Source organism: Oncorhynchus masou, chromosome 22, assembly GCF_036934945.1.
Source record: "Oncorhynchus masou masou isolate Uvic2021 chromosome 22, UVic_Omas_1.1, whole genome shotgun sequence".
In the NCBI taxonomy this organism is placed as follows: domain Eukaryota; kingdom Metazoa; phylum Chordata; class Actinopteri; order Salmoniformes; family Salmonidae; genus Oncorhynchus; species Oncorhynchus masou.
Window position 1 is genome coordinate 40,334,463 of NC_088233.1, and position 111,417 is coordinate 40,445,879.

General features: G+C 45.6%; 2 protein-coding genes across 9 annotated transcripts; one reads left to right on the plus strand and one right to left on the minus strand.

Annotated features, from left to right (window-relative positions):
* Positions 1-1,380: 1,380 nt before the first annotated feature.
* LOC135509495 (A-kinase anchor protein 13-like) lies at positions 1,381-107,384 on the minus strand. 8 transcript variants are annotated; one of them, XM_064930212.1, is made up of 39 exons: positions 107,102-107,384; positions 82,069-82,112; positions 70,580-70,733; positions 63,839-64,162; positions 59,910-60,096; positions 56,739-56,934; positions 54,111-56,421; positions 51,369-51,448; positions 35,739-35,826; positions 31,582-31,709; positions 28,428-28,804; positions 27,658-27,714; positions 26,826-26,885; positions 25,611-25,779; positions 25,319-25,418; positions 24,293-24,403; positions 22,328-22,370; positions 22,091-22,205; positions 14,821-14,977; positions 12,825-12,892; positions 12,478-12,532; positions 11,950-12,103; positions 11,593-11,705; positions 10,748-10,894; positions 10,290-10,543; positions 10,031-10,156; positions 9,704-9,821; positions 9,276-9,527; positions 8,987-9,063; positions 8,270-8,451; positions 7,764-7,846; positions 7,452-7,652; positions 6,490-6,654; positions 6,312-6,382; positions 5,734-5,778; positions 5,462-5,512; positions 4,868-5,332; positions 4,261-4,597; positions 1,381-4,126 (listed from the first exon to the last, which is right to left on the minus strand). In XM_064930212.1, exons 2-39 carry the CDS (start codon positions 82,099-82,101, stop codon positions 4,068-4,070), a joined length of 7,713 nt encoding a protein of 2,570 aa, XP_064786284.1. In that variant the 5' UTR covers positions 82,102-82,112; positions 107,102-107,384; the 3' UTR covers positions 1,381-4,067. The 8 variants fall into 8 exon arrangements, with proteins under 8 accessions (XP_064786284.1, XP_064786281.1, XP_064786283.1 ...); XM_064930209.1 differs by having other exon boundaries at positions 12,472-12,532; XM_064930211.1 differs by having other exon boundaries at positions 12,478-12,535.
* On the plus strand, positions 89,616-90,833 carry LOC135508832 (putative proline-rich protein 21). Its single transcript, XM_064929041.1, has one exon. It carries the CDS (start codon positions 89,616-89,618, stop codon positions 90,831-90,833), a length of 1,218 nt encoding a protein of 405 aa, XP_064785113.1.
* Positions 107,385-111,417: the final 4,033 nt, after the last annotated feature.

A 111,417-nucleotide genomic window follows, 5' to 3' on the forward strand; every position in this document is an offset into this window, starting at 1 on the left:
ATTAGAATACTACTATATTTCCCTTGACGGAGTGATGCTGAATGCAAAAAAAATAACTCCAGCTCCCCACTATGTTTACTATCACACAGAGCAGCTCATTTAGGTGTGTCCTATAATACTGTATGTAAAAGGAGAATAATGACTCATGTCACCAGGCTGCCACTATTGTTCTAGCGAACATACGGACGATATTTATATGCCCATCGTCACGCAACACAACAAAGGCTCAGGTTTCTTTTGATTGTTTGTCCCTTTCCTTTCTTCCCCCAGATGGAGCAGAATCTGCACCAGGAGCTGGAGAAAGGTCACTACTGTCTGTGAGCAATGCATGATAATATCATCCTTCACAAGCCAAATCTTTGCTGATCTGCTCTGCTCACATTCTAATGGTGTGACAGGTTGCCCAGTCATTCTTCCACTGCAGTGGAGGGAGAGAGGGAGGGAGGTAGGGCCAGGGGATTTGGAAACACTTTGAAAAGGTCATACTAGCAAAGATTAATATGTGGTTTGGTGAAGTTATAATGGCAGACATCTTGTAGGCTGGAGCTCAGGGGCCTTTCGGAATGTATATAGATCTGGACCCGAGTGTGTGACATTTCAGAGAATCTGCTCATTACAGCCAAAGACAACGGTCTGTAATCCTTATCCAAATACCATTATCAATCTGACTTTAAATGTCAAATATGCATACTAATTTGGACAACATAAAATTCAGTAACACAGAAACTAAGGGTGGTTAATGTGGTTATGACAAACTTGAGAAAAATGAGTGCACATTCTTCTGTCAACACTTGGGATAAGATGAAGATTGGATCTGATTACAAACCATTTTCTTATCTTCTTCCCCTCCTCTTACCTTAAAGTCCTGCGTTCCTCCTATGCGCAGTGCGGTATGGTGCAGGCCAGCTGGGCAGGGTCACTTGTCACGGACAAAGGCAGAGCTAGTCACATCCAGAAGTGGGCTCCGCCACATCCTCTCCCACAGAATCCCTGCTGAAGCCACTCTCAGCCCAAAGAGCTAGCAGTGAGCTGAATGAAGAAGCAAGCTTTAGTGAGAAAAAACAGCATATTTCTATCATGTCAATGGAATTGAACCCACCAGCTCAAAGACAGACAACGTCCCCTGCAAAGAAGAACGGCAGAGAGAGAGAGAGAGAAGAGAGAGAGTAACAACAGGTGGCTAAATCAAACATACCCTCCATGCAGTTGGCATCAGGCAAGTCAATTAAGGCATACATTCACCCAATAACTGTGAAACACGATCCTGTCCTGACTGACTGGCCATTATGTGTGGTCCAGAGGTACACCAAAGCCATTCTATTCTAGTACAAGCTATTAACACACGAAAACAAGGGGAGAAAATAGACACAGACACACATCTCAGTTGACAAACAATAATAGTTATTTATTAAGGGGAAAATGAATGTACATTTTATGCCTCCAAAACAGGGAGGACACTGATAAATAAAGCCTCATTATAAAAAGCTTAAATTGATCCAAAAATCCACAATCAATACTTTAAAAGTTGAATTTGTACATGACACATATTTACATAATTGTTGCTTTGCCCTTTTTTTATTTTATTTTTTTACATGGAATTCAGCAAGAAAATAGAAATTGTACCTTTTTAGTACAAACAACAGTTTACCTTAAAAGCACGGGTTTACAGTATCACTGTCAAACACACTCCAACCCCTCACAGATGCTGGTTAATAGTGCATTTCAATTTGAGCATAATATCTTTGCATTTGCCACAATGCGTCATGTACAACATTTCAGAGCTACTGTAGCACTGCTCAACTTCCACACCATAGACGGCCATGACAGTTCATGTTGACGGGATAATTAGCATATATTCCTGGAGGAATATAAAGTGGTAGGGTAGGACTGTACTGTAGGTGCGTTCACACCTGTCAAAAGTGGAATCTGTCTATTAATGCAAGCCAGTGTGTGAATGACCCATTCAATCAAAATGCCAAATGATCCCTTCCTATGCTTTCACTTTTCTAAAATCACTAAGCAAGGCCATAATACACCATGTTAACGTGGTGATTCACGTTTTATATACATGACCAGGGGGAATTGTTGTGGGATATCAAGATGACAAATGCCACAGAGTGAATAGTGGTGGGAGAAATTGACAAAGCTCTGTCTGATGGTCAAAAAAAAGGCAAGATTAGCCAAGGCAGAAAAAAATAAGCAGAACAGTTCTGAGTTAGTGATTAGCACCATATTTCAGTTTTACAGACAGTCAGGAGAGGGGATGGCCTTGCTGTGCTTTCGCTTTCAATTCTGCTCATCGGCAGAAAAGAGAAAGAACATACCTCTGCTGAAATATTAGGCTTTATGCAGCTCTATACGAATCAAAACCCGAAACTGGAGCGTGGATGGGGGGGAAAAAATCAATGAATAAAATCCAGGGACATTAATTATTCTGGACCATTTGAGAGGCACAAGAGAGTTTATGGCACCACAGTCCATCAATACAAGAGCAGACTGCAGGGAAAATAGGGAAATATGGGATTGTCCAGAGTAAAGGTTCGGTTTGGTTTTAATAAAAGAACAGCCTGTCCCGCAGGCTGATTTATCAGTGTAATTCCAATGGGATTAACAAAGGGAATGGTTGGTCAGGTCTAGATTAATATATTCCAATATCAGCATTCAAATATTACTAGGGGAAGATAATCCGAATTTCGGTCCATTCTTGTAAAATAGCTATTCCTTAGTTTCGACTCAGTCTGGGTCATTTGAATGATTGTCACTCAAAGTCAAGGAGAAAGTCTCTTCTCTTGTAACAGAGTGAATATAATCTAAAGTGCTCATCACCTTCAAACCGTGTGTGCCAGTATTGCATTGCAGTGATTGACAAATAAAATGGTTCACAAATTCAAGTGTGCAGTGGAGGAATACAACAAGTACCGCAAATGTTTCTTCTACCCATTCAGTCTGCTGGAACCGTAACAAACAGTTTTCATCATTACATTCAATTGCAAAGTGGACAATTATCTCCCTTACAGACTCTCTTTCTTCCTCATTTGTCTCTCTCGCTCTCGCTGAGACATCATCTTTCTCTCCTCTGCTATAAGCTATTCTTTCTCTTTGCTTGTCTTCCATTTCTCCCAGACTCATTCATCCTCCTCTCATAACTCTTGAGTCAGTCATGTTTCCTCTGCCCGGACCTTGAGTTGCTTTTCTTTAGAACTTTTAAAATGTTACTTTTCAGTCATTTAGCAGACACTCTTATCCAGAGCAACTTACAGGAGCAATTAGGGTTAAGTGCCTTGCTCAAGGGCAAAACAACAGATTTCTCACCTAAGCAGCTCAGGGATTCAAACCAGCAACCTTTCGATTACTGGCCCAATGCTCTTAACCACTAGGCTACCTGCCACCCATTTGAGTGATTACATTGCATAACTTTTGATGTAGAGTTGATGGGAGAAATTAGCCTCTAGTTCCTTACTGGCGGGAGTGAAGCATTATGGGGCCCAGTGTTAAGCAATACCTTAACAAGTATGACAAGAAACACCATTGTATAAACTCACTGAACTGTAGTTGTTAAATAGTGTGTATGCTCTCTTTTGTCATTTTGGCTATTAGGGTATACTTGAATTTGCAAAATGCAGAACATTCTATAACAGGTCCCACGGCACCCGCAGATCCTCCCTTCGGATAGAAAATGAATGTTAGCTACTGTATACTTCATGAATGATAAAACTTCCTCTAGCCATGGTATAACTCCTGAAACTGTCCAAATCATATCTGAACACTATCAAAGCCAAGGCAACCAGCCCATGCAAGCCAGTCCAATCCATGCCACATCAGGCTTGCAGAATCCTAATTCTGTTCATCCAAAAGTCACAACTCGACACTTCAGAATTGCTGGGAAGCGTCTGCATGTTTCCCTATAAAGGTCACAGGAAATGCTCTTATTGTACTTCCTGCCCATGGCCATCCCCTTCAGGTCAATGGGGTCCATATCTATCTTCCCACGCTAGTACAGAGTCTGGGCAGTCAGCTGATGCAGTCACTGAGTGTGGGGCATTGTGGGATAGTGGAGGACCAAGGAATCAGCAGAAGAAGATCTCACCATCGGCTTGAAGCTCTGTGACCCCAGTGTTCTGGGGATCTGTGGAGAAGAAAGATGGAGGTATAATTGAATTAAGACTACACTGTAACAACATCCCTCAGTGTCTAGCACAGGTAAGTAGACTTTTACCAGGGCTCTATTTTCCTTACAAAGACGTGTGCTGCTTGTTGTACCTGGCTGTGATTGCTGTCCCTTCCCCTTCTTCTTCTTCTTCTCCTTCTTGTCCTTGGTCATGGCCAGCTGCATCAGGCGGTTGGGGATTTGGTTCTGGCCCTCTGTGCTGCTCTGGGCCTTAGAGCTGGCGTTGGAGGAAGAGGACGAGAAGGGGTTCAGGTTCTTCCCTTTCCTCTTGGAGCCCATCCTGAGAAAGGGTTCTTTGGTGGCGGGGGAGGAGGACAGCTCTGCCTCCCTTCCACCAGGCTCTTTATCCAGAGAGGTGGAACTCTGGAACTTCATGGACTCCTCTGAGGTGGTGGAGGGCGTCCGCTGGGTCCTGTGTGCCTGCTCTGCCTACCGATCAAATCAAACACCACGCAACGAGAAAAAATAGTTAGCTTTAGGATTAGATGCTCAGGCTTGAGCCCAGGTGGAGGTTAGGGTAAGCAGTAAGTAAAGGGTTATTCTAAGGGCATCACTAAATAATGTATGTGTAGTCATTTGTGGTAAAAACGCTGTCACATAATAGCAGTTACGTCCTTTCTGGAGCGCAGTAGTATGAAGTGGCAGACGGAGAGCAATGAGCAGCACGGTGGGATTGCAGAACCAACTGTTCTAGCTCACCTCAGCCTTTTTCATCTGCTCCACCATCTCAGCCTCCCGCCGCAGAGTCTCCCTGTCTCTGTCCAGCTTCCTCTGGGCATCCCTCAGCCTCTCCAGATCCTTCTGATACTCCTCCTTCCTCTTCTGCAGCTCCTGCCTCTCCTCCTCCAGCTGCCCGCGCCTCCTCAACGTCTCCTCGTCCTGCTCTTTCACCTGCGCCTCCCTGTCGCTCAGCCCCGACTCCCTCACCTCCCACTCCCTCTCCCTCCTCCTCCTCTCGTCGGCGTGGGCCGCCTGCTGGCGCTGCAGGTTGGCCACCTCCTGCCTCTGCTTCTCCAGGCTGCGCTGCTTCTCCTGCTCGATCAGGGAGTTGGGCCGCGAGGAGGAGGAGGACAGGGAGGAGGTGGAGGAGTGGCGGGAGGCTGGTCGCTCAGCCAGTGCATGACGCTGGTCCTCGATGAAGGTGTCCTGCTGAACCACCACTGCCTGCAGAGCACACACGGATGTAAACAGTTTTATCCCCTATACTAATGGATCGCGTGTGTGTCTTGTGTGCCTGGTTAGCAGCTCTTTGTGGTCTAACCAGAGAGGAGATGTGAGGAAGAGTGTCCGTACCTGCAGCGTGTTGAGGAGATCATGGAGATATGTGACACTGTGGAGGACCTGCTATTAGTCAGGAAGAGAGATGATAAAACACTTCACTTCTGCATATGGTTACACAGTAGGTACACATACAATAAAATACTTCCTATGAAATAACCTACTGCATAGCGCTGTCCAGCAGAGACTAGAGAGGCGTGGGAGCAAGTAGTAATGCCTCTCTCACACAGCCAGTCAGGGATGTACAGTATGCTGGTAGTGTAACATAGCGTGGGAGTCAGACCTACCTCACTGTTCCTCTTGAGCAGCAGCAATAGGTTGTTATTGCCCCCCTGTGGATGAAGACAAGCACAGCTGCAGTTAGTTACTGAGATATTAAGGAGCTACTGAGGCGAGGGGCCATGTTAATCACCCCCTCAGAGGAAGAGCTTGATCCCACCTGCCTGCCGGAGAGGCCTGGGCCTGAGCAAAGGAGATTACAGGCGTTCAAAGCACAGGACTGCTCCCACACAGCCCGGCCCAGGGGCATCACCTAGCCTAATGGAGCCTTAACGATATGGACTTCCTCAGCTTAGCTCAGACCTCAGTCCAGGGCCCAGGGCCGGGCTAATGTCTGTCTGTTAATGTCAGTGGTGGTGATGGGCAGAAGCAGGCCTATTGAGACACAGCTCAGTTTAAATCCCTCCTGATGGCATGGGTTAGGAGAGTTCAAAAGAATGTAAAGTTCATGCACAAAGTGCACTGTGTGTGCGTGGTGTGTGTGTGTGGTGCTTGTGCATTGTGGTGGGTGTGTGTTGTGCGTGCATCCTTTACTGTGGCTCACTCACACACACACACACACATGTCTGAGCTTAGTTGTAATTACCTTCTTCAACACACTGTCTGACTCAGTCCTCCGAAGGTCTAATGAGTCCTCCCCCTCTTCTTTCTCTCCGTCTGGAATGAAAAAGAGGACACCTTTAGCCCACAGCTACTGTTAACCACAGTCAGCTGCAGTACGACAGCCAGTCAGGGTACATCGGAAGAGAGGGAGGTGTTCTTACTCTTAGAGATGTTCATCTGGTGGCTGTCGAAGCCTCCGAAGGTCTCAGCGCGACGAGGCAGACAAACCGGCCCCACACTACCCCCCGATGCATCCTGGGTACTGGACACCTGCTGCCCCACGGCCCCGCCCAGACTGCCATTCACCAGCACATGGAGAGTCTCCACTGAAACGAAACAAACACACCACACCCGTGAAGATAGGTCCTGCGCTCTGGTGTAGAGGGCTACAGAGATCATTGAGGCGTGGTTTGCATTTTTCATGCTGAGGGCGGGAGAGGGCAGGGGTCAGACAACTGCAGGATTAATCCCGCGCAGACCTCTACTCTGGTGCTGTATTCTTGCAGTGCCATGACATAAAATCATTCACAGTTGTGTGCTGTTTATCATTGCTATTTGCCTGGTTACATGTACGCACACGCACACACATCGTACTGTACGATTTCAGTAAAGACTACTACACACACTACTCTATCAGCTGAAGCAACCCGGTCAGACCTACATAAACTGGCTTACTTAGGGAGGAGAAAAGGAGGAAAATATCAATATCTGGCCCATTACTCAACCTGCAGCATTAAAGCAATCCATTTGTTTTCTTTCTACACAGCTGAATCAGATTACACTTATGCATTGATTCCATCCCTGTCTGCAGAGGAAAAACAAGGATATAAATAACTATGACAAGTAACCATATATCACTCTGACTGAGGTCAAAAACGTGTTTTCAGCAGTATTCTGTAACCTCTCTGCCCTGGTCTTTCAGCTGCTACTGGTATTATATTATATAAAGGGGATTTTCAGGTAATTCCCTGATTACTTCTGATTGGTTCTGTGTGTCTTCAGGGGAAAATCACTGGTTGGGCCATGTGACCAAGTAATTCAATAGGTCACCAGTGATTGGATAAAGGGTCACCTGTGTTGTGTGTGTGGTCTCTGGGCAGCCGACCGTCCACTCTTGACTCACCTTCCCTCAGGGCATCCTTCATGATGGGCTCTCCCTTGGTGACGTAGTCTGGGGTGGCTCTGAACAGCATCTTGGTCCTGATGGACTGGGCTGGGCTGGTCTCCTCCGCCGGGCTGCTGCCTCCCTCACACATGTCCCTGAACACCTTAACCTTCTCCTCCAACAGACACACGATCTGCTCGTCCTTCTTCCTCAGCAGCTCTGAGAGGAACAGACAGAGAGAGACCCACTGTGGTTATTACCCGTCTATCACGCCACTGACCACCGCTTTGGGACAAATGGTTAGCAGAACAAAAGAGAACAGGTTTTTACCTCTCATCTCCCGCGCTTTGGTCTCCAGCAGTCTCTTGTCTTCCTCCGTCTCACTGGGGATTCCCTCATCGTCATCCTTCTCTCTGTTCACATACACAACCAGTTATCAATCAAACCATTTACACTGCATGGGAAGAAAACTATGTAAAAAAACAATTTGTTTGTAAACTAACACTCAGATCTTTACTTCTTTCCCTACTGGCACTGACTTTGCTTATAGCTTCTTTATTGAGGAGAAATGTACTTACAATGACTGTGATGTGTGGTTGTCCCACCTCGCTATCGTAAGATGAATGCACTAACTGTAATTCACTCTGGATAAGAGCATCTGCTAAATGACTAAAATGTCAACGTAAATGTAGTGTCAAGCTAATATGCTCTATACTGTATCTGTGGATATACATTGTGTGTGACATATTCAAGAATAATAGAATTGCTGTGGTCTGAGGGGCTTCTCCCATTCAAGTATTTCTATATCCATGTGTGTTCCTGTCTAACTGACTCACATGGAGTGCATGGCGTCCTGTATGAGCTGCATCCAGGTGTTGCGTTCCTCCTTGGTGCTGGCCAGCACCTCCACCATCTCTGGCTTCTCTATGCCTGCCGTGATGAGGAACAGACCCCTCTCCTCGTTAGCCACCTCCCGCACAATCAGCTTCTGCAGGGAGATCACCGTCGACCGCTGGTCCTGAGGGATGGGTGGAGGGGAAAGACAGAGGGAGGAATGGAGGGAGAGGCGGGAAGAGAGAGAGGGAAGGAGAGGGAGGAAGGAGAGGGAGGAAGGAGGTGAAAGGATGTTTAGACCAGAGTTCTATTGAAGGATGTATAGACCAGTGGGAGGTTTCTATGGAAGCTACTTTGGTGAAATGCAATGTTTAGCCCAAGGAAAAGGGAACTGAATGAAAACTCCAATCTCCACTGAACAATTTAAAAAACTGCAGGATAGCAAAATTCTGCCAAGAGTGTAACCATGCCAATGTCATTAAAATGTGCATCTACCATACAATAGCCTCGTGTGCCAGTCTTACACAATATAGCTGGAAAAACATAGATACACCTGTATTGTAACAGCAGAGCAAGCTAATCTTGCAGTAAACTACTACTTGTATTGTAAAAAAAAATGTGTTTTTTTTAAATGAACTCTTAGAGGTAGGAATACTACAGCGTGTGGCACCATAGGGAACAATGTGCATAACACATAATGAATAACAAACGTAACATACCAGTGAGGCAAAGACATATTTCTGGTCTTTCTCCTGGAGGAACACAAACACGTCAGACAGCAGCATGGCCTGGACATCTGTGGAAAATAACAGAGTCGGGATCAGTGGAGGAGAGAAGGGGGGGGGGGGGTAGAGCGATAAAAGAGAGGGAGAGAAGGGCAAGAAAAATACAGAAAGAGAGGAGAGGATGAGAAAGGGAAGAGATGGAGAAAGAGAAACAGATTGAGAGGATAGACAGGAGAGAGCAAGAAAGAGAGGGAGACCGTGATAAATGAGGCTGGTGCCGTACCCTTTAGCCTGCCTGCAGAGTTCTTGAGCTGCAGTGGTCCGTCATGCAGCAGCCGCCTGCCTCGCACCAGGTCCTCCCGTGCAAACATCTGGCCGCTCTTCATCCTCTGAATGGACTTGCTGTCCGTACGACTGTACACCTCTTTTAACCGTTTCTTCTTGTCGTGTTCGTTCACCTTGCTGTCCACCGCATTCAGAATCTCCTTCACCAGCCTCAGAGCCTGGGTTATATCGTCATGGTCCTCCTCGTTCTCTGCACATGTCAAAGATCAGCATCTCACTTCAATACATATTGTACAGAGGTCAAGACTTCCCAACAATCTCGCGGTTCTTTCTGCTACCAAGTGGCATTCAAAGCATAAAGAATAACACTATATAACAATACTCAGTAGAGGTGCAATTATAAGTCTCACAGGAGGTGTCTCTCACCTTTTGTGTGCTGCAGTATCCTCTGTAGTAACACAGGGTACTTGGTTATTCGCTGTGTCACTAATAAGATGCACTCTGGGATGCCTAGTCTTCGGACGATTGTGCTGCTCATCTTTTTCTGATAAACAAATAAAATAGAGATACTCATATAGTGCTTCATACAATGTCTTAATGATGACTTTAGCAGATGTCAATGTGTGTTTAAATGCAAAAAAAATAAAAAATCACAACAGAGTGTTGGCACCCCCTGGTGGAGAAAATGATTATTTACCATACATTATAATGGTGAGACTAGGATGGATAACAAACATCATGCTGACACCATACCTTGATAAAGGCTTGGAAGCGTTTGTCTTTGGTGTGAAGCTCCTTATAGAAGTTGACCGCCTCGTTGTGGCGGCTGCAGAATTTCCCATAGACTTTCTTCATGCGGTCGGCATTGGGACCCGAGAACTGAACACCACACAAGAAAATCCCGTGAGATTAATATCAACAAACCGATTAGCCTAATAATCAACATTTCCACAACATTTCCACAACGTCATCTAAACTCCCGAGTCCCCCCCACCCCACCCCCCATGCTGACCTGTGAGACGAGCACGTCTCCTATCTTGCGGATGAGGAAGCTACCGTCGTCCCGGCCCTCGATGGACGATTTCCGCTTGAGTTCCAGGAGGTGTGCGAAGAAGTGTGTGTGTAGTTCCAGGAGCTCGTCCAGCATGGGGAACACTCGCTCCACCACCTGGGTATCCAGTTGCACCTCCTTCTGCAGGCCCTTACTGTACACCTCAGACATGATCCTCAGCGTCCGCACGTGGTGCATCTCTGTCTGGACCAGCTCTGGAGGGGATATATGGTTGGATATGAGGGGTTATAGAGTGAATTCCCAATGAACAGCACCCTACAATTTCGTTTGTACTGAGTAACCGATATCCTAACCCGCCACGCTGATGATATGATAACATCTCAAATAAATTGCGTGAACGAAAGCAAAGTGTATCCCGGTGAGATGGCATGAGTGGCAGCGCGACAGTGTCCTCCTACCGTAGATGACGTCCTGTCTCTTGACCACCTCCTTCTTGAGCCCCTTCACATACTTCTTGTCCACAGTGAAGGTCCAGGAGTCCGCCTCCAGATCCTTGGACTCCGCCTCAAACTCCCCCATCAGCTGGCTGTCCATCATTTCAGTCCCTACGGCAACAGACAGGAGCACATGAGGGCTTGCTGTACGGTGTTCACCGTGAGCAGACGAGCATGCTCCTACACATACACGGTTCATTATTGAGCGAGGATCAATACAATGCATTAAAACATTGAAATAAAACAGCTGAAAACATCGGAGGCAATCTGAACATGTTGAATGTGTTTCACATTTGCTCACTCATTTGAAGCGAGCCCTTCAATGATGGGGGAACATGATTAGACAATACAGGCAATGATGGGGGAACATGATTAGACAATACAGGCAATGGTGGGGGAACATGATTAGACAATACAGGCAATGATGGGGGAACATGATTAAACAATACAGGCTCTGTGACTTGGGGAACATGATTAAACAATACAGGCTCTGTGACTTGGGGAACATGATTAAACAATACAGGCTCTGTGACTTGGGGAACATGATTAGACAATACAGGCTCTGTGACTTGGGGAACATGATTAAACAATACAGGCTCTGTGACTTGGGGAACATGATTAGACAATACAGGCTCTGTGACTTGGGGAACATGATTAGACAATACAGGCTCTGTGACTTGGGGAACATGATTAGACAATACAGGCTCTGTGACTTGGGGAACATGATTAGACAATACAGGCTCTGTGACTTGGGGAACATGATTAGACAATACAGGCTCTGTGACATGGGGTCTCTCAGGGTAACTGACCTTCATCGGTGAGAGACTCAGTGGACTCGTTGACCTTGGAGATCTTGTGTAGTGAGTCTGTGGACTGGGACAGGTACTTCAGGCCCTTCAGAGGCATCTCGTCCATCAATGGCCTGCACAGACAGACAGACGGGGTGAGAGAGAAACAGAGTTAGTGAAGGAGGGGCTATGAGAGTGAAAACACAAGTCCCTTACACACTTCGGCTGCACAATTGCGGTACAATGCATTAGACACAACACTTGTGATAGAACAGGTCCGGTAGTGTTAATGAGCGCGTCGGCATCAGAATGTACAAGCCGAGTATGTGAAGGGGGCGATGGTGGGCTGGTTGCTGGTTGAGTGGTGTTGTGTCTCACCCTGCGATGTTGCTGATGGAGATGCTCTTGGACAGGTTGCTGGAGAGGATGCTGGTATTCCTGCGAGGCACCACCGGCGCCATCATGACCATGGCCTGGTCGTCAGGGGGCAAGATGGCAGACCACGGACGCTCCCGAGACGCCGCCGACGTGGCTGAACACAAACACAGAAATTAGTATATAGTATATTTCGTAGAGGTGTGGGTGCACATAAATGCACAGGCAGCCTACTGGCACAAGGACACAAACGTACTGTACTTACAAATATACATGCAGTAGTTGAGAATACATACATGCAGTACTTGAGAATCAGTGGAGGCTGCTGAAGGGAGGACGGCTCGTAATGGACTGAATGGAATGGTATCAAACACATGAAAACCACACGTTTGATACCGTTCCATTAACCGCATTCCAGCCATTATGTGAGCCGTCCTCCCTCAGCAGTCAGATCACAGACATAGACGACACAGGTTTGATCAGAAAGACAGACATGGAATTAGTGGACAGAGAAGTATGTATTACATTTACTTCTCAACATGACTCCGGACACGGACGCAGAATCTACCACGGTCTGTTGCTTCTGCTGCTGAAAAACACAACGGAAATGCAGTATCACGTATTACGCTAAATCAGTGCCAATAACAAGCCTGTTACCCATTCATTCACACGTTAGACAGAGACTGATCAAATCAAATCGTATTGGTCACATGCGCATGTTTAGCAGATGTTATTGGGGGTGTGGCGAAATGCTTGTGTTTCTAGCTCCAACAGGGCAGGCACATTCTGTTCCTGTGTGTGTGTGTGTGTGTGTGAGTGAAGACGCATTGTAGATGTGAGTTGACATGCATTACAGACAGAGCAGAGCCAAACGTTACCTTCATTTTGACCTGGACACACACAGGAAGACTGTCTCTGCAGCTCTTATGGACCTGTGCATTGCAGTCTGGAACGATCAGAAGAAAAACAACATTAGGACATAGAGTTGGTCAAACAATCGGTCAAACACTGCAGAAAAAGCCTCCACTCATCTCACGGGACAGAATACTGTGATTCTAATGTAAGTAGAAGAAAATACAACCTTATACCTGCATCGCGTGACTCATACCAAGTCAACACAGCTTCGTTTCACCTGCATCGCGTGACTCATACCGAGTTAACACAGCTTCGTTCACCTGCATCACGTGTCTCATACCAAATCAACACTGCTTCTTTGAACCAGCCTAAACTATAGAAACAGGAAACTCTAATCTGAAAACGCTGAGAAAATGCAGGCGCCATCAAAAAAACAGCTCATCTAACCACATAAAAGCAACACAATGACTAACAGAAGAATCCGGGATTAATGTGGAGTATGAAAAGGCCATTGAGTTCAAAGAGTTCCTCTGCACCTCCAGCCCATCCAACAAACACAACAACAACACTTCAGGGAGGGAACAGAAGGGAAGGAAGACAACAATGAACAGGCTGTTGTGCTCTCCCAGATGGACGTACTAAACAGTGAGAGGGGATTGTGTTGTGCAACAGGGTGTGTGCCCTTCAATTTTTCCGTGGCTAGCTTGTGGGAGTTGTTTTGATTGTGTGTCAAACACAGATCCTGACAGACTGAATCTCTCAAAGTTAAGCTGAGAGAACAGAGAGAGGAGGCAGGTGTCCATTAGAATAAACTCTATTTGTTTACATTTCAGACGAAACTCTCCACAAAGCCCTTTTTGACTTTCTAGCTAGGAGATATAGAGGAGAGGATCTGTCACTGACCAAGGTACCTCTGAATAACTAGGTCAATTGTCAAAACTAAGGGCTTGTTTCAAATCTAGGTCCGTGCTCGTCAAACCCTATGTGGGCCGCAATGCTGTGAAACACTGCATGTCTAAACTAAATCACTTCTGAGAAATGGGCCACGAAAACCTAACTTAGGGTTTACAGTACAGGATCCTCCGCTAGTGTGTGTGAGACAGACAGACAGACAGACAGACAGACAGACAGACAGACAGACAGACAGACAGACAGACAGGATGTTCGTCACCACACAGCAAAGTGCAGAGAGACAGAACCGAGCTGTAAGAGCAGAGCTGACTTCTCCCAGCTGTGTCAGGGTGATCTTCACAGGGTGATGCAACCCAGTGAAAGACTGAGGGGACTAGCTGGGCCGGGGGCCACATCCGTCCCCTGTCCCTGGTTCCATCTAACCACCCACCCCCTCTTCACTGGGACAGACCCACCCAGTCCATCACACTTCAGACAGACTGACAACAAACAAAAGAGTTTGAGAACTAGGCTTGGGAACTAGGCTCTGCTGTTCTAATGCAAGCTGCTGTCCATACAAAGATGGTGGGAGGAATGTACATACTGCCATGACAGAGAGGTTCTATACGTCCACTTCTATTGGCCCCAAAATAAACAACATCCTCTTAAGTTCTCCTCAGACAGACCCTCGGAATGTAGGATTTCCTGTGTTTTGCTTAGTATGGACTTTCTCAACTAGACAAGCTGACTCGGCCGTTTCAGGGAACTGAATATAGTAAGCAGTCCCCATTTTATCACATGGCTTGGAGCCAAAGTAGGACGTTCCATCACCAGACATTACACAATGACTGCAAACACAGCTTGGGCCCCTGAAAACCTACAGGTAGAAAACCAAGGTAATTGTCCAGAGCAGCACCAATCATAGGCCTATATAACCACCATGTAAAGAAATAGGGGTTTTGAAGGGTTAATAGAACTAGAGCAGTGTCTCCGGAACAAAATGAATACGTTGTGTACTGTGGAGTCTGGTCTCTCACAACACCTGACGTGGGCTGGTTGAGGAGGAGGAGGAAGAAGAAGAGGAGGAGGAGGAGGAAGTGGTTGACAGAAGAGGAGGGGGTGTCTTACTGGTACAGAGGAAGGCTTCTTTTGTGTTGATGGGTTTGTTGCACTGGTGGCAGGTTGTGGAGGGGGCTGGGTTCACAGAGCTGAAGAGATGGCCGTTCAGGGTCTTCTTCTCCTTGCAGTCTTTCTCCTTACCCTGACTCTTATCTTTGTCCTTCTCCTGTAAGAGATACAAAGACAAAACGCCATCAATTATCTGAGTCAAAGCACAGTGATGCTTTCAGTAGTTAAGCAATCAAGGTCTTACAAATAGATCTCACGCTTGGATAATAGTTAGCCAAAGACGTGATGCATGAGTCACTTGCACAAAGATTTACTGAGGAAATATGCTGACATCATTGACCACTAGTCAAAACGGCATGTGTTTTGGCAGTCTCAAAAACCCATTCCTAATATTTCCGTATTTTCTATCTAGAAGTCTCATTCACAAACAGAAACTTAATTCCGACAAACGGTTACAGTATATCAGCGTAACCACATACAATACACCGGGCTGACAGAAAACACACTATCGGGTGTATTGTACTGATAGACACTAATTCATGACGGGTACAGGTAACGACCAATGTCCTATGATTCTGACTCAACCTAAATAAGATTCTAAAATCAATTCTCCTGAAAGAGGGAAGAATGTGAGAAGAGAGTGTATCATGATGTGTTCCTGTCTGAGCCGTGAGCCAGGCACTAGTCAACTCTCAACAACGAGGCTGGAGACACGTCTTCCCCTTCTCATCAAGACACAAGTCACAGGCTGCCAACGAAAACCCTACACCGTTCGACGTCATAGAAATAAACTAGTAGATATGATAAACAAATACAGTAAAAATAGACATTGGGAAAGTGCGAGGCACACCTTCGACATGCAGTAGTTAGTGACTAAGTACATTATGGTGACTAACAACTCCCGGTTTCTTCCCAGAAGTCCCAAATGACCAATATCCCCTACCTCATCCTGTCCTGCCTCAGCCCTCAGCTTTAGGGAGCGACCGTGTGCCAGGAGACGTCTACACAACATTACAGTAACAGTCTGTCTGTTCGCTGGTCTGGAACAAAAGGCGCTACAGCCTCTACAGACAGAACACTGGCGTTCCCATGACGCCAGCCATCAGCCCACCAGGAGGAAGTGAGATACCATGTGTAGGATGAGGGGGGTGGTGGAGGGAGGATCTGTGCTGGGCCTCTGCCGTCTCTGTTACACAGCAGCCCCACTGCAGCTTCCGGCCTCTGGCTCACAATCTCAGCAAATATTTCTACAGTATGTACAATGTACATACTTTCAAGTATGAACAAGTCTTAATGGAAATAAAATGTATTTTTGGGGATACAATCACGTGGAAATAAAATCACATGAGAACTGTGTTGATGCATGGTCTGGGCGTTTTATTACTGTAATGTTATCAGGAAACATGGTAGAATTAAGTCTAAGAGAGTGGTTTGTTTTCGCAGAAGCAGTGATGCCATACAGACGGCTTTTTGAGAAAGACCACAGCATGCCTCTGTTTCCTGTTTGACTTCCCTACTGCTTGCAGAACATGCGCCTCGCTCTGCTACTCACACCTCACAGACGGATACACTAACCTAACAGAAAGATACTGTAAATCCCTTCTGAATACATGTATAAATGTATCCATAGAACTGTATGTATTGAGAAGCCTTTGAACACCTAATAATCCATTTGATTTAACGTCAGAAAGACCAAGAGGGAACAATAGCGCTAGGGTCAGAGTGAAAATGTACTACTGGGGCTTCTTCAATTCAATTAACCGATACAACTTGATTTATCCTCTCACATACCATTCTGAGCCAGGCTCTGTGCTCTGCTAGTGCAGGAAGTGGAGGAGAGGAGGAAATGGAGGAGGAGGAGGAAAGGAAGAGAAGCAGGAGGAGGAGGAGAGGAGGAAATAGAGGAGGAAAGGAAGAGAAGCAGGAGGAGGAAGAGAGGAGGAAAGGAAGAGAAGCAGGAGGAGGAGAGGAGGTGTCATGTCTTGTTATGTCTGTTCCTGTCCTTTCTCTTCACTCTGTCTCTCTCTGCTGGTCTTTTTAGGTTACCTTCTCTGTCTCTCATTCTTCAGCTGTTCTACATCTTCCCTAACTAGCTCTTTCACTCTTTCCCACCTGTTCTCTCTTCCCCCTCTGATTAGGTCTCTATTTCTCTCTCTGTTCCTGCTACTTTCAGTGTCTGATTCTTGTTTGTGTTTTCGATGCCAGAAGCAAGCTGTCGTCCCGTTTGCTTCCACCTTGTCCTATCCTGTCGGAGTCTGCCTGGCAGGTGCATCCTGCATTATACTAACGTTCTTTTTGTTCCATTGACTACGTTGGAAGAGGATTTATGCCATTCCTGTTTTTCATTAAAGAACTCTGTTTTCTGTTAAAACCGCTTTTGGGTCTTCACTCAAGTACATAACAGAAGAATCAGACCAAGAATGGACCCAGCGGCTCCGGACCCTTTTCACTCCGCCGTCGAGATCCAGGGAGCGATGCTAGGCAGACACGAGGAGGAATTGTCTGCTGCTCGACATGCCGTTGAGACCCTGGCCGTCCAAGTCTCCGACCTCACAAGACAGGTTCACCAACTCCACCTCGATTCACCGCCCACTTCCAGGGTTTCCGAGTCTCCGGAGCCCAGGATCAACAACCCGCCGTGTTACTCTGGGGAGCCCACTGAGTGCCGCTCATTCCTCACTCAGTGTGATGTGGTGTTCTCTCTCCAGCCCAACACTTACTCCAGGAGCGCAGCCCGCATCGCCTACGTCATTTCTCTCCTTACCGGACGGGCGCGTGAGTGGGGCACGGCAATCTGGGAGGCGAGGGCTGAGTGTATTAACCAGTATCAGGACTTTAAGGAGGAGATGATACGGGTTTTTGACCGTTCTGTTTTTGGCGAGGAGGCTTCCAGGGCCCTGTCTTCCCTATGTCAGGGGAATCGATCCATAACGGATTATTCTATTGAGTTTCGCACTCTCGCTGCCTCTAGTGACTGGAACGAGCCGGCTTTGCTCGCTCGTTTCCTGGAGGGTCTCCTCGTCGAGGTTAAGGATGAGATCCTCTCCCGGGAGGTTCCTTCCAGTCTGGACTCCTTAATAGCTCTCGCTATTCGCATAGAGCGACGGTTTGATCTTCGTCGCCGAGCTCGTGGAAAGGAGCTCGCGTTCTCCGTTGCTCCCCTCTCCACATCACTGCCACCTGCCGCATCACTGCCACCCTCCTCCGCCGGCTCGGATGTTGAGCCTATGCAGCTGGGGGGTATCCGCATATCGGCCAAGGAGAAGGAACGGAGAATCACCAATCGCCTCTGTCTCTACTGCGGCTCCGCTGGTCATTTTGTCACCTCATGTCCAGTAAAAACCAGAGCTCATCAGTAAGAGGAGGGCTACTGGTGAGCGCAACTACTCAGGCCTCTCCTTCTGGATCACGCATTACCTTTCCGGTCCATCTCCGCTGGCCCGGTTCATCTGCTTCCTGCAGTGCCTTGATAGACTCTGGGGCGGAGGGCTGTTTTATGGACGAGACCTGGGCTCGGGAACATGACATTCCTCTCAGACAGTTAGGGGAGCCCACGGCCTTGTTCGCTTTAGATGGTAGTTCTCTCCCCAAGATTCAGCGTGAGACGCTGCCTTTAACCCTCACTGTCTCTGGTAATCATAGCGAAACCATTTATTTTTTAATTTTTCGTTCACCTTTTACACCTGTTGTTTTGGGTCATCCCTGGTTAGTGCGCCATAACCCTTCTATTAATTGGTCTAGTAATACTATCCTATCCTGGAATGTTTCTTGTCATGTGACCTGTTTAATGTCTGCTATCCCTCCTGTTTCCTCTGTCTCTTCTTCACAGGAGGAGCCTGGCGATTTGACAGGGGTGCCGGAGGAGTATCACGATCTGCGCACGGTGTTCAGTCGTTCCAAGGCCACTTCTCTCCCTCCACACCGGTCGTATGACTGTAGTATTGATCTCCTTCCGGGAACTACTCCCCCGGGGTAGATTATACTCTCTGTCGGCTCCCGAACGTAAGGCTCTCGAGGATTATTTGTCGGTTTCGCTCGACGCCGGTACCATAGTCTCCTCCTCCTCTCCCGCCGGAGCGGGGTTTTTTTTGTTCAGAAGAAGGACGGGTCCCTGCGCCCATGCGTGGATTATCGAGGGCTGAATGACATAACAGTTAAGAATCGTTATCCGCTTCCTCTTATGTCTTCAGCCTTCGAGATCCTGCAGGGAGCCAGGTTTTTCACCAAATTGGACCTTCGTAACGCCTACCATCTCGTGCGCATCAGGGAGGGGGACGAGTGGAAGACGGCGTTTAACACTCCGTTAGGGCACTTTGAATACCGGGTTCTTCCTTTCGGCCTCGTTAACGCTCCAGCTGTCTTTCAGGCACTAGTTAACGACGTCCTGAGAGACATGCTGAACATTTTTGTTTTCGTTTACATGGACGATATCCTGATTTTTTCACCGTCTCTCTCGATTCATGTTCAGCACGTGCGGCAACGTCCTCCAGCGCCTTTTGGAGAACTGTCTTTATGTGAAGGCTGAGAAGTGCATTTTTCATGCCGCCTCTGTTCCTTTTCTCGGTTCCGTTATTTCCGCTGAGGGCATTAAGATGGATCCCGCTAAGGTCCAGGCTGTCATTGATTGGCCCGTTCCTAAGTCACGCGTCGAGCTGCAGCGCTTTCTGGGCTTCGCTAATTTCTATCGTCGTTTCATCCGTAATTTCGGTCAGGTGGCAGCTCCCCTCACAGCCCTTACTTCTGTTAAGACGTGCTTTAAGTGGTCCGTTTCCGCCCAGGGAGCTTTTGATCTTCTTAAGAATCGTTTTACATCCGCTCCTATTCTTGTTACACCTGACATCTCTAGACAGTTTGTTGTTGAGGTTGACGCGTCAGAGGTGGGCGTGGGAGCCATTCTTTCTCAGCGCTCTCTCTCTGACGGCAAGGTCCATCCTTGCGCGTTTTTCTCTCATCGCTTATCGCCGTCAGAACGTAACTATGATGTTGGTAATCGCGAACTGCTCGCCATCCGCTTAGCCCTAGGCGAATGGCGACAGTGGTTGGAGGGGGCGACCGTTCCTTTCGTCGTTTGGACTGACCATAGGAACCTTGAGTACATCCGTTCAGCCAAACGACTTAATGCGCGTCAGGCTCGTTGGGCTCTGTTTTTCGCTCGTTTCGAGTTTGTTATTTCTTATCGTCCGGGCTCAAAAAACACCAAGCCTGATGCTTTATCTCGTCTCTTCAGTTCTTCTGAGGTCTCCTCCGACCCCGAGGGATTCTCCCTGAGGGGCGTGTTGTCGGGTTGACTGTCTGGGGAATTGAGAGGCAGGTAAAGCAAGCACTCGCTCACACTCCGTCGCCGCGAGCTTGTCCTAGGAACCTTCTGTTCGTTCCCGTTCCTACTCGTCCGGCCGTTCTTCAGTGGGCCCACTCTGCCAAGTTAGCCGGCCACCCCGGCGTTCGGGGTACGCTCGCTTCCATTCGCCAGCGTTTCTGGTGGCCCACTCGGGAACGTGACGCGCGTCGATTTGTCGCCGCTTGTTCGGTCTGCGCGCAGACTAAATCTGGGAACTCTCCTCCTGCCGGCCGTCTCAGACCGCTTCCCATTCCCTCTCGACCGTGGTCTCACATCGCTTTAGATTTTATCACCGGACTGCCTTCATCAGCGGGAAGACAGTTATTTTTACGGTTGTCGATAGATTCTCTAAGGCGGCTCATTTCATTCCTCTCGCTAAGCTCCCTTCTGCTAAGGAGACGGCTCAGATCATTATCGAGAATGTTTTTCGAATTCATGGCCTTCCGTCTGACGTCGTTTCCGACAGAGGCCCGCAGTTCACGTCTCAATTTTGGAGGGAGTTTTGCCGTTTGATTGGGGCTTCCGTCAGTCTCTCGTCCGGCTTTCATCCCCAGTCTAACGGTCAAGCCGAACGGGCCAATCAGACTGTTGGTCGCATTTTACGCAGTCTTTCTTTTCGTAACCCTGCGTCTTGGTCAGAACAGCTCCCCTGGGCAGAGTACGCCCACAACTCGCTTCCCTCGTCTGCTACCGGTCTATCTCCTTTTCAGAGTAGCCTCGGGTACCAGCCTCCGCTGTTCTCATCTCAGCTCGCCGAGTCCTGCGTCCCCTCCGCTCAGGCTTTTGTCCAGCGTTGCGAGCGCACCTGGAAGGGGGTCAGGTCGGCACTTTGCCGTAATAGGGCGCAGACTGTGAGGGCCGCTAATAGCGTAGGACCAAGAGTCCTAGATATTGTTGCGGTCAGAGAGTATGGCTCTCCACTCAGAACCTTCCCCTTAAGACAGCTTCTCGCAAGTTGGCCCCGCGGTTCATTGGTCCGTTCCGTATTTCTCAGGTCATTAATCCTGTCGCAGTGCGACTTCTTCTCCCGCGCTATCTTCGTCGCGTTCACCCGGTCTTCCATGTCTCCTGTGTTAAGCCCGTTCTTCGCGCCCCGCTCGTCCCTCCCCCCCCATCCTTGTCGAGGCGCACCCATCTACAGGGTTCGTAAGATTTTGGACATGCGCCCTCGGGGCCGTGGTCATCAGTACCTAGTGGATTGGGAGGGGTACGGTCCTGAGGAGAGGAGTTGGGTTCCCTCTCGGGACGTGCTGGACCGTTCGCTGATCGATGATTTCCTCCGTTGCCGCCAGGTTTCCTCCTCGAGTGCGCCAGGAGGCGCTCGGTGAGTGGGGGGTACTGTCATGTCTTGTTATGTCTGTTCCTGTCCTTTCTCTTCACTCTGTCTCTCTCTGCTGGTCTTTTTAGGTTACCTTCTCTGTCTCTCATTCTTCAGCTGTTCTACATTTCCCCTAACTAGCTCTTTCACTCTTTCCCACCTGTTCTCTCTTCCCCCTCTGATTAGGTCTCTATTTCTCTCTCTGTTCCTGCTACTTTCAGTGTCTGATTCTTGTTTGTGTTTTCGATGCCAGAAGCAAGCTGTCGTCCCGTTTGCTTCCACCTTGTCCTATCCTGTCGGAGTCTGCCTGGCAGGTGCATCCTGCATTATACTAACGTTCTTTTTGTTCCATTGACTACGTTGGAAGAGGATTTATGCCATTCCTGTTTTTCATTAAAGAACTCTGTTTTCTGTTAAAACCGCTTTTGGGTCTTCACTCAAGTACATAACAGGAGGAAATGGAGGAGGAAAGGAAGAGAAGCAGGAGGAGGAGGAGAGGAGGAAATGGAGGAGGAAAGGAAGAGAAGGAGGAGGAGGAGAGGAGGAAATAGAGGAGGAAAGGAAGAGAAGCAGGAGGAGGAGGAGAGGAGGAAATGCTGAATGGACAGACTCACCTTGTTCTTCTTAGTACTCATTTTGCTCTTGAGGTAACTGAAAGTGCGGCTGACCTTGGTCCCTTGTCTCCCCTCAGTGTAACTCCGCAGGGGACCCGGGTCCTCCTCAGAGATGCTGAACCAGACAAGGAAAAATGCACTGAACATACGGCCATTTACACTTGGTCTGCTGGAAAAATAGCAATCAGAGTATACATTGTAAGAAAGGCCCCATTGAAAAGAAAGCCTCTGTCGTACCTGTACTCTAGTGATCCAGAGGTGCTGGAGTAGGATCCCATTCCTACGGTAGAAATAGAGAGAGGGGGTGATGAGCTGGACCAATGGAAGCATGTTGAAATAACATGTTGAAATTACAGACTGTAATTCCTCTGTATAAAATCATAGACTTACAGTATATAACCATGAAACAGGTTTGTCATATTTTTTTATCAGAATTGTGGTTCAGTACATGTATAAATGACATATTACATAATCATTACAAGACATTTCCAAGCAGAGGTGATATCACATAACACGTTTGTACAAACATCCAACTGAACCAGTGGGTACTTGGTAGGACGGATTACATGTGGAATTGCACACTGGGTAATATGGTTAAGGACATAGCCAATTAACATCAAGCCCCCCCAAAAAATACATACACTACCGAATGTGAACAATAGACAGCATATATTTACAGTAGTTGTCATGGGCGGGCCAGTAATAAAGAAAGTTACTAGCGGCCAATCACAGTCCTCCGGCAAAGCTCAATAAGGCACACATCACGTGACAAACACAGTCCTCCAGCAAAGCTCAATAAGGCACACATCACGTGACAAACACGGAGACATTTTCAAAAACTGCCATGCAACATCTCTTACAGCTCTTAAGCTGCAGCTCTGAAACGCTTGAGCCGCGAAAGCCCTCTGAAACGTCATCCCCCAAGTAACGGCCCGGCCAGGGATTTTCTTCCTATCGTTCGCCCCCCAAAATAATATACAAGCCGTTCTTACGAGGCTCAAAGGAGTGTGAAAGCAGCAGTGAAATTTCCTAAAGGAAACTCAATCCTTTTTTGCAGCTGTGAAGCCCAAAAGGAACACTTTGAAATGTGTTTATGTGGATTTCAAAGAATGGAGGCTAGAGGGAATAAATGGAAGTGATGGAAAGAAAAAGGGGAAGAAATATGTGGAAAACTCACAGGAGGGACATAATATGCAGCCATGTCAAATACAATAGGACAAGGGCTACTTGGGGACCTGGGGGAATCTGTGCTAGGAGAACGCAGATTCTTTAGCCTCCGTTCGATACCAATAGTGGGAAATAGTGGGAAATAGATTCTGGGGTCATGGGCGTCTCCTGCAGATATTCATTAAGGGCTGAATGATGAATGATGAATGATGATGATGATTCCAGATGGCTGACTGGACTGCAGAGGGCTTTTTACTCTGAAGCTGCAGTATTTATTCGTATAAAAGACCTCATTGAGTCTGCTGCTGTTGCTAGGTTTTCAGCCGTGTACAAATCGTTCATAAATACAACGCTCTTAAAAGGACAAAAGAGTCCATCTTGTCCTTGACTGTTTCATGAACATTTAATAAATATGTGAACATCTTGGCGGATTTTTTTTTCTTTCTTTTGAATAAGACTAAAATGAAAAACATGGACATAGTTTGGCATAATCCTTTCATTCTTCTTCAGTCCTGGTCTTGGTAACCAACATTTTCAGAACTAAGCTGTAGGCATTGCTTTCATAAAATAGATGAAGCCATAGTCAGAAAATAACATAGAGCACAGTAACTTAACAGACACAATTAGTGCACTGGTCAGACTCGCCCAATTTACAAGACCTAATAGTCTATGTGGAAGCAATTGTCTTATTCTATTCATAAACACTTTGCTTGAATTTTCACTAAATCGACTTTCATTACCAGTGCATATCTGATCACCTGTTCAGTTTTGGGGACTGCAGATGAAAACCTACTTCTTTGAAAACAAAGCTATGTACATGTTGAATTTCTCTCAAACCAAATGACTTGTCGACAACTTCAGAGACATTGACCCTGTTAAGGGGAGGGGACCAAACAGAGATTAGGGTTGGGTTTAGAGTTTAGCGGGATGTGACGTCCATTTAGTGACACGGGCAGAAGAAGAGGCACACTACACAGGAAGCAGCCAGGGGCTAGGTGGGCACTCAGGGCATTCTGGGAGCTGTACAGTACTTACTCACAACCTCCTCCTCATCACTGGAGGAAGAGCCAATAGAAAAGAATGTTCTAGATTTGGGGATGCTGAAGGAGAAGGAGATGCGTCTCTTTGGTCGAGTCCGCCCGCTCGCTATCCAGTTCAAGGGTACAAAAGACATCAAATCACGCGTTAAATGAGCACAAGAACCTGGGCCGAACCTCAATGCCTTCCAAGTGATCAAATGAGCCCTACACAGACTTGACCTCATTCCCTACCAAGTGATTGAATGAGTGACACCCCACACAAAGGGACAGGGAAACCAGAGAGAAAGGGAGAAATCCCTGCCCCCAGTGATAGTGAGGAGAAGCTGTAACAGTAGCCTCTGTTAGCCCCAGAGGAGATTGGGATTGAGAGAGTGAACTAACCACCTGATTGGATGCTGTCCCGGTCAACTGTCTGGAAAATGAACAGCAGAGGTACAGAGGGAAAATGGACCTGAAGGATGAGGTTGGAAACAGCAGGTGACAGGAGACTTGATTGTTGGATAGATAGAGGCCTGGCCTTTTGTGCCACCATGCCACCACAGACAGAGAGAAGGCTGTAGTGCAGGGGGGTCAAACTCATTCCACGGAGGGCAGGGTCTGCAGGTTTAAAAATCTTTCCCTTTCCTGCAGTCACATGACCAACGCGCCCTCTAGTGGCCTCATGGGTGGAACGTTATAAATATTTTCCATAATTGTATCATTAATAAACTTAAAAAAATAAAAAAAAATCATATTTCAGTCTTCTGCGATGTATATAAAGTGTAATATTGGGATTCAAACTAAAATTGAATCCATTTCAACATCTTTTTTTAAGCCCATAACAATGTGTGTGAGGTGTATACTTTTGTTTCTAAGTAGATTTCTGTAAGACCAAGAAACACTGTGACACTAATCAGTGACCTTAAGTACAAGGGTGGAGCGAAACACTCGCATACACCAAGGCCCTCCGTGTAATGAGTTTGACATGTGTGCTGTAGAGGGGAACCCAGAGAAAGTGTTAACGTGTTAGAGTGAGCCTCACCGTCCAGGTCTCTGTGACTGATGGCCAGCATGGACACCGACTTGGTGAGCGCTTGGTGAGGTATGAGGGGACGTCTCACAGGCAGAACTCTCCCTGAAAGCTGAAATAGAGGAGAGAGAGAGAGTGATCAGTGAGCTGTCTGCAATCAAATAAAACATAATTTCACTCAACTACTGTGCATACATACAGAGAGCCACTCTACACGGGAAGTTGCAAAGATTCGGCGATTGCGCAAGTCTTTGCGCAAGCGAGACACAGGACCCCTATGGTAAAGATAAGCCTGGACACATACCTGGCTGTCGAGGCTGCTGCAGTCGCCAAGGTCTGACTCCTGCTCCTCTGTTAGGGACAGAAGCGAGCCTCTCTCCTCACTGTCCAGGCGGGTCACACGTCCAGCGCTCGCCACGTCGGCGGAAGCCTTCCCAGCATCCTCCTCTCCAGCCAGGCCCTCCAAACTGTAACTGCAGCCACAACACAACAAAACTGTGTGAGTTACTGAAAGCATTTTGCGTCGGGACAATAGAAACGAACGCCCCGAGAGATGTTTAAACCACAGGCGGGCAGTGAATTCACACCCAGCAGATCCTCGTGCTCCAGGCAGATGATCAATCAGCTGGTTCAAAACTGAAACCAGACAAGTGTAGCGCACAAGTACATGCACATGTAGACACTGAACTAGATCCCTGCAGGAAGGCAGTGAGGAGGTGATGGGAGGAAGGAAGGGAAGCATGTATAGCCAAAGAGGAATAAATAAACACCAGCACAAACAGGAAGGAACACATACATGCAAACCTAAACATAATATAAAGGGCAAATAACTGAAGTATAATAAATCCCCCCCCCCCCCCCCAAAAGCTTCAATTTCAGGTTGACAGCCTTTAGTTTAGTTGATTAAAATGTGTAGAACATTTAAGACAACAGAACAATTCATGTTAAATAACAGCTATCAAATAACACACTTGAGATCATGAATGTATGAGAAATCAGCATTCAGTATTGGTGTACAAAAAAACTAGCACCTCGTTCCCGACTGTGTGATGATTGGTCCTCTCACTGAAGCGGCCAAGCGAGGTAACTGAACTAAAACCATAACTCACATGTACGGCTCACTGATGACGATTCTTATACTGGTTGTTTTAAGCTTTGCCATAGTTAACCAGCAGTGTAGCAGTAAAATACGATTGTTCTAAAGATGCTTGATGCTTCCTCTCTAAATTCTAGCTTCCTTGTCTCTGAGAGTGCGCCAGAGCGAGAGAAGCAGAAGAGAAGTGACTGCATCCCTGAGGTCGACCACGACCAACCAACAAAGTGACAAAGACAAAGAGACCACAGTGAAAGCAGCAGTGACACACAGCAAGCCAGATACAGTACATCCCGCACAGAGCACAGAACATGCAGGGGCTCCCGTCTCTTTTGCATCTCTCATCTTGTTAATCCTCCTATACTGTCAGTCTTTCCATCTTTATTTCTCTCCCAGTTAGTTGACACACAGTGATACCCAGCATACCTTCTGCTATCAATCTGTTCCGGGTGAGGAGGGGGGATGTTGGAGGGACACCAGCTCATACTGACAGGGAGATGCCAGGGAGAGGGATGGAGAGGGACATGAGAGATGGGTGGACAAAGGGAGAAACAGGGTGACGTTATTACAGGGTGAAGGGGGGGGGGGGTCAAAGGTGAAAGTGGTGGGTTAATGATTAATCCTGCAGTTGGATGTTATTAATATTGTTCATTATTTCATCATTAATAAACATTATTTTCTTTCTTTTTTTACACAAGAAATCTGATGTTTCTTCAATGGCAAATGGTTTTGTTATATTTCAGTCTTCTGTGATGTATATAAAGTATAGTATTGGGATGCAAACTCAACATGTTATACATTTAAACTCTGTATCTGACATGGTACAGGTGTCTTCCCTTTAAGCCCACAACCATGTATGTAAGGTGTATACTTTTGTTTCAAAGTAGATTTGTTCAAGACTACCAAGAAAAACTCTGTGACCCTGACTAATTATTTATTTTATTTATTTAACTAGGCAAGTCAGTTAAGAACAAATTCTGATTTACAACGACAATGATTTAGCCCACTGCAGTAAAAGGTAGGCCCCCCCCCCATTGGGAGTGGTTTGATAAAGTATTTTATTGTGGGGGAAAAACTTTTTTGCTTGGTTTCCACTCTCTCCAGACATAATCTGACAGTACTCTCATACTGTTTTAGACATGACTTTTCCATAGCATATGTGTAATAGAGGTAAAAGTAGGTTTAGCATTTTCTTCCCATAATTGCAACACATCAGGGAGAGTCAGAATGGAAACATTGAGAAATAACAGTGTGGTACCTTCTCCTATGAAACGTTGGCTTTCGAGGCTTCCCCTCCCCTTGACTTCGCAACGAACTGAGAAGATGAATGGAGAGATGATCAGAAGACAGGAGAGGTGGGATGGACAGAGAGAGATGGGAGCACTGACAGTACAATACATGACCAAATGGGTGAAAATGAGCGAGAAGGAATTGGTAGCAATAAAAACAAAGGCTATTCGAGTCAAGCCTCTGGATAGTGTCTCAGTGTCGCAGACTGAAACATTGAGCAGAATGAGTGATGTCAGAGGAGTGATGGTACAGTGATGGTACAGCAAACAGCTCGCGCAGCTGTTGAAGGAGGTCAGAGGTCAGTGTTTAACCTTTGACCGGGACCAGGCCTTTCCCACAAAGTCCACTTACACAGAGGAGCCTCCAGGCTGACTATACTGTACACAGGCCCTCTGAGGGACAAGCACAGAACACAACACACACACACACACACACACACACACACACACACACACACACACGAGGCCGTATGAGGACCACTCCTCTGGGAGCCAGTCTCTGTCCCAGTCTCATCTCTGTACACTGTACTTCCCAGGCTACCAGAGTCTCAAGTGGCTCCACAGTAGATATAATCATACTGAGGACAAGTCAGAGTACTGTAGGAGTTGGCGGTGTATGGTTCACACAGACGATGACGTTTTACCACTATAGCTATCCTTCCTGGGGAGTACTGTATGTTTATGTGAGTGTGTGTGGGGTGCATGTAAGAGGTCAGTGTCTGGGTCTAAGAGGACTCACCTGCGTTGGTTCACGTCTGTTTCTCCTTCGGGATTCTTCCCCGGGCCCCAGCTGTGCCGGCGGAACGGAGAGAGCGAACGGATACACGGGCGCATGACGGCAGAGCATACAGGCACCTCTGTCAGCTTGTCTTTCCTCTCCTCCTCCTCTCCTCCCTTCCCTGTTGTCTGCCAGGTGTCTCCAGAGCTCCAGCTGGTCCGAGTTCCCACCGCCCCCGCCCCGGCCCAAGGAGGGCCCACGCTGCCCAGGGAGGAGACACTTAGGGGACCTACACTGCCCTGAGAGCTGGCGCTGAGGGGACCCACACTGGCCACGTCGTCTACGGAGGAGAAGGACACTGACACCCCGCTGGTGCTATCCCTTGGCCCATCCACAGCCTGGGGACAGAGAGGACCCAGAGAGACCCTGTTAACCACTGGAGTCAAAGTCAACACAACTCAAAGGCATTATATTTGGGTGCAAAAAAGAGGGAGCGCTTCTTTTGCATCAAGTATGAAGACAAAGAGAGGTGGTCATGGGAGAACGGGGTATGAATTAGTGATCAAATTAAGTTGCAGCTGTGTAAAAACACCATACTTCGAAACCATCCAAGGTAACTTTATTTTAGGGGATATTGCAATTCAAAAATAAAACGGACCAACATGTCGGGACTCACAGATCATCTTCAGTGTGTGTGTATATTATATATTAGGGTTTGGAAAGTCTGTAGGGGACTTTTTTTGCTGGAACAGACTTATTTTAGCTAGAATTGCACATTATAACCTAATCTAACATGTCTGGTAAGCATGATGCCAAATGTGTCCCTAAATGTCAAAACAAAAATGTCCTGTCTCATTGTCTCTCAGGTTGATTCTCACACATGCCAGGCCTGGGAGGTTAGGCCTGATGATGACTGGCCAGAGCTGCCATTAGTCTGAGCTTACTGCAGGCTTCAGACTGGCGAGAGGAAAGGGCAAGGCAGGGAGAGACACATACTGATGGGAGAGAGAGTTTTTTCCAGCCCTATAAAGGTTACATAACAACTGAAACACACACCCTTTAGGGAGGCAGGCTGCAGATAATCTTCATTGGGAGTGTATCATTAGTTTTCACATTCTCCAGCAGTGCCAGCACTGGGCGGGTGTTAAGCTGACGGTCGGCCGCTCGGAGCATAATAACCATACAGGCCTCTTTATGAGGAGAAGGCTATGGAAAATCAACTTCCAGAACAAATGACTCAGCCTGCCTGAGATCACGCAGCAGGGAAGCAGTCAGCCAGCTAACACTCTCTACACAAACACACACCTACACTAATCACACGCAGTAACGCACACACACACAAACGCACATTTCGAAAATATGCTCTAGAGAAAATTGGACTTGGAATAGGATCGTTTTAAAAGAGCCTTCGAGGAATGAAAAGACTAGTAGAATCGAGTCATGTTACTCAGGTCCTTTTTTGGTCACTGCCTGCCTGTCTCTGTCCAAAATGCTGAGGTCACCCGATGTTTCAAAACCTGTTGCGTAATGACAAACCTCAAGACGGGAGGCGGAGGGGCAGAGACTGGTCTGGGAGCAGTTAGAGGGGACTTGTGTAGCTTCTCAGGAAGAAAACATTTGTTAACGTTTCTGACATTTGACTCATTAACTTACTCTTTATTTCCCCCTTTTTTTTTTTACATACCAACATGAAAACCTAATGAAATAAAACATGTAGCCTACAGACTGAGTTGAAGTTACAGTGTGCATGTGTGGTTGAGTGCTAAGTAGATGCCCGGAGAGGAAATGACCTCATGAGTGCAGAGAAACCAAAGCCTGTTGAAACCAAAGAAATGAGGACCAAGGCTGTAGTGGAAAAACAGCTTTGGAGTGTCGTTATACCTCAACCGCCCTCCACTGAGTGTACACTATGAAAGAAGGGTGGAGGAGGAAGGGTGGTAAAGGAGAGGGGGATGACGAGGGGGATGAGGTCATAATGGGGTTTGCTGGCCCAGGAAGGAGGGCTCATGGGAGCCTGCTGATGTCACATGGTAGAGGAAGCTAACCAGTCTGCTGTGGTCTGAAGGTGCATTAACCTCTTACACTTATGGTGGCGCTATTTCATTTTTGGAAGAAAAACGGTTCCCGTTTTAAACAAGATATTTTGTCACAAAAAGATGCTCGACTATGCATATAATTGCTACTGTTCGAAAGAAAACACTCTGACGTGTCCAGAAATACAAATATCTTCTCTGTGCGTGCCCTTTAACGTGAGCTTCAGGCAAAACCAAGATGACTTGGCATCCAGGAAATGACAAGGATTTTTGAGGCTCTGTCTTTCATGATCTCCTTATATGGCTGTGAACGCAAGAGGAATGAGTCTGCCCTTTCTGTCGTTTCCCCAAGGTGTCTGCAGCATTGTGACGTATTTGTAGGCAGATCGTTGGAAGATTGACCATAAGAGACCACATTTACAACGTTTGCCATGTTTCGGTCGATATTATGTAGTTAATCCGGAAAAGGTTTCACGTTGTAGGTGACTGCATTTTCGGTTCGTTTCGGTAGCCAGGCGCAATGTAGAAAACGGAACGATTTCTCCTACACACAGACGCTTTCAGGAAACACTGCGCATTTGGTATGTGGCTGGGAGTCTCCTCATTGAAAACATCAGAAGCTCTTCAAAGGTAAATGATTTTATTTATTTGGTTATCTGGCTTTTGTGAAAATGTTGCGTGCTACATGCTACACAAAATGCTATGCTAGCTTTGCATACTCTTACACAAATTAGTCAATTTCTATGGTTCAAAAGCATATTTTGAAAATCTGAGATGACAGTGTTGTTAAGAAAAGGCTAAGCTTGAGAGCAAACGCATTATTTTAATTTTATTTGCGATTTTCAGAAATCGTTAACGTTGCGTTATGCTAATGAGCCTGAGGCTTAGTCACAATCCCGGATCCGGGATGGGGAGTTTCAAGAGGTTACAAACAGACTAGCTGGGAAATCAATGGAACTACATCACCAAAAACATACAATAGGGAAGACATAGACCGTGTTGCTTGTTTTCTAGAACTGACTCATACGGACTCATAATGTACTCATATGCTATCATGTCACAGCCGATGAAGACTCCTACTCCTCTCCTTACATTGTATTGTGACTGAAAGCGAGTGTCTGGGTCCAGTCCAGTGTGCTCACCTTTCTGAAGACACTGTCCTCTCCCAGACTTTCCACATCACTGATTGAGTCTCTCAGGGCACCAGTGGTGGACAAGGAGCCTCCAACACTCTCAGAGCTTTCAGAGCTTTCAGGGGACACAGGGAATTCTGTGAGAGAGAAAAGGGGTATCAAGATGAGTGTCCGATACTCACCATTGCCTTGCCTTGTTTGTGTGTGTGTTGGAGTGTCAGTGTGTGTGTGTGTGTGTGTTGGAGTGTCAGTGTGTGTGTGTGTGTGTGTTGGAGTGTCAGTGTGTGTGTGTGTGTGTTGGAGTGTGTGTGTGTGTGTGTGTGTGTGTGTGTGTGTGTGTGTGTGTGTGTGTGTGTGTGTGTGTGTGTGTGTGTGTGTGTGTGTGTGTGTGTGTGTTGGAGTGTCAGTGTGTGTGTGTGTGTTGGAGTGTCAGTGTGTGTGTGTGTGTGTGTGTGTGGAGTGTCAGTGTGTGTGTGTGTGTTGGAGTGTCAGTGTGTGTGTGTACTATTGTAAGTGGCTGTTCCACTGGATGTCAGAAGGTGAATTCACCAATTTGTAAGTCGCTCTGGATAAGAGCGTCTGCTAAATGACTTAAATGTAATGTAAATATGTGTGTGTGTGTGTGTGTGTGTGTGTGTGTGTGTGTGTGTGTGTGTGTGTTGGAGTGTCAGTGTGTGTGTGTGTGTGTGTGTGTTGGAGTGTCAGTGTGTGTGTGTGTGTGTGTTGGAGTGTCAGTGTGTGTGTGTGTTGGAGTGTCAGTGTGAGTGTGTGTGTTGGAGTGTCAGTGTGTGTGTGTGTGTGTGTGTGTGTGCAGGGCTGTGGTGGTCACTAACATTTCATCAGCTGGTGATTGTCAAGCAAATAACTGCTGGTCTCATGGGAATTGACTGTTAATTAACATAAACACATTTAGCATCTCCTGGCCTCCACACATAGCCTTACAAGCCACTGATGCAGTCCTTTGGAACATCTACATTTTAAAAAGTCGAATAAAATCCATGTAATATAGCCTACACCATCACAATGAATCCATGATTTATTTTAGACAGGTCTAAAGAAACATGATATGAAGAAAAGGAACAAAGAAACAGAAAAGCATGCTCTGCGTTGTCCTTATGTTAGGTCCTGATCTGGCTATGCCATATGGCTGTGGGCTACACTAGCTCATTAAGCAGACAAGATTTGCTTAGAATTCCATAGCATTATTTTATAGTATGAAGAATACAATTAAAACATAGCTGAATAAAACAGAAAGGATATTTTCTCCAAATGATTTGAGGGAATGTGGCTATTCTATGTTGAGCGGTTAATAAAAAATAGGTACTCCTATATGCTGAATTTAGAGTTATTAATGTAACTTTAGTTGTTCTACAAACGGTGGGCTATATGTTTTGATTTTTAATACATTATAAGGCTGCATGATGAGGCTCCAATGATGATTTGAAAAATGTTGCTTGAAAGGCATGAGCTCTGCTTTGTTCTTTCACAGGCTGTACACACTACATCAGTCACTCATTAACAATTTGACAAGCACTTGATAATGCCTACAATTTCATGCCGGCATCCCCTGTGTGTGGCCATAATGCACCCTAAAAAAACTCAATGCATTTTGCGCTCGTTGTGCCCTCCGAATCACCTCTGTCACATGGCTCTCCGTCACGAGATCATGTCTTTCTCACAGGCTACAAGTGAAGACAGACACATCGGTTACGCAACTGAGCGCATCCTAATCTAATTCCGAGGTGCATATTGAAGATATTGGAAGAACTGTCCACATTTACTTTTCATCAGCCAACAAGATGTGTAGGCCTAACAAACAGCAAAAGCACTAGCCTATGTCAATCTACTATCCCCCATAGCACAAGAATCAACCTATTCTGTTCTCTGAGAGAAATAAATATTAAAAACATAGTCTGGGACAGTTATGGGATGCGATAGATCCCAAATTAATACAACCACGAGCATCCCAAACATGTTTTACACAATGTAGCTGACGCAACAGATCAGAACGTTAAGCTTAAAATGTTGATAAACTATATAAACTATATAAACTATTTCTTCACATTATAAGTGCAGCAATGTGCACATGGCAGTAGGCTGTAAGCACAAATGTTCCATTAGTGGGAAAACACCATTATCAAAAGTGACCGCAAATGTGATTATTCATGTAATGCTTTTATTATAAAGGTGCATTTTAATGGTGAAAATGATTGTCCCCAAACTTAACTCACGTGCTGCTTATACATGCCAGTTAGGCTCTACAACCCTTGTAAAGTGGATTAATGTGCTTCATTTTAAGAAGTTATTTGGCCACTTTAGTTACATTAGATACAAACCGTATCAAAACGTATAGGCCTATGGGCCAGGCTACATGAGGTGTGTGGCTATGATTAGAAAAAGTCGCAAAAAAAGGCAATGTTTCTTATGCTGGGCATCATTCATACGTGATAATATACAATTCACAATTGATAGGCTAATATTGTCACCCATCAGACTATTCTTGATTCAACCTTGTTTTACATATACTAAATAATATATGTGTGACATTTTGTTATGATTTAGAATGGACCATTATCATTCACCTGTATCGAAACCGGGGCAGCGGAAACATAAATGTAATCTATGCACTTAAATAGCAAATGGAGGACTCTTTTCCTGTGGTTAATTTTCATGCCAGCCAGGTAGGCTATACTCCTGTTGTAAAGAGAAGCAATGTGCTTAATATTAGGAAAGTTGAGAAATAAAGGTAGTAAGCCTAGCCTATAGAAAGCTGATCCTCTTTTTAGTAGAGGCCATCACTGTTTTCTCACGCAATTGCACAGCCTACAGAAACATTGTGCAACATGAGCTCTAGGGCTCTCATTAAGTGTTTGATTAGATTTTTGATTACATTTGCATTAATGTCAGAGTGATTAGAAGAACAATAGAGTGCTGAGTACCAGGAAGTTAGCACGTTTGATAGGCTACTAATGACCCTCAGCAGCATCAGAGCTTGGAGAAGCCTAATTACCGGGACTAAACGGTCACATGGAGTTTGACTGCATAAAGACAGTGAAAAATAGGGCCAACTCAGATTGTCCATGTAGCCATTTTGTTAGCTATTAAGTTAGGGATAGAAGCTGTTCGGGGGCCTGTTGGTGTCAGACTTGATGCACCAGTACTGCTTGCTGTGCGGCAGCAGAGAGAACAGTCTATGGCTTGGGTGGCTGGAGTCTTTAAACATTTTTCCTGTGTCTTCCTTTCACATGATCAGGAAGAAAAACGAGCTGCGTTGCATTGATAGTTGCGATCCTCTTGGGTATGATGTTGATGACGTCAGATGCCGAAAAAATGATTAGTTCTTTTTTTATTTTAACAAGAAGAATTTTATTGTTTGAGTGGGTTGCTGTTTTGTCATTGTTTGGCCTAGCAACCAGAACGATGGGACTGGAAGCATCTCAAAGGGAGGGGACAAAGATACAGAGATGCTAAGGACAATGCAGTGGTATGGATACCTTTTAGAGCTATGATGGCAACTGATCTCTGCACAGATGTGAACGCTAGTCTAATTCCTATGACATAAGGTATTTCCTTTCAACTGATCTCTGCACAGATGTGAACACTATCTTCTTCAGACATCAAAGGTGGTAGGGTTGCACAACATGCTAACCTAGTCTACAGGTACGAGATGCATTGACTGATGCTATGGGGACACATGGTACCATAGGGATAGAAGTCCAGATGAAAGCAGATCCATGCCATGCCATCCCTATCTTATCTGAATCAATGACCTTGCCATTTTAAGCCTTTCACTACTCTTACAGAGAGCTGCTCTCTTCTCTACAGTACATCTCAATCCTCTGAAATTAAGTTACAACCTGGTCTTTCCAACTGAGATCTTCCAGACATCAAATTATATTCTGACATGTGCTCTTCCATGATCCAAGCAAGGACCTCCATACCCCTGACAACCCTCCCAATCTTCATTTCTGCTCTTCTCTATCTCATATAACCTGTATGATAACTGACTGCCTGGCAGAAATAAACTGACTGGGATTGGTCAAGACAAACTATTCTGAAGAGTTATTTTACTCTGCTGTCCCCATAGGAGAACCCTGTTTGGTTCTGCCAAAGAACCCTTTTAGGTTCTAGATAGCACATTTTTTCATCATCATATTTTGACTTACCTGTGGATTCTGTTATGGTAGTCTTCACCTGTAATGTAGGATCAGTGCAGGGCTGGGCAGGGTAGAATGTCTCCTTCTCTCTGTGGATCTAGAAACAAAAATGGGATCAACAAGACCGAACCTATACAACAGATGTCTTTAGTAAAGTAGCGGTAAGCATATTTTTTGGGTGAAGAAACAAAATGACTACTGAATATACACCAACCGCAAGTTTTCTAAGTACTTTCTATTTTCAAAAACCTAAGAATCTGGGAAGAATTCCTAGTATTCTCAACCATGCTGTCTTGGCAGGTTGGTGTTATAGAACAGTCAGACAGATATACAATAGTATCAGTCTCAGGACATTAATATTGATGGCCTCTACTTTGGAAGACCCAAACCTACCACAGAACACAGAAGACCTACCACAGAACACAGAAGACCTACCACAGAAAACCTACCACAGAACACAGCAGACCTACCACAGAACACAGAAGACCTACCACAGAACACAGAAGACCTACCACAGAACACAGAAGACCTACCACAGAAGACCTACCACAGAACACAGCAGACCTACCACAGAACATAGAAGACCTACCACAGAACATAGAAGACCTACCACAGAACACAGAAGACCTACCACAAAGCACAGCTTTGCATAGAAGAAGAAGAAAATGCATGTTTGCAGGTAGAGAGAATCTAATCACGTGAATGAAAGACCATAAACAGTGTGACTGTGTGCCTCGATCTGACTCACCAGGCCCACATCTGGCCTATTCCCTGGGCCCAGGTCTGCTACAGTCAGTAGGCTCTCTCTCTCTGTGTCTGGAACTGGCTGTGTTGAGCTCTAACTGCTGCTCACCATACGTGCTGCTGCTGGGATTTTGGACCGGGAGTCGGAGAGGAATTCTGCCCACATGTAAACATCAGGCCTGATTGACATTCAGCTGACAGCTGCTAGCAGTCTGAGGCTCTAGGCCACACTGGGCACCCAGGGAGCTGTTGTTGTGAGGGCTTAAGTGCCTTGCTCAAGGGCACAACAGCAGGCAATGGCATCTAGGCGGACCCAGGATTCAAACTGGCAACTCTCAGGTTGCTGGCTCGCCTCTCTGACCTCTGGGCTACCTGCCGCCTCATGATCAGTGTTCACTGTTCAGATGGCAGTAAGAACAGAATGGAGGAGGAAGAACACCACCCAACCCTCAGATAAAAACAAAGAGACTGAAAAGAGAAGAACTATTACTTTTTCTAGTAGATGCCCTTATTAAAACCCAAATACATTAGTTGAATATTTCAAGAGTTACAATACGGTAAATACAACAACCACACCTCTCTAACTCCAACACCTCTCGAACTACAACAACTACACCTCTCGAACTACAACAACTACACCTCTCGAACTACAACAACTACACCTCTCCAACTACAACAACTACACCTCTCCAACTACAACAACTACACCTCTCCAACTACAACAACTACACCTCTCCAACTACAACAACTACACCTCTCCAACTACAACAACTACACCTCTCCAACTACAACAACTACACCTCTCCAACTACAACAACTACACCTCTCCAACCACAACAACTACACCTCTCCAAAAACAACAACTACACCTCTCCAACTACAACATCTCTCTAACTACAACAACAACATCTCTCTAACTACAACCACACTTCTCTAACTACAACAACCACACTTCTCCAACTACAAAAACTACACATATCCAAAGACAACAAATACACCTATCCAACTACAACAACTACACCTTTCCAACTACAACAACTACACCTCTCCAACTACAACAACTACACCTCTCCAACTACAACAACTGCACCTCTTCAACTACAACAACCACACCTCTCTAACTACAACTACACTTATCTAACTACAACAACCACACTTCTCTAACTACAACAACTACACCTATACAACTACAACAACTACACCTATACAACAACTACACCTATCTAACTACAACTACACCAACTACACCTCTCTAACTACAACAACCACACCTCTCTAACTACAACAACTAAACCTCTAACTACAACAACCACACTTCTCCAACTACAACAGCTACACTTCTCTAACAACAACAACTACACTTCTCTAACTACAACAGCTACACTTCTCCAACAACAACTTCACTTCTCTAACTACAACAACGACACTTCTCTAACAACAACAATTACACTTCTCCAGGGAGGGGTTTATTGAGAATGAGGACAGAGAGTAGATTCCATGAGGACAGAGATTAGATTCATACAGCTCACCGTCTGTTCCTCATCATCCATCATCAGCCCCAGACATCACACCCATTGGCAGACCACTCATCACGTGATCAGGTCGCCAACTACAGAGCCAATCTTCCCACGCCTTGTACATGTGTTCATGTACGTGTGTTTGTAATAAGTGTGTGTGTGTGTGCCTGCTTGCGTGTGTGTGTGCGAGTGTGTTTACATGAGTGCATATGTGAATGTACTCGTGCATGCAAGTGTGACTGCACGTTTGTGTGTGTATGTTGAGGTGTCTGTGTGTGTATCCAGGAAATTCTCCCCTCACACACACGGCTGCTGATACAGGGCCTTATTGTTCCGCCCCTGCTCAGAGGGACAGGGTCTCAGTGTCGTGACACAGGGGGGGTGTGGGCGTCGCCCCTCTCTGTGTCCGTCCAATCACACACAGCTGCTGCTGCTCAGAACCAGACCAGGGTGACAATACGGACAAGTGAACTTGAGATATTGTCCTCTCAGACCACACAATGGCTTTATCACAATTCACAACCCATGGTCAGATAGACAGACATTTACATTTACATTTAAGTCATTTAGCAGACGCTCTTATCCAGAGCGACAGACGACCCACAATCACTTACAGATTACCCACGTCAGAACATAAGCATGGTTTATCACAAAACAGAGGATACTTTAAGGCCTTTCCCTTTCCTTTATCGCCTATAGATGGCCTTAGTGTTGACTAGGCTTGGGGAGGTATACTGTATATACCGTATACAGGGGTATTTGGAAAAATGTAAATTACCGTCAAAAGTATTTATTTTTAAGTTTAAATACATTTGAATATTTGTAGCTACTTTTTAAGTTATTACCTGCAGTCAACTTGTGCAATTTCTTAGGATATAAAGCAGATTTCGTTCTTCATTTCACCTGTCACAAATATTATGAAGCTTACTGTAGTTCCCCAGTTGAGCCAGTCACGGGTTTGTTTGGAAATAGCACAACAGGAGAACGCGTTAGCACAACAGGAGAACGCGTTAGCACAACAGGAGAACATGTAAGCGCAACAGGAGAACGCGCTAGCGCAACAGGAGAACGCGCTAGCGCAACAGGAGAACGCGCTAGCGCAACAGGAGAACGCGCTAGCGCAACAGGAGAACGCGCTAGCGCAACAGGAGAACGCGCTAGCGCAACAGGAGAACGCACTAGCGCAACAGGAGAACGCGCTAGCGCAACAGGAGAACGCGCTAGCGCAACAGGAGAACGCGTTAGCGCAACAGGAGAACGCGTTAGCGCAACAGGAGAACGCGTTAGCGCAACAGGAGAACGCGTTAGCGCAACAGGAGAACGCGCTAGCGCAACAGGAGAACGCGTTAGCGCAACAGGAGAACGTGTTAGCGCAACAGGAGAGCGCGCTAGCGCAACAGGAGAACGAGTTAGCGCAACAGGAGAACGCGTTAGCGCAACAGGAGAACGCGTTAGCGCAACAGGAGAACGCGCTAGCGCAACAGGAGAACGCGTTAGCGCAACAGGAGAACGCGTTAGCGCAACAGGAGAGCGCGCTAGCGCAACAGGAGAACGAGTTAGCATAACAGGAGAACGCGTTAGCGCAACAGGAGAACGCGCTAGCGCAACTGGAGAACGCGCTAGCGCAACTGGAGAATGCGTTAGCGCAACAGGAGAACGCATTAGCACAACTGAAGAACATGTAAGCGCAACGGGAGAAAGCGTTAGCGCAACGGGAGAACGCGTTAGCGCAACAGGAGAACGCGTTAGCGCAACTGGAAAATGCGTTAGCGCAACAGGAGAACGCGTTAGCACAACTGAAGAACATGTAAGCGCAACAGGAGAACGAGTTAGCGCAACAGGAGAACGCGTTAGCGCAACAGGAGAACGCGCTAGCGCAACTGGAGAATGCGTTAGCGCAACAGGAGAACGCATTAGCACAACTGAAGAACATGTAAGCGCAACGGGAGAAAGCGTTAGCGCAACGGGAGAACGCGCTAGCGCAACAGGAGAACGCGTTAGAGCAACAGGAGAACGCGCTAGCGCAAATGGAGAATGCGTTAGCGCAACAGGAGAACGCGTTAGCGCAACAGGAGAACGCGTTAGCGCAACTGGAGAATGCGTTAGCGCAACAGGAGAACGCATTAGCACAACTGAAGAACATGTAAGCGCAACGGGAGAAAGCGTTAGCGCGCGGGAGAACGCGCTAGCGCAACAGGAGAACGCGTTAGAGCAACAGGAGAACGCGCTAGCGCAAATGGAGAATGCGTTAGCGCAACAGGAGAACGCGTTAGCGCAACAGGAGAACGCGTTAGCGCAACAGGAGAACGCGTTAGCGCAACTGGAGAATGCGTTAGCGCAACAGGAGAACGCGTTAGCACAACTGAAGAACATGTAAGCGCAACGGGAGAAAGCGTTAGCGCAACAGGAGAACGCGCTAGCGCAACAGGAGAACGCGTTAGCGCAACAGGAGAACGCGTTAGCGCAACAGGAGAACGCGTTAGCGCAACTGGAAAATGCGTTATCGCAACAGGAGAACGCGTTAGCACAACTGAAGAACATGTAAGCGCAACGGGAGAAAGCGTTAGCGCCTCAGGAGAACGCCCTAGCGCAACAGGAGAACGCATTAGCGCAACAGGAGAACGCGTTAGCGCAACAGGAGAACGCGTTAGCGCAACAGGAGAATGCGTTAGCGCAACAGGAGAACATGTAAGCGCAACGGGAGAAAGCGTTAGCGCAACAGGAGAACGCGTTAGCGCAACAGGAGAACGCGCTAGCGCAACAGGAGAACGCGTTAGCGCAACAGGAGAACGCGTTAGCGCAACAGGAGAACGCGCTAGCGCAACAGGAGAACGTTTTAGCACAACTGGAGAACGCTTTAGCACAACGAGCACGACTTCAGCCAGAAGTCAAAGACCTCTGGATTAGTTCTCTCTACAGTTGCCATTTTTCCCTGTGCTTTCTTCTAGTGTTTTTTTCCTTCAGAAAAGCATACATCAACAACTTTGTTAATTTGCACAATTTCACTTTCGCTTGTAAATGTCCCCACTCACCGAAAATTACATTCGGTAGCTACAAGCTACGCTTATATATATATATATATATATATATATATATATATATATATATATATATATATATATATATATATATATAACTTTATGAGTTGGATTTGCCTGTCTTTGCAATTAGGTCATGTTCGTTTTTAATCTCGTTAGCATTTAGCTAACAGCGTATGCGTGATTTTGCAATTAGTTTGTGCTAATTTTCAGAGCGACGGTAATCAAGAGATATGGAATACAGAACAGAACACATAAACCTCAGAGGTAGCTCAGTATATATTCGCTCCGAAGACTCAAACAGACACTATACAGTACATTCTCAAAAAGGGCAGACCTGTAGGTTACGGGGTCAAAAATGATGAAGTATAAAATCCTAGTTCACTGTCTATTTGGTTTCCACCAGCAAGAAAAGAAAGCTCAAGAAGGTTGGGATATTTTTGTTATAGTGGAAATATATCAGTCAGTCAGTTATCTGTCTGGACTAAACGGTTTAGCAGCCAGAGTGGCCGGAGAATGAAACAGACAGTACAATGGAACTATTAAGAAACCCTGAACAAAGGATCCATTGGCTACTATGATTTATGACCTGACGATTAAGTTATGGAGTAATTCCACTGCTTTCTTGAGCAATAAAGACAAGTGCACTGACGTTCATTATTAGTGACAACTGACCTGATGGCAGAACTGATTGAGTCTTGTAAAAGTTCATTATATTTAAAAGCATTAAACTCATTAAAGACCATACGCATTTTTGTTATGCGTGCGTAAGAGAGAGAGAGAAAGAGAGAGAGAGAGGAGTGGGAAAGAGAAGGAGTGGGAGAGAGAACAAAGTCTATGTGTACATGTATCTCCTCTGTAGGGAATGTGAAAACATGTGGATTTCCCCAGGCTTGTGGTTAATTGTCTTTCCCCCACTAGTAGAATGTGGGGGCAGGGGGCTTCTTTACCAGGGTTCTGTACAGTCTTAAAGTGGCTAGTGGACAATGCACAAGGCCTCATTGATGGGCCTGCCTACAGCCCAGTGCAGCACTGAGCAGCCTCTGTGTGCCCTGCAGCGCTGGGCGGAGGGAGAACACTACACTCTTATCCTACAGAAGCAGACACACACACCAGACAAACACATGTAACGTACAATATAGAACACGTGTACATACCGTACACAACATGTTCAGGTACGGACACATTTCCCTTCTAATCCAACAATGGATAATAGTTTGTTTTTGTTCAAATCTATTTTATTCTATTCTACAATTGTCACTGGTACAAACATAGATGAGCACATGCATTTAGATCAGTCTCCAGTCTCCTGTGCTGCCTAGTAGATCAGTCTCCAGTCTCATGCACTGCCTAGTAGATCAGTCTCCTGTGCTGTCTAGTAGATCCGTCTCCTGCGCTGCCTAGTAGATCAGTCTCCTGCGTTGCCTAGTAGATCAGTCTCCTGCGCTGCCTAGTAGATCAGTCTCCTGTGCTGTCTAGTAGATCAGTCTCCAGTCTCCTGCGCTGTCTAGTAGATCAGTCTCCAGTCTCATGCACTGCCTAGTAGATCAGTCTCCTGTGCTGTCTAGTAGATCCGTCTCCTGCGCTGCCAAGTAGATCAGTCTCCAGTCTCCTGCACTGCCTAGTAGATCAGTCTCCTGTCTCATGCACTGCCTAGTAGATCAGTCTCCTGCGCTGCCTAGTAGATCAGTCTCCTGTGCTGTCTAGTAGATCAGTCTCCAGTCTCCTGCGCTGTCTAGTAGATCAGTCTCCAGTCTCCTGCGCTGCCTAGTAGATCAGTCTCCTGTGCTGTCTGGTAGATCCATCTCCTGCGCTGCCTAGTAGATCAGTCTCCTGCGCTGCCTAGTAGATCAGTCTCCTGCGCTGCCAAGTAGATCCATCTCCTGCGCTGTCTAGTAGATCAGTCTCCAGTCTCCTGCGCTGCCTAGTAGATCAGTCTCCTGCGCTGCCTAGTAGATCAGTCTCCTGCGTTGCCTAGTAGATCAGTCTCCTGCGTTGCCTAGTAGATCAGTCTCCTGCGTTGCCTAGTAGATCAGTCTCCTGCGCTGCCTAGTAGATCAGTCTCCTGCGTTGCCTAGTAGATCAGTCTCCTGCGTTGCCTAGTAAATCAGTCTCCTGCGCTGCCTAGTAGATCAGTCTCCTGCGTTCCCTAGTAGATCAGTCTCCTGCGCTGCCTAGTAGATCAGTCTCCAGTCTCCTGCGCTGCCTAGTAGATCAGTCTCCTGCGTTGCCTAGTAGATCAGTCTCCAGTCTCCTGCGCTGCCTAGTAGATCAGTCTCCTGCGCTGCCTAGTAGATCAGTCTCCTGCGCTGCCTAGTAGATCAGTCTCCTGCGCTGCCTAGTAGATCAGTCTCCTGCGCTGCCTAGTAGATCAGTCTCCTGCGCTGCCTAGTAGATCAGTCTCCTGCGCTGCCTAGTAGATCAGTCTCCTGCGCTGCCTAGTAGATCAGTCTCCTGCGCTGCCTGGGAAAAGGAGATGATCAGCTATAAATGGATACATGTGGGTAGAGAAGGAAGCCCCTGGTGAAAAGAAACCCAATATAACGAATGGCAGACTTCAGACTTGCACTTTCCACAGTGACAGCCAATGTCTGGCATGACTCAGAGGCACAGCAAGGGAGAGGAATGTCCTTGGAGAGAGCTACATTTAAGTGCTTTGCTACAGTACTTACAGTGCAGACAGAAACAACAACACTCCCAAGCTTAATTTAGGCCCAAACAATCAATACACGCCCTTGGAATAGGTGGAGTTGTTCTGAAGCAGAGACAAGAGCTGGAGAAAAACATTTCAGACATGTTTTCTCCCAGGAGTTGGACTCGAGAGACGCTCTACCCTCGTCTATCTGTCACCAAGTTCACTCTGCCCTCCTCGCCCTTCAGGGAACACAACACACAGCCTGAGAGGGAGGACCAAGGCTAAGGAAGGGGAGATTTGATCTGACCACAATTCTTCTTCATTTTTGGGGTGGAATTGCAATAGGGCCATCTAATATGGACCATCTTGTCTATTCGCTTTGAAATCTAACAAACCTGTGCATAATGACATCCTTTAGGAAGAAGTCCTCTTACGCAGATCTCTTCCCCTCTGTATTGAAGCCATCCAAATCTAGTCCAGCCTCATGCCTGTCCAAAACAAGTCTGGCCTGGATTCTGACACCCAGAGATGATGGAGAGCAGAGGGGAGAATTCCCAGGTCCCATGCCCAAAGATAGAGCCTGACGCCTGGCCCCAGAGATGCAGCCTGGCCTCTTATCGCAAACCTCACATCCACAGGCCACTCTACTCTGTCCAAGCGCTCCAACATGCTCTGCTGTTCTGCTTTGGTCTGGGCTCTCTCAGATACAGATACAGTGCCCTTCCTTACCAGTACATATACACACATATATATATATATATTCACCAACCCAGAGCCCACATCCCACATTCCACTGGAATTCCAGTGCTGTTCCCAGTCCCACCCAGCTAAAGTACAGAGAGATGCTCAAAGCGGTGGTGAAGACATGCTGAAAATATGACTTAAACCTGAGCGGTTTGGTGGAGCACTTGAGGCAAAACCGATCAAAATCAGATATGGTGCCACTAGTAATAGACAACATTTGGAGACAGAAAACAGACAGGAATTTACACAAAGTTTACATAAATGATATACAATCCTGACACGCAGACAGCAGAATATACATCACATTCAGAATCCTAGCATTGTATTCCGTGACTCACACTTTGCACACAGACGAAGTGTCATCCAAAGTAAACAGAGGGAGAAAGAGGAGAGGAGGAGGGAGCGAGAGGAGACAGAGAAAGAAAGAGAGAGGGAGAAAGAGGGAGAGAGAGGAAATGAGAGAGAGAAAGAGAGAGAGAGAGAGAGAGAGAGAGGGAGAGAGAAAGAAGAGAGAGAGAAAGAAAGAAAGAGAGAGGGAGAGGAAATGAGAGAGAGAAAGAGAGAGAGAGAGGAAGAAAGAAAGAGAGAGAGAGAAGAGTATGGACCACTTCCTGAGATTTGGCCAGCAGGCCTTCATTCTCCATCCAAAGACAAAGTCCACCCTGAGAGCACACTGCTCAGGGCTACTAACGGCTCACAAACACTCCACACCTCCTGAGCACACACTGAAGAACGGCTAAAAATGAGACACATCCGGACAAATACTAACACACACAAAGAGAGTAAATGACTCTTCCGTGACACGAAAGGTGACAGTCATCTTCCCAGTGTAGATGTGGAATCTCAGTTGTTACCACGAGGATACAGCGGAGACGAAAGGCTCGATGAAAACACGTCATGAAATTTGCTAAGATAACCTACAGCCTGTTTTTTTTTGTTGGTCTCTTCCACGACCACATCCACAGGCATAGAGCGCTCTCTCACACATGTGGCAAGTAAAAAGATTCTCTGTCCATTCGTACCTTTATCAAAACGACATCCACTGTTCTCTCCCCCTTTCCACGCAGACTATACCTCCGCTTGTGTCGCTCGTACATCTTTCCAGGCAGTGAAAAGTAGTGGTTATTAACAGAAAGGAGCTAGATTCCAACATGAAGCTCAGGCTTGTGGAGTCCTTTGTGAAGTTTAGGGGAAATGAGCAACTCTTCCCACATCTGCTCGCAGAACCAGCCCCTCAGTCTGACCCTCCCTTCTTTTCCTTCTCTCTCTCTCACACACACACTCCTCCCTCCTCTCCTCTCTTTCACTGACATTTTTTTCTCTCTCTCCTCTCCCCTATTCATCTCTTTCCATTTTCTGTTCAATTTCAACTCCTCTTATCCTCTCGTCAATCTGCATCTATTTCCTCCCCCCCCCGTTCCTCCCGTGTGGCGACGAGTTGAACAGCTGTACCCAGTGGGTGCTGTGATGCTGAGCGGCAGGGAGAGAGTGTCTATGGAAACAGGCTGATAAGGCAGACAGCCACGAGAGAAGCCACTGTGATGCATGACCTGCATGCAGGCTGGCTCCAGAAGAGGGAAGCTCTCCTACACACAGTGAGGAGCAACAGATCAGATAAACTATGACTAGAGACATAGTCAACTGCTGTTGCTTGTCCCATAGGTTTGATGAAATAACACTGCTAATAAGGACAATACCTTTAGGAATTAATATCATACGTCTTCTATTGAGTACAAACATAGGTCCTCGTGATGAAAAACACCCCAAGCGTATCACTTAGAATTGGAATCTCAATGCGTGTAACATGTTCTCAAACAGTGGGTGTCCCAAAGCAGAGGAGAAAGCAGAAGTGTCCTCTGTGTGAAACACTTGAGCAGGGGAAAAAAACTCCACATCTGCAGACAGTCATCAATGGAACGGACAAACAGTTGGAACCATGGCAACCATTACAAACTGTCCACATGACGCACAGAGAGAGATAGAGATAGAGAGAGCGGGGGGGGGGGGGTGAGAGGGGGAGAGAGAGGGGTAGAGAGAGAGAGCGAGAGAGAGAGAGGGTTGGGGCTCAGTCGGTCCTAACACGTCTGGGCAGCTTAGTGGAACTAAAGACAACCCCTGGAAACAAGAGCAACTTGCCCCAATTCCTACTATTCCCCAGGGCACACGGCTTGTAACATTATGAGAGGAAAACAACAGACCCAGATACATGGCATGCTAATCATGTTTAGGGGACTTTTCTAAAATGGCAATTGTCATTGGATAAAACCACTACGGAGGAGGAGGGGGGGGGGTTAATCAACACTTCCTGATATCTTCCAGCCTCTCTTTGTGCTAACCAAGGACTGGCTTCTATTCTCATACTGTACAACCACTGTGCCACAACCACAACAAACCCTCAACCCACGTCTACCGTAAATAACAACCTATTCCAAATAGCGAAGAATGCAGAATTCTCTGAAAGCAACCTAAGAGTCTCTGAAAGCAACCTAAAACAAGGTTGTATGACAAAATGTCAATAAGTGTACCATGTTACGTGCTGCCTACTCAGTAAACATAGTGGTGTGGGTGAAGCATGTGAGATCCTCCACTGAGAGAAGGATCAATCGACATAAAAGGCTGTGGGTCAGGGTGAGTTCAGAGAGGTGGTTGAAGGGAGGGGGGCGCTCCGTGAAGGGCCCTTTGTAAGGCCCTGATGCATACAAACAGAGGGTCTGAGCCTGAGCACCTATGGAGTTCTGGGCTGGTATCGGACCTGTAGTCAACAGGACCTAGGTAGGTAGGTAGGGGGGTAGAGAGGGAGGAGAGAGAGAGAGAGAGAGAGAGAGAGAGAGAGAGAGAGAGAGAGAGAGAGAGAGAGAGAGAAACTGCACGGTTGCGTGTGTCCTCATATCCTGCTGTACAACTACAGAGGGAGGGGAAGTGAAACCAGAGAGGAGGATGAATGGGAAAGAAGAGGGACGTGGGTAAAGAGACACACAGACAGCCAGACCCACCCTTGTCAGGTTCAGTGAGCGATGAACAGACTCACTGAAGAATTCACCGCAACTAGCTACCCCCTGCTTCCCCCCAAACCAAAACAATATGGAGGAAAATATCCTTCCTTTTATGCACTGAGCAGCCTCAGGACCTACAGTGCCCAGGCAGCCCATTCCACTGCAGTAGGGAAGCACATTTATAATCATGCTTGGTTTGGTAACCTGTGAAAACTCGAAAATCATAAACCATCACAATTCCTGACTAGAATGCAGGCTTGTCAAGCACGCCTCTGCAAGATTAAGACAGGCAATATATTACTGAACCAAACTTTCTGGCAAAAATATGTTTTTTTATGTAATCTGTATTTTTCTTGTTAACCGTTTGAAATGTTGTACACATCGGGAGGTAGTTATACCAGAACACAACACTAGGGGGTGCCTGAGGACACACAGAGCTGGCAGGAACATTCATTATGGTTTTGGCAGGCAGCAGCATCACAGTCTGTCCTTATTACAGGACTTCCTCCTTTCCTGGCTGCTCTCTGCAGTTCTGTTTTACGAAGATTACTCAACTGTACCTCACACAAACTCATTGACACTGAAAGCTGTGTTGCATCATACAATTCAATTAACCAAACATTCTGCATCACACTTTACAGCAATGTAAATGTCGATGCTAATTCTGAACTGTAGTGCTCTACGTTGTTTTGTATACATTCTCCACTTATCTTTGAAAACTTTGGCCGTCAAACACGTTCAAACAGACCTCTGGTGCAGAGTCTGTGGACCAAAATGCGGCTCCAGTTGATGTTAGACTGCCCTCTACTGGCGACTAAGGCTAGCACCAAATTAGTATTCCATGCAGCTCCTCCCACTCTGTAACAGCTCACAGGTTGTCTCTCTGACAGGTTGTCATAATCAGCGAGGCGGACACCAATGACGTGATTCCATCAACAGAACAACGAGGAACACTGCTGGAGCAAACTGAATTAGACGGAAAGGATCTGAGAAATGGCATCTGCTTTCACTCTCACTGGCAGATATTTGTTTCAGGTGGAAGAGCACTGAGGCCCCGGCATGGACCTTCAACAGCTGCTAATAGGAAGACATGAATGAGTCCTGCACTGCACCCAATCTTCAGCTGTCTCATAGTCAATCAATCGCATTTATTTATGAAGCCCTTTTTTTTACATCAGCCGATGTCACAAAGTGCTGTACAGAAACCCAGCCTAAAACCCCAAACAGCCAGCAATACAGGTGTAGAATCACGGTGGCTAGGAAAAACCCTAGAAAGGACAGAACATAGGAAGAAACCTAGAGAGGAACCAGGCTCTGAGGGGTGGCCAGTCCTCTTCTGGTTGTGCAGGGTGGAGATTATAACAGAACATGGCCAAGATGTTCAAACGTTCATAGATGACCAGCAGGGTCATATAATAAATAATCACAGTGGTTGTAGAGGGTGCAACAGGTCAGCACCTCAGGAGTAAATGTCAGATGGCTTTTCATAGCCAAACAGTCAGTTACGGTATACATCATGTCAACAAACTCTGTTTCTATTTTCTAACTGACATTAAAAATCAGATGTACCCTGATCCTCGTACGAAGCACTGTGGTACCCACAGCCTTGGTTCCATCCAGTGTCTGACTCTGATAGACATTCAGAGAGTACACTACATTGCTTCTAACTGAAACTAGACTCAGTACGTTGAAAAAGATCTTCATAAAAGAGTTTTGAAATATTCTTCTCCTCTGAGACTGTGTGGTTTACGTGCCACAGACTTCTGGCTGTCTGGCTGGCAGGCTGTCTGGCTGGCTGTTGTGTTTGACCTGGTGAGCTTCTTATAAAAGACAGTCCTCCAGAGTTACAGTGTAATTCCTCTCAAAGGCTAATAATGAAGTACAGAGGGAGTCTGGCCAAGAGAGAGCTGTGACAGTGGCCCTGTCTACATGCCACTCTCCAGATAAGCAGCACAGCTTAGCCACATTCACAAGAGGGGGGTGAATTGCAGAACTAAATCACCACTGAACAATACACCTAATCCTTCATGCATGAAGACAATTATCATACCAGAAGAAAGTTGCCTGCAGATTGCGGCGTGATCACAACAGAGATATGACATGGCCAAAGCATTTCAGTATGACATCATCTCAGTCACATAGGCCCTGTGGACTATGCTGACAATTACGCACCACACAAAACAACCCAGGAAAATTGTAGAGAATCACAAAAGAAAATCACAGAGGATGCCTGCCCACAACTGCACGGTCAGTCCCTCACCATAACACAAGACCTACTATACAATAGGTCACTTTTCAGAACCAGGTAGTCAGAAACAGAGAATGACCACGGTAGGAAACAATATGGCTTCCCATAGGAAAAGGTGTGCTTCTAGAGCTGCGTGGGAGGGCAGTGCCCTGACCTGCTGGTGTGGATGTCTCCTACTGCTAATCAGACACTTCCTTCCTTCCTCTCTGTCTTCACACTGCTGCTGCAGCTACCGTCAGTGGGACTGTGTTATCTCTGCCTCCCTCTCTACGGCTTGTTTCTCACCCATCATATCACTCCTCTCAGGGGAGAGAAGAGACGGTGAGGTCATCTTTTATTTCTCTCTCCTCCTGGTTAAACAGGGTAGGGCACACACACACAAACACACACGCACGCACACACACGGTGAACCACGTGGCCACAGCTTTCCCATATCTGCCCACCTGACCTTTAGAAACAAGAGTTCAGCTTGTCAGGCCGAGAAGTGCGTCATGTTTGTACGGACTTTCCCAAAAGTGAAGGCAAACAACATGGGAAAAAAGGGTTCATTTAGTGAGGTCAGGTGGGATTGGCATGAAACAGCGATAAGATAATCGCTCCCCAAAAACAAATGATCTCCCAGTCATGAAAAATTTTACATCAATCAGACTATATGTGACTTCAACTGATTTGTGGGGACAGGAGTCAGAGTTTTACTCATGTTCCAAATCATTAGAGTACCAAGAGTTTTTCGATCTGTAAATTGATAAAAACATGAACGTGATATAATGATAATAATTATTATTGACTAGATGTATTACTACCATTACGCTGCTGTTCATTGATTATGGATTGCTTTTACATTTAGTATCTATTTATTCTGCTACTGGTCACTATTACTCCTGTTTACATCTACACTACCGTTCAAAAGTTTGGGGTCACTTAGAAATGTCCTTGTTTTTGAAAGAAAAGCACATTTTTTCTCCATTAAAATAACATCAAATTGATCAGAAATACATTGTTTATGTTGTAAATGACTATTGTAGCTGGAAACGGCTGATTTTGAATGGAGGCCCATTATCAGCAATTATCAGCAACCATCACTCCCATGTTCCAATGACACGTTGTGTTAGCTAATAGCTAAGTTTGTCATTTTAAAAGGCTAACTGATCATTAGAAAACCATTTTGCAATTATGTTAGCATAGCTGAAAACTGTAATGCTGATTATAGAAGCAATAAAACTGGCCTTCTTGAGACTAGTTGAGTATCTGGAGCATCAGCATTTGTGGGTTTGATTACAGGCTCAAAATGGCTAGAAACAAAGAACTTTCTCTGAAACTCGTCAGTCTGCACCCGCCACAAGGGTCGCTAGTGCGAGACGAGATAATGATATCCCCACCGGCCAAACCCTCCCTAACCCGGACAATGCTAGGCACGCTAGACTGCGACAGAGCCTGGGCTCGAACCCAGAGTCTCTGGTGGCACAGCTAGCACTGCGATGCAGTGCCACCCGGGAGGCCTTGGGGGTACTATTTAATGAAGCTGCCAGTTGAGGACTTGTAAGGTGTCTGTTTATATATATATATATATTTTATGTTTTCTATATTTTCTATAATTGTCCATACTATTACTACTATCACTGCATTCTTGGCAATGAGCTCTCAAAGTATCAACTTCACTGTACTGTTTTCCACATGTGCATGTGGCGAATAAACTTTGAAATATGAAACGTTAACTCACCAGTGTAGAGTCTTCCGTGTACGCGAGAGATTCCTTCTTTCCCTTCCCTTCTCCCTGGGCTGGACACATCGTGTCTTTGTCTGGGGAGTGATACAGTATGACACAGGTATGACACAGACATATACGCAACCTGACCGTTTGACCCTATGAACAAACTAACACAGAATCCTCTCCATGAATGAAAACTTCATTTCAACTCAAGTTCAAAATATGAACTCAAAAGAATGAATCATACCAGTCGTATCTAATGTATAAACAGCATAGGCCTTGACGACCGTTAGAAAAGCGACAATAAACAAGCTGCCATGCCATGAAGAGAGGACAATGATCTCTATTTATACTACATCAGTGTAGAATCAGAGGATCTATTCTGCTCCATATTCCCATCCAGACAGGAAAAGGCCTGGGTGTAGCCATGTGCTCACGGACTGCCAAGACGGGGAAGGCTCTGAGTGGAAGGATACCTTTATTTTCAGAGCCTGCTGTAAGGTCTAGAGAGATCATTGTACTGCTGCTTGGATACGTAAATACACACACACACACACACAGCCCCATTCACAATCACACAGCTCTCTAGATGACTGACATGGAGCCTTTGACCTTTTCAGACTGACTCAGGGACGAGAGGCCAGAGATAGGCTTGGGTGGTGTACCATATATATCTTATACCGGGGTATTTGGAAATAGCGTTTAAACAATTTCTCAGAAGTTTCTGGATAAATTCTCATATTTAAAGCTACTGAAATTGAAGTAAATCCCTGCAGTCAACTTGTTCTATAGGTTAGGAGATAAAGAAGATCAGAATCTTAAATTTACATCTGCCACATAATCTTTCATTATGAAGTTTACTGGTAATCCCCAGTCATGTGGTGTTTCTTTATAAGCACGCAACGATGAGAGACCAGAGCTCAGTCGCTCACTGTTGTGCAGCACACGTCAGGTGAACTACTTACAGTATGGAATTCACAACTAAATGTTTGCCAGCTAGACATCTTATAACTATTAAGTTAACGGGTTAAAATGTGCTACATTTTCTGCAGTTGTGCATTTTGTTTGCTTATTTAGTATCTAGTTAGCTATCTTGCTAAGTGGTTGGTTAGCTTCTTCCAAAATCCTAACAGCAGAAAAGCCCCTCCTGGATCAAGAGCCTTGTTGTCTAATATTTGTCTTGTGCTTGGAGTAAACTGCGAGTAGCATTTCTGTGCTCATTGTAAAACTTTATGAGTTGGGAAGTCTGTCCTGCAAATAGTTTAGGTCAGAGACTGTATAAAATGTTCACATTGCGCCCGTTAGCATTTAGTTAGCATCCTCTATGTAATTTCATATGTACTTATTAGCATTGCTAACCTTCGGATTACAGATGCTAACTGTTGTTTGAAAATAGCACCCCTGGTGTTCACTGCTGGTATTACAGAATATCCCGGTATGGCACAAGGTCTGTATGAAGGTATGACAATCTGGATACTGCCCAAGCCTAGCCAGAGTCTCATAAAATGTTTCTCCTGAAAATCAAGCATTCTACAATTTACATGGTGTAGCTGATAAAATGCGTTAAAAGTTAAATTTTAATATAATCTACTTCCTGTTCTGAGGTAAATATTCTGTGGTTCAACCTCCACAGAATGCCATGACAAATGACAGCCTATCCCCTTTTAGCAACGGTAAAAGCTCAGGCATAGCTGAACTAAATGGTCACATGCTCAGAGTCATAAGACAGTGTACTCACACAGAAAGGACGGTGCAGTTAAGAAAGATGTCAAAAATGCACACCAGGCCTGAATTTAGCAGCTGGGATATAAAGTAGGGGATATATAGTAAAGGGTTTATGTACATGAAAAGTGAGCTTCAGATTTTCCTCATGACCCAAATTTACTTGAATTTGAGCTTGTACTAACTACTGCAGCTGGACAATATGAACAAAAAAATTGATAAATTGACAATTCTTTGGCGATAATGATAAATCAACAACAGTAAACCTGTCATCCCCACGAATAATGCAGTGCCCCCCTTGGGCCAAGCAGTATGGTTTTGTAAATGCCGGCTCTCTATGGCACGACGCGTCATTCATCTAAATTTGAACAAAATCGGCCCTGTGTTCTTTGAGATGTTGTCTGTGGCTAACGTACAAACATGCTAAAGTACTAACGGACGGAGACAGATCCACAATCCCCTAACCAATTTCATTGTGGGGGGAAAAAACTAGAACAGTAGCTGCTTTTGAAAACGGTATTTTTCCCGCAATTGCATTTTAAGTAACGGTCATATGCTTGGAGCTTCTCCCCTCCTCTGAGCGCTGAGGGTGGCTCACTCACACAGCAGCCGGCAGCAGAACTGGGGCAGATACTTTGAATGCATGAGTCGACATAATGCATAGCTATTACCGTTGACCAAATAATGGTTGTAGAACAATCCACAGGAGCCCTGCGTAGCGAAAACCCTTGACATAAGCAAAATGCTTCGGTAGGAAGAAGGCAGTGTCCATGTCTGTCATTTTCATCTTCTCGTCCCAGCTCTACTAACTCATCAACTCAAATTGTATTTGTCACTTACGCCAAATACAACAGGTCTATAGACCTTACTGTGAAATGCTTACTTATGAATCCTTGATTGAAATGTTTCAAATAAATGGTTTATTCTTATTCATCTGCATTAATGAATCTATAGGTGAGCAAAGCAAAAGCATAGCAACATCAAGCCATGAAAAGGGACAGTTATCATTGTTTTCTCATTGTGTGGCCTTACCTTTCACAGACTTGTCAAGTGGTCTCAAAGCTTCAGAACACTCCACTTTAGTATCCAGCATTCTCTCACTCACTCCATCCAGGCTGGCCAGTGTGTCTGGGGACTGCAGGCCCAAGGACAATCCACCGTCTACTTCCACTGAGAAGCTGTGCTTCTCCTCACCCGGGCCTGTTTCACTGTCTAGCTCCGAGAGGGAAGTCAGCTCTGGACTCTGGGCCGTACCACTGTCAGAGTCACTGGCTGTATGTAAATCTGCAGGTGTGGCCGGTCTCTCTGGAATAGCCTCCTGATGTGTCAGCTCTGAGGATCTCTCTGGGGAGATAGTGGAGGAGGATGTGATGACCTCATCGCTCTGTCTGTCCACAGCCCTTTCATCATGTAACAACATGTCTGTCTGAGGGTAGGAGTCTCCACACTCTCTGCTGGCTTCTACACTCTCTCCCTGGGTCAGACTCAGGCCTGCTAGTCTGGCCTCCACCTCATTCTCATTCCCAGGTCTGGCTTCAGATAGGTCACTGCTCTCCTCTCCTTGTAGAAGATGAGGCTCATCCTCTCCCTTTGAGGGGTTCTTGTCCATCACATCCCCCTGTAACTCCCCAGGTGAGACAATAGGACCCCCATCCAAGGTAAGGGTCTCAGTGGGCTCAGAAACAGTGACCCCTGATCTTGGTGCAGTGTCTTTGGGTCCAGTCTGATGCTCACTATGGTTGTCAACAGCCTCCGGTACACGGCTTGCCTCCAGCATTGAATTGGAGTGGCATTGTTCTATGTTTGCTACAGCAGCTGCTACTGCTATGGTCACCACTGCTACAGCTGTGGCTGCTATCTCCTCCCTGCAAGGCAGAGAGTCTGCCTCTTCTAACGATGCCCACTGTATAGACACCTTCTTCTTTGCAGGGGTCTCCTCTCCTGTGACTGTCCCCTCTTCAGACAGTTTGTCCGCGGAGCAACTATCCGACTGGACGAGTTCCTCCTCCTCACGAGAGGGTTTGAGGTCTGTGACATCATCAGAGTGCTGTGGCCCCATGGTCCACTTCTCTACGCTCGATCTCTCTCCATCCTCAGTTGTCCTTCTGGCTGAGTCAGTGGACGCCTGTTCCTCCCATTCCTGCCCAGCCTCGTGGCCCTGGCTGTGGGCACCGTCCTGGTTATGCTGTGGTGGTGGTACCACTACCTCCACTGTGCCCTCCGCCGTCTGATCCAGGACCTGCTCACTGGGCTCTGGTGCTGTAACGCTACTGGGTCCGTGTGAACGGCTGCTCTCGCTTTCTCCCTCTGTCATACTGGGGCTCTGCTTCATGCTGTTTGTGTCAGTCTCTCCACTTCGGCTGCTGGCTGACTCAGTGCTACCGTTAGTCTGTTGGCCGGGGTTTCCTGCCTCTCTCTTTCTCTCGTGTGTACCGCCACAATCACCAACTCTTTCAGTCTCAGACCCCCGGCTGCTGTTATTGGCCAAATCCTGCTCCTCAGAATAACTCGTCAGCGCTGTGGTGATTTCCTGTCTTTGTTCGGGGTCTTGTGACTGTGCAGCCTGTGCCTGATGGCGGCTCACAGCTCCTGTCATTGTCTGCAGAGTACATTCAGAGGCGGCTTCCGCGTACTCCACCTCCACCTCGCCGCCATGTCCGTCATGCTGCCCGTTCTCCACGGGAACCCCAGCCTCTATCTGAGCCCAGGGTGCTCTACAATCGATCTCCTCGATGTTGTCAGGCTCCCCCTGCCTTTCCATAGTCTTTTGAGCCATCGTGTCCCCACAGCTGCTACTGCTGTTGACTGTACTCCTCTCCCCAGTCTCCAGGGGCCAATGCTTGTCTTCCGGGTATTCCGGGTGTTCCAGGGACTGTGCGTGGCCCATGGCTGGCGTAACCGTCGTCGGAAAAGCAGCAGCCTTCTTGCCCGTCTCAGTCTCTGCTCGCCTCTTCTCTCTCTCTTCCTTGTTCCTTTTACGACGCCCTGCCTTGCTGCTCTGCCTGGCAGTGATTACGCCTGTCCTCTCCCTATCAGCTTCCTCCTGCTGGTTTCCACAGGACGGTGTGCTGACAGCTGGAGTCTCACCCTCCCTCTTCCGCCGCTGTGCTGCAGCTTCACTTCTTTTATCTAACGCCTTCACAGAGTCCTTTACTGCTGCCTGAGCGGGGCCCGCCTCCCCTTCCTCTGGCTGGCCGTTCGGACAAGGCCACGCCCCTCCCGCGAGGTGGGCATGGCTCTGTTGGGGGTGTAAAGCTGTGTGCACTGACGTGTTGCTGATGCCGCCGGTTCCTGCTGTACTGTTTAGCTCGTCTGGTGACTGCTGCTGGAACACATGATCTTCCTACAGTACAAACAGAAACGCAGGGTGAATAATTGTCTCATTAATTAAACGTCAATTACACACATTATACATCACACATTACACACAGGGATCTTCACTTCGAGTCAAGATAAGACATGCACAAAATGTTCAGAGCAAACAAAAACCCACAGGTAACTTACAATAGGCTGGCTAGCTAGCCAGAAGATTTGATTCTGGGTTCTGAGATGACTTAGTGTATGAGAACACGGCAAGTAAGTCATAGTTCAAAGCAACAAAATGAGACAGCAGACAGAGTTGAACGCAGACGGAGTTAAATGCAGAGTTCTATAGCTCACCTTGTTGTCTCTGTGTGAGCGGATGAGTTTCTGTAGCTCCTCCACCTCTCCCTGCAGGCTGGGCGGAGTTTTCCCTGGCACCGTGTCCACCGTCAGGGTGTAGGTGTTCAGTCTAGGGTGGTGCTGCAGCGCTCGGCCTCCTGGGTAACACTGCCTCTCCTCTGCCTTTATCCGGGTGTCCGGCGAGGTCTCAACCCTGCTCAACACAAACAGAACACACCTGGTCAGAGCGGAGGTAGCCAAGGCACTCAGCACTGACTCAGCATTCAGCAGCACTACCTACGCCCATATTATAACAGCTATTGTGACCCACAGGTTCATTCCCAGGGAGATAAACCTTTCACCATTCCACCGCCGACCTCACCACCAAAACTGGTCAGCTTCATTGCTACTTCTATCTCAATCACAGAACTGGTATTTAATTAATTGTTCTATGATATCGGTGGAATTGAAAAAGTAAACGCCACTTCTCCCTTTCTAATCTCCTCCACCAGTGAAACCAGTTCTACTGAGTTACAAAGAGGAACAAAAAACAAAGAAAAGAGATCAAACATAGCTGTGCTAAAATGACGTTTTCTGCATGGACCTATTCTAAACGCCTCTTGTAATGGCTAAATCCTGGGAGGGGCTTTAGTAGTGTATTGTCCTGCGGACTCTGGGTGCAAGTCTCTCTCTGCCTGGGTTGAGTCATCTGTTCTACTCTCTCACAATGAGTGGAACTGACTCTAATCGACTCAGGAGTGATGATGTCACCACTGGTAAGCTCCGGTGAGAAGGACACAAAACCAAAACAATCTGATGGAAACAAAGGGCATGAGGGAGTCATTCAGTAAATGGATTGGATTAGTAAGATTCCAGCCCCTGGTGTCAGGAGTGCAGACCTGGGTTCAAATACTATTTGAAATCATTTCCAATACTTTATTCCATGCTTGATTGAGCTTGCCCGGCTTAACGGACCAATAGAATAGTTCCAAAACCCTGCTCCATATCCCACTCCAAGCAGGCTACAGCAAAAACTCAATGGTTGGAAATAGTATTTGAGCCTTGGTCTGCAGGAGCGATGAGATCAGAGGCTGTTCTCACCTGCCTCTTGGCGCTTGGTGCCAGCACAGGGCTGAATGGGTCTCCATGGCAACCCCCTAACATCATTCACCGGGGAATGAAAGGCAGGACACGGCACGGGGGAAGAACACAACAGAGCCACGTTGTGGGACCTGAGTAGGGAACCCGAATGCAGCCAGGACTAGGGTGAGAGAGCTTTTAACAACACACAGTTGCCATGAAGACGACTGTACTGTAAACGTTGGCTTTTTTATTCCTTTGTTAATGGTATATGACCTAACCAGCTTATTCCTACAGCCAGCGGGTGGAATGTACACAACTATGCTGTTGGGATTCAGCCATGACACCTAACTGTTCTCCTGTGCCAAATAAACAGCCGGATGTCCCTGACCTGAACTAATCCTGTCTCAGAGCATTTAACGTCAGAAGCCAGGTGACTCAATCTCTCCACTCCCAGCTTAACTCATTTCAGGAATCTTTCCACAACTCTCCCGAAAACAACACCGAACAACAGCCTCCCCAACGACACCAAGCAACACCAGAGAGATGAACATGGGTTGGTGTCTATGTGACTGGTGTAACTGTTACATGCAGACGAGGAAGCGCAGGAAGAGTGGGTACGGAGAAATCCCTGGTCTAGTCTAGTGAAAACAGTTGCTTTGTTCTCCTCTGTAACACACACAGTGCCTCTGAGGAGCTCCCGCTAGTGCTGCTCTCTCTCGCTCTCCTATGGTGATTGGGTTTCACAGCCTCCACCAAACCAGGTCGAAAGAGATCCGACAGAGACCGTTGACCCAGGGGACAGCAAAGCAGTCTGTGTGCCGCAGATAGAGAGACACCATGCGGTGTTGGGGTCTGAGAGTGTCCCTATGACCCAGTCTCTACTGGTCCACGCAGGTCCAGCATGTCCCTGTCTGGGACTAGGTGACATCTGAACCTCAATGTCATAGAGAGAGATAAGTGACCTCTGGTGAACTCTGTAATGAGGTCAACCATATGTGCTCAGCTGGAGAACAGATCAGCACTGTGTCACGGACGACACTGATGGTAAAAGCAGGTAATCAAACTGGTTTGGTGAGGTGCTCGTTGAGGCTGTGGCTGGGAGCAAATTATCTCTATCAGATAAACTGGAAATGCAGTTTCTATAGTAGTTCCATGAAACTACTGTTTCCCACCATCTTCACTACAATTTTTTCAGTGGTAAATCTGTCATCTGTGTTTGGGGGATGTAACCTACTGGGGCTGCCGAGTTAACATTGGTCTAGTTTTGAAACCAAAATGTTGGCTAGGCGATTTTTTTTCTTGTGTTATTTTATAGCTCAGATGTGTGAGCACATGTAACCAATCCCATACAGCTGGTACAGCCTGTGAGAACACAGAGTAGCGTACGAGCTGTCGTCCAACACGTTAACATCCCCTCCTGATTCTAAAACAGTACAAATTAAAAAGACGGACCTCAAATGTATGCCATCATGAGGCGCCAGCTAGGTACATTTTGTGATTTTTGTCCCACAAAGACGACCAAATACTGGTCTGGCTTGACGTACTTAAAGTGCAAATAGCGTTGGACTCTGTGCTGACAGCAGCAGTTCGGAGCGAAGCTGCAGAGTTCATCCTTGGTCTGTCTGCTTGTCTCTGTGTTCCCCAAACACTCCAAACACATTTCAACATCCCCAGCTCCTAACTAACCAGAGCTGTTCCCATTCCCACGGTTACATAAAGACACCTCTCCCTCGTGTGGATCCTAATGAGCTCGCTTGAAATTCTTGCCTATTCATCTGTAGGAATGCAAAAGTATGTGTTAACGAACAGGGCGACGAAGAGCTACCTAACGACTTGAGAGCAACTAAATGCTGTGGAGAGGGTTGTGCATTTCATTCACAGACAACATTCTGAAAACAGCAGAATATATTATGAAGACACGGTTTCTTTAACAGGTTCTGCTTTTCTTTCACACGTACCTGAGGTAGTAGAAATGACTGGCTGGCTGGCTTACTCCTATAGAAGCATAGCAATCGTGTATCTGAAGGTTATCACTACTGTAGTAAAGGTTGTTCATATTTAGGCCCTGTGTGAAGTATATAGGATGGGACACAGGTGAGTACTTACCCAGTGAAGAGCTGCTGTAGCTGGTCGTGGCCCCTCTTCTCTGCCACGCTGACTGGTGTGGAGCCCTGCTTGTTGGGCAGTCTGAGAGCCTCTCTGCCTCCCGGCTGCTGGAGCAGAAACAAGGCCACCTTCCGCAGACCGCGCCGAGCCGCAAAGTGTAGGAGGGTCTCGTGTGGCCCGGGCTCAGCTGAACGGGACACACAGGGAGGGAGAGTTACACTGGGCTCAGCGACGGTCAACAGTTCCAGTCCTCTCTCTAGAACACGACACACATGCAACGATGTGCTGCCAGCAGGCATCCAACAACTCCAGCTTCTGCTTAATAGCCAACGTGTTTACTCTGCCACTGTGTGATCAGTAACCTGTTTGGCAGTGCAGTATGTTCACGTGTAAATCCCTAAGTGCATTTTCAGACATGCACGGGCCGAGCGCCTCCCTCTCTCCCCTCTCCCTAACTCCTCCCACCTTTGCTATAAGCCTGAAGTGATAGCCCTGTCAGAGTCCCGCCCTCCTAACCTGTGTGACCCACCGTCCTGTCTGAGTCATGTGTCTAATAACCCCGCCCCTTTTCCCCTCTCACTGGTCAGACTGTTGAGCCTCTGCTTCAATACACACTGAACCAGCCGGAAGGCCTGACACGGAGGTGTGTCTTTTACTACAAACCATACAGCTACAGTCACATTTCAGGGTAATTATGTCATATGGAGACTTTCTCCCAACGCAAGACTACTCACAATGGTGTATTAGGATGGTACAGGTGGCTCTATTCTGAGAGCACAGAGCCTCGTCGACCGGGCGGTCGCCATTACTATCCCAGCAGTACGAGGACACACAGTGGGAGGATTGTTCTACTTTGGTTAATGAGAGTCTGGGAAAGAGACTGCCCTGGTTTCAACGGCCCACTGGGAATTCAACAAACCAATTTGGAGCCCCCATAAAAAGAGGTGTTGCACAAAAAGGAGTCCTACTAGAAACGTAATCCGGTGCTGAGGAGTTGGGGATTAGGTCGTAGCGGAGCTGAGGGTACTAATTTAACACCGTTTGCACCAGGTCTGATACCAGGAGTCTACGTTTGAAGTAGATCATTTGAATTACTCTTGCACATCAGAGCAGACCAGAGTAGAAGGTTTTCTTGTCTCATTTTCCTGTGAAATGCTGTGAAACACGTACTCTATTGCATCACACGGACAGACATACTCAATACAATACAAAACAAATGGCAGGTTAGCTGGTTTGTAACATTGATGGGAAACTATCCAATGTGAAAAGGAAAATCAACCCTTGTCCTGACCTCTACTAGACTCAGTTCAGTCACTGATTTGCAGAAACACGGAGACAATATGAGCATGGGCCGCCATTTCCTCTCCGTCAGCCACATTCTATGGTAGGACTCAGCGTATTCACTCCAGCCACTTACAGGAGGAGGGAGAGACCCTAACAAATCAGATTTTCCACCAGCGCTGGATTCTCATGGCTGCTTCTCTCCCACAAACCCTCAGTATAACTGCTACGCGAAGCTCTGGAATGCTAGCAGATCCTCTGTTGGCATTTAGAGTGTTGGCAGTCGATGTGGCAAGGGATAAAATATGCCTTTAGGAGTTTTACTGCATTTTTTCATGATAATAATGGCCCTCTGTGCTTTATTTCAACCAGAATGAGTTGTTGGCTGGGGCTGGGCACTGGGGCTGGGCACTGGGGCCGGGCAGTGCCAGTAGAGAGAGAGAGCCTCTGGACCTAAGGCCCGCTAGTTCCAGGGCTCACCGCCTGTCGTCCAGGTACCCGGGACCAGCTTCAGGAAATGCCAGAGCTGGAGAAGGCATTACACAGCTGGCCCACTCAACCGTTGGGGAGAGGAATTTAACCTGGCTGCAGGATCATCTATTCTAACAGACCCCCCCCCCTTTTTTTTTTTTCAAACATCAGAGAGTTTTGGAATCAAATATTATCAGGGGCCTCAGGTCACAGTGGAACTCCGGCAAAGCACAGAGGAAATAGGCAGAGTCACATGTCCCACCTCATAAAGGACTGCAGTGCTTTTGTCTGAGTGCACGTCAGGCCCAGAACCACCTGAAACATATAAGCCAGTCAATCTGACAGGTGTTTCTAGGTCACCATACATTGTTGGCTAGTTCTGTACATTGTTGGCTAGTTCTGTACATTGTTGGCTAGTTCTGTACATTGTTGCTGGGCAGATATCTCTGCCAAATCACTGAGCTCTTACAAGCTCAATCCCTGAGCAAAAAGGGACAGACGTCATTCAGATACTACAGATCCCAAAAGGTTTAATAGGATATATCTTTCACTGAGAGGCCAAGATCAAGTAGTCCTTTAAAGAGGCTGATGGGATAAAAAAAAAAATGAAAGCCTGGAGGAGGGGCACTCTCAGTCTTTAAGCTCTCAGCATTTTTTGTGTTCCTCTTATCTATGCCTGACAGAGGCACATGGTAACATCACAACAGGACATCTGCTAGCCATAACAGCCGTCCGTGGCTCAGCATGGCCTCCATCCTCCACATTCTGACAGCATGCACGATGTGTAACTAACATTAAAGCTTTAAACACATTCTGTTAGTATGACAATCTGTCATCAGTCAAAGCAAAATACAAAGACAGTAGACGCCTCGACGCAGACATGCATAAAAAGCATGTGGGCTCTAGATTTCAATGAGTTGGAATGAGACCGTATGTTTCAACAACACTCAATTTGGTGTTCCAAATGACCTGCAGGAGCCTATAGTTTTCATGTTGGGTCCTGTACTATTAAATGGCTCTATAGGGCCATACATTCCAACCGATCTTTCAAGTGACTGTATGGAACTTAATTCATACAGTCTTTAATTCCCGGTGCAGAGAGAGAGCGAGAGAGCGAGAGAGAGGGGTAGAGAGAGAGGTAGAGAGAGAGGGAGAAAGTGAGAGAGAAAGTGAGAGAGAGGGAGTGAGAGAGAGAGAAAGTGTGAGAGGGAGAGTGAGAGAAAGTGTGAGAGCGAGAGAGAGAGAGGTAGAGCGAGAGAGGGGGGGGAGAAAAAGAGGAGAAAGCACACTAACACTCTACTGACAAGAACAGGCGTACAGGCTCCAAATGTAACAAGCATCAGTCAGCTGTGACCAGAGCCCCCGACATGTATCCCAACAATCCCCTTTGAGCTCCAGAACAAGTCCCAGGCTCTGGTTAATAGACCAAATAAACACTGTTGGTTACTGCCCACTTCTTCATTGGGTGGGAATGTTTGTTTTTAGCATATCTGACATTGCTTTCCTGACTTATGACGACCCAATAGGAGCAGAAAACAGAAACATGGAGGAGGAAATAAAGTGGATCTAAACTCAGCCGGAGAGCCCAGCCAAGAACATCAGGAGGGAGGACTGGAGCTATCCCAGGGGACACTGGGGCATGATGGCAACCTCCCTCTCTCAGAGCACTTCCTCTCCTCACTAGGGCAGTCCTCTCTGGTCAGACTCTCACTCCTCTCACTGTCAGGATTCCTGTGTGCCAATTAACAGAATCACTGCAGTGGGATTGAAATGTCAGAGCCCCCCCTCCAAAAAAACCCACAAGGCAACAAAGTGACCTCTGATTGTTCGTTACCACGACCGGCTCTTTCTCCGGTGGACGTGAGTGGCTGGAGCAGATTTTATGCATGCCCGGGAGGCGGAGCTGAAGTATCGTTAGTGAACCACCCGGTGGGCGCGCTCCACTACTCATTCAGTAGAACGGGAACCCGGCCAAATCATCTCTCAGTTCGGGGGGAAGGGAACAAATATTTCTCTGTCTACTTAATTACCTCACTGAGGCGTGAACCGAACACGGCAGCACATACTGTATGAAATCTACAGGCACATTAAGAGGGATTAAAGCAGACCTCACCGTGAGAAGCACTCAAAAATAGGTCCACGGTGACACACAAAGCGGAGACCCCATCCCTACTCACCTATGCTGTTGTCCAGGTTGGTACCTGGTGGTGTGCCCACGTGTGTACCCAGGACGCTCCACCCCTGGGGCAGGGCCAGGTGTCTAAGGGCCAGGGAGAGGCTGTCGTCCAGCCGTTCACACTCCTGCAGCGGGATCTGGCACTCGTCCAGCAGCAGCGCCCCCTCCAGGCCGTCGGCCTGCCCCGCAGCGCTCACCAGGAACTGGGCCATGTCGAAGGCCAGGTCCTGGACGAACTGGAAGCGCTCCTCAGCCACGGGGTCCACGCAGCCGCCGGGCCGCGCCGAGCACAGCGTGACCTGCACTGACTCAGAGCAGTCATGGGCTTGGAAAGAGACGGAAGAGAAGGGGTTAGTTTACTTCTTACATAAAAAGGCCCTGTCTGTTCCTGTACAGACACATGCTTCAGACATGCCAAAATACTTTACAGCGTGAGTTTCCAGCGTGAGTTTCCAGCGTGAGTTTACAGTGTGAGTTTACAGCGTAAGTTTCCAGCGTGAGTTTACAGCGTGAGTTTACAGCGTGAGTTTACAGCGTGAGTTTCCAGCGTGAGTTTACAGTGTGAGTTTACAGCGTAAGTTTACAGCGTGAGTTTACAGTGTGAGTTTACAGCGTGAGTTTACAGCGTAAGTTTACAGCGTAAGTTTACAGCGTGAGTTTACAGCGTAAGTTTACAGCGTGAGTTTACAGTGTGAGTTTACAGCGTGAGTTTACAGCGTGAGTTTCCAGCGTGAGTTTACAGCGTGAGATTACAGCGTGAGTTTACAGCGTGAGATTACAGCGTGAGTTTACAGCGTGAGTTTACAGCGTGAGTTTACAGCGTGAGTTTACAGCGTGAGTTTACAGCGTGAGTTTACAGCGTGAGTTTACAGCGTGAGTTTACAGCGTGAGTTTACAGCGTGAGTTTACAGTGTGAGTTTACAGCGTGAGTTTACAGCGTGAGTTTACAGCGTGAGTTTACAGCGTGAGATTACAGCGTGAGTTTACAGCGTGAGTTTACAGCGTGAGTTTACAGCGTGAGATTACAGCGTGAGTTTACAGTGTGAGTTTACAGTGTGAGATTACAGTGTGAGTTTACAGTGTGAGTTTACAGCGTGAGATTACAGTGTGAGTTTACAGCGTGAGTTTACAGTGTGAGATTACAGCGTGAGTTTACAGCATGAGTTTACAGCGTGAGTTTACAGCGTGAGATTACAGCGTGAGTTTACAGCGTGAGTTTACAGCGTGAGATTACAGCGTGAGTTTACAGCGTGAGTTTACAGCGTGAGATTACAGCGTGAGATTACAGCGTGGGTTTACAGCGTGAGTTTACAGCGTGAGTTTCCAGCGTGAGTTTACAGCGTGAGTTTACAGCGTGAGTTTACAGCGTGGGATTACAGCGTGAGTTTACAGTGTGAGATTACAGTGTGAGTTTACAGTGTGAGTTTACAGCGTGAGATTACAGCGTGAGATTACAGTGTGAGTTTCCAGCGTGAGTTTACAGTGTGAGTTTACAGCGTGAGTTTACAGTGTGAGTTTACAGCGTGTATCAGCCTTTATAGCTCAGTTGAGCCTTAGCTTGCCCAAATAACTTGGCTGGTGTCAACAGTTTTCAGAGTGGACAAACATGAATCTACCCTCCCTCCCAGTGGACCTTTAAACAGGCCATTTTAATTATATTTAAAGGTGTATTATTGTAGAAGCCTGTGAACCAACAGGTAAATATGCTATTCTCACAATCAGAGGAATATCCACTAGCTACAGGTGTCACAAACGGGGGATAACCATCAAAACGTGTTCGCATCTATGAAAAGTGTCTCGCCCTTCACCCTCGTACCCATATACGGCTTGAAAATCCCTCCTTGTAATTGGGCAACTTTTGCAAATGTTTTGTTGTCTGAGTGAAGGGAAATGCTGTAAATTAAGAGCACTCGATGTATTCTGAAAGATGAGATGGTGAGGATTATAATACATACTGCTTTGATGTCATACACTTCACATTTCCATATCATAAAACCCATGTCGTATGCAGTGTCGACATTTATGATCAGTGTGTGATGTACAGTTACAAGATGACATGGCGTCATACCCGGGGTTGTCCTGAACATAATGAGCCTATGTTTGTCTCCTGCGAAGAAAACAACCACCTGAATGTACACCATTCCTTTCCATGCGCCCCAACAGTACGATCTGTTTCTCTGAATTGCCCTGTGAAGGCCTAACACTGTAATATCGTATATTAGAACTTAGCTAGTCATGTTGGCAATAGAACATTTATAATGGGACGTTTCTTGGGGGATTGTGTAAACAACAGTGATTGTGTGATGCAGGGCTGTGTTCCAAACAAAACAGTGACAAGTGTGCTTGCTCTCGTTCCTCAACGGCACAGCTAGGAGAGCTACAAAATATACTGTAGTTGAAGTATATACAGTGCCTTGCGAAAGTATTCGGCCCCCTTGAACTTTGCGACCTTTTGCCACATTTCAGGCTTCAAACATAAAGATATAAAACTGTATTTTTTGTGAAGAATCAACAACAAGTGGGACACAATCATGAAGTGGAACGACATTTATTGGATATTTCAAACTTTTTTAACAAATCAAAAACTGAAAAATTGTCCGTGCAAAATGATTCAGCCCCCTTAAGTTAATACTTTGTAGCGCCACCTTTTGCTGCGATTACAGCTGTAAGTCGCTTGGGGTATGTCTCTATCAGTTTTGCACACCGAGAATTTTTTCCCATTCCTCCTTGCAAAACAGCTCGAGCTCAGTGAGGTTGGATGGAGAGCATTTGTGAACAGCAGTTTTCAGTTCTTTCCACAGATTCTCGATTGGATTCAGGTCTGGACTTGGACTTGGCCATTCTAACACCTGGATATGTTTGTTTTTGAACCATTCCATTGTAGATTTTGCTTTATGTTTTGGATCATTGTCTTGTTGGAAGACAAATCTCTGTCCCAGTCTCAGGTCTTTTGCATACACCATCAGGTTTTCTTCCAGAATGGTCCTGTATTTGGCTCCATCCATCTTCCCATGAATTTTAACCATCTTCCCTGTCCCTGCTGAAGAAAAGCAGGCCCAAACCATGATGCTGCCACCACCATGTTTGACAGTGGGGATGGTGTGTTCATTGTGATGAGCTGTGTTGCTTTTACGCCAAACATAACGTTTTGCATTGTTGCCAAAAAGTTCAATTTTGGTTTCATCTGACCAGAGCACCTTCTTCCACATGTTTGGTGTGTCTCCCAGGTGGCTTGTGGCAAACTTTAAACAACACTTTGTATGGATATCTTTAAGAAATGGCTTTCTTCTTGCCACTCTTCCATAAAGGCCAGATTTGTGCAATATACGACTGATTGTTGTCCTATGGACAGAGTCTCCCACGTCAGCTATAGATCTCTGCAGTTCATCCAGAGTGATCATGGGCCTCTTGGCTGAATCTCTGATCAGTCTTCTCCTTGTATGAGCTGAAAGTTTAGAGGGACGGCCAGGTCTTGGTAGATTTGCAGTGGTCTGATACTCCTTCCATTTCAATATTATCGCTTGCACAGTGCTCCTTGGGATGTTTAAAGCTTGAGAAATCTTTTTGGATCCAAATCCGGCTTTAAACTTCTTCACAACAGTATCTCGGACCTGCCTGGTGTGTTCCTTGTTCTTCATGATGCTCTCTGCGCTTTTAACGGACCTCTGACACTATCACAGTGCAGGTGATTTATACGGAGACTTGATTACACACAGGTGGATTGTATTTATCATCATTAGTTATTTAGGTCAACATTGGATCATTCAGAGATCCTCACTGAACTTCTGGAGAGAGTTTGCTGCACTGAAAGTAAAGGGGCTGAATCATTTTGCACGCCCAATTTTTCAGTTTTTGATTTGTTAAAAAAGTTTGAAATATCCAATAAATGTCGTTCCACTTCATGATTGTGTCCCACTTGTTGTTGATTCTTCACAAAAAAAATACAGTTTTATATCTTTATGTTTGAAGCCTGAAATGTGGCAAAAGGTCGCAGAGTTCAAGGGGGCCGAATACTTTCGCAAGGCACTGTACTGTAGCACCTTATACTGTCGTTGAAGACTCTATTTTGAGTCACAAAAGTGCGTTGAAATGACTCAGGAACCGTGCACACTTTGGAGAGGTGTGCGCCTGTGTGGCCACGTGGTGACACCGGTTAGTCCTCTCACTCAAACCCTTAGCATTTCTTGGTCTTATGCTTAGCTGACCCCACATTTCCCAGGAATAGTCGTATCATGGTACTGAATGTATCCAGAGTATTTTCAGAATGTGGCGACATGTACAGTAAATGTAAAATCAACAGTGTAATGTTTGGATCCAGTCTTGTCAGGTGACCTGTTGTGTCCTCAACTTTGGTCTAATCATTTCCCCCAAAACGTTCAATTGCTATCATGGTTATGCTTTTCATATTTCTTCTGTAAGAAACATTTCCATGGAGCCCTATCCATTCCTGCCAATTCCCACGAGTGTAAAGGGTGAAGATATGGCCTAGTGACATGATGTACTGTTCTGTTCCTTTACTATGTCCCTCCCTGTTCTGAAAATGAATGGACTCCACAGCAAAAGGCCATGTGAGAGCCATATTTTTATTGACAGCTCATATTAGTCATGACACAGGTCTGAGGGGACCGGGGGGACAGCACGCAAACATTCAGGAGGCCCACCCACTCCTATTCATGGCTCTGCTGACGTCCATACACACAACACAAACACAGATAAATCCGAGCCATCACGACATCATCAATATGCCACATGTCAGCCATGTTTCTACACGGACCTGGTGATCAGGGTGATAACTGAAGCCGGGGTTAAATATAAAAACAACTTTTCTGTCGGACAAAAATATATTTGGGATTTATCTCTCGGACATCTTCTGGTTAAGGCTGCCTAGACAAACACCCCGTGGATGAAAACATGGTTTACTACCAATGACCAGACTGAGACAGATATAATTATGGAGCAAAGTTCTCACATTGTGAACAATGTATTTCCAAGGACTGGGAGAGTGGTGTAGATGTAGAAGAGAAGCAGTCATAAACAAAGACGACATTCCTGTGTCAGCTGCCAAGAGGCTCGTCCCATCGCAGTGTAAGCAAAAAGCACACATCATTAGCTGAAAACCCATGTAAAATGTCTCTATTTGCCCATGAAGAGTGGTGTGTGTGGGCGCGTGTATGTGTGCGCGTGAGCGTGCATGCAACTATAAAAGATTTGGTTCATCCAAACAGCTCTGCCACACAGACAAACACACAACCAGTACCACCGTCCAGCACCAGAATGCTGTTTAAAACCTCATCTCTCGTCTGACTGTCCCGTGGGGTTTAATCCTGTTGATAAAAACGTCCTAGCAACCATCAGTTTCACGATAACAAGAGCTGGGACCACCGGCGGCGGCAGAGCTCTGTGAGCGAGACAGAACCTGAGGAGGATGACAGAGCTTTCTGAAGCTCTTCTTCATTTGAAGGTCTTGGTGCACTGGCCAAAATCCTTTAAAGTGTTCTTACACTGGATTGATTACACAGGCTGTGCCAAGGAGCTGCTGCTGCACAGTGGCATGTGTTACAGTCAGATTGTCCCAAACAGCACGATACTGCCGATACCGTGGGCCGTGGTAAAAAAGTAGTGCACCGCTGTAAATAGAGAATAGGGTGCCATTTGGGACGCACTTGGAGCCATTCCACTGGAATCTTCCACCCCGCTCTGTTCTCCCCTCCTCCGGCCTCACTAGGACTCTCTCCGTCAACTAGCCGCCCATCTGTCAGAGCACACAGACGTTTATTTCACTTTCACGCCGTGTCTTCCCTGATTGTCTGGCACCGCACTGAGCCGTGGAGTTTTGTGTATATCAACAGGCCAACGACACGGTTGCTGCTGCTGTGGCTCTGTCCACAGGACGAAGAAATGTACCGTAGCTACGCTGTGAGGTCATTTTATATTATGTAGATGACATCGTAGCCACTAAACCTCACAGAGGGAATGTTTTAAACAGTGCAGCACATCCAGTTCTACCTAATTTAGCGCTGCGACAGCAGGGATGAAGCGAATTGTAGATGGGCTAGATAAGGCATCCCGACATTGGGGGGGGGGGAATGGTTTACTGGATTGGCACGCGGACACACACTGTAAGGCTGACTGATGACAGCAAGGCTTGTGGGGGTATTTATTAGGCTATGGTGTGTTTACTACTTTGGGAAAAGGGATTTTAGAGATAAGGATTGAGTTATTCCATTCTGTTTAATACTAAGGGAAAGGAGTGGAAATGCATGTCCTTATACAGGTACCTAGGGTCAATATGCACACACACACTCGGGGCAAGGCTTTCAGGAGCTGAATATATCGGTGTTTACTTCTCTAAAGCCTTGTCAGGTTTTCCTCCACTTCCGACATCCGTTACATTAAGATGGAATGTCTCCGAACATCAACAGCAATTAAAGGTCTCTAGCCATAAGTGCAGTGTGTGTTTGACTGTCTCAGAGTGAATTATTAGTCTAGTTTCAATCTGGAAAAATGCCGGCCATATTCCCAGGACTCCTGGTGGTATGGTAAGTCATTGGCCTGCGGGTGTGTGGGATAGCGTGAGCTTGAGCAGCCATGTGTGGTGTACAGTGTGGCAACGGATACAATACGACTCGAAGTGTTGTGGAGACAGATGGCCTGCAGTGTGGCAGTACTCCTGTACTTTCCATTGGCCTGTTCAATGGAATGTTTGGGACCTTTACGCCCTGCGGTGCATTGTGGGACTTACCTGGGCACACGGCCTGCAGGGTGACATGGCTAATCCTCAAGGTGCTGGTCAGGTGCCTCTGGTTGGTGCCAGCAAACAGCAGGTAGAACTCTACACCCTCCTCATCCTCCAAATGATCTTCATCACCAAGCTGCACCGTCAGAAGACACTCACCCTGGAAGAAGACAAGACAGATGGAAATACAGTCATACTGTACATTTGAGCCACATACTTGGATTGGTTTAACTCAGTTTACATCTTTAGAGCTTGCAGCAGAATGGCAAAGGAAATGACCGACTCTCTAAACTAGGGCTGGGAAATGCCAGGGACCTCATGATACGATATTATCACAATACATAGGTGCTGATACGAAATGTATTGCGATTATACTGTATATGTATTGCAATTCAGTACTGCGATTTGATTGTGATTCGATGTTTCGAACATGAGGAAGAGAGAATGTGAGGAAATCCGTGTCAGGGATAAAAGTGCTCAAAACATGTTGGCACACTCTTTAAAACATTTCAAAAGAAGATGGAGGATAACTTGTCGTTATAACCGACTAGCGCTAGCTAAAAAAAAAAGGATGGGTTTTATTTTTTGCATTTCCTAAATGCAATCGGCAAAGATTATATTGCGATACTCAACTGTGTTTCCTCTGAGTTCATTTAAGTGTGGCGCTGCGCCACGGCAGAATCATTCCTGCTACACTAAAAGTAACATAATATATTTCTACCAAACATAGTTTCAATAAAGTTCTGTAATGCACATTCTCTTTTCTTAGTAAATAGATCATCCATTCTGGGTTCAACAGTTCTGAAGGTTATTTAGCTATGTGAGCTGTGGCAGGCAGCCTGCAACCCAAGAAACACAGCGTGCCTGTGGCCAGTGCTCGATACAGGCGCTCTGCGGCGCGAAACACAATTCACTTGAATCACCTCAGAGTGCTCCTGCATGAGAAATTGCAAGAAAGGTACGTTAGCTTGTTTTTTTGACTAACGTTAGCTAGCTAAGGGCTAAAAAAAAATGGTGCATATTTAGTCTGTACTAGTCTACAGGATTATGTGTTTATTTCTGAGCCAACTCCACCAGGACCTCGACCCAATGGGTCTGGGAGCATTCAACATCAAGGAGGCGGAGGAGAGAGAGACCAGGTGGAGACGACCAAGACCAGGGAGCAGTTCTGGTCTTGGTTCAGAGAGGAGGTGTGTTTTCAAATGCTGTGATGGAACCAATGTTACATCATGTGTGTTGGATTAACTAATTAGGTCTTCTTGTTGGGCTCCAGGACAGCCGAGACCGGAGGTTCCAACCCCTGGAGATTCTGGGGTGTGTTGGGACCTCAGGCTGCGTTCTCTAGTGAGAGGATAAACACCTGTAGTTCAGGGGTTGAAACACCTGTATTTTAGGGGTTGGACCAGCTGACGGCAATGTTAAAGCTGGCCTCGCAGTTTGATGAGTGGGGGCAGACTACTCCTGACTATACCAGTGTATTCTGTTAATTGTGAGAGGGACTTCTCTGCAATGAAACATTTGCAATGAAACAATGAACATTTAAATGTGAAAGTAGATCGTCTCTCTCTGTCCCTCTCCCTGTTATTGCAGATCAAAACAGACTTGAGGAACAGACTGCAGGGAGAGCATCCAGCCGGCTCTCCATCAACCCCCCCACCCACAATTACAGGAGGGCGTTGGAAATCTTTTTCCAAAAGCCCAGAAGAATAAAGTGCTCTGACAAAGGCTGTCAGAACGAGGTTTTTGTCAGAACCTGAAAAGACATTTCCAACGTTCTCCTTTTGTGATAAACATGAATTAGTGGGCTCTAATTCATGTTCAGTCAAATGTTCCTCTGGTCATTTTGTCAAGATAAACTTTTTTATTTCAGAAAGTTCTCTGTTGTGTTTCTTTAGATAGCTGCAACACTCAACCTTAAATTGCAGACTGTATACTATAATAATTTTACTGATACGTTATTGAGCTCATTTCTGGGGGTGGAAATGATATTTTTAGGTGGTTTATTTGAGTTTTTCATTTTAAAAAGTCACCAGAACCAAGCTTTTCAGTACTTATACATATTTTTAAACCCCCCCCCCACACTACCACTAACTGCCCCCCACAGCTAACACATTTTCCAGTGGAAGCACTGCTCTACTGTATCGATCCCCCCCCCATCCCTATTCTAAACCAGAGGAGAAACCAACACAGTAGTATAGGAGAGGTAGGCATCAGCACCTGTTTATTACGGTAGGAAGAGGCTGTGTTTTGTTATAGCACTATCAACCCATAATGTAGGGCGGAATACTCGACTGAATACATAAAAACAAACCCTGCTAAAACAATAATTACCCTGCCTTATTTAATTACAGTGTATTGCACAAGTGTGTGTGTGTGTGTGTGTCTTCTTGCATCGGTGTGTATTATAACAAATTATTTTATTTTTTAGAGACCTCTTTATACTAAGAACTCTTCAAATGTATGGAGCCCCCAGCCTGGAGTTACAACCAGGCTGTGTGCAGTTCTCTGACAGGTCTGTTATATTGAAGGACCCGGTGTAAACACGTGACTTCCTGTCATTCCGCTTCAACCAGCGCATGGTCCAGTGTGACAGCCAGCTGCACAGAGCAAGAGAGGAAGAAGGTAAGATTGGAGGATGACTATGTTTCCTGTTTCCTTATTTCTAGGTTACCCGTGGGCCGGTCCAAAGCACTGTACTGCTGGAGCTGTCTGCCTACCGTCTGTTGTTTTCCTCACAGGTCCACATCATATCCACCTTATCACATGCAGCAGGAATAACAGATAGGGGGACAGAAAGGTACTGACTAGTCCAAATAACCCATCTCTCTCCTTCAGTGGCAGGATCTTTTCATATAGAAATAAACACTGAAGATGGAAAATGCATGTGGGAAACATAGATGTCATGGGTAAGAAGAATGCATAGTTTACTCAGTCACACGCAAAAAAATAATAATAATTCCCAAATACACACGACGTGGTCCGGAGCTACCAATTGTTATCTATGTAGCGGCTAGCTAGCTAGCTTTGCATGTTCAATGACGTACAGTGGGCATATGTGGACACGACTGTTGACTTTGGACAGACTGCACACATCCTTCAGTGCTGAATGCCAGTCAGCTGGCTGATGACAAGCGGTTAGAGGAGGAGAGGCACAATACAGGGGAATATAGTATGAAAACCATATAGGCTAACACTGCAGCACTTACTTTAACATAAAGCTATGCTTAGAACCAACGGGAAAGCTCTTGCACCGTGTACGCTAGCACTGTTTAACATACAGCTGTGCTTAGAACCAACTGCCTGAGGACAGAAAACCCCCAGCCATCCTATGGTTCATCTTGTATACACCACATGATCAAAAGTATGTGGACACCTGCTCGTAGACGCTTGGCATTGCACGTGGTGATCTTAGGCTTGTGTGCGGCTACTCGGCCATGGAAACCCATTTCATGAAGCTCCCGACTAACAGTTATTGTGCTGAAATTGCTTCCAGAGGCAGTTTGGAACTCGGTATTGTGTGTTGCAACCAATGACAGACGATTTGAACTCGCTACTGGCTTTAGCACGGCGGTCCCGTTCTGTGAGCTAGTGAGGCCTACCAATTCCACTTCACAATAACAGCACTTACTGTTGACCGGGGCAGCTCTAGCAGAGCAGAAATGTTATGAACAGACTTGTTGGAAAGGTGGCATCCAATGACGGTGCCCTGTTGAAAGTCACTGAGCTTTTCGGTATGGGCCATTTTTATTTTTTTCACCTTTATTTAACCAGGTAGGCTAGTTGAGAACAAGTTCTCATTTGCAACTGCGACCTGGCCAAGATAAAGCGTAGCAATTCGACACATACAACAACACAGAGTTACACATGGAATAAACAAAACATACAGTCAATAATACATTAGAACAAAATAAAACAAAAAGTCTATATACAGTGAGTGCAAATACAGCCAATGTTTGTCTATGGAGATTGCATGGCTTTGTGTTCGATTTTATATACCTGTCAGCAATGGGTGTGGCTGAAATAGCCAAATCCACTCATTTGAAGGAGTGTCCACATACTTTTGTATACATAGTGTAGGTGCAAAACGTATTTGGCCTGGAGCTCTTTACATTCATGTATGTATCTTAAAAGTCTGTTTTTGTCTATGTGGTGGAGCAGATCATCTGAAAGAAAGACCCTTGTTTTACAGGTAGAGATTAGTAATGGAATCTTTCTGCTGTAACTGCAGCAGCCATTTTCTACATGTGTAGCCGACGGCAACACAAAAAGAGGAGGGTAGCTAGCATGTCTGTCTGCAGCTCCCTCCCTCCCTGTCTTGTGTTCTGATCGAAGTGGAGGACACACCTCCTTCACCTGTTGATGTGTCCTACTCCGTGGTGTTGACATGGCCCTAGGGTGGCAGACGTGGCTTGCTGATTGGTTTACTGGAGCCTGTACTCTGAACAGAGGCTTCTATTTGGAGATGCCAGTTGGGCGTGATGAGGGACAAAGAAGTAACTTCATTTTAATTGTTCTTATTTAGAAACAGTCAAAAGGTTTTTCCACTATGTAAAAGTGGCTAGGGAGTTAGACAGGTTTTAGACCGAGGTCAAATGAGAAAATCCTGTGACACAAAGCTATTAAATCATTTGAGCAGCCAGTATGACTTGTTTGGAAAAGGCTTCAGGACTGTCATCGGCGATATAAAAGGCGATCGGAAGGCCTCTGAGGACAAATATTTGATTTCAAGCAATCAAAAGTACAAAAGGTCACAGTCTAAAACAAATCCAAGCAATACAAAGGGAAACTATGAAGTGCTTCTCAACAATGAGAAAAGGCTGAAGACAAAAAAAAGACTAGTTGGAAAAAAGAATGAATCAAAACATGAGAGTAAAATGCAGTGCTGTTCAGGAGGAAGAGCGTGCACACTAATGGTAAACTGGGCCTTGGGCCACTTCTACTGTAAAAGCCCAATATAGACAACAGGTGTTGAAGCCGAAAGAAAGAGAGCAAGAGCAAAAAGAGAACTAAACCAAAACATTTGCCAATAGACCACCCTGCAGGGGTTTGTGAAATATAATTTTTATGTATCAAAAAGAAAGGAGGACCAAGGCACTCTTCATATAATTCATTAAAATGCCTATATTTGTATGGAATGGAAACCAACTCTGACACGTTTTGGTTGCATGACCTTAGTCAGGGTGTACTTCATGCAGGAAAAACCCGTAGGAGTTTTTAAACTTCGTTTACCAAAGAGCACCTTGTGTCTACCAAAATCTACTATTGTGTACATTAGCAGAGCTTCCCTTCCTCCTTTTTTATATACTTTTGATGTATTTGAAAACGTGATTATGAGTTCCAAATTATGTAAGCTACTTGTGTACCAGAAGTTTGACAGATAAGTTCACAGAACAAATGTCCCAACCATTCCATTAAGAGTCCAACGGTTCCACTGCTCTTGGGTCTGGAGTGGTTTGCCTCTAGTCTAGCGTGTTCTTAGGCATTCTGGGGTTGTTTGTGATGCTGTTCCAGAGATCAACATCAGAGGTAATTTTAAAAGCTGACTGGAAATAACCCCAGAGAGTGAGTCCAAGGAGGAGAACCTGACTGGAAATAACCCCAGAGAGAGACAGTCCAAGGAGGAGCTCCTGACTGGAAATAACCCCAGAGAGTGAGTCCAAGGAGGAGAACCTGACTGGAAATAACCCCAGAGAGAGACAGTCCAAGGAGGAGCTCCTGAATGGAAATAGCCCCAGAGAGTGAGTCCAAGGAGGAGAACCTGACTGGAAATAGCCCCAGAGAGTGAGTCCAAGGAGGAGAACCTGACTGGAAATAACCCCAGAGAGAGACAGTCCAAGGAGGAGCTCCTGAATGGAAATAACCCCAGAGAGTGAGTCCAAGGATTTTTCTAAATTGTCTGGGGATCTATGAAAACCTCAAAAAAGCTCCAATGTTTACAGAAATCGTCTCAAATTGTAGATCTAGATCAACAGAAACGGGGCATGTAAAGTACATCACTGTGACTATCCTAGTTATGGCTCTATGCACCCTCAAAACTGGCTCGTTTTGGCTGTACGTTCAATTCAGGCCTATTTTTCTAAATTGTCTGGGGATCTATGAAAAGCTCAAAAAAGCTCCAATGTTTACAGAAATCGTCTCAAATTGTAGATCTAGATCAACAGGAACAGGGCATATTTTCAATTTGTTTCTACTCCTACTAGGCACAACGATACAAAGGTTCAAATTAGCTTCGATTTTAATGCACCCCTATGGGAGTACAGATTTGGGAAAATATTATTTAAAAATAGTTCCCAAAATACAATTGCGTTGAGTTTTGTCTCTAAAGTTACACAACGTTGTCCTCTAAATGACAGTGAAGGCAAAGCGTTTACAACATTTGTCGTTTGCCCGGTACCGGTTCCCGAATCAATTAGTGCGGGTCATCTCAGGCCAGAGTAGCATTTTGAAATCATCATAAAACACCCAAAAATGAGTTAAAACTTGTCAAAATTGGTGTAGAGTCTTGCAAGCACTAGACCATCGTTTCCAATTAAAAAAAATGATTTCAGAGCAGTATTTCCTGAGATATAACATTTTTATCACATTACCTCAAGAGGTGAAACTCAGGGCTAGGTAATAAAAATAACACTCAAATATTAATACAATGGTGAAAAAGTGTCAGAATTGAAATTTTCTTTTGGCCTTGCTCATTTGAGAGGATGGCCTATTACAGTAAAAAAAAAAATCTAAATTCCAATAGGAAATAAATTATTGAGAAAATAGAACTGGTGGGAAACAAGGCGAAACGTTGTCATTGTAAGTAACGGGTATAAATTTGATATTGTCGCGTTCGGAATCCAATTAGGCTCGAGAAAATATAAAAACTTTTCGCCTACGACGAAAAATGAATTATAACATTTTAGGGGTTCACGCCTCGAGAGGCGATACCTTGGTAAATGGGGACCCCAAAATTTTCCATACAAAACTTATGGGCTCATATGAAAGAGGTAAAATAAATTACATCTAGGGTCAAAGGTCAAAATTTCAGGTAGTCAAGGTCAGGGTGTTGAGGAGCTCCTAACTGGAAATAACCCCAGAGAGAGACAGTCCAAGGAGGAGTTCCTGCCTGGCTGCCTGCTACTGAAGTACTCTAATGACAGACTGACCTTGACACCACTCACACCAAAAAAGACTGGGTGGCTCTCGGGCCCAGTGTGTGTGTGTGTGTGTGTGTGTGTGTGTGTGTGTGTGTGTGTGTGTGTGTGTGTGTGTGTGTGTGTGTGTGTGTGTGTGTGTGTGTGTGTGTTTCCTCCTCTTCAGAGACAGCTGTATTACTCCAAGGGCATAAAGTATCCCGACAGCACACACCCAGGCTTTCTAGAAGGGCAGGAAACAGACTCTGTATTCCTACATTTGCTCTCTTGGCTGGAACAATTACATCAAATCCACGGAGGGCAGGACATCTGATTGAATTAGCCACACTGTTCCCCTGCTCTAACTTATTTAGCACTTAACCAAGGCCATGACCAGAGTTGTCCCTGACGGCTGAAAATCAGAGCCTTCAAATGAAACAAGTTACAACACACTTATCAGGTGAACAAAACTGCTTTTTCTTGAGCTTGTATGTGCAGGATCCCTTGCTGAAATGGGTCCCTGTACAGACACAACCCAGCCACACTAGCGCACCCCGCACATGTGAATGAGTCACTGTCACGAGTGGCCCCAGCCCTGTTACATTCCTGACTCTCTACTCACACCACACCCAGCGCGAGGGGACCATAGGGCCAGGGGGGGCAAACTCTGAGCTCACCGTCTCATTGTCTAAGGTGAGGAGACAGGAACAGACAGAGAAAGAGAGAGTGAGACCAACAGAGGAGAAGGAATGAACTTCTCCATGTGTGTAGTTAGTCACTCCCTCTCTCGTTCTGCAACCCCCAGGGCCTAACCAGCCATGTGTTTCAAAGCGTATCAACTGCTCTCACACCACTTAACTTATAATGTGTTCTTTTAGAACAAGGGGTTACTTGAGTTCAGTTGCTACTTGTTTCTTTTTTGTTATGTTCCCTGTTCAATATTTAGAACAGAAAGGTGGCAGGTGGTAATGCACAGGAGACAGCAGACACACAGGCAGGAAGCAAGCAAAAAAAGCGTGACCACAGACTGCAGCACATCTCAGTCACGTTGATCTGCAGCTTTCTAGTTCTGAGGAAGGTAAGACAACACCAGGCTGAGTGTAGGAGAGGTACTCCTAGACAATGTGTTAAGGAGGATTCCTGACAGAATCCTCTAGTTAGCATGGCCCACCACAACAGGCACAAAGAGGGATAGGTCTCATGCTTCCAGAGAACACCGTTTTAGTCACGAGATGCACGTCAGTCTTGATTGACGTCCGTAAACTCAGCCAAGTAGAGTTTTAAAGCAAGTGCTGAGCTGCGAAATGAGGTAATACGCAGAGGTGTAAGGTACTAATTACAACCACTCTTGTTAGTGTAACTGAGTGGCTTTACTTTCTTGAGTATTTTTCGAAATTAGTCATTTTACTTCTACTTGAGTAAAACGTAATTGAAGTAACAGTACCTCTACTTGATGAGGATATTTCAGTTTCAAATCCTGGTGAGTGAAAGAGGGAGTTTGTGATATTAGTACTGCACATTAATTTCCTCTTAATTTCCGTTGAATGTATGGAAATGATCACGTGTAACAACATTCAGGTAACCTTAGTGAAATGAGCTAATTATCAAGGTCAATGTTTTTATTTTAAAAGTAACTCAATTACTTTTACCCTGAGTACTTTTTAAATGCTACATTTTACTTTTACTTGAGTCATTTTTTTACTCCAGTAATTTTACTTCTACTTGAATAAAATGTAATTAAAGTCACAATACTTCAGTACTCTTTCCATCCCTGGTAATACAGCAGGCCACAGATCTGAGGCTAGCTAAGGACTGTATGAATGTATTAGATCAGAGTCGTAATATAGCTGATCTCGTGTCTGAGAGCAGAATATCTGTGGTGGAGAGGAGGGCTGGGATCGCATCCTCAGAGTGATCAGGTTCTGTTTGCTTTCCTCCCTGTTAATGAGGATGAATCAGCACATATTGCATGAACGACGTCTCCTTCCTAAACCACATCTAGAGTGCTGATTTGACACAGACGTCTCCTGTCTCTGCCCAATTAAAACCCCTGGCTGTCAGAGGAAGACTGGAGCCTGTTCCTACTATATGTCTGATGGCCCTGGGTTTCCTGTTTGGTGTACTGAGCATGCTCAGAAGGCTCTGCCGGGAGGAGAGCCCAGACCTAGCTGTGTGCACTGAGCCCAGCTGATCCCCTTCTTCGTGTGGCTGCTCTCTGAAATCAGACGCTGCCGGGGTGCATCTCACACAGCAACAACCCCCCCCCCCCCCCTCTCTTTTAGTGTACCCGCTTCCGCTCCAAAGGCCGAGCTGAAAGCTCAGCTCAGGGATCCAATGGCAACACGAAGCCAGGCCCCATCCAAAGCCACACCCACACACCCAGTTACAGGCCTCTAGAGCCACCTCATGCTACACACTAACAATAGGCCACGGAGATGGTTGAGATATCCCTAACTCACGCAGGCCTCCCATTCGCATCACCGAGATTGTCACACAGATAAGATTGTCCATTGACTCCACTTATGAGCAGGGTTCTAGACCAACTTTTTCAGTTGATGGCTCTGGTAGGATTTGGTGGCACCAATTTTCCCCGGCGCTGAACCAGGATAATTTATGACTAGCCATCTTTTAAATTAGCATGCCCGGGAAACGGATGATGTCCGCAACATTTAAACATTATCTTTCATTTGCGGAATGAGCAAGTAGCCTACAGCCTATAATAACCTACCCTCCATATACAAATAATTACATTTGAATTAACTTAACAGTATCATATTCACTTTGATTGTTGGGAGGGAGAGAAAAAATAAAACATTTGCGCAAATGACAAAAAAAAATGTATATTCTAAATCCACAACGACCACATCAGAACACCACTTTTGAGGTCTGGGAACAATCATCATAAGAAATTGGAGGGTGTAGTTACCCTTTAGACTCAATTGCTCACCTAGTAAGAGACTGTTGTGTTTGGCTAGCTGTACTGTACAATGTACAGCGTAGGTTACATGTGATGGCAGAGTTTGCGAAACAAATGCCCCCCCGCGATTGGTTCAAATCATCATGACATCATTGTGTCGGGTAGTCCTTCTTTTTAGTCAACATTTCATTGGGAAGGTTTTTTGGGAAAGCCTTTAGAAACATTCTTTCAAACAGAGTATGATGACTAAATTGCGCACCGCAAATATTCAACCAACTTTTTGAATACCTGGTTTGCATACCCATTGTTGCATACCCATTGTTGCATACCCATTGTTGCATACCCATTGTTTTTTTAATAAATCTCGATAATAATACACTTTCAAAAAGATAATTGTGAAGCAAAAACGAACATGACCCGCTAAAAACATTGACTGGCAACCTAAAAACGGTGTCGCACTGCCAAGTCAAAGTGCTTCGGTCACCGTTTTACTTTCAGTGCCTGACTTGGGCAAGAGCTTACCGGGAACTGAATCCTGGCACCTCAAATGTTCTACTTCTTGAGTTCCTGCACCTCTTATAGAATATTAGCTCAAACCTATTGTGGGGTTCCTGCACCTAAATATAAACAGTACCCAAAATGAGTACCGGCACCTATTTCAGTGCAAGTCAAGCACTAGTTACTTTACAGAGATGGGTCATATGTCACATATCCCTCCCTGCCTGGATGCATCAACATATTTTGTCATTAAAAAATTTAAAAATTAAAGAACAACTTAACAAATCTTTAACTTATTTAACCAACACATTTGGTTCTAGGAGATGAGCAGCAATACTAAACTATGTTTACAAAGCAGACTTGGTATCACTAAGACGATAGGGCGAGGACCTCGCCACCAGCACAGACACACACGGCCATTATATATCCATATTCAGATAAACCAGACCGTCTGGTCTAACACACAGGGTGAACATGGACAACCAGCTTTACCGGGAGGCACCGCCTGCATGTTTAAACAGAGTCTAACAGGTTTGCCACATAATCTAGTAACAGTGTTATGTCTCCAGCCCAGCCACCCTTGTGACACGTGGGCGCCTCATACCCCGTGTAAATCGAATGAAACATGCTCGAACCCAAGCAAAGCACCAACATGCAATTATCCAGCACAGCTCTTACAACCCACCCTCATCGTCACAGAGAACAGACAGGCCTCTATCTATCACTCACTCAACCCAATGTTATGTACACAAACATCTTATGTACGATCTATCTATATAATGAATGTAATTCTCTCTTTTATTCTTAGGTTCCTTTAATCCAAATATTTCAACAACACTATATAATTTACATGTCACCAAAATATAACTTTTAATTAGCAATAGAAAATAGCCATAATATGTTCTGATGCTTTGAATCCATTTCCTCAGATGCAGCAGACAGATTTGGGATTAAAGTGGAGTACTTACATATAGCGGAGCTTGCTGTGGATTTAGTTTCATGACACTGGACACTGTGGAGAGAGGAGAGAGACCATCAGCGTTGCAGTAGTAAACCCAGAAGCAGAGGGCAGCATGAGGTAAGCAGCCATTATACAGCCTCACGCTACCACTTCTCTGTATCAGTCCACACAATCGGCCAACAGCCTGAGTCAGCCCACGGATGGCGGTTTGGCCTGCAGCAACACCAGGCTTGGGATCAGACGAGGCATTTAACAGACAAAAATCAGGCCTAATAACCATAATTAAGAGCACATTACAGTAACTTAGTTGCCTGGGCCTTTAATGGCCACCCTGTTTCTCCTTTCCCCTTTTCTCTAAACTAAGGCGTCCAGCTGGTGGGTCGTTTCATATGATTTCGTTCACCTTCTGACTGCACCCCTTTTGATTCGAAACGAAGCCATCCATACATGTTCGACCATCGTAGAAGTGGTCAGAAAGTTACTTTTTGAACCGAACTGCTAAAACATTCAGGAGATTGAGGTGCTCAAAGTTAGAGGTGCTCAAAGTTAGGCCATGTTGCATAAAACCCACCCCACCATTAGACACAATGTCTTCACCACTGAAAAAGATAAACGGTTGAGTCTGATACCAATGTGAAAGCTTACAAACAGGGTTGTTAAACTATTTGATGATTTATTGAGAAGAGAAATAAAAGTGTTTTCATGAAACTTGTGTCATCATCTGAGGTGTTTGTGTTGTGCCTTCCATCGGTTGAGACACACCATACTCTTGAATCCAAGATGGGTGTCGCGTATTGGCTGATAAATGTACTCAAATGTGAATAAACTTTCAAACTTTCAAATGGTACCACAACGATGGTTGGAGGTTCACACATCAGAGAATGTTGGCTTAAGTAGGAATATCCATTGTTTCTAAATCAAAACAGTCACTCCTCCACGAGAACCGTATTGAAATCACAGAACTATAGATAATAGAATAGACATCTCCATTCAATTTGGCATTTGATGGTGGATGGACCAGCGGCCATCTTTCCGGTAGTAATTGGAAGTAAAAGTTTCAATTCAATTTATATTTCAATGGTGTACCAGCAAAATTGCAGTGGTCTGAAGACTTAAGACTGAAATGACACCTTGAACTCAAGAGTTCAAAGCTGCATCTCAACCATTGGCGGTCACAACACAAACACCTCGGACGACATAACATGGATGATATGGTGGGGTGGGTTTTATGCAAACTGGGTCCATTTGGAGGCTCTCTATCTCCTGAATGTTTTGTCATTCCGGTCCAAAAAGTCCCTTCCTGACCACTTCTACCACTCAGCACATGAAAGGTTTCATTCACATCAAAAGGGGTGCAGTCAGAAAGTAAATGAAATCATATGGAACGACCCTGCTTTCTTTCTCTGTGTGGAACGCTGCAGACTGAGAGAGAGACAATTCCTGAGGTTTGGGCTTTTGTTGTTGATGAATAAGGTCTAAATAGTTTAGTATTTTGTGAGCTGTTTTTATTGCCTGGCTACCCAGACTCCTTGCTACCGCCAAACACTACGCCACGCCCACGGACGTTAGTTTCTTCTCTGGCAATGAGTCTGGATCTGAGTACCTCCCAACCCTTCACCGAATGTGAACACATTCTGGGCCATCTGATTGGTCCAGAAAACGATGGGTTGGGCCAGAGCAGAACACACAAGCGTTGATAGGTTAGAGATGATCCAATCGATGATGACTTTGTTTTCTACAACGCCCCTCGTCAGCACAAACAACTTCAAGGCTTGCACTCTCAGACTAAAGTACACTATATATACAAAAGTATGTGGACACCCCTTCAAATTATTGGACTCAGCTAATTCAGCCACGCCCATTGCTGACAGGTGTATAAAATCGAGCACACCGCCATGCAATCTCCATAGATAAACATTGGCAGCAGATTGGCCTTACAGAAGAGCTGAGTGACTTTCAGTGTTGCACCGTCATAGGATAACAACTTTCCAACAAGTCAGTTTGTCACATTTCTGCCCTGCTAGAGATGCCCCAGTCAACTGTAAGTGCTGTTATTGTGAAGTGGAATTGGTAGGCCACACAAGCTCACAGAACGGGACTGCAGGGTGCTGAAGCGCGTACAAATCATCTGTCCTCTGTAGCAACACTCACCACTGAGTTCCAAACGGCCTCTGGAAGCAACGTCAGCACAAGAACTGTTCATCGGGAACTTCATAAAATGGGTTTCCATGGCCGAACAGCCGCGCACAAGCCTAAGATCACCATGTGCAGTGCCAAGTGTCGTCTGGAGTGGTGTAAAGCTCACCACCATTGGACTCTGGAGCAGTGGAAACGCGGCCTCTGGAGTGATGAATCACGCTTCACCCTCTGGTAGTCCGATGTACAAATCTGGGATTGGTAGAAGCCAATTGGTAGAAGCCAAACTTGCCCCAATGCATATTGCCAACTGTAAAGTTTGGTAGAGGAGGAATAATGGTCTGGGGCTGTTTTTCATGGTTGGGCTAGGCCCCTTAGTTCCAGTGAAGGGAAATCTTAACGCTACAGCATACAATGACATTCTAGACAATTTTGTGCTTCTAACTTTGTGGCAACAGTTTGGGGAAGGCCCTATGTTGTTTCAGCAAGACAATACCTCCGTGCACAAAGCGAGGTCCATACAGAAATGGCTTCTCGAGATCATTGTGGAAGAACTTGACTGGCCTGCTCAAAGCCCTGATCTCAACCCCATCTTTGGGATGAATTGGAACGCCGACTGCGAGCCAGACCTCATCGCCCAACATGAGTGCCCAACCTCACTAATGCTCTTGTGGCTGAATGGAAGCAAGTCCCCGCAGCAATGTTCCAACATCTAGTGGAAAGCCTTCCCAGAAGAGTGGAGGCTGTTATAGTAGCAAAGGGGGGACCAACTCCATATTAATGCCCATGATTTTGGAATGAGATGTTCGATGAGCAGGTATTCACCTATTTTTGGTCATGTAGTGAGTGTAGCGAACGACAGAGCAGGGGAAGAATTTAGTGTGAGTCGTCAGGCTACTGTTTTCATGGAGGTTTAGAAAATGTCTGCGTAGATGTGGTGGAACTTCACACCTTTGAGCAGGCGATTCCTTTGCCTAAGTTTCTTGTAAAATCTCAGATCCAAAATGATTGGCACCCTTGATAAAGATGACCAAAAAAGACTATTAAATAAATAATACAACTACTGATCTATACTGTATGCTACAAAAATGCGATCAAAAATATACAATAATATACTTTTTTTTCAATCATATAATATTGCTCAGTATTTGTATTATTTATTTTATAGTCTTGTTTTGCTCGTCGTTATCATTGGTGCAAATAATTATGGCCCTGACTGAAGTGTGAGATGAAAACAAAATCATCATCACCAAAATCATAATCATGTAATACCCTGATCCAAAGTCAGCTGGTCTGTGTGATGTGGCTCTGTTCAAAGCAGCAACAGGAAGTGTCTCCATTGAGAAGTGAACAGAGAGGCCTAACAGTCCTGGCTGGCACGAGCCCTGCCATTCATCCCAAACATGTCACTTTGCATTACAAGTAGAGTCTCATGCATGGACACTGACCACAACAGACAATGTTGCACTACAGTGAGCAAAGAATATCTTCTAAGGAGACAGTCACATTACTTTTCCAACTGCAATGCTTACTTCCTCTTTAACTTTGTTTCCTCATGCACTCTGAACTCACTTTGAACTTGGACCAGTTATTATATTATCTTTGATCAATGCATAAAACCACACAAACACGCTTGAGGCTGCCTGCTTTTGTGCACAGAGCGACGCAGAAACACGCCTCACCACAGGTTTATGTTTTGAGAGAACAGAGCAGGCCGTGTTTTATTGTCACATACACCAGGTACGTGCAGTGAAATGTGTTTTACAGGCTCAGCCACAGTAGTATGGTGCCCATGGAGCAAATGAGGGTTACGTGCCTTACCCAATGGCCATTCGACCAATTTTTCACCTTGTCGGCTCGGGTATTCAAACCAGCAACCTTTTGTTTACTGGTGCAACGCTTCTGGCCTGCTTCTGGCCCGCTTCTGATACCCACCTATAACAGGGCGTTGGGGTCTAACCAGCTCTACCCGGGCATTAAAACATCTCGGCACCACACACTAGGCCTTACACAGACTCCAACAACAACACTGAACTAGTCACAACTAACCTCTTTATTGTATCATTGGGGAAATGTCCGCCCTTGTCAACCAATTACAGCATCCATTTCATATGTGAAGCAACCACTCAATGGGAGCCTAGAGCTGAGTAAATAGAAAACCCATCCTACTTATTGTTATCTTGTCCACCTTCTGTCTACTTAAGATGATAATCCACCCCCACTATTGTTTAGCAATCAGCTTCAAGTCACATTCTGCAGGGGGGAGTTTAAAGAGGCAATCTGATTATTGAGTCTCAAGTCACATGGTGTACCCATGTCCACCAACAAAATGAAAAGCGGATTTAAACAGACTTTAAACTGAATTGCAGTCTTGCAGGTGCCGGTCAGTCACATAGAGGGGCTCGCTAATCCTGCACTGTGAAGTCAAAGTTCCAGCTAGAATTCCCTTCAACAACCACCAGCACAACTACACAGACCATAACTCTGCCCAACCCCCACTCTATAAGCCACTTCTGCAGCTCAAGCCCCAGCCCCACTCTGCTCTCATCAAAGCTCACATCCCAGTCCTAGCTTAACACCAACCACCCTGAGTCCCAGGCTCTGCCTCAGCCCCAGTTTCAGCCCCAGCTCTAGGCTCCAACTCCATCCCCAGCCTCAGCGCCAGGCCAACCCTCAGCCCCGGACAGGAACCAGACAGCCTGGCCTGCTGCTGCTGGCCTCACACTAAACAGGTGCTGGTTTAACATCTAACTTGGTCCAAATACATCATCCACCTACTGAGCAGTGAAGTGATCACCATCAGCGAGGATCATCTCAATCTCTACCAGCAGCCAGGACCAGGCAGGGACAGAGGGTGGAAGGAAGGCAGAGTGGTGAACAGTGTACAGCTGAACATGGCTACAGAGGGGAGATTGAGAATGACGAAGGAAAAGAAACAGCAAAAAGAGGCAAAAAACCCCTCTAGGATGGGCCAGGAGAGCGACTGTAGCAGCCAACTGCAGAATCAGCATTACGGTTGCGGTTTTCCACACCATATCAATTTCTTAAGGCATTCACACAAAAAAGGGGTGGGGGGAGGGGGTTGTGTGCCTTGGCTAGCTCTCTGGCACCGCTGAAACTCGACCTGTACATTTGGTCAGCTCCAAAACCCCCACAAAAAACACTATTCTAATTAGGGAGAGGACAGGACAGAACAGGAAGTGTGGGTCCGGACAACAGGAAGCTCAGAGTCAGCTCAGCATCATGAATAAATCAGGAGGAGTGAGGGGGCATCCATCATGGGGCAGGTCCTGCTCTCTATTCCTGGATCAGTTTCTAGTTCTTTCCTCAGTAAATGGGCTACTGTTGGAGTCAGACATACAGACGGGATAGAGGGATAATCAACTGCCTCTAATTATACCCACTGATCTCACCCTGACGCTCTAAGCCCTCACAGCCAGACAGAGGGACGGACACACACAGCCCTATATACCGACTGACTGACTCCCACAAAGAGCTTGAACTCTGACCTATTAAGCATCTGGACATCCCCTGGCTGTCAAAGAGCTGTGAGGAAAGGAGATGCTAGTCAAGCGTGTCTTTCAGAATTTCACACTCTACATGCTTAGAAAAAAGTATTCCAAACGGGTTCTTTGGCTGTCCCCATAGGAGAACCCTTTTTGGTTCCAGGTAGAACCCTTTTTGGTTTCAGGTAGAACCCTTTTGGGTTCCATGAAGAACCCTCTGAGAAAAGGGTTCTTCATGGAATGTAAAAGGGTTCTATCTGGACCCCAAAAAAAGGTATTCAAAGGGTTCTCCTATGAGGACAGCCGAAGAACCATATTAGGTTCTAGATGGCACCTTTTTTTTCCTAAGAGTGTACCATGCAGAATCTTTTTGTCAAAAAATCCTGAAGTTAAAACTACGTCAAAATAGCACATACAGTATAGCTAGAACAAGAGAGTGATGATAGCAGCACAATTTCCACTGTATCACTGTAACACTGTAACATGTTTCACATTAGTCGTATGTCCCCTGATTAATCCTTAAAAACAGGCCAGGGTACCTATGGTGCATGACGGAGCACTGCCTGGGGATTATTCTACATATCTAGAAAAATACCCATTATTAAGCAACAACATCCTGTGATCTTCAAAGGGAGAGAGGGGAGAGGGCCTGGCTGGGCAACGGGCTGACATTTTTTTCGCAATAGACCACAGAACACAGAAGCCTTTAGCCCAAGCAAACCAGTACTGTTTTCAATCAAAATGGCTGCTACAGTTATGCAAGCAATGCTTTTGTCAACACAACAATTATGCTTGTACTTTTGGTTTTGCAGCCTCTCATCCCAAATATTAGCAATGGCATTAAAAAAGGACCAGTGACTCTTTCTGAGCTCGAAAACATTTTAGCAAAAGGCTAGAGACTGCTTATTGGTGATAACGACGACAAGGAGTCTGACAAACCCCCACACAACTAACATATTAACTCTGTGTTTGTGTACATCCTCAGGTTGTTGTCTCAGTCTGTGTGGATGAGAGGCGTGTGTGTGTGTGGAGTTGATTTGCTCTGCAACCACAGCCTCAGTGGCCCCATAAGAACTTTAGTTTGATGGACTGTGGTGGTGGTGGTGAACTGGATGGGTAATCAGCAAACAGAGGACACATACCTCAGTGTGGTAGAAAGAATAGCTGGTCCGCAACAAGAACTAGGTCAGTGAGTTTAACTTCATTCAGCTATCTGCTGAAATACAAAAGCAGCAACACGGACTGTTTGGGCAGGTTGCAAAGTCTGTCAGGTTAGAAACCTAGAAGCAGAGTGTTCCACTAAACAAAAATGGAGAACTATGGTCAATCCCAGAACGTGTGGAGAACTCTGTTCAGCAGCTAAGGCCAGAGCCAAACACCCATTTGTTTAGTCTGGGTAAATTCGTCAAAAAACACTCTTCAGCTCTACCTCGACTCCCTGGTCTCTGTTAGGGGGGAATTAACTGCACTTAAACTGTCTCCTCTTAATAAAATCATAAAGCACAACAGTTCTGGCGCACAACTAACATACCGCAAATCAAAGGCGAGGGAGGACCCTAGTAGTAAGTCTAGGGAGAAGAGACAGCATTAATGTAGTATAGTTTCAGCCTAGGTAAGCCAATTCCCTGTTGCACCACACAGTTACCAGGGAAGAATATTATTGTGTGGATGTGGATGATGCTAAGACTGCACCATGAATGACATGAAGCCTGAAATAGGATAAGGTGATTACGGATTAGCTGGCTACTTGCTAACCCATTCATTACATTACATTTGATTAGCTGTAACCCTCCGTCATCTGCACACGTAGTAATTTTATGAAAAGCATGGCAGCTATGAGGTATCCTGGTGTCAGAGAACGGCTGGAGCCCTGGTGGAGACTCTCAGGCTGCTGTATGTGCATGCCTCCGTCATGGTGGAGACTCTCAGGCTGTTATATGTGCATGCCTCCGTCATGGTGGAGACTCTCAGGCTGTTATATGTGCATGCCTCCGTCATGGTGGAGACTCTCAGGCTGTTATATGTGCATGCCTCCGTCATGGTGGAGACTCTAAGGCTGTTATATGTGCATGCCTCCGTCATGGTGGAGACTCTCAGGCTGTTATATGTGCATGCCTCCGTCATGGTGGAGACTCTCAGGCTGTTATATGTGCATGCCTCCGTCATGGTGGAGACTCTCAGGCTGTTATATGTCCATGCCTCCGTCATGGTGGAGACTCTCAGGCTGTTATATGTCCATGCCTCCGTCATGGTGGAGACTCTCAGGCTGTTATATGTGCATGCCTCCGTCATGGTGGAGACTCTCAGGCTGTTATATGTGCATGCCTCCGTCATGGTGGAGACTCTCAGGCTGTTATATGTGCATGCCTCCATCATGGTGGAGACTCTCAGGCTGTTATATGTCCATGCCTCCGTCATGGTGGAGACTCTCAGGCTGTTATATGTGCATGCCTCCGTCATGGTGGAGACTCTCAGGCTGTTATATGTCCATGCCTCTGTCATGGTGGAGACTCTCAGGCTGTTATATGTCCATGCCTCCGTCATGGTGGAGACTCTCAGGCTGTTATATGTCCATGCCTCCGTCATGGTGGAGACTCTCAGGCTGTTATATGTGCATGCCTCCGTCATGGTGGAGACTCTCAGGCTGTTATATGTGCATGCCTCCGTCATGGTGGAGACTCTCAGGCTGTTATATGTCCATGCCTCCGTCATGGTGGAGACTCTCAGGCTGTTATATGTGCATGCCTCCGTCATGGTGGAGACTCTCAGGCTGTTATATGTGCATGCCTCCGTCATGGTGGAGACTCTCAGGCTGTTATATGTGCATGCCTCCGTCATGGTGGAGACTCTCAGGCTGTTATATGTGCATGCCTCCGTCATGGTGGAGACTCTAAGGCTGTTATATGTGCATGCCTCCGTCATGGTGGAGACTCTCAGGCTGTTATATGTGCATGCCTCCGTCATGGTGGAGACTCTCAGGCTGTTATATGTGCATGCCTCCGTCATGGTGGAGACTCTCAGGCTGTTATATGTCCATGCCTCCGTCATGGTGGAGACTCTCAGGCTGTTATATGTGCATGCCTCCGTCATGGTGGAGGAATGCGTGAACAATCTGAGCTACAGGGGCTGATGCTCATTCACAAGGGCCTGCAGAAATAGTCTGGATGTCAATGTCCCCTTCCTGGTGGTTTTGGACTCAGTGTGTGTGTGTGTGTGTGTGTGTGTGTGTGTGTGTGTGTGTGTGTGTGTGTGTGTGTGTGTGTGTGTGTGTGTGTGTGTGTGTGTGTGTGTGTGTGTGTGTGTGTGTGTGTGTGGCTACAGAGCTGACTCAGAGGGATAACAGTACATGGAGGGCTGGATCGCGTACACACACACCCCTTGTGGCACCAACAGGATGTAGCATGTGGGACAGTCTCTAGGGGACTTCCCCCTGGAACATGAGAAAGCCTTTGTACTGTGGGCCAGTCAGGCCCTCTGAGAGGTCAGGGGTCATGTGCAGCTAAGGTCATCCCCTGAAGGCAGATAGATAGCAGCATTACATCACTGGTTACGTAGCTTACACCAATATGCTGGAAAACAGGCATGACAAAGGATATGGGCTATTTGTGTTTTTCTTAATCAAAGCCTGGATGTGTCTCTATGAACAAGCAGTCATGCGGTAGGAACACACCATTAAGTTACGCAATGGTTACATTAAGGAACCATTCACTAGGGAAATACCAGCTTAACCGAACACCTTCAAAGCTCTCCAGCTTATCTACTCTACCATGACAGGTTTCCAATTTTGGCAAATAATGTTTCATGCATTCAATACCTTTTTTTTATCTATTACACTTGTTTACCATCGACTGTGGGATTCACAGTCTACTTAATGCCATGCTAGTGTCTGTCTGTCACTCAAAGAGATATTGAAGCGGCCACCAGTTCATGTAAACTTTCATGTTCGGGAAAGTAGACTCCCTAGCCTTACCTGATACCACTGGCGCCACTGTGACCCAGGTAATAGCAAGGTCATCTTTCTACCACACGCACACCAAATAACACAAAGACAGACCATGTATTCTACAGCGGCACTGGCGTTGCTGCAAGCAGAATGCAAACGGCGCCGGGCTGAAAAATGACGGCAAACATCTGGGATTTTCTCTTAACAGCTGATCAGAGAGTTATGATATCGTTACGAAGCTTAAAATCTTCTCTTTTCTACCGTATAGATCTTAAATGTGTATTCTGTGGTCCTGTTAATGATAGAGCAAGTTACATATGTTTTACACATGTGTAATAAACCAGTTATTCTCATGTTCATTCACCTGTGACCTGCTAATTGCAAATGTAAATTAAATCCATTCGTCTACTTTTCTGGGTGAAGGGAAAATTGTTTGAGGTGCATAAATCCATTTTGTCAGGTTATTGTTTATGCTAACTACCCATTGGGCACAGACGTCATATCAACCTCTAGTTTTGATTTACATTTGGTTCAGCTAACGTGAATTCAACGTGAAATTAACAAAACATTTCACTATGTTATTGGATTTAGGTTCAAAGTCAGGTGAAAAAAAACACCAAATTCCTTTACGTTGATGACTTTTTGACAATCCGTTTTCCACGTTGATTCAACGTCATTAGATCAATTTTTTGTTGTTGTTGAAATTACGTGGAAACAACGTTGGTGCAATCAGTTTTTTCCCAGTGGGTAGCTAGCTTCGTTAATGTTAGTTGTCACTCAGGGGATGCCAGCGTCAAACTATGTAGAGATGCCCAAGACCACTGAGAGGAAGAGCCGAGTATCTCTGACGACCAACGTTTTTAAGGCTACACGCAAGCGCAAACTATGAAATCACTTAATTAAATGAATGTAGGAGTCAGGAATGCGCGTGTGCAACAACTATTTTTATGCATTTCAATGAAGGGGAAGGTAGGTACTGCATACAGCAATCAGCAATGTTGCCTGTTGCCACTCCTGAGGTTTTGATGCAGTTTTAGCAAATATGGAGATTTTGAGCATACCGACCACCAGAATCTTTGAGGTAAAAACAATTTAACATTTATATATCATTTTCTTTTTTATTTGGCTTTTCATAACAGCTATTTTGATTAAATTATGGCAGGACAGAGACTGCATGTCACCAAAGTTTCCTAAAATCTTTTGGAGGACTGAGCAAATTTCAGGTTTGCCGGGCGCAAACATGATTATTGTTCAAATGTGCTTACTGTGAACACCGAGGCTGTACCCATTTTAAGTTACAGTTTTATACACCTCCTGAGGATCTAACCCTTTTTTTACAATTTCCGCCTAAAATGACATACCCAAATCTAACTGCCTGTATGTAGCTCAGGACCTGAAGCAAGAATATGGCAGCAGTGTATGTGCAAAGTTTTAGACTGATTCAATGAACCATTGCATTTCTGTTCAAAATGTTGTACAGTGCCTTGCGAAAGTATTCGGCCCCCTTGAACTTTGCGACCTTTTGCCACATTTCAGGCTTCAAACATAAAGATATAAAACTGTATTTTTTTGTGAAGAATCAACAACAAGTGGGACACAATCATGAAGTGGAACGACATTTATTGGATATTTCAAACTTTTTTAACAAATCAAAAACTGAAAAATTGGGCGTGCAAAATTATTCAGCCCCCTTAAGTTAATACTTTGTAGCTCCACCTTTTGCTGCAATTACAGCTGTAAGTCGCTTGGGGTATGTCTCTATCAGTTTTGCACATCGAGAGACTGAAATTTTTTCCCATTCCTCCTTGCAAAACAGCTTGAGCTCAGTGAAGTTGGATAGAGAGCATTTGTGAACAGCAGTTTTCAGTTCTTTCCACAGATTATCGATTGGATTCAGGTCTGGACATTGACTTGGCCATTCTAACACCTGGATATGTTTATTTTTTAACCATTCCATTGTAGATTTTGCTTTATGTTTTGGATCATTGTCTTGTTTGAAGACAAATCTCCGTCCCAGTCTCAGGTCTTTTGCAGACTCCATCAGGTTTTCTTCCAGAATGGTCCTGTATTTGGCTCCATCCATCTTCCCATCAATTTTAACCATCTTCCGTGTCCCTGCTGAAGAAAAGCAGGCCCAAACCATGATGCTGCCACCACCATGTTTGACAGTGGGGATGGTGTGTTCAGAGTGATGAGCTGTGTTGCTTTTACGCCAAACATAACGTTTTGCATTGTTGCCAAAAAGTTCAATTTTGGTTTCATCTGACCAGAGCACCTTCTTCCACATGTTTGGTGTGTCTCCCAGGTGGCTTGTGGCAAACTTTAAACAACACTTTTTATGGATATCTTTAAGAAATGGCTTTCTTCTTGCCACTCTTCCATAAAGGCCAGATTTGTGCAATATACGACTGATTGTTGTCCTATGGACAGAGTCTCCCACCTCAGCTGTAGATCTCTGCAGTTCATCCAGAGTGATCATGGGCCTCTTGGCTGCAACTCTGATCAGTCTTCTCCTTGTATGAGCTGAAAGTGTAGAGGGACGGCCAGGTCTTGGTAGATTTGCAGTGGTCTGATACTCCTTCCATTTCAATATTATCGCTTGCACAGTGCTCCTTGGGATGTTTAAAGCTTGGGAAATCTTTTTGTATCCAAATCCGGCTTTAAACTTATTCACAACAGTATCTCAGACCTGCCTGGTGTGTTCCTTGTTCTTCATGATGCTCTCTGCGCTTTTAACGGACCTCTGAGACTATCACAGTGCAGGTGCATTTATACGGAGACTTGATTACACACAGGTGGATTGTATTTATCATCATTAGTCATTTAGGTCAACATTGGATCATTCAGAGATTCTCACTGAACTTCTGGAGAGAGTTTGCTGCACTGAAAGTAACGGGGCTGAATAATTTTGCACGCCCAATTTTTCAGTTTTTGATTTGTTAAAAAAGTTTGAAATATCCAATAAATGTCGTTCCACTTCATGATTGTGTCCCACTTGTTGTTGATTCTTCACAAAAAAATACAGTTTTATATCTTTATGTTTGAAGCCTGAAATGTGGCAAAAGGTCGCAAAGTTCAAGGGGGCCGAATACTTTCGCAAGGCACTGTATCAAGACTGCCCAAATGTGCCTAATTTTCAAGTTCATAACTGTGCACTCTCCTCAAACAATAGCATGATATTCTTTCACTGTAATAGTTACTGAAAAGATAAATGCATCCCATAACATTTTAACATGGAAATAGCTGTTCTGTCAGAGGCAGCAAATGTGTGGTGTTCAATGCAGGCCAACATCCCATAAGACATTAAATAAAAGCTCTTAACCTAACTCGCTTTTCAAAGATGACTAGAAATACACACATTTTGTGCTCTTGCAGGAAGCAACCACTCCCTAATTGTTGACTAGAAACGACCTATAACTGGGATAATAACTCACTAACTAGCAAAGAATATGAACAAATGTGCACAGGTGGGTAGATGCAGGTCTGGTTTTGATATCAAAACATGCGCATCTATTTGCGACCACTAATGCTTAAAAATCAGAGTATGTGACGAGGATCGGAGCTGGAGCGAGATTCCCGAAGGCTGGTGCGTCGGCCTTCTCGCCCACTCCAATATAAATATTTTCAGCGAGAAACTGACAGAACACACAGGTGCAAAATCAAGGTGACTTACAAAGATGAGGAGGACCAAGAGCAAGAGAGGGAGTGCAGTGATGTAGAGTCCACAACTAAAGAATCATTGGGTCTTCCGGTTCCGGGTTGGAGCGAGCGGTCGCATCTACACTTCGGTCCGCAGGTAGTATAACTTTTCATTACATTTCCATTACATTTCATTATAGTACAACGGCTTGATTTGTTTAATCTTAGCAATTTCTTCTTAGCTAGCTACATAGCCGTCTTTGTATCAAAGATAATTGCGTAATTATCATATTTCGTCGTCCTAACGTAGTCTACACTGCTATCTGCCCAGCAGCTAGCTAATGTCTACCGTCTACTAGCACTGTAGAAACTATTACACTCAACTGAACGACTCGATTAGTGTAGTGTTAGCTAGCTACATAGTTGTCTTTGCTGTCTTCGTATCCAAGATAATTGTGTAGTTTAGAGTGTGTAGACTTAGAGTGATTATCTTAATTTACCGAGGTTAGCTAGCCAGCTATTTGTCGTCCTTAACGTAGGAGATACTGCTAGCTAGCTAGCCAACGTCTACCGAATTAAACTTCAACAACCCGGTCAACATTCCGCTTCACTCCACAGGTAGTATCACATTTTCATTTCACTTCATTACAGTACAACGGTTTGATTTGTTTGATCGTAGCTAGCTAGCTACATAGCCGTCTTTGTATCTAAGACAATTGTGTAGTCTAGAGCGATTTTCTAGGTTAGCTAGCCAGCTATTGTCGTTCTTTTAACGTAACGTAACGTAATCAACACTGCTAGCTAGCCAGCTAGCCCCCGAATAGCAGCACTGTAGAAACTATTACACTCGACGGAACGACTTGATTAGTGTAGTGTCAACAACGCAGCCACTGCCAGCTAGCCTACTCCAGCAGTACTGTATCATTTCAATCATTTTAGTCAATAAGATTCTTGCTACGTAAGCTTAACTTTCTGAACATTCGAGACATCTGCCTCTAACCCCAGGAAGCTCTTTGCCACCTTCTCCTCCCTCCTGAATCCTCCTCCCCCTCCTCCCCCCTCCTCCCTCTCTGCAGATGACTTCGTCAACCATTTTGAAAAGAAGGTCGACGACATCCGATCCTCGTTTGCTAAGTCAAACGACACCGCTGGTTCTGCTCACACTGCCCTACCCTGTGCTCTGACCTCTTTCTCCCCTCTCTCTCCAGATGAAATCTCGCTTCTTGTGACGGCCGGCCGCCCAACAACCTGCCCGCTTGACCCTATCCCCTCCTCTCTTCTCCAGACCATTTCCGGAGACCTTCTCCCTTACCTCACCTCGCTCATCAACTCATCCCTGACCGCTGGCTACGTCCCTTCCGTCTTCAAGAGAGCGAGAGTTGCACCCCTTCTGAAAAAACCTACACTCGACCCCTCCGATGTCAACAACTACAGACCAGTATCCCTTCTTTCTTTTCTCTCCAAAACTCTTAAACGTGCCGTCCTTGGCCAGCTCTCCCGCTATCTCTCTCAGAATGACCTTCTTGATCCAAATCAGTCAGGTTTCAAGACTAGTCATTCAACTGAGACTGCTCTTCTCTGTATCACGGAGGCGCTCCGCACTGCTAAAGCTAACTCTCTCTCCTCTGCTCTCATCCTTCTAGACCTATCGGCTGCCTTCGATACTGTGAACCATCAGATCCTCCTCTCCACCCTCTCCGAGTTGGGCATCTCCGGCGCGGCCCACGCTTGGATTGCGTCCTACCTGACAGGTCGCTCCTACCAGGTGGCGTGGCGAGAATCTGTCTCCTCGCCACGCGCTCTCACCACTGGGGTCCCCCAGGGCTCTGTTCTAGGCCCTCTCCTATTCTCGCTATACACCAAGTCACTTGGCTCTGTCATAACCTCACATGGTCTCTCCTATCATTGCTATGCAGACGACACACAATTAATCTTCTCCTTTCCCCCTTCTGATGACCAGGTGGCGAATCGCATCTCTGCATGTCTGGCAGACATATCAGTGTGGATGACGGATCACCACCTCAAGCTGAACCTCGGCAAGACGGAGCTGCTCTTCCTCCTGGGGAAGGACTGCCCGTTCCATGATCTCGCCATCACGGTTGACAACTCCATTGTGTCCTCCTCCCAGAGCGCTAAGAACCTTGGCGTGATCCTGGACAACACCCTGTCGTTCTCAACTAACATCAAGGCGGTGGCCCGTTCCTGTAGGTTCATGCTCTACAACATCCGCAGAGTACGACCCTGCCTCACACAGGAAGCGGCGCAAGTCCTAATCCAGGCACTTGTCATCTCCCGTCTGGATTACTGCAACTCGCTGTTGGCTGGGCTCCCTGCCTGTGCCATTAAACCCCTACAACTCATCCAGAACGCCGCAGCCCGTCTGGTGTTCAACCTTCCCAAGTTCTCTCACGTCACCCCGCTCCTCCGCTCTCTCCACTGGCTTCCAGTTGAAGCTCGCATCCGCTACAAGACCATGGTGCTTGCCTACGGAGCTGTGAGGGGAACGGCACCGCAGTACCTCCAGGCTCTGATCAGGCCCTACACCCAAACAAGGGCACTGCGTTCATCCACCTCTGGCCTGCTCGCCTCCCTACCACTGAGGAAGTACAGTTCCCGCTCAGCCCAGTCAAAACTGTTCGCTGCTCTGGCCCCCAATGGTGGAACAAACTCCCTCACGACGCCAGGACAGCGGAGTCAATCACCACCTTCCGGAGACACCTGAAACCCCACCTCTTCAAGGAATACCTAGGATAGGATAAAGTAATCCTTCTCACCCCCCCTTAAATGATTTAGATGCACTATTGTAAAGTGGCTGTTCCACTGGATGTCAGAAGGTGAATTCACCAATTTGTAAGTCGCTCTGGATAAGAGCGTCTGCTAAATGACTTAAATGTAAATGTAAATGTAAAATGTAAATGGAATCTGAAAAGACACCTATCCCCAAAGCACGATGGTGTACTTACCGCATACACATGCTAAAAGAAAGGAACGAGGTGGGTAGATAACTAAGTGTGTCATTGTTGCAAAGTTTTTAGTTTCCTTCATGTTTGTTATATTATCTATACAATAAGCCATAATTGATTTTGGCCCAATAGGCCTGGCATCTTCCAACATTCAAGGAGCTTTCCGTTTTGATTGGGTTATTTTGCCTAAAAACCTTAAGGCCTCCGTATAGAAGAAATAACAACTCCGCATCCCTGCCCAGCCTGGCAAGAGTGGCCAAAAGGGTGTTTAGCATCCCCAGTGGCTCTGCAGGTGTGGAGAGGATATTCTCTACTGCTGACCTGCTCTCCAGGCACCATCGCATGAGCCTGAAGCTACACACTCTGGCCAAACACATCTTTCTAAAAAAAAAAAAAAAAGTATTCAAAGGCACTGTATACTGAGCCTAATAATGATTTTTTGTTTTTGTTTAATTTGTGTTTAATAGTAATTATAAACTGGGTGGTTCGAGCCCTGAATGCTGATTGGCTGACAGCCATGGTATATCAGACTGTATACCACGGGTATGACAAAACATTTATTTGTACTGCTCTAATCACATTGGTAGTCAGTTTATAATAGCAATAAGGCACCTTGGGGGTTTGTGGTATATGGCCAACATACCACAGCTAAGGGCTGGGCACTCCGCTTCGCATCGTGCACAAGAATAACCCTTAGCTATGGTATATTGGACATATACCACACCCCCTCGTGCCTTACTGCTTAAGTAAGTCACAGCCTATGTGCGGAATTTATAGACTATAATGATTTAATACAACAAAATGTTGTTGAAATGCTGAGCGCTTAATGTCCCTGACTCCCTACCAGCCTAGTGTGTCACACTTGCCAGTGTATTTCACAATGCATTTCTTTGTAGGCTATAAGCATTGAAATAATTGAAATAATATAGCCTAAAAGCTTGTAGTTCCTTCTTAGACTCCCTGTCTGTCTCCTGACCTATTTAGATTGTTAATATGCCGTTTAATATAACATGTAATCAATTTGAAATGACGAGCGCTTCTTACATTCACCTTTTCAAGTTTATTAAAAACCTTTAATTCAAATTGTGTGGTTTGGCTTCAATGCTTCAAAACCAAAAATGGTAGGTCCAGATAGAAACAAAAAAAATGTGTGTGTTGGTTAAATTGTGATTTGAATTCATTTTAATCTCAATTTGGAGCGGCAGTTTTCTTTCCTGTGAGCGTGGAGTGGTTTTAGGTGGAGCCGTTGGCCTGAGCATTTGCGCAAACACCACTTGAGCAAGATTTCTGATCACTCAACTCTGCTCACATACTCCACTATAAACACAGTCCAGTTCAAAGTGAATGGCACAGATCCATATATGGCAATGGCTATTTGCATAAAGGCCTACTGCCACTCTAATTGGTTATGGCACACCGGTCTGTGTAGAGTACGGGCCTGAGTCCTGCCTGTCAATGAATCCTACTCCAATGAATCCTACTCCAATGAATCCTATTCCAATGAATCTTACTCCAATGAATCCTACTCCAATGAATCCTACTCCAATCCTACTCCAAAAAGAATCCTACTCCAATGCGCTTTGCCTACAAGAAAATCTCACGCACAGTTAGTTTTGCATACTAAGTCTTGAATAATTCATTTTGTTTCAGAATGTTTCATTGAAAGTGGCTAATATTGCGTTGATTCGAGCACAATTCCCACAGTATAGCGAAACGTTGATGGTGTTAACTAAAGGGGAAAACTTTAGAAAATTGAGTGAAGTTCAATCTCGGCATGGGATGATATTTCTTCTGTGTGGCAGTCCGCAGCTTAGAGGGAACATTGCACTTCACTTATCATGGAGCTCAACCAATCAGCTGTCTCACTGTTGAAGTCTTCATGCCGACAGACAAAAGCAGCTTGGACATTATAACTGACTGTTTGAAGATCCCTGCTGCAAGTCAATCCCCGGGATTTCTAATTGGAGCCCCAGTCATTCTGAGGTTTAGGGAACTGAACTGCTGGCAAATCAGAAGGGAATATATTATGGCTACAGCTGGGTTGGGATTATGATGTAGAAAGGCCAAGAGTGGTTTCAGATACATTAAATGTCTTCAGAATTACCCAACAACTGGTGATTCATCTCGCTGCGCTGTGAGTGCATTTTGTAAAACAATAGTGTCTAATCAGTCCTCACATCAATAGCCCCATAAAAACACTAAACAGCCAGTTACCACGGAGATAAGAGTCGAGCAGAAATAGCCCCACGCTCGCTGTGTTTAAATCTGTCTAAATCTGTCTAAACAAGCCTTCTCAGTTTGGGGTGAGGGACTGTGTGTGACTGTGTGTGTTCTGATGGGGGTGGGGTGCAGGCATGTGTTCAGGTCAGGAGGGTGGAGGAGGGTGGTATGGTCGAGTGGAAGTTTAACCAGAGGCCCGGTTAATGCTCCCCTCAACGGTCACCTCATCTCTAAAGAGTCATGTTTATATGGCGGGCATTCAGTGGTAAAAAATAAAAAACTATTTTAGTTTATAACGTGCTGCAAAAATAAACGGAGACATCTTTTGAAGTAAACCTTCTTCAAAAGGTTTGTCATTTGAGTGGCTCCTCTGAACCAGTGAAGGGTTCTGGTGGAATGCATACCAAGGATGGAGAACACTCAAGAGCAGATGGACTATTTAAGGGGCCTGATAACAGCTTGGCACTGAAGATGGCGGTGCCCAAATACAGAGATTGCTAAGAGCCTGTTGAGAGGTTTTCATGCATGTGAGAAGCACTAAAGAAAGCGAGACTCTGGGGAAGCTAGAGGAGGTGGTGGGAGTTAAGACCAGAATCTGCCCCTGATTTAAACTGCAGTTTAAACCATCCAAAACGTAGCTCTCCTGCTGTAACAGGTTGCCCTTAAGGCAGGATCGAGGAGCAATAAAGGTTTGCTATTGGATGAGAGGATCAGCCTGCCTGTGTCCTGCTTTAATAGATATCAGGATATGTACCACAACATTTTACCTTTTGCCTCCACAGATACAGCTGTGACCAACAAGCAGAGCCCGAACAACTCACAGACCCAGAGGGGGGGGGGGTCCAGGTTTCCACAACTTGTTTTAATGAGCAGTTACGTGAAGCTGACACAGCCTTTCTCTGCAGTCTGAACAAAACAACCACCCATCAGAAGACTCCCTCCACAGCGAGGAATCAAACATTTGTGGATGAGAGAATTTAGGACACGAGGGAGAGACACATTTTTTCCCTGAAACTAAACTTCCAGGCTTTAACTTGAGCCTTGCTCTTAGCAACCATTCTGCTCCGATAAACACAGAGGAAAACCCCGTCCCAAGAGCGGTACATTCAGCCAAGCAGGAAGACTGGCCTATTGAGAAGAAGTAGTGAACTAAATCAGAATATGGCCTGTTGTTTGTGAAAAACAAAAGCTCTTCATTCGCATAGTTGTAAAATCTCAAATACCTCGTTAAAAAGTACCTGTCCGGTCAAAGTGCGGTAAACAACGTCATAACTTCATTATCACTTTCTACACCGGAATGACATTTTGCTAGATCATTTCTCAGGAACGGCTGCTCTCCACCAGGATGTGAATAACCACTGTTTGTAGCCTCAGCTCCATCCACCAGAACTATGACAGTAACACCATCACACCACAACAACCAGATATTAGGGAACCACATCAATGTGCACAGCGGGCCAACCCGGAGTGTGAGTAGTGAGGGTTTAGAGACAGGGCTTAGTGCAGTATTGTCTGTATACAAACCCAGTCTGATAACACAATGACACTCCTCCCGGTCAGTCCCAGGCAGCTAGGACCGCTCCATAGGCAACACTCTGGCAGAAAGACAGAGAGCTGCAGCTCATTCAGAGAAGCACAGACATGCAGGCAGGGGGCCGGATTGACAATCCCCATCCACCTCTCTACACTGACTGTCATCAGGCTGAGGTGAAAAATAAAACATTGGTATCAGAATCAAAAAGCTTCTAGTAACTGATACAAGTGTCAGCCAGCCATAACATGGTGCCCCAAACTGAGCCCTAGCTGCCTGTCTGCCTGCCTTCTTAACGTGTCTTAATGAGATGTTGGAACGAGAGGCTAAAGAAAGAAAGATGCTCTATTACAGGTCCTGACTGAGACCATAATACCTGAAGGCCGGGGTAGAGGGCAGTCTTACATCTTTAACGAGAGGATGTTTTATCACCTGCTGCTGGTTCGTACAAACCTGCCACGGTATTTACACTGCGTCTTCTTTACTAGTTAACCAAGGCTTAATAAACATCCATTTATAGTCCACATCAGTAGTTAACTCCAATGTGGTTCACAGGATATACAAAGGTCATTTGGATGAATGATTTGACTTCCCAGAAGGACATGACTAAACTCTCCAAACTCCTGATATGAGACTATGATGCGCAGTGGACCATGAAATAGTGCTAATTAAAAGTAATTATCAACACATAGCCATTTCCTGCGAGGAGAGTAATCTGAAATCTCTTACTAAGCCCATGCCCACGCCCAAACGCTAAATATGGCCGCTGTTCTAATGGACATACCCCAAAAGACACCCAAATCAATTAAAATATTTATACTGTAAACATATGAAATTGTGTTGCTGCGGATTAAGTAACAAAGTAGGTGTAGTGAATTCATATCATACCAAATAAAAAAGACAACAAAAAAAATGCTCTTTACTGACCTAACCTTTAAAAAAATAGAAACATGAGTGTTATTACTGATAACACAACAGAAATGGTCATGTCTACGGGGTTCACTGCACACTGGCTACAAAAGGGACACTGTTAACTAATAGCAACAATCCCTTTCAACATGACTTTATTTTCTCTCAAATATAATCATGACCTATGATTACATTAGGACTAAGTAGTTTCGTGTTAGCGACAGAGATCCCCCCCCACCGCCACCACAGTGCATGACAAAGGCAGATAGAGGCTGAGCAGGTGGAGGTGAAGGCTACAGTAATGATGTGGACCTGGAAAGGACAGGCCCAGCTTGTACACTGCTGCTCTCCTCACACGCAGGCACATCATCATTAAAAGTGCAGATGTGGGATCAACTCATACAAGAGATAACAAGTTGGAAAGGAGGACGAAGAGCCTTTCCTCTCAGGGGTTACTGAAGGTTACTAAAGTTCATGGCAAGGTTCTGCTTTGACAGTATCTTTGCGCTTTAAAACTCTGGCCACTGGCAGGTCTGAGTGAGTGATTTTCATGACTTGTTTTCCATCCATTTTCACAAAAACCTCCACGAAAATGACTGTATTTGAAATACACATATCGAACGCAGACTTAACTTCCCCATTAAACAAGCAAACAAAAAAAGCAACCAGGCAGTGTTTGAGGAACCTGTGTGAGTGTTTGAAGCAGGCGCGGACTCCAGAGGAACCTGTGTGAGTGTTTGAAGCAGGCGTGGACTCCAGAGGAACCTGTGTGAGTGTTTGAAGCAGGCGCGGACTCCAGAGGAACCTGTGTGAGTGTTTGAAGCAGGCATGGACTCCAGAGGAACCTGTGTGAGTGTTTGAAGCAGGCGTGGACTCCAGAGGAACCTGTGTGAGTGTTTGGCCGACCAGGCCGCACTATACTCTGTTTACAGAAGGGATAAATATGTTGATGGTGATGAGGGGGAGATAAATGCTGTGATGTCACAGGGGAGAGGGGGAGAGCAGACCAACCACAGGCAGGTGTGTCAACAGCACGGGAGTGCCTGGTACATGTGCTGTTGGTGGCCTTCTCTGGAGCAGACTTGGCTTGGTTAACACCTGCTCCCTTCTGAACAGTTGAGGGCACTTCTGTAAACCCAGCTGTAGTTAGAATACTACAAAGGAAAGATTGAAACGGAGGATCTGGACAGAGTTATTCATGTTTATTATGATGATACTGTAGTAATCGAGCAGATCCCGGAAGTGCAGAGTTTAATTCGACGCAGCAAAATGTCAGAGGTAGACCTCGAGCCTCTGTCTGTTTGCAATCAATGTCCTCCACTAGAACACATGGTACAATCCAAGTGAGACACTGACTCAACACAAAAAAAGGCTAATTTGGTTAGCTAAATCCATACTTGACTCAGTGCTATGAATAGATCTGTTGCCATCATGTTTTCAACCCTATCCAACACAGCTTCCATCTGAAGTACTGTGCTTCTATTGTCCTGTCCTTTGTTGGAGGAAATGTGCACTGCGATTGAGGGCGCAACCTTTCACGAGGGGCAGTTAGCACTAAGACAGGCATGCCTCGCATCACACCGAGACAGTTGGGCACTGGAAAACCACTTCTGAAGTCAGAGAGCAGCTTAAAACCGGAAAAGCAGGAATGATTGGAATTGTGACCATGCTTACAAAGCAGCAAAGCCACAGGCATATAAGGGGAGTGAAGAGAAAACAAATCACTGGGCAGGGAAGACAGCATAGGCCACTGAGCTCTGCGCTCAAAACATTACTTCCCTGTGAAACAGCCCAACAGCCACACGAACTGATGAAAGTTTATTAAGATTGAAAAACTGAAATATAAATAACTATCCCCAGAGGTGTTGATGATTCAGAAGCGTGGTATGGTCTCCCTCTGTGTCACTGGTCCCCTCTCTACCAGGTTACCCAGTTGGTGCATCATGGGTGTTTAGTCAGAAAGGCCTGTGGGGCCCAGTACTATGTTCATAGAGGTCTTTAATGTTGCCTTACCACATTGAAAATGGAGGAAACTCAGGCAGCGAACTCATTCTCCAACCATCCATTACATGCAAAGATTTGATTTGTGTCCTGTATGTCCTCTAGATAGCCCGAGGACACCTACTATTCTTTTGCTGCTGACAAGATGCCAGTACGCCATTTCCTTTAGCAGCTCAGTCCTTAAAATCACACTTCAATAAGAAAAAGGTCATATTTTGATCAGTGAGTGAGAAAATTGGTGAGAAAACAAGACATATGGCTAAAACTCAGACAGGATAATTCCCTATCCCCCAATGTTACCCCAATGTTACCCAAATGAAGGAACTTTCAGGTTAATCTGTGCAGGCCCTGTGGTCTGTGAGGAACCACTCTCATAAGGATTTGAAATTCCAACCCAGGCAGTAAGTGGCAGATGGACCCACTTAAGTTTCATTAAACAGAGTATTCCACTGTAAGGAATGTCAGCCACCACTTTCTCCTGTTTGACAGTTCTATTTCCAGAGCTGCAAAACACACGTAGACCTTTCCTGCAGTCAAATGACCAGTGGCCTCTTGGGTGGAACATTATTAATGATGAAACTATGCTAGATATGAATAAACATTTCAAAACATGTAACAGACAAAAAAATCTGGTGTTTCTATGGCAAATAGTTGTGTTATATTTCAGTCTTCTGTGATGTGTAATATTGGGATGCAAACTCAACAATACATTTCAACTCCATATCTGACATGGTACAGGTGTCTCCTTTTATTAAGCCCATAACCATGTGTGTGAGGTGTACACTTTTGTTCCAAAACCAAGAAACACTCTGTGACCCTGATTTAGTTTTTCACAAGAACGGCTGCATTGCTTTGAGCTTCATACACAAGACACACTATTTACAGGATACAGTGCAGCGATTGGTTATAGAACTATTATCAAAGTACTCTATCAGTCTTTATGAACCACTATGACCAAGTTCGACACGAAAACATGCATGATAGCTTACAGACAATTGGTCAAACCCTTAGGACAAGACCTTTAGCGCAAATGAGCCAGATATAGAGCCTTGAGGGGGAAACACAAAACATGCATATGTGCCAGACAGCTAGTCCAACTGTGTGTGATCTCTAATGCATGCTGGTGCTACAGTGGGAAACGGAGACCCAACACCCAGCATACGTTGGGAATTCCACTGCTCCTAGTCTTAACAACAACAAACTCAAGGCTACAATATTTAATCAGAGGGGGGTTAAAGGTAAAGAAAAAACAAAACAATAACAAACTCAAGACAGGAAATCCATGAGTCCCCGTTAACATGTACCGGAGGCTGGCTCCCAGGCCTTGGCATGTTTTACCAATCACAAGCCCTTTAGAGAAGTCGCACCGCAGTCGGTGGCGCTGGCCACACCCATTTAGATGCGGCATGCAAAAAGCAGTATCTTGGCCTAGGTATGCATGTTAATAACTGCTGCTACAACTGCACATTGGGTATAAACGTATGTTTCTGAACACCCAGATGGCTTATAATGAACAATACGTTGTTCAGAAACATGTGTTATTATCACAACCCTAATGCAATGAACTAGTAAACGTTACATCTACGTCACAACTGATTCAATGTGGCTATTTGTTTCAGACCACAATCAAGAGCACCATTACTCCTAACAATAATAGCTACTGCACTTTGGTAATTTATAGCTATTGAACCAAAGTAATAATAACCACATGAACTAACGTCACAATTACATGTAATTACATCAAAGCAACTATGCATGTTATTAATATGGCAGGGGTCTGGGGATGACTTTTAGGAGGTCATTCTATTAATTCCGGGCACATTTTTAGTGGCACAACAGTGGCGTGCAATCCCCCATGTTTTTTGATGGCCGCTAGGATTTAAATCTGATCCGAAGTTAGGGGGGTGCCTGCGGCAGGGTAGCCCACTACCGAGGTGTGCCGCATTATTTACCACGGAATAGGCTTGGATTCTTTGGATTCTAACCAGCAACCTCCGTGTCACTACAACATGTGTTACATTGTTACAATCATGAGGCCAGACCCGTAAATGATCAATCAAAACGGCTATAATGTGCCATAGCTCATCTGAAACATGTAAATTGTATTTTGTACAAAATAGACCAACGAGAGTTGTTTCAAAACCACACTGTCCTTTTACTTAGCTCGTGCTATTGCCGACAATGTATCTTACCTCGAACTTTGGGGTGTTTAATGCGTGCTTTCCTCTTTCCGAAGCATTCCCCTGTTCGGTCTAACACAAGTTATCGGGACACAAACCGCACCTATCTGTACTAATTGATCTGCAGAGAGAAGTCCAGAAGATCACTTGAGCATCTAATCTTCATATAAAGTCCCCTTCTTCTCAGCGTAATGAATGGCCGCTAGTACTCAATACAGTAGGCCTACTAAATAGTTCGCAGAGCACCCACTTGTTGCTCACGACAACAACTCTCTATTCTTCCGAATCAGTCCACGAAGCATGCATCAGAGGGCGGGCTATACCGTCACTTGGGAGACGAGGTTGAGTTGGAGCTGTGTTCCATTGTCTTCTCTCACCGGTTCAACAAGCTGTCACTCAGCCATCCCTATAATATATCGTTCTGTTTGTGTTGATGTTTTTTTCCCCTGAGATAATGGGGTGGCGTCGGAATTGTAACGGGTTTCTATCTATGCAAGCCATATTTTGACATGCAGACATTACAGGTGATGAAACAACTGTATATAAAGTTGTCAACTTGGTCATTTTCACATAAACCCTTTTGGCAGCATCAATGCATAAGACTGTAGTAGAATATGCTTTGCAACCATCGAGCATTATGTGTTAAGGGAAAACACATTGCATTTTATTAGGCAATAATGTAGGTTCCTCCATGTGGGTAAGGTGGACCTCTAGTGGCTATGCGAAGGGACATGGTTTACTAATATCTCTAACCTATTAATACATAGGCTCAGCAGCATTGTGATTGATATGGCAATCATGCATTGCTCTTCATGACCAGTAGATCTAGCAGCAGGTCCTAGAATGAGCTCTTTAGCAGCCCGCATGCAAGCTACCCAGTAGCACTCTTGGTCCTTTTCCTGGAATCCGAGAGGAGGGCAAACAGAGGCTTAGCTGCTCCCAAGCTGAAACAACACCGTCCACATACACACACACACACACATACGCAAGCATGCATGCACGCACGCACAAACACACATGCACACACTACCATTCACTTATGTCCACTTGTGCACAGTGACACACTTCATTCATCCCGGTGGCAGAGAGAGGGTGTGAATGCTTTGTGGTCACTCTGAGAATTACACCCCAGTTTTATGTCCTCAGGACGTGTGGCAGTCTGTCAGGAAACATGCGAATGAGGTCCGGTCTCCAGGAACACTGGCCCCCTCTATTTGGACACCTATAGGAGATAACTGTTCATGTGAATCCTCCTTGAGGTGGCCGTATAGTCATTCCAAACCCAGCCGGACTGCTACAAGTCATAATCACAATAACCACATTATAATCATTAGTATATGTTTGGGTTTTGTGAGTTAGAAGAATTTCATTCAGCTGAGACCTGTTCATACCATCCAGGACCATGTAACTGGAAATGGATCACGCATCCTCAATGGTTTAGCAGATAATACATGTTATCTGTCAGGACCCGGTTACGAACCTGGGTCTCCGGAGTGAGAAACAGTCACTTAACCAATTGAGCCACGAATAGACAGCAGAACCCAGAAGATGAGGCAGACACAGCAGTACTTAAGACGGTGTATTTAATAAAGAAAAAATCCTAAAATACAAAAAATGGCAAATCCAAAAGGTGGTAGGTAAAACACAAAAAGACCTCAAAAGAAACTCACCAAAAATAAACAAAAACAAAAAACAGAATACCACAAGAACGTCACCCGGAATCGACAAGCGCACACAGAACACTAGGGCAGGGTGCTAACATACAAACACAGAGCACAGAACTGAGGGAAACAAAGGGTTTAAATACAATCAGGGGAAACGAGACACAGGTGCAAATAATAATGGGGATCAAGGGAAAAACATAGGGACAAAAAGCACAATGGGGGCATCTACTGACCAAAACCCGGAACAACCCTGGCCAAATCCTGACATTATCTGTGTGGACCTGACCTGTGCTGTGTGGTCACTGCATGTAGGTGGGAGTGAGGCTCTCAGTATAGTCAGGGTACTGCTCATTGTTCATATTTGGGGTTTTCATAATGTAGAAACAGGGTTAGGTTTTATAGAACCCTTTTTGCTTCCAGGTAGAACTCTTTTGGGTTCCATGTAGAACCCGCTGTGTAGGGTTCTTCAAAGGGTCCTCCAATGGGGACAGGCGAATAACCCTTTAAGATTCTAGATAGCACCTTTTTGTCTAAGAGTGTAGAGTCTCAGGTTAGCGTGCTGTAGTATGATGCAATATGTCATATTATTTTGGTGAATGTGTCTGCTCTTTCTGCCATTTTCTTCCCATTCTGCCTCCCCCTTTTCCTGCTCCTCCGCCTTCTTCTCCTCCACCGTTCCCCCCAAAATAAGAGCAGGGTCCCTGGAGTCCGTTCTGGTTCCATGGCTACCACGTGTCAGTGGGCTTTGAAGAACTCTAATGTTTTTCTAGGCCGAGAATGCTCTGCTGTCTCTTTTCCTCTCTCTCGCCTGGTTCTTCAGTGAGAAACCCAGAGGTTAGATAAATATGAGGCTGGGCGTGAGGAGGTGCAGCTCGGGTTTCTGTCACGCTGGGCTGCTTTGAAACACATTTGTCCAGGGCGGCATCCGGCATGATGCTGGGGTTGGAGGAGCGTGGAGGGAATCACAACAGAGGTGCTGTAGGACGCTGCTACTGTAGGCTGGCTGGGAGGATGGATGGATAGAGAGAGACACAGGGGGCCACTGAACCGTTAGGACACAAATAAGCGACAAGTAGATTCTGTGTTACTGCACCAGTGATTTTAGGTTAGATTACATCTTGATATGGAGAACATGTGTATAAAATTGCATTGTAGTTTTCAATCATCCATGTTATAGTATGATGCTTACACAAAGGCAATAATATGTACTTTCAACAGATAATTAAGAAAAACATCTTACTGAAATCCACTGCATATCACCTTCACCAGGCAGGAGACCTACAGGGAAGGAACTCCCGTGATATGTGTTACAGAGATTCCTGCCAAGACCAATAGGCAGTAATGACTGAGGTTGACAGACAGAGGTAATAAAATGTCTAAATGTCGTTTCTCTAATCCTGCAGGAGCTCCAATGTGGGTTCATTTACAATATGCTGACCCTAACAACAATGAGATTCATTCCCCTGGAATCTTTTAGCTTCAGCATTACTTTGACCACACTTGATCGATTGCTAGGACTTTGCATGACCTGGAAGTGGTAATTCTCTCAAGCCAATGCATATGAGGTATTTCTAAGCAATAGAAATACAGCACGTTTTGGACATTGCAAAGTAGATATATGTCAAATTAAATGAAAATGTGTTTATCCCGACAGTGCGGGCATTACCAGTGAAAGAATACTGCTTCATTTGTCAAGTAGAGGGCACTGTTGGCATAGTAATTCAAACAAATTTACAATGGATGTTTTGGCTGAATGAACAAAGGACAATTTAAAAACCACAATGTACATTTTCTGGCTTGCCACATTACATTTTTTGTATTGCTTCTATTCAAGTGATCAACCCATGATCAATTCAGCTAATATAGTTTGTTGCTGCAATACTGTAAAGGGGCCTACACAAGACTGCACACATTTAATCTTTTTGTGTAAAAGGCAGCATACACCTTAAGTTAATGAAGTGAATCTGTTCTCAAACAACAGCCTTTCTATGTAACTTATTCTGATAACACTTTCCATTACAGGATAGTGGCTATTACATGGTAATAAACAGGAAACTAGTTGAAATTGGCCCAAGAATCAGAATTAAAAATGTACAAGATAAGGGGTGTGCCACAAACATTTCCATATATTTTCATTCTTTAGTGTGGTGGTGGTGTGTGGGGGGGAATGTCTGCCCATGCTGCATAAAATATGAAAGATGACTGCTGCAAGCTGCGCTCTGAAATAATGCATGACAGACTCCAGCCTAGACAGGCTAGTGTGTAATGTCAAGTCGATATTGGTAGATTATTTAGCTGTGAACTGCATGCAGTCAGAGACAATGGGTTTCTGGAGGTGGTAACACAACAAAACATGGGTTTGTCCGCTAGAACAACAGTTAGCTAATACAGATGTATTTATTTTTCATCTGCACAATACCATTTTCAGATTAGTTGAAAATATAAGTGTGCTGACGGAAGTGTGAATGGTTTAGGTTGAATCCTGTTTGTTCCCATACAGCAGGGTTTACTCTGTAGCGGCAGGTTGCCTGGCTACCTAACATACGATACATACAGCCCCTCCAGTCATGAGTTAGAGGCAGGCTGGCGGTGGGTCTATAGTCTGATCCAGATCCAGTGGATAGTGCTGATTGTGCTGGTTCCTGGCTGTGAGTGGGTGTTGCA

Bases quoted from the DNA above. Each gene is read 5' to 3' on its own strand.
- LOC135509495 (XM_064930208.1), bottom strand. From the start codon at position 82,101: ATGAAACTAAATCCACAGCAAGCTCCGCTATAT. The intron at 56,935-59,909 runs GTAAGTACTCAC...TGTGTTGAGCAG, and splicing joins CTACAGCAGCTCTTCACTGG to GGTTGAGACCTCGCCGGACA. The intron at 22,371-24,292 runs GTAAGTACTGTA...TTTCTACCGTAG, and splicing joins TGATGAGGAGGAGGTTGTGA to GAATGGGATCCTACTCCAGC.
- LOC135508832 (XM_064929041.1), top strand. From the start codon at position 89,616: ATGGTGGAGACTCTCAGGCTGTTATATGTGCATGCCTCCGTCATGGTG.